General features: G+C 35.1%; 1 protein-coding gene across 1 annotated transcript; it reads right to left on the reverse strand.

The window, feature by feature from the left end:
- Positions 1-125,176: 125,176 nt before the first annotated feature.
- On the reverse strand, positions 125,177-125,935 carry LOC145169198 (uncharacterized protein At5g65660-like). The gene is made up of 2 exons (XM_079087768.1): positions 125,522-125,935; positions 125,177-125,422 (listed from the first exon to the last, which is right to left on the reverse strand). Exons 1-2 carry the CDS (start codon positions 125,765-125,767, stop codon positions 125,249-125,251), a joined length of 420 nt encoding a protein of 139 aa, XP_078943894.1. The 5' UTR covers positions 125,768-125,935; the 3' UTR covers positions 125,177-125,248.
- Between the last annotated feature and the right edge of the window lie 18,244 nt (positions 125,936-144,179).

The raw sequence follows: 144,179 nt of genomic DNA on the forward strand, positions 1-144,179 counted from the left end.
AATATAATATCATTTGATACAACACATATATCGCGTTACACAGGTATGAACAACGGATGTTAGAGTAGTGTTACTCACCTGATAAATTGGCAGATACATTAACTTTGGTCCTTGACCTACAATGCCTTCCCGCTCACCACATGCCAATACCTCCGCGAGCCTCGTATCTGTCATATATCAACATACTCCTCTGGTATTACATCCTTCCAGCACCTTGATTAAACGCATCTAAAACTCTCTCAAATGACTCAAAACACCCATTTTTGTACACAGGGGTGTCTCACGTCGTGACCATGGTCATGTCACGTCGTGAGATACGTCTAGACCCGGTTCTGCCCGTGTCGTACTCTCCCGTCACATGTCACAATGTCTCATATAGTGTCATGTCGTGACAAACACTATGTCACGTCGTGAGAGGCAATTTGCGACATCGTGGAAATCATATTCCACGTCGTGGTGGTCAAAGTCCAAACATTGACTTGACTCTCTTAAAATAACAACGTACATTCATCTCATTCCTCAAATGGTCATAACTTTCACATACGAACTCCGTTTTCGACAAACTTTATATCCACAGAATCCTTACACACGACCTACAACATTCTTTAACCATACTTTGCTAATTAACATTTCTCAATTTAAGTCAATTCAAGGCTTTATCTCATATTTTCATCTCACAACAGTCTATATTCTCAAGGTAGTGCCTGTTTTGAAAAACATGTATTACATCCTTTTTGCCATGTATTACGCTCATGCTACATGTATCTACCACCTGGATACGCTGGCATGTTGCGTATAAGAAATATACATGTCACATTCTTCATTTGACTTTGACCAAAGCGTGTCGTGCCCTTAATCCTAACACATTGTGATCTTCTCTTACTCCAAAGGCAATGAATTTTGACACGCGTCATGTACATTCCTTTTGCATGTCGTGTTCAACTAAAGTAGGATGCCTTTCTCAAAATAGAGACTTACTTCAATGTCTACACCAAGATTGACTATGGATACTGTGTAGAACATATCTATGTATCGTGTAGCATATGTTGATAACTTTCTCATCCATCTCGTCTGCTCCTCTTTTCTAGTCTACCATACATTTACCCGTATGCGTTATTTCTTTTTAACTTCTTGTTTTAATATAAAGAGGTAACAAATGTTGGTTCGTTACATCAGGTGATTTTAATGGTAAACCGTATACGTAGAAAAACTAAATATGTATAAAAACTAGTGGCGGCCCTGATGGTGTGCGAGTGGTGCGGTCGCACGAGGCCTCCGAGTTTAGGGAAAATATATAGTAATGGTTTTGGTATTTTCATAAAATACATTTTTATGTGTTTTTATTAAAGAAAATTAGCAGCTAAATATATACACAATGTAACATTTGGTTGCAATCTTAAAGTAATTTTAAATGTAAAAAAAATCAAAAAATCAAAATCTTATCATAAATTCTATATTTATAAAAAATTTAAGAAAAGTATCTATATAAAAAATACATATATGTTTCTAGTATAAGTTCAATCAAATGTTATAGGTTTTATAAAATTCACCAAAAGATCAAACCCTAACAAACCTAATAATGGTACAAGTAGATTGTCGGTGTTGCTCTTCTCTCTTTAACTTTCCCAAATCCCACCGGTGCTTAACTTCTTTCTCTCCCAGGCTAAATACTCATTTTTTTAATGATTTATTTATGATTTATTTATGATTTATTGTGTCTTACGAATTATGTTTATCACTCTAGCACTTAGCTTTATAGCTTTAGCTTTTCAATGTTTGGTATATAGAGGGGTTAGAATAGAGCATTATCAAATTTTAGGGTGGTGGTGGGAGAGGGCGGCAATGGGCTTTCCATATTTTGGCTTTTAATATTAATATAATATAGTCTAATACTTAGAAATGTTAGAAAACAAAAATTTTCTTTGCTGCTCTAACTATTTTAAACATTAACTTTTGATAAATATTATATATATATATATATATATATATATATATATATATATATATATATATATAGGGAAGGGTTATTTGGAAAACAAAAAAACTCTAAAAATCATAAAAATACATAAAAAAATACTTAGAGATTACAAAACTTTTTTTTGAATTTTTTTTTTTGAAAAAATCGCAGTTTTCTATACAAATTCGCTGAAAAAAATTTTGAAAATTTTTTTTTTTTAAAAAAAAATTGATTTTTTTTTTCAGCGAATTTTAAGAAAAAACTGCGATTATTTATTAAAAAAAATTCAAAAAAAAGTTTTGTGATCTCTAAGTATTTTTTTTATGCATTTTTAGGATTTTTTTTAGAGTTTTTTGTTTTCCATAGAACCTAAACCTATGTATATATATATATATATATATATATATATATATATATATATATATATATATATATATATATATATATATATATATATATATATATATATATATATATTGTTAAGTTATTAACATTGATTTTTTTTTTTGTTAAAAAAAGTTGCCTCTAACTAGAACATTTGAGTCGGGTTGTTCTAAATGTAAAAAGAATAACAATTTATTCATAGTTAAAGAGGATCTATCAATCGATTCATCATTAAACAAATGTCAAAACACCGTCGTAATGAGGAATCAGTTACGTAAGAACATACAGAAGAAGAAGTTGAATTACAGGTGCTAGAAAACATGGATGAAGTTCATGAAGCTATGGAAAAACCTAGAGAAGAAGTTCATGATGTTGTGGAAGAACCTAGAGAAGAAGAATTTGAACCGCAAGTTCCAAGAGATATGCCTTGCATAGATGAAGACATAGTCACCTTGAATGGTAATGATGATGACAAAGAAGATACTCCAATGAACATGTATAATCCTAGAAACTAGAACATCTAATGAGTGGATACATGATGTTATGGTCATGAATTTAGGAGATGTTTGATAGTAACTTTGAGTTTTGAATTTAGTGATTGCAAATTTACTTAACAATACTTTACCAAAAAAAGTTATGGGGCCTCATTTTGATTTTCGCACAAGTCCTCCGACATGTCAGGGCCGGGCCTGATAAAAACGATACGTTATTATCCCAGAAAGATGATTTGGAATCAAAGAAGCTCTAAATATATTGTCTTATAAAAAGATGATGTTTAATTCCAAGATAATTTAAATATATAAGCATGATCACAAGGAAATCATAGTCATGTGGTAAAGCAATGAAGCCAAATCAACATTTTTTTTGAAAAAGACGTTTCGTTTATGACAATGTCTGAAACATTTGGAAAATCTAAAACATAAAATCAATTATATAAACTTTTCTAGAGCACAAAACACGTTTAAGTGATTTAAGTTACATAAAACGACTTGCTCAAAAAGAATTTATTGAAACTGCAAGGTTCAATTAATATATAAAAGTTTTAGAGACAATATTTGCTTAATACTTTAATATCATATTTATAGATACATTTACTAGTTGTGATACAAAAATTGATTTTGAAACGAAAGAAACTTTAAAACGTTTGAGTAGTATTTGTTTGATCATTTGTAAAATCTTTAAAGCTAATCGGGATTTCCCGTGCATTGCAGCGATTTATTAATCATGTATTTTCAACTAAATAAATTAATACAAAAGATAGGTGTAAATAAAAATAATTAAAAAAAAAATGACTACACAGGCACAATTTATGTAACTATGTAACAAGGGACGGTTATTATTTCTATAATTTTTTTATACATAGAGCATTTCTGAAACATTTTGTCAAAATAGGAACCATTTATGCAAATTTTTAAAAAAAAATCTACAAAAGGATCATTTATGTAATTTTGTATTAGATAAGGATTGTTTATGTAATTCTTTGATGGATAATTTCTGAAATTATTTTTTAAAATAATAAAAGAAGTCTACAAAGGATCATTTCTGTAATTTTGTATTAGATAAGGATTGTTTATGTAATTCTTTATGATGGATAATTTGTGAAATTATTTCTTAAAACAAAGATCATTTCTATCATTTTTATAAGTTTATTGTTCACTGATTTGAAAGTAACCTCAACTTCATAAATGTTTATACTAGTATTTGAGTTCGTCCTTTGTCGCGGGTTTTTATTGTTGGATTAGTGTCTAAGCCCGTAACCATATTTGGTAAGTATTTGACCCGGTTGTGCATGGTCCTTTTGGGTTGCCTTCACCAAAGCAACTTGACTGGAGAAATAATAAAGAAAAAGGTTATTATGGTTTATTAATATAAGAATAATATATTAAAAGAGAAATCATATTTGTTTAATTAATATTGGTCAAGAATTAATTAAGAATTAATTTTGTGATCAAAAGAAGTTAATTGAACTAGGGGGACTGAACTGTAATTATGTGATAGTTGCAAATTAGGGAAAATGATACCCTATATGATAGGGTGGACGAATTCAAGGAGATAAGGCCCTAGAATTCGTCCAAGATAAGGGTTCTAAAATTATCCTTTGGCCTGCTTGGTGGCTAAGCAACCAGATAAGGATAAGGACTGAAACCCTAATCCCTGCACCTATAAAAAGACCCCTTGGCATAGGAAAATCGGCCACTTGATCCCTAGATTTCCTAGAGCCGATTTTCTGCCTCTCCCCTCTCTCTCTCTCTCTTGCCTCTCCATTTGCTCTTGGTGTTTGTGAGCCATTAGAGGTACTACACTTGTGGTACTTGCTTTCAAAGACAAGAAGATTCAAGATACAAGTTGTTATTACAACATAACAACAAGAGGTATGTAATCCTTTCTCCTTTATGATTTTCGAAATTACTAGGAGCATGCTAGGGTTCTTCATGTGTTCATAATGTTGTGTAACTAATAGTGAAAACATAGATCCATATCTAGGGTTGCATTCACACATAGGATTGTTTGTCTAAAACCCATCATTTATATGTGTTTTTCTTGCGTATTAGTCATGGGAATTGATTAAATCACTATATCATATTAGAGCGTCAAAAAACACTAAAAGATTAAAAGAAATAAACATTTGGTGATTTATCAAAAGTTGAGAAGAGTTTACGGACTATTTTTGTAAGTTTGATGGTTTTTAAATAATCCATAAAAATATATGGGACATAACTGTAAAAAGTAGTACAATGCCCATTATACAAAATAGATGATGGAAAGTTATATTATATGTATACTACGGGGGCGGAGGATAAACACGAAATATTAAAAACCGAAGGGGTAAAAATGACATCTTACAAAGTTGAAGGTGGAGGGGGTCAAAGTGATATTTTAAAAAGTAAAGGGATAAAAAAATATTATTTTACAGAACAGAAATGTTGCAAGTAAGGGATTATACAAAGTTGAGAGATTAAAATTACATTTTGTGCATTGATATACATTTACACTGTGCATTAGTTGGTTGTACTATTAACTACAGTTATATTGTATGACAAACCAAAGTTTAATTTTGTATATATTTATAATAGAATATAATTATATAAAGATATCGTATTTTTATGTATAACTTATATAGTATCTTTTAGTTCAAATAATTATGAAAAATAATAAGATACTCACTATACCGACATAAGGGTTGCGTTTTGGACCTATGGACAGGACCGTGTCACGTATTTGGACCGGTACCTGTTCTACACAGTATGTCTGGTTCTCGGTTCCCATACTTCATAAGAATTGGTCCGATTTATTTCCGTTCAGAACAACCGGATCCCAATGTTTTAAAAACCACTATTTAGTTGAATCGATATGGTGATCGGTTCTCGGTTCAATCGGTTTAACCGGTTCGAGTCGTTTCAACCGGTTTCTATAATTTATATATATATTTTTTCTATTTTTCTACACACACATAGACATCCACAATTTTAAACATTAAAAATACGCATAAATAGAAGTTCAATATCAATTCAAATACATTAAAAACACATAAACGTAAGTTTTACATCAAAAATAAAATAAACTATAATACGGAAACAAAATATAGTTTAGATGAATATAAACGCATTAAAAAACTTTATAACATTTATCATGTGTTTTTATTCAAAAAAGTCTTAACATATGTGTAAAAAAAATCAAAGTTTATTATGAAATTGATTCATTTCCATGTGTTTTTATTTAATTTAACCGGTTCAATCGGTTTATTTTAACCAGTTCAATTGGATTTTGTAAAAACCAGCTGGTTCATTCCGGTTCATAAATAGACATAAAACCAATGTTAGTTGAACCGCTCCCTTCTCCGGTTTCCGGTCCATCCGATTCGACCGGGCGGTTGAAACTGGTTTTTAATACATTGTCAGTTCCTAGGTGTGTACTTGCTTGGATCGGAAGTTAAGGAGGATAATCTTTCCAAATCTTTTTCCAAAATACTCTTGATTATCCTTTCCAAATGTTATAAAGTACATTTTATGGTTTGTTGGTATATCTTGAATCTTTTTATTTGGTTTAGGTTAGTGAAGAGGAATTTATTGATGGTACACCGCAATTTAATTTAGTTTACGATTCAAGAAAAGAAGATCATCAAAATCCTAATAAACGACATAAAAAGAGGCAAAGCAAAAGCCTATTGTCATTGGTATAGTCGGACAAAAGGTTACTAAAATCAAACAAAAGTGGGACTTCTAGTTTTGTCAAACACACAAAAAGGTGTAAACAAAACCCGAAAAAGCTACAAGATAAAAGTAAAAAAAATATTGAATCTAAAAAATGAGTCAAATGGGGAGGCTAGTGTTATTACATGGAAACATGACAAATCTAGGATCAAAAAATACATTAAAAATTAGTTTTGTAAAAATCGGTCTAGGCGGCCGATTAATCGGGGATTAATCGTTAGGCGGTCATCAACATAATAGGATTAAGGCTAATCGGTCGGCTTAATCGGTTTTGGTCAAAGTCGGAGCTATACGGTTCTAATCGGTCCTAGGCGATCGTAATCGGTCATAGGCGGCCTAATCGGCCAAATTTTCAAAATTTAAATTTTTAAATATTAAATCAAAATTTTCAAAATTTCAATACTTCATAGTATTTCAATGTTCAACTAATATATAAATTTTTTTTTAAAAAAAAATAAATTTTAAAGTTTTTCTCCAAATTTTCAAAATATCTATGTTTTCAAATATATAAATACCCAAATTTACTTCTTTTCTTAAGATATATTAAAATTTGAGTAACTTTTCTTATTAATTTGATGATAAATTGTTGTGCTTGTGAAACTTATTATTAAACTTTTCTGCTTATTTATTTATATTCTTACGATTAAAGTTAGATTTATAAATTTTTGAATAATTTTCTTAATAATTAATGGTCCCCGATTAATCTCCGCCTAGTCGATTAATCGCTAGACCTCAGTCCACCGACTAGCTAACGTCTAATGTTTTCTGCAACCTTGTTAAAAACCTTTTTGTGGTAGCGAAATACCTTTCAAGTTTGTTTAAAACGAGGCATTTGTGGAATATACCAATGGACTTAATGCTAAGGTCATGTTTCCATCTAGACATAAGATATAGCGGGATGTTTCCAAGCTTACATAGAAGAAGGAACCAAAATGCTTCAATTTTTAAGTAACCCAAAGACTGCTATACATTTAACAACAGAAACTTAGACGTCTTCTTGTCAAGGGGTTACTTACATGGTGGTCACGACTCACTTCATAAATGAGAAATCAATGATTAACAAAATAATTATAAATTTTAAGGAGAAAGATAATCATAAGGGAGATGATATATGCTGAAAATTACTCGAGTATATTCGCGGATGGGGGATGAAATTATTCATGACAATGACCTTGGATAAACCCTACTCGATGGAACTCTACTTTCGAGTTATTGAAGTCTGCATATGAGCTACAATATGAGTATGTTGAATTTGGTGTAAGAGGTATTATTTATTTTAAAGCTATATATGTAATGTTTTTCATTTTTTCAGCTTTAATTAGTTTTTTTATAATCTATGAAAATTTTAAAAGATGTATACGTCATTTGTTTGAAGTCGAATTTACATGAAGTTTTTTTTAGCATCTAATTTAGAGTTTCCATTTGAGTTTAGGCTGTAATTTTACCATTTTTGATTACATAATAAATGAATTACAATCCACCGAAGACAATATAACAAAGTTGAAAATTTTCACGTTTACAGCTTTGTTGTGTAATTTATGAAATTTGTAAAAGATGCATATCTAATTCGTTTGAATTCGGATCTTCCAGAATATTAAGGCTTCGAAGTGATAAAGGATATGGTGGCGTTTTTTTGAAAAATTCAAGACAAAACTAAGATTATTTTCGGCTTCATCAAAATCTTTGGTAAATCTTTTTATCCAGGAAGTCTAAGATGTGGACATGCATCTAAGAAATTTGTCAAACAAACCAAAATTTATCGAAATGGTAAAGGATATGAGGGCAAAATATGAAAAATATTGGGGGTGCCTATAACAAGATGAACGATATTAAGTACTTCTTGATTTTGCTTGATCCTACCACTAAACCACCTGTTTGTTACATGCATTTAGAAAAAACTGATTGGGTATATGGATAAGTCGTTGGCATCCTCGAGTATAGACTTAAAATCACGTCAGCAAGTCCAGGAGTTCGAGAATAGGATGGAGAAATTATTTATGACCTACTTGGAAATATTCAACAATGGTGTGTCTCCTCAATAAGATATGCGTCAAAAAGTTGTTGATTGTGATGATGATAACAACTTTTTCAGCGAATTCTTTATTATGGAGGTAGCAACTCGGATCCAATGGATAACGAGTTACGAACATATTTTAAAGAGAATATAGTGAAATATAAAAAAGATTTTTTCCATCCTCGGTTGGTGGAAAGTAAACACGAATAGATTTCTGATAGTTGTTTGGATGACGAAAGATTATTACTTCTTCTTTTTTTAGTCTTTCATAATTTCTTTATAAATTAATGTCGTTACAATTTAATTATTTTGTTGTTAGACATATTCGCGATACAAATATCAAGCGTAACGTCTGTGTCCGCGTTTAACACAACTGGTAGAGTTGTAAATGAGTATCAAACTAGCTTATCGACGTTGATACTTAAAGCTTTGTTATGCACCCTAGATTGGTAAGAAAGTCTAAAAATATGATAATAGACGATACTGACGACATCTTGACGGAGGATGATGTAGCTTTTGGTAAAAACAATTACAATCTTTGTTCTGGTTTGATGTTATTAGTTTTTATTAAATACTAACAACATTTACATTTTGTGTTTATGTAGAGATTGCAATAGCTTTAAACATATTAGATGACAAAGGAATGGGAAGAGGCCAATGTAGATTAGATTATAATGTTTGTTAGTTAAATTGGTTTAAAGTTTAAACTATGAATTTTGGTGTTGTGATAATTCCTTTTGTATGTTTGTGTTACTATTATTAGTTTTTGTTGGTGGACTTGGTTTATAGGTTGGTTGACAAAATATTTTTGTAGGTTATAGTATATAGATAAAGTTAGATTAGTTATGCATGAAAATTTGTAATTTCGTTTATTAACTTGACTTCAAACAAATGGTATAACTAATCACAAATTATTTGTAATATGAGAAATTTTTAAAAGATGTGTATCTAATTTGTTTGAAGTAGGAATGATATGAGATCTTTTTCAACATGTAGTTTAGAGTCACCATTTTTTGTTCCATATTCAATGAGTTATGGTCCCTAGAAGTCGGGATATCAAAGCTGAAACTTTTTAACGACTTGTTCCATGCGGTCCACTTCAAGAATCGGTTTCGTCCGGTCCACTCCAAATGCTCACCTCCAGTTATCCATAACACATGAGATGTCAAGAAGAATTGAAATTGGAAACGTGTTCAATATGATATGAATGGTGCAAAACGGATTTAACGAACTTGAGCAATATAGTTTGTGTGAAGGAACTGGATAAATAAATATAATATCGATAAACGCAAGTGTGGTCGAAAACAACAAGAAAATGAGTTGGATCAAGAACCTTTGTATGAAACATGGAGTGATTATCAGCTCATTGTGTAGTGTGACGAATTTACTTTCGTGGATGAATTCGTTTCCTTTGTCGATTTAAAAAAGGCAACCTATGGAAGCAGTGTTGATGTAGACGTGGTAGGTATTTTGGAAGTTCTGAAATTCCGTAGTGTTTGGCTAAATGATGCTTATAAAAGTACACAAATTTTCATTCGATTGTTGATTGTTCCTTATATTAGTTTTGGTGTAGGAATTGGAAACTCAAAATCAATTGGTTCTCTTGCATACAAATCTCAGTGCTGGATTTTTTTTTTGTTGTAATTGTATTTTAAGTTTGCTATATTTTTTGCAAGTTTTTAATAATAATTCAACTGTTAAAAGAAATATAAAATGCGTCGGAATTTTCTATATTTTGCCCTTTAAATTATGATATAATATGTTTTCAAAACAAAATATCATATTTTCAAATCGACAAGAAGAGTACCTTTTGTTTAGATATTTTTATGAACAAAAAAAATGTAATTTGTTGGGTGCACCGGTGGGGCATGAACACTTTGTTTGATTTGATAGAAAAATTAGGTCAAGGAATGAGACCATTAAAGAATTAAAAGGTTTTTATTTTTCCAATTATTATTTTGTTCAATTCACATTCTTTATATATATATATATATATATATATATATATATATATATATATATATATATATATATATATATATATATATATATATATAGGGTTAGGTTATTGTATTTTAACTATCTATTGTGTGGATGTAAGGTTGATTGTAGACCAATCATTTTATTTATTTTAAGATACTGATTAATAAATATTATTCAATTAAAAATAATTGAAATATACCATCTAATTTCACTATAAGGGTATTTTAGTCAATTGAAATAAATTTAAAAAAAGAAAATTCTATATTTTTTGGGATAATTAATTCTCTTGATTTAAAAATTCTGATTTTTTTTTAAATAATCCATTTTTAATATTAACGTAATTTTTAAGTATACCCGATTTTATTCTGTCATAATGACATTGTGTTAGAATGATATTCTATAAAAATGTTAGGATATACATTTCTGACAGAATATATATTTTGCTTAAATAAACTTCTTAAAAAAAACAACATTCTTGAACCATCGATTAAAAAATAATAATATCCTTATATATTTATAGACATTTGAATGTAAATATGAATTCATGCATATTCTTACAGAATAATAGTCGTACATATTTTAATACAATTATACATATTCTAACTGTTATAAAAAATAAATAATAGTCGTAAAAAATAGCATTCTTAAATATATAATTCTTGAACGCACTTCATCTTCTTCAATGGTCCATTCTTACGAAAATAATATTCTATGATAATATCATCAGGTAAGAATGATTTTTTGTACAAATACAATTATGTGAGAATTTATTTATCTTCATCATGTAACATATGCAATTCACCTGTCTCTGCAAAATAAAAAAAAATAGTAATTATCAAATCCTACGAACATAAAATGCTATTTTTCTTTTATTCATGAAAAATTATAACTTTTATTGCCACTATAAATAATTAAAAGCATGTAACTTGCGATTTGCAATACATAGAGATAATTGTCAAGTTCCTAGCAAGATGTTGTCGTAGCTAGCAAGGTGCAACAACGCATACATCCATGTCCGACAGAGAGAACAAAGTGAGCTCTGTTGAACCAATACGATTTCTTAGGTTCTAATTGTTGTTGGACCATGGCGAGATGATGAGAAGTAAAATTCAAACATGAACATACAAGAATCAACATACAATAATAATTCCTATTCTGACAAAATAGACATACAAGAACATGACTTCACTCATAACCAATCTACGAAAACCAATTCTTACATAATGGATCGTTTATGCCTCTCTTATTCGTCCATGTTGCTACCAAAAATGTCTTGTCATTAAATTTTTTAAGAATGATAAACAACGAACCTAGACTGCCTTCTTTCTCTTTGTTTAATTGAGTTGTAGGTGGGTATCCTCCACGACTAAGAACAACCAAACAAGAAAACAAGTTACCTGGGTCACAAATTCCATAAAATTTGGATTGATAGTGATAAATATTGGGAAAAAACGATCAGGTTAGCATAAAAAATCAAACACAAATGTACTGGTTATGAATATGGATTGTATGATAAAAAAACAAACCAAGAATTGAGTGTAATATTTGCAAGCATCTTCAGAGCAGAGGAGGGCACTTCACCAGTTTGTACATCTTCCCAAACAAAAAAACTAACACTTATGAAAACAGAAAACTGAGCCAAAGGCAAACACTGATATACAAAAATGAAGGTCTGATACAACGATTATATACCAAAACGAAGGGTTGATACAACGATTATGTACAAAACCTAAACCAGGAAACGAGACGAAACCCTAAAATACACATTAAGCCAAGAACAATCCGCATCTAACATGAGATAGTAACTAAATGATCGATCTTTTACAGAATTTACGAGAAAACGAACAGAGTAAGCAATCATAAGGCTAATAAAACTAAAAGATAAACCCTAGCCTGTCCTTTGACTTGATATGAGCATCTTGATCTCCAGTCAAATTCTTGTCTTCCTCGTTCGCCATTCCCTACATCTTTTGATTTGATCGAAGAGGGTATGTTGGGTTTTTATTCAAAAACTAGTTTCAAAAACAAGAAATTTAGCAACGGAAGACTTAGAAATTTTTTAATAACATAAACAAGTTAAACCCACCAAGGATCTTCTGGCAAAGTTTGGAAAGAAAACAAGTACCAAGGAAGAAGATGAAGAAATAACAACTTTTGTAGTTCTTAAATCAACTTCGGAGGCTTGGAAGTTGATGAAGAATGATGAACTTTAGAGACACCAACAAGAATCCAACTTGATGTAGATGCTAGTCTAAAACTCTTAACTCTTAAGCTTTAAGTTCATAACCAATGTATGGACTTCAAGATAGTATATAAGCAAGTAATATCTTCATGACTTAAGAAAAAAATTAGAGAGAGTAATATGCCAAACATGTTATGGTTTTTTGCATGTTCAAGCCAAAGAATGAAAGCTTCACTCTCATATATATAGCATGCATAATACACATGAGTCTTTAACCATTAAGAACCCATGCTTCTACTAGCTATATTTGTTCCCCATGCTTCTCATTACTTTACATTAAATAAGTATAAGACCATGCTCTTTTTTTGAATAAACAATTGAAAGCACCATGCCTCTCATTACTTTATATTAAATAAGTATAAGATCATGGTCTTTTTTTGAATAAACAATTGAAAGCACCATGCCTCTCATTACTTTACATTAGACTATCCTAAAAGCCATACTCTTCCTTTTTTACTCTTATTTTATAACATAATAAAAGAAAGAAGACAAAACCTTTATATTTTATAAACCAAGTTTATAAAATATAAACTTTAACTTTTTGCTAAAAGACAAAAAGAATTCATCTAGTCCAAAATGTTGTGCATGACTTATTAATTCATACCATATGAATTGTATATAATCTTACTTTCTAATGGAAATTATTGTTTCCTAGAAATAAATAATTTCCAATTTAATTATAAGAGTTTATTGGATATTTATTAAAATCAATTTTTAATAAATAATCAATTATATCAAGTTGTTGTTAGTGTGACCCTTTAGTATCATATATTAATTACCAATATCACTTTATTATGATTCTTGAGCATTTTAGATCTTTCAATCTCCCACTTGCGCAATATTCATATTTGACTGATATAGACAGTGGTCAACGTCTAGTAACATTTCACTATCCCCATCAACATATGACTTTGTGCCGTTCTATCAATGCCCAATTCCTAAAAAGCTCCAAGCTACAATTGGTGTACAAGGTAAGTTTATCAGTTATCCCTTTGTCACAAACATCATGTTAAACATGAGATAGGAATTGCAATCAATCTCATATAGTGTTCAACTTTTTGTAAGGAGCCTTATATGTCTAGTTCTCAACACATAAGAGGAAAAAATCCCATCTTGACTACATAAGCCTCTTGCATAGTTCATACCATACCTAAAAATGGCTTGTATAACTGCCCGATTAAGGACCAGCGTTTGACCATATCTAAGCACAATACTCCCTACACTTAAGTCCCACTATGTATATCAGGTGTTAAGGATATAAAGATAGTACCTTTTAATCAAGTATCATTCATGATAGCGATCCATGAGATGATCTTGATGCGGTTCAGTTCAATACTAGTTCTCTAACAAGTACCAATGAAACTTGGTTACAACCCATTGCCTACCTTCATCTAGTGAAAGTCAACCAATCCAATTCATATTATTATTACTTCATAATTGCTCCATCAATTATAACCGACTATGAACTTTTAGAATAATAACATTATTCATGGATTAAACATGTTAATATAGAACACATCAAGTATTGATGTTATGATCATATCCCAGTATATCAAAACATTATATAACAGTTATTGTCGTAATGTTCCAATATCCAAAGACTAAATCCAAATCAAGAATCCCATTTTTAGAACAATAAAGTCTTATAGCTAAAGTGTGACCATTCATACTTAGCTTTAGAAGAAAGGCTTAATTAATGTGTTCGACTAAAATTAATTTGTGTGAATTCTGCGAATACTATCATCTCCATATTTTACTTTACACTAGGCATAGTTAAATATCTTGGAGTATATCATTGGTGTTCTTTCGTGACATAGTATTTCTTAGCTTGATTAAGTATACTCACAAAGTCATAAATATTTCTATGTGATTCTTGAACGACATAAATCAACATAGTTTTTCAATGAACTCATTCATCCAATCATATTAGATTTCAACTTATAAAGCAGTGTATTCTTATTTTGTAGTATATTGTGTCATATTGTTTTGGTTAGACCTCATTCCAACAAAACTTACTCTTCATCCCACAATGAAGTCATAATCCAATTATAACTCATAATTACCCATATTTGCTTAGAAATCAAAATCTTATGTAGCTCTTTACATAAATATTTTATTCTAAACTAAATGTATCATATACATTCTCTTAGTTCTTATAAAGTACTCATAGAATGTTCCTATAGTCATCCGGTGACTTAACCATGTATCTAATTGGTATATTAGGATATGCTCACAGCATGATTATATACCGGGTCTTATGCATAATATGGAATAATGATGGATTCATTTTCCAAGCAGATAAAATACAAGTCTTTCAGCTAGTTCAAACCTATGAGTTAGATTCTTTTGAGGCTGGTTCAAAATCAGTGCCATGTGACAATGTAAAGGTTCCACCAAAGGAATCTTCTATCTTGATCTCTTTCAAGGCATTGTCAATATATGAAAAAGGATATAAAACTTTTAACATTCATTTTATCTATTTCTATAGTTTTTACATTCCAAGACTATATTTTGTCCTTCCTAAGTCTTTCATTTTAGAAACACATTCCGAGTCAAGGTGAAAAAGCCTAGCATGGTCGGAGTGTAATTTCTTATGATTAAGTATGTCTCATTCATACAAGATTAGGAATGTCATTATGCTCCCACTAGTTCTTAGTAAAGACACATGTTCTATTCATTTTGATATAAAAGCATACCTTATGGTTTTAAATTAAAATGATGATTGCAACATTGAGATGTTTGCTTTATATCCACAAGTGGATCTCAAGTTGTACACATTTTGTTAGGATAACATGGATTAAGAAAACCTCCAAGCTAATCTATATAAATATCTTTTAGTTGATTTCTATTAAGAAAAGCGGTCTTTCTTGAAATCTATTTGTTATATCTCATATTAAGAATATGAATATATAGTAAATAATATCCTTGTTGATCTAATCATTGCTACTTGTGAAAAAGTTTTGATCATAGTCAATGTCATGAGTATGATAAGGACCATAGTCAATGACATGAGTATGAGAAAATCCTTTTATAACAAGTTTTGCTTTAAATGTGTATGATCATCCATGTAATGTATTCTTTCTAGAAGAATTATTTACTCCTTCTAGCCTTGCTATAGAGAAGAAGTTCAATCAAGACAATACTTGATTATCGTACATGGATTACATCTCATGTTCATGAATCTAATTCATTAATCAAATTCAAGATCTGGCATACCATCTTGGTATTTGATGGATTTTCTAAAAAACCATCAATAAAAGCTCATAAATGAGAAATTTCACACTTCTCAAGTCATAGATGATTTCTGCCACTAATGCGAACAATTTGTGTTTATGAATAGTTATTATCCAAGTTTAACAGTCCCTTGTTAAAACTAGTGCCAACTATTACTACATTAGGTAATGGTTCTTGAGCTGCTTCAAGTTCCATGTACTTCCCACTTGCTTTGTCATTAGAAGTTTGCTTTCTGCTAACTCAACTATCATAGGAATAAGAAAAACTTATTCTTGGTAGGTTTTCTTATAATAATATAAGCCATATTTAGAGCATTATATAAATATGTATCCAATAGATTTTGGGTTTAAAAGCTTTAGTCCAATATAGGCTTTAAATCCATAAAACATTTTATATGATATGGATGGAGCCCTTCCATACAAAATGTTATGAAGAAAATGTTATATCTACTAGTTAGTTGGTGGTTGTATTCAAGGTAAAACTGATAGTGTTATGGGTGTTACCCCAAGGAAATAAAAGGCAGACATTTCAACCGATTAGAAAGTAAATCATACCAAGTAAGATTTAATTCATCATTTATTATCAGTAAGGCCTTAGATAGTTCTTCTCGGTTTGTACTTCAACTTTATATTTGAAAACTTAAACAAAGATTTAACAATTATGTTTTACCATGTAAAATATAATTTATAACTACTATAGTTGTTAATAAAGCTGATTTGGTATCTTATGATAAATCTTAGACATTTATTAGAAAGGAAGTCATACATAATCATGTATAGTTCCTTAATAATTTATTTTCTCTACTACTTAGTGAAAATATTATTAGGAATCTTTTATATATAGATAAGATTTACATATGTCAAATAAACTATATTATTTTCCTTCACAGATCCCTTTCTTGAAGTGGAATATCTGAATGTCATTTATATAATAAAGATAACAATGTCAAAGATGAGTTTGATTTAAAACAAGTTTAAGTCAAAAGTATTTTTCATATAGAACTTGTCATTTATAAAACATTGATATTTACTTTATAATTCTTATTAAGAGATCTAGTCTCATAAAAAGAATTTTAATCATTTATGAATATGAATGTGATCGTTATGAAAAAAGGATTTAAGTAAATAGTCAATCATTCACAAATTAAACTGATTCATATATTTAGAAAAGAAAAATTACAATATACATTGTTCCAAAACAAATATTGTTTCATAATAAAAGTGCATTATGTTTCTAGCATAATTAATAAACTAAACTCCGAGAGTGTAGTTCCAACTTGATTGTGCTCAGCTGGTTACTCTTCAGTAAATATATGCAAGCCATTTATAAATATTAGATTAACATTTAAGTACGGAGTACCTAAGTGTTATATGAAAAGTATGAGTTCTATCTAGCAGATACCTGAAGTACTAGTCTCTTCCAGACTTTCTTTCCAAATAAGAGGAGCAGATTCTCTTCCAGTGTCAAATTTCTCCACAAAAGAAACAAGATCCATCTATATGGGCCTTATTAGATTTCTTGTGCTTAAAGGTGTTCAGTCCATAAAACATAGGTCTCCTAGATCACACAAGCTGACTCTTTTGGGCCTTTTACTATTCCTAGTTTGATGTTAGAAACATCTTTAGCATCACAGTGATGCCTTTACTAGGTATAATGTTTAGGCTTATTGCTTAATGCAAATAGTTTAGGACTAGGACCTTTAAGTGTATACAATTTCATATCTCTCACGAGATTGTCTTTTAAGACATGAAGACGTTCATTGAAGTTCTATCTAGTGAATGTTATTGTTTCATTAAGACATTAAAGAAAAAAAATGACAATTCATGGTAACGAGAATGGATTATTTAACTACAAAATTTTAACAAAATTCATTTAGTATTTTCAATATTTAAACTCTTTAATAATTAGTACCTTTTTATTTTCCAAAAACATTAATTATCAAAGTCTAGGATCCAAGTTGCAAAACAAATAAATGGTTAGGTATCATTTATCCCATCCATTTGAATTCAACCCGGTAGATATCGATTATAAATTATATCTTACTATATAATTCCTAGATTTATGGGAACGCTAATAACAAATTTAATTAGACATGTTGGATCCCATCTATTCCTTGAAACTCTCATTCTTAGGTATCCTTTATCACAAAATATTTCCGATGAAATCATCCAATTTGAAAAAACTTGTGTAATTGGTCTATCACTTGGTTATAGAAATCGCGAATACATCCCAACCATCAAAAGATAACACTAAGCGGTTAGGTATCCTTTATCTCACTAGTACATACAAGAGATGTGTGAGTGCTCTTTCAAAATGATTGCATAGATTTGAGGTTTGTAAAAAGGGTCATTTATATGTTTTATAATTCTAGTTTTAAAAACATATGATATCATGGTTATTACATGCATATAATAAACCATGATACTAATTTTCAAAAGAAAATATCTTTTAAAGGTTCTATATAAAAGCTAGTTTTTATATAATTCGACGGGATTCAATTTTAAGAACTGATATTAAGTTTGAGTGCATTTGAACATTTTATATCTTTAATAAAATTTCCTTTTATTACTTATATATATGGAGTTTGTATAAGTTACAAAAATCACCATTTTAAAACTTATATTTAAGTATTTCAAAATTTGACGTTATTAACATTTTTATAAAACCGGATTTTATTTTAAAACAATAACTTGTTACATCTTATGTCCACATTATAAATTTTGAAAACAAAACTCTATGTGATGTTTATTTTGTCCAAAAATTATTTTAGCATATGAAAAACTAATTTATCAACCACACATAATAATTGCATAAAATAAACAACACAAACATGCATAAAATAAATGTGCATAAACAAAACCAACTAATAACATTTTTTGTGAGCCAACATAAAAAATGCCAAGTCTATTCCTAAAGGGATATTTTAAGAGACCAAAAATCTTCTTGTAATGTTGTTGTAGAAGCTCCCAGTTTAGTAAATACCATTTGATTGCATAAGATTTGAAAAACTTCTTAAAAGCTAAAATTCAGCAATTGTCATTAAAAGTCCAACAGCTCTTTAGAAAACAGCTTTAGCGACAGTTTTAAGACGCTGTCACTGAAAATCCTGCACACATTTTAACTTTGAAAATGGCTCTTTTGTCTTCAAAAAATGGTTCTTTTGTCTTCAAAAAATGGCCCCAACTTCATCTCTTGTTGTATTTTTGTACAAATAAATCAATTCTAAAAACTAATCTATTACTTACAAAAATAAACCAAGAAACTAATCTATTTAATTTATTACATACCATATGAATAAATAAATTATTACAACCATATTTATAAAACAACCAACACAACAACACAACAAACACAATGGTGATTGGATAGTTTATGCACATCATACATATCAACAAACACATTAAACAACCTTTATTTTTCTAAGACAACTTTAAATGACAAAAGATACATGAAACTTTTGTCATATAAAAAATAACAATTATAAAGTTGTCATAGAAAATATGTATGAACTTCTTTTTATACAAAACCAATTTATCCTTATTCTCCAAAAAACAAGATTTCCTAAAATCAAAAAATCTAACCAAACTTCCAAGGTGACTTTGATACCAATTGTTGGGTTTTTATTCAAAAACTAGTTTAAAAAAAAGAAATTTAGCAACGGAACACTTAGAATTTTTTGAATAGCATAAACAAGTTAAACCCACCAAGGATCTTCTTGCAAAGTTTGGAAAAAAAATAAGCACCAATGAAGTAGATGAAGAAATAACAACCTTTGTAGTTCTTTGGATCCACTTCGGAGGTTTGGAAGTTGATGAAGAACGATGAACTTTAGAGACACCAACAAGAAGCCAACTTGATGTAGATGCGAGTTTAAAACTCTTGACTCTTAAGCTTGAAGTTCATAACCAAAGTATGAACTTAAAGAGAGTATAATAACAAGTAAAATATTCATGATTGAAGAAGAAAATGAGAAAGAGTAACATGCCTAGCATGTTACAGTTTTGTGCATGTTCAAGCCAAAGAATGAAAGCTTCACTCTTATATATATAACATGCATAACATACATGGGTCTTTAACCATTAAGCATCCATGCTTCTACTAGCTAGATTTGTTCCCCATGCTTCTCATAAATTTACATTAAATAAGTATAAGATCATGCTCTTCTTTTGAATAAACAATTGAAAGCACCATGCCTCTCGTTACTTTACATTAAATAAGTATAAGACCATGCTTTTGTTTTGAATAAACAATTGAAAGCACCATGCCTCTCATTACTTTACATTAAGCTATCTTAAAAACCATACTCTTCCTTTGTAACTCTTATTTTATAAAATAATAAAAGAAAGAAGACAAAACCTATATATTTTATAAACCAAGTTTATAAAATATAAACTTTAACTTTTTGGTAAAAGACAAAAAGAATTCATCTAGTCCAAAATGTTGTGCATGAATTATTAATTCATACCATATGAATTATATATAATGTTACTTGCTAATGAAAACTATTATTTCCTAGAAATAAATAATTTCCAATTTAATTATAAGAGTTTATTGAATATTTATTAAAATCAATTTATAATAAATAATCATTTATATCAAGTTGTTGTTAGTTTGACCCTTTAGTATCATATGTTAATTAGAAATACCAGTTTAATATGATTCTTGAGCATGTTAGATCTTTCAGGGTAGTCCTGGTGGTCGTCAGCAGCGGTGGTATGAGGAAGGAAGAGGGTAGTGGTGGTGGTCGTCTGCGATAAAGATGATGGTAGTGGTTAGTAACCGGAAGGACATGAAGATGGCAGTGGTCATCGGCGATGAAAATGATGTTGGTGGTCAGCAACTGGAAGGACAGGAAAATGATGGTCGTCATCGGTGATGAAGATGATGGTTGTGGTTAGCAACCGTTGATTGGATGGCCGACATGAAGGGGTCTTCAACCAGTGTCTACAATCAGTGATGAACATATCAGTCTGAGGCACCTTCTTGATGATGATTTTGTCGGTCGACGTTTCTTTAGGGTGGAATGGGGGGTTTTTGAAAGTGACGGTTATACATAAAAAGTGGATAAATTAGGTAAATTACCCTAGCATATGGAACATTTTTGGAAGATATTAATTAAATTACTTAATTATCCTTATTTAATTATTTGATTTCTTTTTAAATTTTGATTGGTCCACAATCATTCTTATATCCACACAATACTTAGTTAGAGTATTTGAACCTATATATATATATATATATATATATATATATATATATATATATATATATATATATATATATATATATATATATATATATATATATTTATAGAGAGAGAGAGAGAGAGAAAGGAAAGAGAAGTAAATTCAATTGGAAAAAATAAAAAGTTGAGAATAGGGGAATCATTATCAGCCAATTATTTTTATATATGTAAAACACGTTTAGTTTAATTCATTAAGGATACACTTGTAAATTTTCACATTATCTGTTATTCATTTATCTGGATCGGTCCACTGTTCTTCATCAAGACCATCTATTTTCATCAATGACATCTATCCTTCATCAACATCATCTGTTCTTTATCAAAAATGATCGCCGACACATAAAAAACATCAAATCTTCACAAAAAGTCTCTGATTCTTCTTCGAAATGCAACAACTCATCATCCAAAAACATTCTTTCTTAATATTAGGTATAAATCATGGCTCATTTTTGTCACGATTCTTTGAAATTAAGCAAAACCATTAAAAATAAACCATATTTATCGATCTAACATCATTTAACATTCATCATTCATCGAAAAATTATCCACATAACCAATCGACTGAAGATTTTTGTAAAACTCGTTTTTTCATGTTTGCAAAACCTTGTTTTCATAATTTTTTCACATTTTTTATGTCAATGTACAGTTTATTCATTAATTTTAATAGTATTTGATTTCATTTACAACCATTGGCTTCGATTGTTCATATTTTACCATAATTTTATTAATTGATTAATTTGCACACCAACTCTTTGATGAAATACATGAATTAAATTATAACGTAATATTTATAAGTGAATATGGCTCGTAATATTCACAGGTGAATATGTTTTTACATGAGAATCATCTTTCTTGTTCTACAAATAAGAATCAAAATTTTGTTGGTGCGAAAAGAGCTTCTAATCAATATACTAATTCACCCATTCTTCTAAAAGTAAATCCAAGTCATCAACAAAAACAAAGTACATTCCAATGAAAGATCTTAAAGAACATGATGTTAATATCATAGCATATAAAGCAAAAATAAAAGAGGAAGAATAATTTTTTTTGGAAAAGATGGCACAATAAAGAAAAATATATTTTAATCGAAAAACTTCTTTTGTTGAAATAAATCTTTGTGATGCAAAAACTAAAGTTTTTAAAATGGAAAAATGGGTGAATAATCTTTTAATCAGAAAATCATTTTGGATTGATAAAACAAAAATTTTTCCTGTTTTATCTTCTAAATCAAAGTTCTCATCAGGGCCCAAGATGGTTTGGGTTCCTAAAATTGCTTAATTTTGTAGGTGATACGTGACGAGCAATATGATTCAAAATGGTATATTGGTATTGGCTGTTCTCGTTATATGACTAGAAGGAAATCAGAACTGAGAGAATTTCGGACTTTAGAAGATGGTGGAAGAGTGAAATATGGAAATAATGCAACTGGACAAAATCAAAGGATATGGAATGATAATAAATTTCGAATTCACAATTCGTAAGGTAGCTTATGTAGAAGACTTACAGCACAATCTAATTAGTGTTTCTTAAGTTGTTGTAGGTACTGGTCTTAAAGTGTATTTGGACGAAGAAGGATCAGAAATTATACACAAAGAATCGGAGAAAACTATTTTGAGATAAAAAAGAAAAGGCAAAATGTATCCTCTCAACTTGAATTCTATTCAAAGAAAACCTTTTGTGTGTCTGCTTATGAGCGCATCTTCTGATGATAGTTGTTTATGGCATAGGAGACTTTCACATCTCAACTTCAAAGACATTAACAAATTGGTGATCTTGTCAGAGGTCTTCAACTTCTCAAATATGATAAAGAAATTTTTTGTGCTAATTGCGAACTAGGAAAACAAAGTAGGAAAAGTCATTGTTCGATCATGAATACCAAGATAATTGAAACACTGGAATTAATACATATAGATCTTTGTGGTCCATCATCAATTAAAAGCATTGGCGGTAACAAATATATTTTAGTTATTGTTGAGGATTTTTCTTATTTCACTTGGGTATTCTTTCTTAAACAGAAATCCAAAAGAACTCAGAAGATGATCGATTTTATCAAGCAAATTGAACTTCAATTACGAAAGCCTGTTCGGAAGATTCGAAGTGATAATGGAACGGAGTTTAAAAATCATGTTTTTGACAAGCTCTTAAAAAATGAATTAGTCATAACTTTTCATCTCCACATACTCCACAACAAAATGATGTTGTTGAAAGATGAAAGCGTTCTTTGTGTGAAGCTGTGAGAACCATGTTGTCCTTCGCAAAGTTGTCATTATAATTTTGGGTTGATGCAATTGCAACCGTTTGTTTAAAAAAAATCATTCTTATATTAAACACTTTTTGATTACACCTTATGATATTTTAAATAATTGCAAACCTAACACAGAATGTTTTCATGTTTTTGGTTCCAGGTGTTTCATCTTTAACTCTAAAGAACATCGTAACATGTTTGGCAATAAAGCTAATGAAGCAATATTTTTGGGATACTCTCTTGACTAAAAAACATATCGTGTTTTGAACAAAAAGTCAATGAAAATAGAATAAACCTACTATGTTACCTTTGATGAAAAATATGTGAAATCAATTCAGAAAGAAGTTGTCTTAGTAGGATAAATTTTTCCGAAACCATGCATGTAAACAACTCCTCTCACGAATCTTTATGAGAAATTTTTACATTTGTTTGATGAACCTGAAAAACAATATCTTATGAAACCAAAGCAACTGACAATAATGGTGATGAATTGTTAAAATTGGTTGATGAAGTGTTACAAAATGTTGAAACTTCTTAAGAAAATGTTGTTTCTCCCTCTTTCATTTTGCACACCATGAGGGACTTTACCACCTTGTATTTTTCTTGACGAGCTCGTTTATGGTACTTCTCCATAAGGTCCTTGTTTATCTCATACGACCTATAATCCTCATAGAATCTCTGCAACACAGGGGTCATCGTGGAAATCATGATCCAAGCAACTTTTGTTGCATCATTGTAGTGCCTCTTGTATGCGGCTAATTCTTCAGGAGTGGCATTCTCTTCGTCAATCTCAGTTAGTTCTTTCTCAAGGACATATTCCTTGTCCTCGAAACGAAGGCCCATTTTGATGTTGCTCATCCAGTCATTGTAATTGGTGCCATCCAATTTCACCTTTGAGCAGATGTTCAACAACGAGACGTTTTGATTGGAAGAGGAGGAACCAGAAGCATCATTTGGAGTAGACATTTGTAAAATGATGTTAGTTTTAGTTAGATAACAATAATCCTTAATGTAGCAACCCAAAATGAAATATTAAGTCTAGGATCCAACTATATAATTCACAACTTAGAAAAGGGATGCCGTAATCTAATTGTAAATTGTGACATCCCCATTTTTCTCGGCCAGAAAAGACCGATTTAATTTTTGCTTTTAAAATAAAATCAGAGTAATCTTCCAAAAGATGTTGCGGAAATTGTCCCCAAAACAAAATATGATAAAATTTATCAAAGCATTTCTTAAGGAAATGTATTTTCATTATATAACAAAACCTCGGGATGTCATGTTCTGATACAGACCAAAAGCATAAACAATACAATATAGGCCTCATAATAGTTATTTACATCTACTGGCCTATAATCCAAAATCCCTCGTCATCATCCAAGTATGCTCTTGTTCCACTACCTGTAATATAAAAAGCTTAGTGGGTCAGGCTTTGGAGGCTGGTGAGCATATAGGGTTTTCAACCCATAATAAATATATTTATTATGTTTAAACATCAAACAAACAACCCAATTTCTCATCCCCATTATCTTCTTTATTCTTAAAGTCTTAAGAATCATCTGTCCTTCATTCATTCATTCCTAAGGAATAGGAACGAAGTCCATCGCTGCCAGGGTTCTTAAAATTACAACTGGTGAACACGTAGTTTAAAACAACTGGTAAAAACTCAGTTCAAAAATACTTAATGAACTCCTAGTTCAAAAACACCTAGTGAACACTTAGTTCAAAAATACCTGATGAGCACATAGTTCAAAATCACCTAATGAGCACATAGTTCAAAATCACCTAATGAGAACATAGTTCAAAATCACCTAATGATCCCATAGTTCAAAAATAAAACACCAGATGAACACATAGTTCGAAAATAGCTACAGATTACGAGCCACTTAATGTTCCACATGACTGTTTAGAAAAGTCCGTGGCAGTCATCTATATTCCGCTAGATGACTGGAACATCGTCAACATCGAGACCTCTCATCATTTTTTTTCATTACACATCAACTATTTCATTTATCCATGTTATACCCAACATATTTGTAGATAAAAATACATATATATACAGTTTAAATCATTCTAAACATGTTGAAAACATTCATTCAACATCCATCTCATATAAACAAACAAACAATATATATATATATATATATATATATATATATATATATATATATATATATATATATATATATATACACACACACACACGTAGCATGTATTTTATATAAAATACTTCATATCTATGTGTAAGATGAAAGTGACTATACACTCACTTGATAAGACGACGGTTAGACAACACTTCGTCCTTTAAAACAATCTTTTTCGATGAAACCGAGATGTTTTCTCAAAAACAGGGATTCACGCTGGGCGTACTCCTTCGAACCAGCCTTGAAGTTTGTGCCCAGAACTTCAAAAATTCATATCTTTCGCATACGACCTCCGTTTTTGACATTATTTATATCCACGCGTAGGTGAGATTATGCTTTACAACTTTCGTTTAGACTCCGTCAGCTAATTTTGAATTTATTTTTAAAGTTATATTTTTAACAGGCCGGGACATGAAAAGTCCGTTAAAAATTCATAACTTCTTCATCCGACGTCCGTTTCCGTCTGTCATTTTACCGTTAAACTAATATCAACGAGATCTTCAATTCTCGTTTAGGTTGTGTAGCTAAAAATCGCTTGATCTATAATTCGAGTTTCGGGCTGCATACTACTAAGCCGAAACTTAGAAAAATCATAACTTCCTTATACGAAGTCAGATTTGGATATTCTTTTTATGCATGCTCTCGGTTTAACGAACACTACGACTTTCATTTAGATCACTAATGCTAAAAAGCACTTTATCGTAAATTCACTTTTTACGTCACACAGCGTCGTGCCGGTTCTGTCGCGAAACTTCAACAGGTCATAACTTCTTCGTTATAACTCGGATTTCGGTATTCTTTATATCTTCGGAATCTTTGTTTCAACCACTACAACTTTCTTTATAGATATCGGGTTCATCTAATATTTATTTTCGACGCTTATTTTTATCCTTAACTTATTAAATCATAATAATTAAGTATAAGACACATAAATTCACATAATTCATTCTTATTACGTCAAAACGAGTTACAAAGGTTGACCTAGGCTATTACATCGTCTTTAATGCTTAGCCCAGAAACACGGGGGTTACAATTCTCTCCTCCTTAGAATGATTCCATCGCCGAAATCATACATCATCAAACATATGCGTATAGCGACTCATCATGTCACTCTCCGTTTCCCAGGTGAGATTTGGCCCATTCGTATGTTTCCATTGCATAAGCACTAACTCGACCATCTTGCGTCGCAACTTCTTAGTCTTACGGTCAACAATTGCCTCTGGTTCTTCAATTAACCTCTTGCTTTCATCCATCCTTAACTCAGAAATTGGAATTATGTTGGGAACTTCTCCCGTGAACTTTCTCAAATAACACACATGGAAAGTGTTATGAATACCATCTAGTTCTTTTGGTAGTTCTAGCTTGTAAGTTTGGTTCCCAATCCTCTGAGGAACTTTAAACGGTCCAATAAACCTTGGACTCAACTTTCCCCGAACCACGTAACATGCTCATCTTAGTCGGACTCAATTTGATATGACCTCTAGGATCGGAATATCACTCATCTTCTTAGTCATTACCGAAACGATGGTAACGACACATTTGAATAAAAAAGGAAATCAATTACTAGCTTCTTGGTAACCTTGTGACTTTCCCTGATCCAAGTGTGAGTCCTGTGCTTCCAGTAGTATAGGCCTCTATTACTATTCACACCTACTCATACTCGTCCCAAGTATTGTCTCGCAGTCCCCAAGTTCTTATCTCCTAAAATCATAAAACGATACGAACGTGTCCAAATAATCTTAAAAATTTCCCTAGACTCTACTAGGACTTCTTCCATGCATATCTTCAACATAATTGTGCTTCAACTCGGTTGGTGATGGAAACGCCACACGATAAGAAAACTTCAGAAATTACACCAACCGTTCTATCATCCCGCTAATCAAATGTGTACATTCGGATGTACCGTACTCCTCTATACGTATTGTTATTTTATTAGACGTATTCTACAGGAAAGATACCTTTCTTACGATATCTTCCGATAGTTATCATTCACTATCGTAAGCCTTCTCATTTCCTCAATTTACTGAGTTTACTATGAGTCTTCACCATGACGTTATGTTCATAGAAGCAGGCGTTCAGCATATTGGAACGAAAATATATATAGAGAAGGTTTAGACGTGTAATCCTCCAAATTACTCCGAAAAGTTACATGTCAGTTCTAATACCGTAATTAAACGTTTAGAAATCTGAACACATAAACTTTTCAGATCCAGTCGACAACAGACCATAGATCCGATCAAATAATCATATAAGGCATCTTTATAGCTATAATATAAATCATTTAGCACATAAAAGCATTTTAGGCATCTTTCCTAAAATAAACTAGTGCTTGTGTCTAAAATATGGTAGACACTCATGTCACAATCATCGCATAGCATTCTAAGTTTAAGTCTAGAAATCCTACAAATTCCTAGTTCGCTTAAACTAATGCTCTGATACCAACTGTGACATCCCCATTTTTCTCGGCCAGAAAACACCGATTTAGTTTTGCTGTTAAAATAAAATCAGAGTAATCTTCCAAAAGATGTTGCGGAAATTGTCCCCAAAAGAAAATATGATAAAAATTTATCAAAGCATTTCTTAAAGAAATGTATTTTTATTATATAACAAAACCTCGGGATGTCATGTTCTGATACAGACCAAAAGCATAAATAGTACAATATAGGCCTCACAACAGTTATTTACATCTACTGGCCTATAATCCAAAATCCCTCGTCATCATCCAACTATGCTCTTGTTCCACTACCTGTAATATAAAAAACTGACTGGGTCAGGCTTGGGAGCCTGGTGAGCATATAGGGTTTTCAACCCATAATAAATAAATTTTATATGTTTAAACATCAAACAAACAACTCAATTTCCCGTCCCCATTATCTTCTTTATTCTTAAAGATCTTAAGAAACATCTGTCGTTCATTCATTCATTCCTAAGGAATAGGCACGAAGTCCATCACTGCTTCTTAAAATTACAACTGGTGAACACGTAGTTTAAAACATCTGCTAAACACTCAGTTCAAAAATACTTAATGAACACCTAGTGAACACTTAGTTCAAAATCAACTAATTAGCACATAGTTCAAAATCACCTAATGAGCACATAGTTCAAAAATATCTAATGATCACATAGTTCAAAAATAAAAAACCGGATGAACACATTGTTCGAAAATAACTACAGATTACGAGCCTCTTAACGTTCCACTGGACTGTTTAGAAAAGTCTGTGGTCATCATCTGTATTCTGCTAGATGACTGGAACATCGTCAACATCGAGACCTCTCATCATTTTATTTCATCCCACATCAACTATTTCATCTACCCATGTTATACTCAACATATTTGTAGATAAAAATACATATACAGTTTAAATCATTCTAAACATGTATAAAACATTCATTCAACATCCATCTCACACAAACAAACAATATATATATATATATATATATATATATATATATATATATATACACGTAGCATGTATTTTATATAAAATACTTCATATCTATATGTAAGATGAAAGTGACTATACACTCATTTGATAAGACGGCGGTTGGACAGCACTTCGTCCTTTAAAACAATATTTTTCCGATGAAACAGGGATATTTTCTAAAAAACCAGGCTTCAAGCGGGCAAAGTTTCGGCTCGAAAAACTCTTTTTCTTGGAGACTTCGGGACTCCGGGATTGCTTTGGGTGTTAGGGGTGTTCACGAGGCTTCGGGGGGTGTTAGGATAGTTTGAGAGAGTTTAGAGAGTAAATCTATGTAAACAAAATTAGGAAGCCTCGCTTTCTATTTATAGTAACCGAAGCCTTGCATTACGCTGGGCGTAATTTTTCGGTATACGGGGCGTACTACATTGCGAGCCATTACGCTGGGCATACCGTGATACGTGGCTCCGGACGTGTCAACTTTGCGAGCTACATGTCGCATGTGAAGGAAAGGCGATGTGGCTGACTCCGGATCAAATACGTGCGAAGTACGCTAGGCATAATCTTTATGTACGTTGGGCGTACACCTTCGCACCAGCCTCGAAGTTTGTTCCCAAAACATCAAAAATCCATATCTTTTGCATACGAGCTCCGTTTTTGACGTTCTTTATATCCATGCGTAGGTGAGATTATGCTCTACAAATTTCGTTTAGACTCCGTCGACTAATTTTGACTTTATTTTTAAAGTTATATTTTTAACTGGCCGGGACATAAAAAGTCCGTTAAAAATTCATAACTTCTTCATCCGACGTCCGTTTTCGTTTGTCTTTTTACCGTTAAACTACTATCGACAAGATCTTCAATTCTCATTTAGGTTGTGTTGGCTAAAAATTGCTTGATCTATAATTCGAGTTTCGGGCTGCATACTGCTAAGCCGAAACTTAGAAAAATCATAACTTAGTTATACGAAGTCAGATTTGGACATTCTTTTTATGCACGCTCTCGGTTTAACGAACACCACAACTTTCGTTTAGATCACTAATGATAAAAAGCAATTTATCGTAAATTCACTTTTTACGTCACATAGCGTCGTGCCGGTTCTGTCGGGAAACTTCGACACGTCATAACTTCTTCGTTATAACTCGGGTTTCGGTGTTATTTATATCTCCGGAATCCTTGTTTCAACCACTACAACTTTCTTCATAGATATCGGGTTCATCTAATATTTATTTTCGACGCTTATTTTTATCCTTAACTTATTAAATCATAATAATTAAGTATAAGACACATAAATTCACATAATTCATTCTTATTACTTCAAAACGAGTTACAAAGATTGACCTAGACTATACATCGTCCTTAATGCTTGGCCCAGAAACACGGGCGTTACATAAATTTTATAAAGGTAGGTAAATGTCGATTTACCAATTTCACCAACAGAAAATGAAATTTTAAAAAGGAAATTAAGTTTTGATGAAATTCCTAGATCTTTTAAGATTCATTGAAACTATTCAATGGAATGTTTAATCTTAGATTATTCTCTTCTATTTGTGACTGGGATACCGAGGATCACAAACAAGATGTGAATAACCATGAAAATGTGCTTGGTAACCTCATTCTCATTTATCATCTCAATTGATGTGCTGGTAAACCACACACGCTCCATCGACAATGATAATTTATGAGATACCCATCACAACTCTTTATTAGTCCCCATTAGTGTGCTGGTTAACCACACATACTCTACTGACGACTTATAAAGTCTAATGTACAATTTCATAGGTTAGCATACAAATTCATATTTTTTCCTTAAGTAACTAGATTTGGGATTCTAATAAAAAGGTCCTAGTACTTTTTAATATCATTATACTTTTAATGAGAGTTTATTGTCCTATCAAACCCATTCAACTAACGACCCTCCACTAATCAAGGAAGCGGTGGGTGAGAGTGGACACCTATTCATCTACCATTTTATAGGCAGTTTCCTTATACCCCCTTTATAGCGGTTCGACTAGCCTCGTGAATGAGGCGTATTAGCGGTTCGACTGACTTCGTCTTATACATATAGTAATTATTAAACTTTTAATTTTAGATATAGTATAAGGTGTATTTTAAAACTTTTCAAAATACTAGGTTTATAATTAAATTTCGTAAATTAAATAACTAATTTAAATTTAAAAATAAACCAAATGATTTAATATTTATCAATTAATTAACAATTAATTAAATATATTAAATCCAATAAGGATTAACTAATTAAATTAATCAAATAATTTAATCCTAATCCTTACCCTCTAAATTTTCGAAAATATAGGGTATAATATTTATTCCAATTTTAATTATCTCTTTTTAGTCAAGTAAAATGATAATTACCAAAATTTGAAAAACCCTAATAGCCTATCAGTTTTTGAGATTTCTTGGGGAGGAAGGTTAGGGTTTCAAAACCCTAACCCTAATTTTGAAATTTTAAGCCTTTTAGGGATTAATTTCCATAAACCCTAATTTGATCAAATTCAAAAATTATGGAAAATTCAATTGAAAACAAACCAAATGCTTTGATACACTGATGGGTTTTTGTCATAACAAAAAGAAACTTAAAACTCTTAAGTGTGCATGCAACCTAAAACAAGATCTATGATTTCACTATTGAACCTGATGAGTTTTAAGTGTGCAACCTAAAACTCTTAAGTGTGCATGCAACCTAAAACATGATGAGTTTTAAGTGTGCATTCAAAAATTGTAGGTCTTTATGCTATAACTGTGTTGTATATTGTTTATGACATCCTTAGATTTTTGTGTCTTCAAACATCTTTATTCAAAGATATTTTTAATAAAACGAAACAGTTTCCGCAAAATGTTTTATTATACTCGAATTTTCCGCTATCAAATATGTTATGATTTTTCAAAGCGTAAAGAAAATGTTTTTTCAGTTCTGAAAAATAGGGGATGTCACTGTTGGTATTAGAGTATTAGTTTACGCGAACTAAGAATATTGATTATTTCTAGACTTAAACTTAGAGATTAAGCAATGATGCTGAGAGATGTGTCTAGTATATTTTAGGTTGTCTACCTAACTTAAAATTATAAAGACACAAGCAGTAGAATAGTTTAGGGTAAAATGCCTTAATTAATATTATGTTCTAATAAAGTTATTTTATAGCATGTCCTAGGTTGTATACTGTTGGTTTTTAAGCACTATAACACTCCTATGGTGCGCATGCAACCCTAGATGCTTTGGATCTATATTTTCTCTAATTATACATGCAATTTGAATTTTCCAAATCATACATCCTAACTAGCATACAATAGAGAATATACCATATAAAAACAAAGTTAGATGAATACCTCTTGATGTAGTTTGTAGTTCTTGGCCTTTCAAGAGCTTAGCACCTCAAGTGTGATGCCTCAAATGGTTCACAAAGATCATGAACAAAGGAGGACTTTGAGAGAGTGGTTAAGCACACTAAAATCGGTTATGGTTCTCTTAGAACTCATTAGAGTGCTTAGGGTTACCGATTTTGGCTAAGGGATAACACATATATAGTGTAGGATTCTAAGAGTCATGGGTAAACCCTAATCCATACACTTAGGTTATGATCCATATCTCATGTGGGCTAACTCTTCATGGATACTTACGTAAAACTTAGCTCAACATGGATCAATAGCCCAAACACTATATATATATACATATATATATATATATATATATATATATATATATATATATATATATCACTGATTTACATAATCAGTCCCCATTAATTTAATTAGTCTCTTTTGATCACTGAATTAATTCCAAATTAATTCTTGATCAATACTAATTAAATAATATGATTTCACAATTAATATATTATACTTGTAATATATTAATAAATCCTAAATAACCTCTTTCTCAAATATCCATCCTATCAGATTGTTCTGGTGAAGGCAACCCAAATGGACCATGCTAGTCTCGGGTCGAGTACATACCAATTATAGTTATGGGCTTAGACACTTAATCCAACAGTCTCCCACTTGGATAAGTCTAATAACTATAATTGTAGGTACGACTTCTGAACCCGACTAGCAATCGTAGCTCTCAAAAGCCGTTGTTGAACTCTGACCTAGTCAATGGCTCGTCCATTAGATAAGGGATCATATATTCCTCCATTCTAGATATTGTATGAACTGAGACATGGATTTATAGTCATTCTCTTTGTTCATGTATTGTTTCCTGATTTCCGATTTATGAAGTCCGACTAATTGAACAAATCAAATCAGTCCAGGTCTGGCCAAGCAGTTAGGGTTGTCATCACTAAATCATCGAGGGGCGCACAAATATCGCTTTTATCCACATTGGTAAGAGGAACGGATAAAATTTGAGTCAAATGCTTGCTTGTACTTACTCATCAAATCCCACACAACAATATGTTTTATAACACCAAGTTACTGGTGCGTTTACATATGTCAATGTGCAACCGACTGGTAAACTACAACTCACATGTCTTGGTTTCAAGAATATAAGATATTATCGTCTCACAATCACTCGTGATAAAATCCATGAAGTGATTTAGATGAGCGTGGGTTTAATCCAATACTCAAATCTTATTACAGGAGTACTCATGAACACTGCAACAAACTTGTGCTATGTCTAAACGCCTTTAGACAATCTACAGACCCATTCATGACAGTCTATCTTCAATACCTACTTCCAAAGTATGATCGATTGTGAATGGTTTGAATAACCTAGTTATTCAGGAAATAAAAACATGCTAAGTGAAACACAAGAATAATCGAATCCAATATGGCTTCAAAACTTTTGAATATAAATAAAACACCTTTTATTTAATCACCATTATGATTACACATTATTCATTGTATAATGTTTCGATTTATCAACTTCACACTTGAATTAAAACAATATTTATCCCATGCTCCAATCATGCACACTATGTTTACATATGGTCCTTACTTTGTGAAATAGATTAATTGTTAACATTTCCAATGACACTCATTTCACAATTCCAAATCCTTATCGTAAGTGTAAGAATACCAAGTCCTTGCCACTTACTGTAATCTGTTAGATTCTAAGCTTATATGCAGTGATCCTTTTGCAACGACTATTTACACAAGTCACAGAGACTTTGCCAATTACAAAACTTTCATTGGAAATTGTTACAAGACAATTCCATAGATACGAAGTCTTATATTCAAAGCTCATTCCTTTGAACATCCTTCTTGCATAAAAGTTCCTAACGTACTCATAGATTCTTGATATCCAACTCCCATTATGGAAACCTTTCCATAATTGCTATATGTCTATCCACTCTTAATAGAATCCTATCTTTTCAGAATTATATCAATATGGTCCATTCATTACTATACTTCCAACTGTCCTTAAGCAACCAATCCTTAGTGAACCTCAGATCGTCTTTGATAGTTGTTTAATAACTTTTTTCATATCCGGTTCTAGTCCTTTTTCTTTTAATGACCTAGGCATTTGGAAAATTAAAACAAGAGAATATTATAGCACATGCAATCGATCCTATATCCGAAGCATATGGGACACAATTCATAATGTCTTATATAAAGAACTAATACTTTACCAGTCTCTTTCCATAACATTTCCATATATATGATTTCCTTTTGTCGAATCTTTTCAACATAACATTCATATATGTCCTTGACTAAATTTGATTAAAATCTCTATCTAAACTTTTAGAATTGGAATGAAGTACAAGTTCCTCTCCCTTAATTATAGCAAAACAACTTTTCAAACCCCGCAACTTTAATTGAAACCTTTGTTTTCTATAATTAACATTTCTAACTCGCAACACTTACCATAGTAATTATGCTCCCACTAGCATAATAATTATAATCTTACTAGCATAACACTTATGCTCCCACTAGCTTTGACAGGTATCCAGAAATCAGCTGGACTTCCAGAAATCAATACTTATTGACTTTGTTACCAAAGTTCAGATTTCTGACACAAGATGCTTTGCTAAGCCTTTATATAAGCTCATACACCCTTTATTAGAATGGTCATATATGTGTCTAAACTATTCAAAACTTACAGCAATAAGTTCCGAATGTTCAAACTATTTTCCATTTCTCACAATTCGAACTATGAAGAGGGATGCCGTAATCATAATCGAATTTGAGAATGCAAATATCACAAATGCTATCTGCTTAAAATCTACTTAGTGAAAGCGTTTCCTCACAATCATTGTCATGAATTAGAGAGAAACCTTATGACACTTAGATTTTATGGTGTATGTGTTCCTATCCATGTGAATTTGTCATAGCCATAATCATAAGACAAGGTTAGTGACAAATCCAAATTCATATGGACTGAACTTGTTCAATCTTAATTTCTTTGCGACCTAGTAGCTCAAGGGCCTACCATTGCTTCCAAGTTGTAATACAAATAATTGAGTACTATAGAACTCACATGCATAGTCAACTTTAACAGGAATGGGCACAAAAACAAGAATATGTCAACACGATAGGTTACAAACCTCAAGTCGTGCGTTAGTGATTAACAATAGGTTTATTCTTGATTAGTTCTTGAAGCTTTCAAGATCCTTAAGACTTCCACTAACTTCTTGAAATATAAGATTTTCTTGTTAAGAAACACTCCTTGACAAACAAATATTCAAGAGTTAGTGCTGATTTTTATCAAGGAAAAAAACTTCATACAATTGGTCTTAGTTGGTCTTTGTCTTAAAGACATCACAACTACCAATTCTAAATGTGTTATAAACCTTCTTAAGATCATGTCACTCAAGTCACAATCTTGGAGTATAACTCTAAGACTTGATTTTGGAGCGAAGTATGATTCATCTTCTTGGTTTAACTATTTCAACAATTCACGATTCTTCTTCTTAGCCATATAAATGCACCAAGATGTCCTTAAAGGATCAATTATGATATGGTTTTCATAATCATTAAGATGATCATAAAACACGATACTAAAGTACTCTCCTTTCCTTTCAGATTGGAGAAACTTTTACCTTTCTGCCTAATTTGATTCTTCTTATTCGTTCCGCCATACATTGAAACACTTTCAATGATTTAGAATTACACTTAATCTTGTAAGCATAACCATATTTACTAAACTTTTAGTAAATCCTGACGAATAGTCTTATCGTTTTTTGTGGTGGACCTGACCAGTGCACAACCAAGTGTACCCGATCCCCTAGTCCTTTACTTGACTCACATATACATGTGCACAAGGAATTAGTCTTAATTTCCCAAAGACGAAGGTTCTCATTCATCATACAATACCAATTGCATGATTCAAAGTTTTTGTCTAATTGAAACCTGGTGATGAGAATCTTTCCTTATTTGGTAAATTCAGACACTACCACAAACGAAAGAATCAAATCCATTTCAATATTGCTAACAATATATAAACACCAATTTTCACAAATGCCATTGCAAGGAAATATAAAACAAGATAAGATTCAAAATTTATGTTTATTTATAAAATGCGGATTTATTTGTCCTTACAATGCAATTACAAATGAAAACTATGTTACTACATATTCCTAAGCAATTTATCATAACTCCTAGCATCAGCTCAAAAATCCGATCATCGAACCATGCGATCCAAATCCATCTCTTCGTGATCAGACACAACATGCTTTTCCTTTAAGCTTCCTTTGATCCTACAAAACATCAAATGTAATCTTATCACATAATTTATTAAGAATCTAGAAATAGGAACTTAATAGAGTTAGATAGTGGACTTACCTGAAGTAGAGTCAAGCTTTTTGACTTTACCATTCTTGTGGTCCTTCAGGTAGATACGACAGCTTCGCAACTAATGCCCCTTCTCTTGGCAATAGAAGCAAACAGATTCTTTTGGAATGATATACGGGACAATCTTAGACTTAGCCTTTCCCTTTCCCTTGGAAAGAGAAATCTTTTCTGGACTTCCAATGTTTCCATTGTCAATGTCCATGGAAGTTTGGGAAGTAGATCTTCCAATCAAATTTTCATTACCAGTGCGCCAAATCATTGTTGATTGAGCAGCAATTAGCAAATAGGTAAGATCAATAAGGGACACGTCGCGGTCTGTCATATTGTAATCTTTAATGAACTCACCATATGACTCAGGAAGTGATTGAAGAACCAAGTCAACAACCAACTTCCTCGACACAACGACTCCTAACATTCCTAGCGTGTCAATGTATGACTTCATCTCCAAGACATGTGCGCACACAGACCTTCCATCTTGGTGTTTGCTAGCCAATAGGGCTTGAGTGACCTTGAACTTTTCAAGTCTTTGAACTTGTGGGTTAGGGAGAATTATTGGAGGAGGTGGAGAAAGAGAAGTTCCACTACGGCACGAAGAAGGGATTAATCTTTCACCTCGATCGTCTTGTGGAATATCATCTTTATAAGAAAAGCCTTTTCCAAAAGGATAAGGTAGACCATAGTTGTTAGAACTAGACATCTACTAGGGAGAAATTCAAGTTAATTCATTTAAGTCCTAAATATAACACCCAAATGAAATATTAAGGCTAGGACCCAACACAATAATTTTTTCAGCTTTGAACAAACAACAATTGCATCAAATAACAGAAAACACCGTAGGCTCTGATACCACTGTTGGGTTTTAAGCACTATAACACTCCTATGGTGCACATGCAACCCTAGATGCTTTGGATCTATGTTTTCTCTAATTATACATGCAATTTGAATTTTCCAAAGCATACATCCTAACTAGCATACAATAGAGGATATACCGTATAAAAACAAAGTTAGATGAATACCTCTTGATGTATTTTGTAGTTCTTGGCCTTTCAAGAGCTTAGCACCTCAAGTATGATGCCTCAAATGGTTCACACACACCATGAACAAAGGAGGACTTTGAGAGAGAGCTTAAGCACACTAAAATCAGTTATGGTTCTCTTAGAACTCATTAGAATGCTTAGGGTTACCGATTTTGGCTAAGGGATAACTCATATATAGTGTAGGATTCCAAGAGTCATGGGTAAACCCTAATCCATACACTTAGGTTATGATCCATATCTCATGTGGGCTAGATCTTCATGGATACTTACATAAAACTTAGCCCAACATGGATCAATAGCCCAAACACTATATATATATATATATATATATATATATATATATATATATATATATATATATATATATATATATATATATATATATATATATATATATCACTGATTTACATAATTAGTCTCCGTTAATTTAATTAGTCTCTTTTGATCACTAAATTAATTCCAAATTAATTCTTGATCAATATTAATTAAATAATATGATTTCACAATTAATATATTATACTTGTTATATATTACAAAATCATAAATAACCTCTTTCTCAAATATCCATCCTATCAGATTGTTCTGGTGAAGGCAACCCAAATGGACCATGCTACTCTCGGGTCGAGTACATACCAATTATAGTTATGGGATTAGAGACCTAATCCAACATATAGCTTACTTGCTATTAGGCGCACTAGAATACTTTAGGAGTAATGCCTTTTTTGCTAATATTTGCTAAATGATATGTGTTATAGCATGCCTTAGGTTACCTACCTAGAATGCTGATAATTGAAGATTTAAGGTCTATTGTTGACCATTATTTGGAAGAGGAAATTGTATGTGCAGAAGATTCTAAATGTTTAACTAATGTATTAGAACTGGCATGTAACGTTTCAATGAGATAAGAGACTTACGATAGTTAACATCAATAACTTCGTAAATAGTATATAAATACTAATAGAGTGGTATCGTGCCTTTAGTGTACGTTTGGCGAAGTGATAGTACCTTCAGAAAGGTATCGTACATTTAAAATACATTGACAAGTGGTGAGATCATAGAACTTTGGCATGATCCATGAAGTCATCCTACCGCCTGACGATTCTACCGCCGACCTGTTTGAAGGAGTGACTGCTTATGGATTTAGAAGTATTGAAGATGGTGATAAACACTTCAAACGACATCGAAGTTTGAGTTATATGATATGATATGAAGAATTCAAAGAATTCGAGAAAGACAATAGGAAAGGCCGACAGAGTTTTCAGACTCATTAGGATGAGACTTCGCCTATTGTTGTGACGTTGTATGAAATTCAGGTGATTTCTACCATATTCATGATGCCATGAATTAGTATTTAATAATACTATGTGACAATTGACTTCTATCACATCCTTATGAGAATTACATAGTATGTTAAGCCAAGCTTAACATACATGACTAGGATGGTTAAATTAGTCATTAGTTTCCTAAGTGTAAATGAACTTACTTGTTTAAGTACAGTTAGAATATTTAGTTGAAGTGGTAATACACCTATATTATTGATCGAGGAGAAATGTTCATGTAAGGAGATGACAAAGAACCTAGTGGAAGGTAGTAGAACATGTTAAGATGTATCTAAAATACAGATTTATTAGGATTGACTCCTATGAAGTAGAAGTGAAATACATGTAGCCGAGAAGCAGAAGTTTAGGATTGACTCCTATAAAGTAAAGGATGATGAAGTGAAAAGATTGGATGACGTGCATGGTGACTTCCAAGTATAGAAAAGTGGTGTAAGTAATTAAATAATGTTTGTCTCTATACCACCAGAGTGCATGCAGATATAGTATACCCTACATACTAGGACTATACTGAAAGGAATATGAAGAATTTGGTAATAGAGTTCCAAGAGAACTAAGAAAAAGCATTAGAAAATGCAAGATCTAGCATATGCTCGAGAAGAATCTAGGAAGGAAGGTCTAGGAAACCCTAATAGGTGCTCAGTAAAGCACGTGGTTATTATTATAGCGTCTAAGAGAGACTCAAAAATCCTAGTGGAGTCTAGGGAAAATTAATGTATGTGCTTGTTTGGACACACTTATGTGTGTTAAATTGTTTTGTGGTTATTACGTATAGTGACTTGGGAGCTGCAAGGAAATTCTTGAGAGGAGTATACATAGGTGTGAATGGTAGTATAGGCATGTACTACCCGAAGCATAGGATCCATACTTTAATCGGAAAGAGTCGCAAGGTTAATAAGGCATTATTAGTTGAGTTTGTTTTCTCTGTTTCCATTATTACTTGCGTTATGGTGATGACTAGGAAAGTAGTTTTGATTCAAACCCAAATGGTCATGAAGTATCGATTCTGAATGATATAAATATGCATAAGTGAGTTGATTGGTTTAGAGAACCATGTCATGTGTAGTGACCGACTTTAGTCGGGAGATTTAAGTATGAAGGAAGTAATCGAGGTAATCAATAGAGGTATTACGACATTCTTTAAGGCTGGATAGGCAACAAATTGATATGGTACTTGCTGTGACATGGTGGTATGTTAATCTCCCATGTTCAAATAACATTTTTTTAATACAATATGGAAGGTATCTTCCGTGTTAATGTTTGTTTTGTAGAGGAAACAATTTATTCATTATGTAATTATTGCGTTATCCAGTGGAAGGTCATTAGAGTATGACCATTCGGTCTGTGCCGTAGCTGAAGTAAAGACCATATTGGGACAAACTTATAACCCAATTTAGAAAGGAGAAATAGTCTCCAATGAAATTCAAGTTTATGACTCAAGTGTTAGGATTGAAGGTCATCGGTGGATGAAAGAAAAAGTACAGGTTCAAGCACCACCATCAACAAATAGGTTCAAACCTATTGATTTTCGTTTAGGAAGCCAGGGAGCTACAATTATTGTAGCTAGTACATGAGGCGCAAGCAAGTGTCTTTTGTATATTTCTACCCAAATGCTTCAAGAGATGATCGAAAAGATCATCACAAGAAGATCAACTGAAGCGTGACAAAGTTAATTGTCCTAGAGAAGATGGAAAAGTAATATTGAGTCCAGGAACCATCGTTGTTGCTAGTGTTTCAATCATGTTAGTAATATCCTCTTATACCATTTTACATATATGTGCATTAGTGGAAAAATTCATGCATGTTGTGATCTTGATCAAACTGTGGTCATATTATACGAGAAGATCGCTCCTTGTAAACAAAAACAGTGATACTACATTAAGGATGTTAAAGTAATTAATATGAAAAACATGAGTTTATTCCAATAAGAAAAGGAGCTACAAATAATATTAGCCGAACCAGTTAGGCTTTGATCAATTGAGAGTAGTAGTAGATGAGGGTTCAACCCAAGTAAGGAAGAACAAACTCTTAAGACAAAACTGCGAAAGGAAACCCAACTACAGATTCAATGTCAAGATCCAATAAAGTTGCAACACAAGAAGCTAGGAGAAGAGTTATTAGCTTCGATTGTTGTTATTTAGATGATAGAATGGATGTTTTGTTGGAAAGTAAGATAACGACATCATATATCGTCAGGGAACTTGAAACCTTTACCTACAAGTATGGGTAAATGGAATGATTTTACCTTATATCTTATCAACAAGTGTCCCAGTAGTGTGTAGAAACGCAGTATGTCGTGGGTTATAATAAGACCAATTGATTAGAGTATACCTTCCTAGGTGTCATATATGTAGAGAATTGGTATATAGAGAATGTTTTCATAGACTTGTTATCAGGAATAAGTAAATATTTTGATCTGATACAATTCTTTGATCTTCTTGAAAATACTTATGTTGGTGATAACGTAAAAACTGTTGTAGTTTGGCAAAGTCGGAACCCGAAAGAAACACAGAATAGTTAAGTTCGTAAACCTTGTCAATTTTGGATAAGAAAAAATGGTCGTGTGAGGAATTCGACGTAACAGGGTCTCTTAATTAAAACCATAATCAAAAGATTTAACATTATGGAATTAAGTCGGCGATCTTGGAAGTTATAATAAAGGAACCTAACACGTTATTTGGTATATAACATAGTGGGATAGGTTGAGATAGTACTGTATGGAAATAAGTACTGAGATAAATCCTTACTTAAGGATCGAGAGGCGATTGAGGAATCGTTATTCAGGGCTGTTTTGCTACAGTATGATTCCGAGACGTAATCTTCGTAAGTGGGAGGTAATTTTAATGCCCACAATTAAGGGCTAGATGTTTAGAGTATAATAATGATAATTATACATTTTAATGACACAATTAAAATCCTTGATTAGAATAATTGTTAGTAATATGTTTTTTGAGATAATAAACAATTGTCGTATAACCATTAAGTGGACAAATATTAGGATTATATAATATTTGTAGAAGATCTTAATATAAGAATTATCATTAAAGAGGTAAAATAAAGATTTAAAAATAAAAGATTAGTTAGGATAAATAATCTTAAAGAAATTTGTATATAGTCGTAATGACAATTCTATGGGTATAAAGAACACCCAAATTTGACTTCGTATGTGGAAGTTATGATTGTTTTAAGTTTCACGTTCAATCCAATATGTGACACCCCCAAACCAGAACGGCAGAAACGTCTGGGGGTGAATAGAGTGACTTCATGTACAATATCATAACAATTGAATATAAATGAAACATAGTAACACAAACATTCATACATTGAGATTTCAAGTATTACATTGTTTACAAAACTCTGTTTGTTCAAAAGTTGAATACAAATAACGGAAAAGTAGAAAACATGAAATAGCGCCGCCGGCCCTCAAAATGATTTGAATACATGTTTACTGATTTCCTGAGAATACAAGTGATTTTGAAAAGTGTCAACAATTAAGTTGGTGAGTTCATAATCATTTTGTATGAGAAGGATTTGTAACGTTTTCTGGTAAAATGATTTTGTATACTTCTAGAAAATCCGATATTTTCTTTAATATGAACTGTAAATGTATGTATTTCCTTTGTATCTTTTCCTTGTAAAATGATAATGTATGTTTCCAGAAAATCCAATATTTTCTTAAATATGAATTGTAAATGTATGTATTTCCTTTGTATATTTTCCTTGTAAAATGGTAATGTATGTTTCTAGAAAATCCAATATTTTCTTAAATATGAACTGTAATGTATGTATTTCCTTTGTATCATTTCTTTGTAGAATGATAATGTATGTTTCGAGAAAGTCCAATATTTTCTTAAATATGAACTGTAGTCTTAAACCCTAAGACCAAAATGTAAGTAATGTTGTACTGAAAATAGTATGTAGTTTCATTTCATTTTATAAAACTAATGAAGTGTAAGTTACTCCGTAAACCAAGTCGTTTTGTTAATACCTATGTGAGTTATTATAACCATGCTAATATGACTGATATGCCTGAACGACATTCTTCAGGCGTCGGAGCTGGTAGACTTTTGTCACCCTACACTTGCCGGTCTAACTGTAGCTAACAACTGATGTGTGGGGTTGTCAATCCCGTATAGATCTATATACTAATATCTCACTCTCCCTTAAGGAGACTCTAGTTATAATGCAAGACTTAAGGTGTACACCAGGTAGGTAGGGTAAAGCAACGTCTTACAAGAGCATCAACAAATTTACATGAACTATGACTTCTTTTTCTTGTAAAATGAAATAACTATACCTTTGAAATATTATATGGTTCTTCTGAAATGAAATTGTGGTTTTGTGACTCCCAAACTATACCAATTATAGTTTATCTTGTATGTTTGTTGAGACTATTTATATATTCTCTTATATAAATATATAGTTGTAATCTTGTCTAGTATCAAAATATGTAATCAAAACATGATATCTTTGGGTTGTAACCCACCAAAATAGTAAATGACTACAATGTAACCATTTTTGCTAGAAAAGCTATCTTTTAGTAAAAGTTTCGAAAAAGCTTGTAGTTTTTCCAAATCATACTTTTCCTTATGATATTTGTAGCATATAATGAGTTATGTTTTTGTTAACTTTTCATATCAAAACTAATACATCATAAATATTTCATAAAAAGTAGTGATAATCATATCTTATGCAAACAATATCTTATTTTTAACATAAAGATGAAAACATATAAGTATTTGTTGAACAAAGTTTTACTTGTATTCCCCCCCCCTAAAAACATTAAAAAACTTTAAAATGTGGGGGTATGAACTCACCTTGAGTGGTTTTGTGGGTTATTTGAGGTGATGAAGTGAAGATTTATAGCCTAAACCGTTGAATGATATTGTTGCACTACCTTGGAAAGAGTATTATCCTAAGTGTTTAACACATATTAATGTGTGTATAGATGATGAAACCAACATAAAAATGTATATAAACACTAGGGTATTATGAAATACTTACCAAAATCTAAGGATGAACTTGGAGCTTAAGATCTTTTGAAACTTGGAAATGAATTTTTGAGACAATAAGGAAGTTAACAGGAAGTAGGATGATGGAATGGTGGAGTTTCCTGTAGTTTTTAAGAAGGAAAGGTGATAGGACTTGTGCCTAGTTATTTGTTGGATAATATGTTTATTCACTGGATGTTTGCTTGGGATATTGTCAGATTGTGCATGGGAAAAGGAATTAGGCATCAAATTATAAAGTCAAACCTTATCTTTTCCTTCCCTAAACCTATGAAAACGAATCACATGGGTGTTTTTGGCCGTACATGACCGAAATCACCTTGTTCTCTTGTGATTTCAGTCCTACACCTCCACTATGTGTTGTTTTCGGCCTTAATGGGTCCCTAGCCTGTGTTTTCGGCCTTAGTGGGCTTGTATTGTCTTCATTTCGGTCCTAGTGCTTCCTATACATTGTGGTTTTAGTCTTGGTGCTTCCTAATCATTAAATGGGTGGGGTCCTATGCTTAAGATTATAAGGCAAGGTATTAATTCATGATTGATGTTTCAACTATTTGATTTGTCTTGACGTGTTATAGTTTGTTTACTTTCAAGAGCTTGTTATAAATATGATTTCCAAGGTATATATATATATATATATATATATATATATATATATATATATATATATATATATATATATATATACTTATATACATACCTATACAAATATTGCCCTTATGGCTTTCAAGAGTTTATTGCAACAAGGTTATACTGTGAATTCACTTCCACATGGTTACAATCTAGACCTTGCTTGATCCTAATCTTTCGGGTTGTCACATTATCCCCCTGTTAGAGGGAATGTCGTCCCGATATTTGTATCTTGAACGGGTTCTTGGTAGCCCTAGGGAAAAGTTGTGGATATTTTCGGTTCATCAGATTCTCGTGTTCCCAAGTGAATTTAGGTCCTCGCTGGGCGCTCCAGCAGACCTTTTCTATTGGTATTTGACTTTGTTTTGTTCTTTTGATTTTTCCATGTCCATGATCCCCACACGTTCCTCCTTGGGTTGTAGGTTCTCGTTTACCTCGATTTCGTCGAGTGGGACTACAGGAGTTTTGGCAGACAGACACTTCTTAAGGTTGGATACGTGGAATGTGGGATGTATGCCGCTGAGTTCTTGTGGCAACCGAAGCTTGTTAACCACCAGACCGATCCTAGAAAGGATCTCGAATAATCTAATGTACCTTGTATTCAATTTTACATGTTTCCCAAGCGTGTCATCCCCTTCCGGGGCGAGACTTTAACATCATGCGGTTGTTGACTTGGAAATCTAAGGGTTTTCCATCGTTTATCCGCGTAGCTCTTTTGTCGGTTCCTATATTCCTTTAGTCGTTCTTGAATTTAGACGATCTTTTCGGTTGTCCCTCTTCTGATCTCAGGGCTAGTGATGGTGTTGTCGAGTACTTGCCCCCTTGCTAGCTGTGTGTAACTCACCTCAGCCCAACACAGGGATGGTCTGTATTTGCGTCTATATAGGGTTTCGAGGCTTCGAGCTTGTGCCTCTTCGATCTCCGAAGCAGATGAGAATGGATGGTCATGGCCAATGAAGATTGCATACTTTATTCCCTAAAGGTGGTGTGTCTCTAGACCTTAAGGCGAACACTATTGTCACCAAGGTTAAGGTTGCGTGTGGTGGAGTTGGCCTTATAAATCTTAGGTTGTCTTGGGAATTTCTTCCTACAGAATTCTGAGCTAGTGGTATAACGACTTTTGCTCGTTCCTTGAAGTTGGTGGAATAGGTCATCGATTCGGAATAGGGGATATTGGCCCTTGATGGCGGGTTTTTTGGCTCTTGGTAGTCAATGGTCATATGGTCAATTCGACCTTCCTCTTTATGAGCCAAACGGTTGCTCTCAGAGGTTAGAGGCTTGGTCTGATAATTTCCTTACTTGTTAGATCGTTCCATCGGCTAGATAATTTATGTATTTACGTGGGTGCTAAGTGGTATTGGGGATTTAGTTACGTGAATGGCTCCAAGAGTCGAGTCGATTCCGAACTCAACTTGGCATATGGGTGGTATTTCCAAAAGATCATCTGGGAACACTTCGGGAAGGTTATAAACTTCTGGGATATCCTTGACGTGTTTTGCTTCCTGTTTCCTATTTCTATTGTGGGCTAAGAAAGAGCGTGGTACCTCTTACATAGGTACTTCTGAGTCTAGATGCAAGGGACAATTCAGAGGTTTGTGTCGGGTTTGTCATTTTAGATAACATGGGCTTCGTTATTTGGTAAGTTAAGTCGAATGGTCTCTTGTGGCGTATGGTATGGGTTTGGCGAGGGCTTATCTAAAACATGTAAATGGTCGCGTCGAAGTTTCCTATTGTTACCGACACTAGGTCAATTTAGAAGAAATGTTTTCTTAGAGGTAGAGTGCATTCTAGGTATGTGTCGATGGTGGTTTTAGTTCTTCCCCTAGTCATCTCTACCGGGAATATTTTCGTGAACGTTTGAGGGTTTTGATTTAGCATGAAATTATACCTTGTGACTTACGAGTTTCGTTTCCGCATCTCTAATTTAATGTACGCACGCGTATGAGTTAGTTGGGGAGAAGTGTACCGGTAATCACAGTAGGGTCCTTCATTGCCTCCTTGTGTTCCATTGTTGAAATGCTTCCGACGACTCTGACATCTTTGTTCTTAGTGCTTGGGAACTCCTTCTTGAAATTCCCCGTCTCTCCACATTCGTGGAAAACTTGACTCATTCTAGCTTTAGCGGCTTGGGTAGCCTGTCGGGTTGGCACTCTACAAAAGCGAGTGGTATGCCCTTTTCTGTTGCAATTCTTGCAATGAATCTCTTGGTAGGATCCTTTTTGATGGAAGTCACATTTATGGAATTTGGGTAGGTTTCCAGCATATGATTTCGTCGGCACTGAGGCAGTAGGGATAGTGGTGGTATAGGCTGTCTCAATTCGTTGTCTTTTGGCAGGTTCCTGAGTCGAACGCCCCTTTCTCTTTGTCCAGAACTTTCATTTCCTAGGTGGTGCCCCTCCATTGTCGCGGGGGTTCTTAGGTTTGTGATTTGGGATGCCCTTGCAGGAACATATCCACTGGTGTCCTTGGTTGTCACCGTGATGGGAACTATTGGCACTATTCCCATTTCTGTTTGTGTTGTTAGTGCTAAGTTGTACCACGCCGGCTGTTACGCTGGCTTGAAATGTAGTGAGGTCCATTTGTAGAATTGGTGGTTCGCCGGCATTCTGGCTACTTCCGTGCTGCGGCATGATTCTGTCGTATAAAACGAGTTTGTAAGTAACTATGGTAGTTGGTAGTTGTATCTCATCTATTTTTATGTTCATGTGTATATAAACTACGTGTTTTATTGTATGATTCCCGAATGTTTCGAACAACATCATCACAATGTACTTATGGTGGTAAGTAGTAGTGGGTATTGTTAAGTTATCAAAATAGAACATAGCCGTCAATACATTTAGTTGATTCGGGTTACAAGAGTTCTTGGAGGGCGTACCTCTCTTGATTTACTACTACTAGTTGTGGTGAAAGATGCAATAAACCTAAGAAATACTGCGAGTAGTGTAGCAACTAACTTACTCAGTTATAATAGTCTATCATATGCCAAAATGGCGCACAAGGTACCCAACCATTTCACTCATTTCGCGAGTGGGCTCTTCCGCTCTATGTTCTGCTAAGGCTGCCCTAGCCTCAGTTGCAAGGATTTGTTGTTTCATGGTGTCCACTTCCTCCTTTAAGGAGTGTAGACGGTCTGTAATGTCCTCTTGCTCTGCTTTCTGGTTCAGTATAGCTCCTGAATGGTCTTCTTGTTCTTCATGGAGGCGTCGAATTCGCATTGTCGCATTCCGGGCTTCGCCTCCGATCTTCATTACCTCATGATGGACAGACTGAACTTGGATGTCTAGACGGGCCACTTGTGGTACAAGTGGAGGCAGTGCTTGATTTGTGAGGGTACTGGGGCTCGGAGCATCGTACAGTGGGTGTATGCCTAGTGCGGATCGTCGGCCGTCTCCTCTAGTCCAGGCATGTAGTTTGGTTTCCCCTTGTGGAAGTGCATCCTGGACAAAAGTAGATGTCAGCAACGAAGCTTGCCCTTTCATGGACAATATTTTCTTACTCGGAATGTTCTTCCAAAGAGGACCCCTATTGGGTGCTTACGTACCTGGAAGGAAGGAGGTGAAAGGGTCTCTTGCCTGCTCCCGATAGGGTAAGGTTCGCTAATGACTCCAATGCCTTCCTCTTTGTCCGAATCCTCATCAGAATCCCCCTCCTCGTAATCCACCTCTTGGTTTTCTTCAAGACCTTCTTCTGGGTCCTCCTCATGCACTTCTTCTGGTTCCTCCTCGATCCATCCGTTGGCTGCCATGGCAGGGTAGTATGGGTCTTTGTGGTGAAATTCAGCCATGTTGTCTGTGCAAGAATAGAGGTATAAGAAATACATAGGGGGTTTAAGTGTATGCTTCTATGGTATCCTAAAACACTCGTATAGTATTTTAGATGTTGCGTTTGATTCTTGGTATCTTAGTGTTGGAAAGTGTTAGACTCGTCGTTTACTACGACTATTTCCCAGCATATGCTAGTTACACCTCGGGTAAATATAGTTGATCAAGCTATATTTATTCAAGGTCTAATTACATATCCCAAGGTCTACCCGTAGTTTTCAACTCATCATACTACTTTTATTATGCTCTTGTTATGATACTTCCCTAATCTTGTATGTACCCTTAAAATATTATGATATTTTTAAAAGTATATTTGTAGTCAGAGTGTTTTAGCCCCTTTGTATTTATAGTTGCATATCTTGTATGGTTTGATATACTAGTTCACTATAAACAATGCTCTGATACCAATCTGTCACACCCCCAAACCAGAACGGCGGAAACGTCTGGGGGCGGATAGAGTGTTTCATGTACTGTATCATAACAATTGAATATAAATGAAACATAGCAACACAAACATTAATACATTGAGATTTCAAGTATTACATTGTTTACAAAACTCTGTTTTTATAAAAGTTGAATACAAATAACGGAAAAGTAGAAAACATGAAATAGCGCCGCCGGCCCTCAAAATGATTTGAATACCTGTTTACTGGTTTCCTGAGAATACAAGTGATTTTGAAAAGTGTCAAAAATTAAGTTGGTGAGTTCATAAGCATTTTGTATGAGAAGGGTTTGTAATGTTTTCGTTTAAAATGATTTTGTATACTTCTAGAAAATCCGATATTTTCTTTAATATGTACGGTAAATGTATGTATTTCCTTTGTATCTTTTCCTTGTAAAATGATAATGTATGTTTCCAGAAAATCCAATATTTTCTTAAATATGAACTGTAAATGTATGTATTTCCTTTGTATCTTTTCCTTGTAAAATGATAATGTATGTTTCCAGAAAATCCAATATTTTCTTAAATTTGAACTGTAAATGTATGTATTTCCTTTGTATCCTTTCCTTGTAGAATGATAATGTATGTTTCCAGAAAGTCCAATATTTTCTTAAATATGAACTGTAGTCTTAAACCCTAAGACCAAAATGTAAGTAATGTTGTATCGAAAATAGTATGTAGTTTCATTTCTTTTTATAAAACTAATGAAGTGTAAGTTACTCCGTAAACCAAGTCGTTTTGTTAATCCCTATATAAGTTATTATAACCATGCTAATATGACTGATATGCTTGAACGACGTTCTTCAGGCGTCGGAGCTGGTAGACTTTTATCACCCTAGACTTGTCGGTCTAACTATAGCTAACAGCTGAGGTGTGGGGTTGTCAATCCCGTATAGATCTATATACTACTATCTCGCTCTCCCTCAAGGAGACTCTGGTTATAATGCAAGACTTAAGGTGTACACTAGGTAGGTAGGGTGAGGCAACGTCTCACAAGAGCATCAACAGATTTACATGAACTATGACTCCTTTTTCTTGTAATTGTGGTTTTGTGACTCCCAAACTATACCAATTATAGTTTATCTTGTATGTTTGTTGAGACTATTTGTATATTCTTTTATATAAATATAAATTTTTAATCTTGTCTAGTGTCAAAATATTTAATGAAAACATGATATATTTGGGTTGTAACCCACCAAAATAGTAAATGACTACAATGTAACCATTTTTGCTAGAAAAGCTATCTTTTAGTAAAAGTTTCAAAAAACCTTGTAGTTTTTCCAAATCATACTTTTCCTTATGATATTTGTAGCATATAATGAGTTATGTTTTTGTTGACTTTGCATATCAAAACTAATACATCACAAATATTGCATAAAAAGTAGTGATAATCATATCTTATGCAAACCATATCTTATTTTTAACATAAATAAGAAAACATATAAGTATTTGTGTGATGAACAAAGTTTTACTTGTATTTCCCCCTTAAAAACATGAAAAAGCTTGAAAATGTGGGGGTATGAACTCACCTTGAGTGGTTTCGTGGGTTATTTGAGGTGATGAAGTGAAGATTTGAAGCCCCCTTGAATGAGATTGTTGCACTTCCTTGGAAAGAGTATTATCCTAAGTGTTTAACACATGTGTGTAAAGATGATGAAACCAACATAAAATTGTATATAAACACTAGGGTATTATGAAAATACTTACCAAAATCTAAGGATGAACTTGGAGCTTAAGATCCTTTGAATTTGTGAGAATAAGGAAGTTAACAGGAAGTAGGATGAAGGAATGGTGGAGTTTCCTGTGGTTTTTAAGAAGGAAAGGTGATAGGACTTGTGCCTAGTTATTTGTTGGATAATATGTTTATTCACTGGATGTTTGCTTGGGATATTGTCGGATTACGCATGGGAAAAGTAATTAGGCATCAAATCATAAAGTCAAACATTATCTTTTCCTTTCCCTAAACCGAAATCACTTAGGAAAAGGAATCAAATGGGTGTTTTCGGCCATACATGACTGAAATCACCTTGTTCTCTTGTGATTTCGGTCCTACACCTCCACTATGTGTTGTTTTCGGCCTTAGTGGGCTTGTATTGTGTTGATTTCGATCCTAGTGCTTCCTACATTGTGATTTCGGTCTTGGTGCTTCATAATTATTAAATGGGTGGGTCCTATGCTTAAGATTATAAGGCAAGGTATTAATTCATGATTTATGTTTCAACAATTTGATTTGTCTTGACTTGTTATAGTTTGTTTACTTTCAAAAGCTTGTTATAAATATGATTTCCAAGGTATATATATACACTTATATACATACCTATACAACTATTGCCCTTATCGCATTCAAAAGTTTATTGCGACAAGGTTACATTGTGAATTCACTTGCACATGGTTACAATCTAGACCTTGCTTGATCCTAATCTTTCGGGTTGTCACACGATACGACAAGGTGTGTCATAAAAAGTGAATCGGATGTAGGTTTCTTTTTAGCCAAAGTTATGTAAATGAAGGTCGATTTGCTCGTCAATAGGAACGTGTCGATATAAAGAACACCTAAATCAGACTTCGTACGAGGAAGTTATTATTTTTCGTAACGACACGGTACATAAGTATGTCACAAAGTACGAAATAAAGACCGGTCACTTATTATACAAAATGATCTAAACGAAAGTATAATTCAATGAAATTACAAATCCATCAATATAGAGAACGTCGAGAATGGAGCTCGTATGCGAAAGATATGGACGGAACATGGTTCCTACTCATCGAACGCGGCGAATTCGATACAAATTTTTAAATTTTGGATAGAATGAGAATTATATTCTGGAGTCTAAATGAAAGTTATACTCAGAAATACCTACGCGTGGATATAAAGAAAATAAAAAAAGTGGAGTTCGTATGCGAATGATATAAACGAAGCTTGGTCCATACTCTTCGAACACGATGAAATCGATGCAGATTTGTAAATTTGAGATACAATGAGAATTAGCCGATGGAGTCTAAATGAAAGTTGTGGTACTCGGAAAATACCTACGGGTGCATATAAAGAACGTCAAAAAATAGCTTGTATGCAGAAGATACAAACGAAACTTGGTCCCTACTCAAAGCCCTATGTTCAGCCTCCTATAAATAGAGTGTCATTCTTCTTCATTTCTTTCTCAAATTATTCAAACTCTCTTTAGACTTCTTCTTCCTTTCTTTTCCGATTCCTCCTCATTTTAGGGTATGTTATCAAAGCTCAAAGTCATGAGAGAGCCGATGAAAAGAAGTTTTCAGAGTCGAAGTACTGCCTACGTAATGTCCGTTTTTTCGGGCAAACAACCTGTCCTTTTAAAAGGGAATTTGAAGTATCAGTCAAAGATCTGAATTTCCCGCGAGTCTTCAACCTATATCAGGTGAGTGCATAGTTACTTTGATGAACATACTTTAGTACCACAGATTATTAAAAATTATTAAATATTTTTTGAAATTTATACGTGAATTAAATGTTTATTATCTGGAATATTTGTTAAATTTGTATTTGATAACATGCTTTGTGTTGACCAGTTATGGTTATATACTTTCTAAAGTGTTTATATGATCTTATTACATAATAATCTTATAAATAAGTATTATTACTTAAAAAGATTACTTCATGTTAAAATATTCTATGTGTTAAGAATATACACTAAGTTACGATAAGTATCGTTTAAACAATAGTTAATATTAAATGTCGATTACAAGGATTGTTGTCTCGTCTAAGTTCTATGGTAATACGTATAAATAATATTTACATCTAGTTAAATTGGATAAAAGAATAGTTGTATACTGTATCACGATAATATGGTATAAACAAGAAAATGGTTTGGAAATCCATTATAAGCATTATAGTCTTACCTTCTAATAAAATAGGATTTATAAAGGAAGCTTAGCTCGATTTAAATGAAAAGAGTGTTTAATTGCACCATGTATTGTAAAAATATTACATAGTCAAGACATTGTGTTGATTACGGGCTTTGTAATATTGTCTAGTAAAACACCAGGACTTAATGAGAATGCTTAGTTCAATTAAGTTTGGATATTGGGTAGTTTTATATTGGGATGTGCGCCTGATTGAAACGTAAAGTAAAGCTCTATTTCTCAGGTGCTACTTGTACCAAGGTACTTATGTTTTAGAAGTACTATTATGTACAAAGTCCTTTTTCGACACTATCACGTGTCAGGGTGCGGGATCATACTGGAGTACTATATTAGTATTCCCTTCCTTTTTCTTTTGATGAGCTTTGTATGTCAGCATTTCCATTTTCGTGATAATCTGATGAGCATTGTGACTCGGACCACTACTACGTATGTCTGAGTCATCTAATCGAATGCTTGATAGGGTATGTTGGACGACCACTTCAAGCCAAGTGTAATCCCTCTAACGGGAGTTGATGCCATCCCTGACTTAATTATCATGTGGTGTTAATGAATTATACGGATTCGAGGAGACTGGACCGTATGTTCATTTTAGTACTACATTCTCATCATTTGATGTCTTTATTTATCCTCGTTTGCGGCCAAGGAATTCCTAGAGCAATATATTCAACTTGTTACTTATAGTGATCTCTCAGGATAGATTTCATAGGATCACTGTTATAGCATCAATATGTGAGGATCAATGGGATGAGTAACTAAGGGTAGATAGGCTTATATGATATCTAGGTCATATGATATTGTTTGGTAATATTTCGTTTTGTAGGTTGAAATTATAAATTATTATCACAATAATATTGTTGGTTTGAAAACCCTATGTGTCTCACCAAGTTTTCCAACCTAACCCACTCCATTTATATGCATCACAGGTAATGGTATTAAGAATGCGGGATACTTGCATTGGATGTTGAGAGATTAAAAATGAAGACATGCTATAGTATTCATGACCGTAGGTCTTTACGTTGTAACTATATTGTGTATTGATTATGACAACCTTAGATTTTTGTATCGTGAAACATCATATTTATTCAAAATTATTTTTAATAAAACAAAATAGTTTCCAAAAAATGTTTTACCATACTGGGATTTTCCGCAAACAAAGATGTTATGGTTTTTCAAAACGCAATGAAATTTCTTTTTCGGTTCTGGAAAACCAGGGATGTCACAACGTCCTAGACTATCCCTCTAGGATTCTTCCCTTCCCACTCGCTCCTACATTGTAGAAATCTCTACCAATACCGTTGGTTGCCTCGTGTATGCAAGTTATACACAATACAAGACCAACAAGACTGTCGAATGACTGATTCTACCCAAGCCCACAACCAGACAAGGAACATGAAATAAGGCTAAATCAATCATTCTAAGGCTATACAATCCCAATCATGTACAATTCTAAAAGATACACCTAGCAATTAAAAATATCAATCTAGACTTCAAGCAACACATAACTAACAATTCTCTATACTAAGGATTCACAAATGTCAAGCAATTCTATCATACGATTCCTGAGCAGATCTGAAACCTACATTCTAGCATACATAACAATTTATAAGACAAATAGAAGATCATGTGGATATATTGGGAAATACTTCTTGAGCTCCGATCGACTATATGCATCGTATCCTCCAATTGTTGTAAAATATTCTTAGGAAATCGTTTTCTTGAATACAATCATTCTCTTTTAAAAACTTACTTAGAAAATTTGCTAGTCCTCAGTTTGAGTTCAGACAGACCGCAAAGCGCGGTTGAATCCCTTAAACCAAGGCTATGATACCAACTTGTAACATCCCAAAAATTTCAAATATATTTTTCATTTTATAATAGTTTAACTAATTAAAACTTTTGTTTCAAAACCGTGGAAACGAATACTTCGATGCGTGTGTACAGTCCCGCAAAGCACTTCCCATGAATAAATTGTAAAACATTTAATCCACAACTATAAGCATAAATCTTAGTGAGTTCCCTAATACAACACAAATTCCATCATACATACAATGCATCCAAGAAAAAATTGGCTCTAGCGTCGAATAACCAAATATTCTATCGATATACATATATCATACATAACGGGCCCAGCCCTAGGGAGTACACGAGCCCAGCCCTGACTCCATTGCCAGGGCCAAAACCTAGTCTCTTGTACCATTGCCATGGTCACATCCATGGACTTTCATATCGTTTCCATGGTTCCAACCATGGTCTTTCATACCGTTTACATGGTTCCAACCATGGTCTTTCATACCATTGCCATGGTCCCAGCCATGGTCTTTCATATCGTTTTCATGGTTCCAACCATGGGCTTTCTTACAATTCATAAAGTCATATGTAGTTCGGGACCAGATAGACATTCAAACAGATGACCCACCCGAGAGCGAATAATCAGACATCATGCATTAGACCAAGAGTTCTTAGGCTATCCAACTTAAACTACATATAACCCAAGGTATCATTACCATATAATCATGTAACATAAACCCATAACATATACCAACATAATACATATCCTTAGCTACTAACCTTCCCTAGCTACCCGCCATCCCTAGCTACCCTATCATTAACCACTTCTCAATTAAGTCCTTCTTTGGTCAATCATACATAATCCTGATAAATGTCCTTCCCCAATTACCATAACCAAACATAACTCCTAACTATATCATACAATCAACAAACATAACCTTACCAGTCTAGCATATCAAGACGCCAGGTATACGGAACTATACATGTATAATAAGGAGTTATCCTAGCAAACTAGTATACTTGTACTCTAACAGTACCTTTATCCTACCATGCAAGGGATATACAATGGGATATGTGGCATAGTGAGAAACTCACTTGAACTGAAGAATCGGAGAAGCACAACAACACCCTCACACCTTGCATTGCTTGATCCTGCTAACTCACTAACACCAAAAGAGATAAATCCTCAATTTTCAAACCAAATCCTCCAAGTTTGACCTCAAGTAAAATGGGTCAACAGTCAACGGTCAACGGTCAACCAAGTGAACAACCACCATGACATGGAGATCTCTAGCCACATCGTGTTCATGCTCGAACAAAACAATCGCAAGACTAGACTCTACCATATCGTGGTTATTCCTTGGCCATGTTGTAGTCACCGGCTGAATCTATAACTCTTCATTAAGACCTTAATCCTTACAAATCAAAGCTCATACTTCCATATCTGATTTTTATTAGTGACTTAATGGATAAAGTTTCCAACTTTATCCATTAGGATCTCACCAATAGACAAAATCTAAAACTCTAAGTCCATAATGATGGGTTTTGAGCATTACAACATTCATATGTGCACATGCAACTCTAATTGCTTTGGATCTAGGTTTTCTCAAGTTATACATGAAAATTAATTTTCCAAAGCAAGAACCTTGGATCTACTATATAAAATCGAAATCTATATATATTAGGATTTCGATGAATACCTTTCTTGTTAGCTAATAGTAACAAGCAATCCTCACTTCAATTCCTTGACCTTTGAAAGCCTAGTGCCCCAAGCGTTTCACCTCTAATGGAGTCACAAACACCACAAAAAAAGAATGAGAGAGAGGGAGTAAGAAATCGGCTAGGGTTTCTCGTAGAAGGTAGGGAGGCCGATTTCATGAGGCTAGGGGTCCCTTTTATAGTTGAGACTGCTAGGATTTTCAACTGGAAACCCTAATTCCCTTGCTTAAGCCCTAAGCAATCGATGGACCCCCATATGATAGGCCTTAGACGAAAACTCTATGATCTTCCCACAGATTTTCGTCCACTTCTTATCAATAGAGTCCATTAGCCCAAAACTACAACTATCACTGATTTACATAATCAGCCCCCATTCTATTAATCAGTTCATTTGATCAATTAATTAATTCCAAATTAATTTCTGATCAATACTAATTAAATAATATGATTTCTCAAGTAATATATTATTCTTATAATATATTAATAAATCATTAATTAACCTCTTTCTCCAAAACTCATCCTGTCCAGTTGCTATGGTGAAGGCAACCCAAAAGGACCATGCTACTATAAGAACAAGTACATACCAATTATAGTTATGGGCTTAAACACCTAATCCAACAGTCTCCCACTTGGATAAGTCTAATAACTATAACTGCAAGTATAACTTCAGAATCTGATTAGCAATCGTAGCTCTCAAAAGCCGCTGTCGAACTCTGACCTAGTCAATGACGCGTCCTTTAGATATGGGATCATATATTCCTCAGTTCTACAAGATATCGTGTGGACAAAGACATGGAATAGAGTCATACTCAATGTTCAACATTTTTTTCCCGATTTCTAATTTGTTTGACATAGAACTTAATTGAACACATCAAACCAGTCCTGACTGGGCCCGACACATAAGTCAACACAAAATCATCGAGGGGCGCAAGATATCGCTTTTACCCTCTTAGAATAAAAGGAACAGATAAACTTTGACTTATGTGCTTGTACTATTTACTAGTCAAATCGTACACAACAATACGTTATATAACATCAAGTTACTGATGTGTTTACACATTATCAATGAACAACCAACTCGTAAACAACAACTCATATAAATTGGTTTAAAGATTATACAATATTATCGTCTCACAATCACTCGTGATAAATTCCATGAAATGATTCATATGAGCGTGAGTTTAATCCAATACTCAAATCCTATTTCAGGAGTACTGATGAATGTTGCAGCAAACCTTTGTTATGTCTAAGCACTTAAACCATCTACAAACCAATTCATGACAGTCTTGCCTCATTACTTACTTCCAAATTATGACCGACTATGGATAATTTGAACAATCTAATTATTCAGGAAGTAAAACATGCAAAAGTGAAATAATAGTAAACAATTGACACAAGATAGTAAACAATACTTATATATAAATCTCTATCATATAATCATCAAATGTCAATTACATTTATCTATTACATGTTTATAAACATCTATCTAATCACTAAAACTATTATTGTCCTTCAGACCAATGCTCCTCGCATGCTGAATATGCTTGATCCTACTTAGACCCTTTGTGAGGGGGTCCGCAGGATTTTCTTCTGACGATACCCTCTTGACCATGAGTACACCTTCTTCTACCCGATGTCTGATGAAGTGGCATTTTCTATCGATATGTCTGGATCTACCATGATCCATTGGTTCCTTGGTTCAGTAAACCGCTCCTTCATTATCACAGAAAATATTCATGGGCTCCTTTATGGCCGGTACAACTCCAAGGTCTCCAATGAAGTTCTTCAACCATATAGCCTCCTTCGATGCTTCGCTCGCAGCTACGTACTTTGATTCGCACGTTGAATCAGTCATGGTTTCCTGCTTGGAACTCTTCCAAGTCACTGCTCCTCCATTTAGGGTAAATACCCAGCACGACTGAGAGCGGAAGTTATCTTTGTCGGTTTGAAAGTTGGCTTCACTATACCCTATCACTCTCAAGTCATCACTCCCACCAAGTATAAGGACCCAGTCCTTAGTCCTTCGCAAGTACTTAAGATGTTCTTAACTGGTGTCCAGTGAGCTCTACCCGGGTTCCCTTGATATCGGCTAACCATGCTCAACGCAAAAGGCACATCAGGGCGACTACATGTCATAGCGTACATGATCGAGCCAACGACGGAAGCATATGACACTCGACTCAGTTCGCTATTTCAGCATCGGTACTCGGACTGTGAGTCTTACTCAGCTTAGTATTGCTCTGGATTGGCAACTCCCCTTTCTTGGAATTCTCCATGCTAAAACGTTTCAGCGCCTTGTCCAAGTAAGTACTTTGAGTAAATCCAATTAGTCTCTTACTCCTATTTCTCAAAATCCTTATCCCCAGAATGTAAGTAGCTTCCCCTAGATCCTTCATAGTAAATCACTTCCCAAGCCAGGACTTAACCTCCTGCAAGTTTGGGACGTTGTTTCCTATGAGCAGTATGTCATCGACATACAATACTAGAAAGCTAACTGTACTCCCAGTAGCCTTGACATACACATGACTCATCCTCACTCCTAGAGAAACCAAACTCTTTGACTTTCCCATCGAAGCAAAGATTCCATCTGCGAGACACTTGTTTTAATCCATAAATGGATTTCTCACGCTTGCACACTCTATTGGGATATTTAGCATCTATAAAACCTTCTGGCTGACACATGTAAACATCTTTAGCCAGCTTCCCATTAAGGAAAGTGGTTTTGACATCCACCTGCCAGATTTCATAATCATGAAACGCAGCAATGGCTAACATAACCCTAAGTGAGAAGGTCTCATCATAGTCAACCCGTAGGGTTTGAGTAAATCCCTTCGCAACCAGTCGTGCTTTGAACGTATGTACCTTCCCATCCATGTTGATCTTCTTCTTGAAGATCCATTTGCACCCGACCATCTTACGACCTGGTACATTATCAACCAAGTTCCAAACTTGATTGTCATACATGGACTGAATCTCACTGTCCATTGCCTCCTTCCACTTTGCAGACCCCGGGTCCGCCATGGCTTCCCTGTAGTTGTTAGGTTCATCCAAATTTATCAGTGTACTATCACTGATAAACGTATCACCTTCAGCAGTTATATGGAAACCATACAACATAGGGGGAACACTAACTCTACTGGAACGTATCATAAGTAAGGACTCATCAACTGGTTCAACAGGAGTCTCCTCCTCAGGTTGAGTGCTAGTGTTAGAGGTTCCTTAACCGTTTGACTCTTGAAGCTCTTCAAGATCAATTTGCCTCCCACTGTCCTCTTGGCATAATATGAGTTCTCATTCATGGAAAACCCCTCTCCTTGCTACGAAGACCACGTTATCACTAGGTCTGTAGAAAAGATATCCAAAAGATTTTTGTGGGTAGCCGATGAAAATACACCGCTCACTACGACGTTCAAGCTTGTCGTGATTCTCTCGTCTTACGAAAGCCTCACAACCCCAAACCTTGATATGTGCTAACGAGGGAACCTTCCCTGTCCACATCTCGTGAGGTGTTTTGGCAACCATCTTAGTTGGGACTAGATTAAGGATATAGGCGGAAGTCTCTAAGGCATACCCCTAGAATGAGATTGGTAGCGAAGCTCGAATCATCATGGAACGAACCATGTCCAACAGGGTTCGATTGCGCCTCTCAGCCACACCATTAAGTTGTGGTGTCATAGGCGGCGTAAATTCTGAAACAATTCCACATTCCTTAAGATAGTCGTGGAACTCGATATTAAGATACTCACCACCCATATCGGATCTGAGCATCTTTATCTTCCTGCCCAATTGATTCTCCACTTCTTGCTTAAACTCTTTGAACTTTTCAAAGGTTTCCGACTTGTGCTTGATTAAGTAGATATATCCATATCTGCTATAATCATCAGTGAAAGTCACATAGAAGTGATTTGTATCCCTTGTGGTGGATCTGAAGGGCGCACACACATCTGTGTGTATGAGATCCAACAATGCCTCACCTCTTTCACAAGTACCAGTGAAAGGTGATTTAGTCATCTTTTAAAGCAAGCAAGATTTGCATGTGTCATTTGACTTTAAGTCAAATGACTCCAGCACTCCATCCTTTTGGAGTTGGACTATGCGCTACTAGTTGACATGTCCAAGACGACTATGCCACAAGCATGCCTTGTCTATACCATTAGACGAATCGATATACAACACATTATTTCCTAAGTTGTCTACAACCATCACAGTTTCATATACACCATTACAAGGCAATGCTTCAAAATAAAATAAACCATTATAATAAGCATTAATAGAACCAATTTCATTATTAAATGAAAATCTAAAACCTTGTCTGCACAAACCAAGAAAAGAAACAGTATTCCTCGTTATCTCTAACGAGTAGCAACATTCATTCAAATCTAAACCTAACCCACTATTAAGCACTAAAGAATAAACTCCGATCTTGGTGACAGGCGACGATTTCCTATTCCCCATAATCAAGTTCATCTTCCCATGCTCCACATCCCTACTTCTTTTTAGACCCTGCAAATCAGAACAAATGTGAAAACCACATCCTGTATCAAGGACCCAAAAACTAGCATGTGCTGATTTATTAGATAGTATAGTATAAATACCTGTGAAGGATGGCTTTATCTTCCCATCCTTGATGTCCTGCAAGTATTTCGGGCAGCTTCTCTTCCAATGTCCTTTATCATGGCTGTAGAAGCACGTTGCTTCTTTAGGATCGGAGGAGGGAGTGGCAGAACCAGTTTTTGCCTTGGATCCACTTGAAGAAGATCCATCATGGGACTTTCCCTTCCAGTTCATAGAGGGAGCTTTCCTCTTTTTCCCTTTTCCATGTCCAATGGCCGGGACTGGGGCAGCAGCAGGAGTAAGAGTGGATTCGACACTTTTCCCTTTCAATCCACTTTCAGCAATTCTCAGCAGGCCTTGAAGCTTGCTCAATGTGACTTCCTCATTGCTCATATGATAAGTCATCTTGAACTGATTATAGAAAGGAGGTAGAGAATGTAGGACCATGTCAATAGCCAACTCTTAGTCGAAGTTCACATTCAACTTCAAGAGACGATCCACATATCTTTGCATTCTTTGCAAGTGGCTCGTGATGGACTCTCCATCCCTTATTTTAGTGGTGATAAACGAGGTGACTATCTCGTACCTCTCTTGACGTGCTCATTGATGGTACTTTTCTATCAAGTCCTTGCACATCTTGTAGGGCTAGTAGTCCTCGTAGAACCGCTGCAGCTCAGGAGTCATGGTGGCTACCATAATACAGGACACCTTAGTAGCATCCTTTTGGTGAGCCTCATACTCAGCTATTTCGTCGGGAGTAGCTTTGGAATCACCGACCTCTTTTAATAGATTGTCGAGGACATATTCTTTGTCCTCGTAGCGCAAGGCCATTCGAATGTTGTGTATCTAATCATTGCAGTTTGAACCATCGAATGTGACCCTCGCACAAATGTTCAAGAGCGAGAATGAGTTGTTGTTGGAGGAACCGGAAACGTTTTTTGAGGTAGACATCTACAAAAGAAGAAGGACAAGTTTTGATTAGATAAGGAAATCCTTAATATGACACCCAAATGAAATATTAAGGGTAGGACCCAACACAATAATTCACAACTTGGAAGAGGGATGTCGTAATCCAATTGTAAATTATTTGAAGGTAGGTAAATGACGATTTACCAATTCCACCACGAAATGAAGAATTAGGTTTTAAATGAAATGAAATTCCTAGATTCTTTTGAGATTCATTGAACTTTTCAATGTCATGTTGAATCTCGATTATGCCCTTCAAGTTTGTGACTGGGATACCGAGGATCACAAACAACGTATGAATAACCATGCAAATATGCTTGGTACTCTCGATTTGATTTACCACCTAATCAATGTGCCGGTTAACCACATACGCTCCATTGATCTATGATAATTTTCGAGCTACCCTTTGCCACCATTTTAGTCCAAGTTAGTGTGCCGGTTAACTACACATGCTCCACTAATGACTTGGCAAGGTGCAAAGTGCAATTTCATGGACTAGCATCATTTTCACATTTTTCCTAAAGTAACTAAGATTGGGAATTTAAAAAAAAAAAACATTTAGTTACTTTATATTTATCATTATACTTATTAATGAGGAATTAATGTCCTATCCTACTCGTTCGGCTAACGACCCTCCACTAGTCAAGAGTGCGGTGGGTAAGAATAGATACCCAATGGCGGTCATTTTATAAGCCGCTTCCTTAAACAACCCTTACAGACCAGTTTCGTGAATGAAGCCTACTAGCGGTAAGACTGAATCATCTTATACATATATATATAAATTAAACTTTTAATATTATAATAGTATAAGGGTTGTATTTTAAACTTTTAAAACACAAGGGTTTTAGAATTTAATATTTCAAAATTAAAACTTTTAATCAAATTCTAAATTCCAAAACTTGAGGGAAAATTTTGAAACTTTTCAAAACATCTAGATCAAATTTTAAATAATTAAACTAATCATATAATTTTGTACATTTTCTTAAAATGTGACCATTATCTTTTAATTAGATGAGGATATCCATTACCATATCAGAAAATTCGATTTTAAACACTTACAACAACTTAAGGTAATGATCCTTATCTAATTTAGGCCTAAAACCCGAAAAATCTGCAATCAGACGAACCAACTCGTCGAGTCAGAGCATGGACTCGTCGAGTTGGTCCAACTCGTCGAGTTCACCAGACAATGAGCAAAAACGATTTTGATCCAGCTTTGAACAAATTACAATTCCATCAAATATAACAGAAAAACACCCTAAGCTCTGATACCACTAATGGGTTTTGAGCATTACAACATTCCTACGTGCACATCCAAACCTAATTACTTTGCATCTAGGTTTTTCTCAAGTTATACATGCAAATTAATTTTCCAAAGCAAGAACCTAGATCTACTATATAAAATCGAAATATATATATATATATATATACATATATATATATATATATATATATATATATATATATATATATATATATATATATATATATATATATATATATATATATATATATATATATATTAGGGTGTTGATGAATACCTTTCTTGTTAGCTAGTAGTAACAAGCAATCCTCACTTCAATTCCTTGACCTTCGAAAGCCAAATGCCCCAAGCGTTGCACCTCTAATGGAGTCACAAACACCACAAGAAAACAATGAGAGAGAGAGGGAGTAAGAAATCGGCTAGGGTTTCTCTTAGAAGGTAGGCAGGCCAATATCTTGAGGCTAGGGTCCCTTTTATAGTTGAGGCTGCTAGGGTTTTCAACTGGAAACCCTAATTCCCTTGCTTAAGCCCTAAGCAATCCATGGACCCCCATATGATAGGCCTTGGACGGAAACTCTATGGGCTTCCCACAGATTTTTGTCCACTCCTTATCAATAGAGTCCATTAGCCCAAAACTACAACTATCACTGATTTACATAATCAGTCCCCATCCAATTAATCAGTTCCTTTGATCACTAAATTAATTCCAAATTAATTTCTGATCAATAATAATTAAATAATATGATTTCTCAAGTAATATATTATTCTTATAATATATTAATAAATCATTAATTAACCTCTTTCTCCAAAACTCATCATGTCCAGTTGCTATGGTGAAGGCAACTTAAAAGGACCATGCTACTATCAGATCAAGTACATACCAATTATAGTGTGACAACACAAAAGAGTTGGATCAAGCAAGGTCTAAATTGTAACCTTGTTACAATAAAACCTTGAAAGCCAAAAGGGCATAAGTGTGTGTGTGTGTATATATATATATATATATATATATATATATATATATATATATATATTTATATATACTTTGGAAATTATATTTATAAGAACCTCTTGAAAGTAAACAAGTTTTAACAAAGCAAGACTAGTCAAACAGTTGGAATAGAAATCATGAACTTAGAACATTGTTTTATAATATTTAGCCTAGTACCCCACCCACCCTAGAACACTCCAAAACCGAAATCAACACCCTAGAACACTCCAAAACCGAAATTAACACCCTAGAACACCTCAAAACCGAAAACACCCCCATGGAACACTACTAAGGCCGAAAACACCCATGATCCAAAGCACTTGGACCGAAATCCTCTTAACGGGCCATACTTTCGCCGAAATCACCCTTAATGGGTCATGGTTTTGGCCGAAATCATCCCTAGAAACCCTTACAAATGTGATTTCGGTCTAGGGAAGGAATTAGATAAGAATAAGTTGACTTTGTGATAAGATATAGCATCAGTTTCCCATGTAGTTCAATAACCATCGTATACCCAAGTTATTAACCCACACTCAACCAAGTAAAAATCCCATCATGTTACTTCGTTATCTTGGATGAATTCATCTCCATAAACTCTGCAACTTCTTTTCATCCTACTTTCTGTCAACTCCCATTCTCTCTCAAAAGTAATTCCAGGCTTCAAAGGAGTTTAAATCTTCAAGCTTATTCTAGATCTTTGGTAATTATTTCGTAAATTCCTATTGATTTAATACATTTCATGTCCATATCATCCTATTTACACACATTACAATGTGTTAAACCCTTTGGATAATATCACCTCCAAGGAAGGTCATCAACTCCATTCAAGAGTTTAGGCTTGAAATCTTCACTTCATCACTTCATCACCACCCACAAATCCACTCAATATGAGTTCATACCTCCCACATTTTTAAGCTTTTTCATGTTTTATGGGGGGAATACAAGTAAAACTTTGTTTATCTCACAAATATTTACATGTTTTCATCATTATGTTAAAGTTAAGATATTGTTTGCATATAACATGGTTAACACTAGTTATTGGTATAACTACTTGTGATATATATATATATATATATATATATATATATATATATATATATATATATATATATATATATATTAGAATAGCAAAACTAATAAAACAAACATAATCTACGTTATAAAATCACAATAAAATTTATGATGTGTAAAACTACATGTTTTTTGGAAACTTTTACTAAAAGATAGCTTTTCTAACAAAAAATGGTTACATTATATACATTTACTAATTTGATGGGTTACAACGGAAGAATATTATGTTTTGATTTCATAATTTGACACTAGACAAGATAACAACATCATATTTATGAAATAGAGTATTTAAATAGTCTCAACAAGCACATAAGGTAAACTATAATTGGTATAGTTAGGAAGTCACAAACCACGTTTTCATTTCAAAGAAACATAAAATTATTCAAAGGTATAATTGTTTCATTTTACAAGAAAAAAGAGTCATAGTTCCCGTGAATCTGTCGATGCTCTTGTGAGACGCTCCTTTACCGTGCCTACCTAGCGTACACCTTAAGTCTTGCATTAAAACCAGAGCCTCCTTGAGGGAGAGCGAGACCGTTGTGTGTAGATCTATACGGGATTGACAATCCCGCACCTCAGTTGTTCGCTACAGTTAGACCGGCAAGTCTAGGTTGACAAATGTCTTCCCGCTCCGACGCCTGAAGAAAGTCGTACAGGTCACTTGTCGTATTAGCATGGTTATAATAACTCACATAGGGATCAGCGACACTACTTGCTTTACGGGGTGGCTTACAGTTCATAAGTTTTATAAAAAGATATAACTACATACTACTTTACAGTACAACGTACTTATACATTTTTCGTCTTAGGATTTAAGACTACAGTTCACATTTAAGAAAATATTGGATTTTTTGGAACCATACATTATCATTTTTATAAGGAAAATATACAAAAGAAATACATACATCTACAGTTCATACTTAAGAAAATATTGAATTTTCTGGAAACATACATTATCATTTTACATGGAAAAGATACAAAGGAAATACATACATTTATAGTTCGTACTAAATAAAATATTGGATTTTTCTAGAAGTATACAAAAATCATTTTCTCAAAGACGTTACAAATCCTTTTCGCACATAAATGCTTATGAACTCACCAACTTAATTGTTGACACTTTTCAAAATCACTTGTATTCTCAGGAAACCAGTAGACAGGTACTCAACCCTTCTTGAGGGTCGGCGGCGGCGTTTCATGTTTTCTACTTTTCAGATATTTGTAACCAACCTTTGAACAAGTAGAGATTTGTAAACAATGTAATGCTTGAAATCTGAATGTATGAATGTGTGTGTTGCTATGTTTCATTAAAATTCAACTGTTATGATACTGTACATGAAGTCACTCCATCCTCCCCCAGGGTTTCCGCCATTCTGGTTTAGGGGTGTGATAGATTGGTATCAGAGCATTGTTTATAGTGAACTAGTATATCAAACCATACAAGATATACAACTATAAATACAATGGGACTAAAACACTCTTAGCAAGAGTTATAGTTTTAAATATAATAATATTTTATAGAAGTATACATACATACGTACATACATACATACATACATACATACATACATACATACATACATACATACATACATACATACATACTAGGGCAATGCCATAATAAGAACAAAACAAAAGTACTAAGATAAGTTGGACACTACAATTAAACCTTGGTGTATGTCATCAGGTCTGGGGTGAATACAGCCTGATCAACTATATTTATCCGAGAGGTGACTAGCATCTGGCTGGGAGTAGTTGTGGTGAGCAAAAAGTCTAAAACTTACCAACTCTATATACCAAGAAACTCTAGAACCAAACATAAAGCTTAAAATACTATAGGAGTATTTTATGATACTATAAATAAATCATATGAAAACTAAAGTCCCTCTCTGGAAGGTCTATAATTACTTAGTGTATACGTTAAGGTTGTATATAATTAAGATTTTATAGACTTAGAATTTGTGATTTTGCTCTACTTCATGTTCCTTGTTTGGGTGTGGTCTTAGAGTATGATCACTTGTTCGAAGGTCTATACGATCTTAGTTATATACAACTTGTATACACTACGTGATTATAGGAGGACGGGTAAGGATCACACCATAAAAATTTTCATTAGAAATGCTTCTATTAATCTCATAGATTCTTTATATACCCTATTCTCGATAAGACAACATGGATGAATTTCACCACGAAGACCCCCAATACCTTGCCATGGTAGCTAATGGATGGATCGAGGAGGAGCCAGAAGAGGTTCATGAGGAGAACCCAGAAGTGGATCCCAAAGAATACCAAGAGGTGGATTACGAGTAGACCTGGCAATTAGAGACACGAATACACGAATCTGTGAGAGACACGACACGACACAAATACACAACACGAATACATCTTGAAAGTTGAGATAAAGCTTATTTCTCATCGTGTAATAATATCATGTCAAATTCATGGCTGACACGAATACACGAATTGCCAGATCTAATTACGAGGGGGGAGGATTCTGATGAAGATTCCGACGATGATGAAGGCCCTGGATAGATCTTTAACGAGTCTTACCCGATCGGGAGTGGGAAAGAGACCCTTTCACCTCCTTCCTTCCAGGTACGTAAGCACCCAATAGCGTCCCTATTGGGATGAACATTCCTAGTAAGAAAATATTGCCCATGTAAGGGCAAGCTTCGTTGCTAACATCTACCTTTGTCCAGGATGCACCTCTACGAGAGGCAACCCAGCCACACACTTGGGCTAGAGGAGATGGCCGACAATCCATATTAGGCATGCACCTACTACACCATACTTCGGGCCCCAGTACCCTCACGAGTCAAGCACATCCTCCAATTTTACCACAATTGGCCCCATCTAGACACCCAGGTTCAGGCTCTCCATCATGAAGTAATGGAGATTGGAGGCGAAGCCCGGAATGCAACAATGCGGATTCGACACATCTGCGAAGAACAAGAACGCCATTCAGGAGCTATACTGAACCAGCAAGCCGAGCAGGAAGACATTACAAACCGTCTACACTCCTTAGAGGAGGAAGTGGCCACCATGAGACAACAGAATCCCTTGCAGCTGAGGCTAGGGCAGCCTTAGCAGAACAGAGAGCGAAGGAGGCCACTCGTGAAATGAGTGAGATGGTTAGGCACCTTGTGCGCCATTTTCGCTTATGATAGGCTAGTGTAGCCAAGTGAGTTAGTGACTACACTACTCGCACTATGTTTTAGGTTTATTTCATCTTTCATCACAACTAGTAGTAGTAAATCAAGTGAGGCACGCCCTCCAAGAACCTATGTAACCCGAACCAAATAAATGTATTGATGGCTATGCTCTATTTTGATAAACTTAACGTTTGTACAATACCTACTACTTACCACCATAAGTACATTTTGATGATGTGGTCGAAACATTTGGGACTCATACAACAAAACATGGAATTTATATGCGTATATGCATAAATATATATATATATATATATATATATATATATATATATATATATATATATATATATATATATACTTACGAGCCTGTTTCGTGCCATACAACAGAATCATGCCGCAACAAGGAAGTAACCAGCCTACCAGCGAAATACCAGTTCTACAAATGGACCTCACTACATTTCAAGCCACCATAGTAGTCGTTTTGATAGCCGTTATGGCACAACTTAGCACTAACAACGCAAACCGAAACGGGAGCGGTGCCAGCAGTACCAACCCTAATGACAACCAAGGACACCAGCGGGTGTGTTCCTGCGAGGACACTCCCAATCTCAAATATAAGAACTCTCGCGACAATGGAGGGGAAAAACCGAAGAAATGAAAGTTTTGGAACAAGAAAGGGGGTCGTCCAACTCAGGTACCTGCCAAAAGACAACAAATTAGGGCAACTCATGCCGCCACTACCCCTCCTTCCTCAGTGCCGACGAAATCATATGCTGGAAACCTACCCATGTGCCACAAATATAACTTCCATCACAAAGGATCTTGCCGATAGATGCATTGAAAGAATTGCAACAGAAAAGGGCATACCACATGTTTTTGTAGAGTGCCAACCCGACAGGCCGCCCAAGCCGCCAGCGCCAGAGCAAGCCAAACCTGCTACGGTTGTGGCAACACAGCGCATTTCAAAAGGGAGTGCCCAAGAGCCATGGTCATGAATGCTGATAGTAATGGAAGGGTACTTTTGATCACTGCAGGAAAGGCTCTCCCGGAACCACCAGTGGTTATCAGTACGTTTCAAAACAACAATATCTAAGCCTCAAATTTTCCACTAAAACTAGTGCCAATTAAAGTTCATCAACCATAGATCCCGAAACGCGACAAATCATAGTCATAAATTTCCCCCTCAACCGAATAAATCACATCATTCATATAAAAAAAAACTAAGGATTCTTACAGGTGATCTATGGTGGCTGGTGTAAACATTAGGGTCATATATGATTAAGATTCTACAGACTTTGAATGTATGATTCCGCCTTATTTCCTATTCCTTGTTTTGTTGTGGGCTTAGGGCAGAGTCACTCATTCGATTGTCTTTTCAATCTTAAGTATATATGAATGGCTACACCAAACGATTATAGAGGAACCTAGTAGGGACCATACTACGAAATTTCATCACCATTTATCAAAGCACTCATACTGCTAGTACTCACTAAATTTAGGTACAAAATATTTGCAGTAGTAATGACAAGGATAAAACTGGAAGCCTTAAAGAGATATGTATAAAATACACCATCGTTCTAAACAATCACCCTCTTCCGAATCGACTTTGCACCTGTTACAATAAGAAGTTCCAACGTCGTCATTTGACATGGATTGGCTTGGTCCTCACCATACCAATTTCATGTGCTATGAAAATACCCTTCGCCTTAACCGACCGACTAATGAAACCCTTTCAATCTATAAATGACAAATCCGACACAAACCTCCGAATCGTCCCATATCTCCGGGTTCAGGAGTACTTATGAAAATGTTACCACGCTCTTTCCTATCCTACAATAGAAATAAGAATCAAGAAGCAAAAGACATCAAGGGTATCCCATAGGATTACAACCTTCCCGAGGTGTTCCTAGAAGTTCTTTTGGAAACACCACCCATGTGCCAAGTTGAGTTCGGAATCGACTCGACTCTTGGAGCCATTCCCGTAGCCAAATGCCCAATACCACTTAGCACCAACATAAATACAGAAATTTCCCAGTCGATGGAACGACCTAATAAGTAAGGAAATTATCAGACCAAGCCTCTCACCTCGGAGAATGCTAGTATGGCTCATGAAGAAGAAGGGCAGATTGTCCACATGACCATTGACTACCAGGAGCCAAACCAACCCGCCATCAAGGGCCAATATCCTCTATTCCGAATCGACAACCTATTCAACCAACTTCAAAGAAACGAGCAAAGGTCGACATACCACTAGCTCAGAATTTCGTAGGAAGAAACTCTCAAGAGAACCTAAGATTCATAAGGCCAGTTGCAGCACACGTAACCTTAACCTTAGTGACAATAGTGTTCGTCTTAAGGTCTAGAGACCCTACCTCTAGGGCGTCAAGTACACAATATTCATTAGACCATTCGAGATCCTCGCCAGGATCGGTCCAGTAGCCTATAGACTTCAGTTTCCATAAAAAATCAGCATCATACATCCCATAATCCACGTGTCCAACCCTAAGAAGTGTTTGACCACCGAAACTCTTGTAGTCCAACTCGACGAAATCAAGGTAAACGAGAACCTACACCCCAAAAAGGAGCATGTGGGGATCATGGGCAAGGAAATCAAAAGAACAAAGTCAAATACTAATAGCGAGGGTCCGCTGGAACGCCAAGCAAGGACCTGAATTCACCTAGGACCGAAGAGACCGGACGAAACAGATATACCCACAACTTTTCTCCTAGTTGCAAGAGTCGTCCGAGATACTAACTTCGGGACGAAATTCCTTATAACGGGGGGATGATGTGACAACCCGAAAGAGTTGGATCAAGCAAGGTCTAAATTGTAATCTTGTTACAATAAACGTTGAAAGCCAAAAGGGCATAAGTATATATATATATATATATATATATATATATATATATATACTTTGGAAATTATATTTATAAGAACCTCTTGAAAGTAAAAAAGTTTTAACAAAGAAGGACTAGTCAAACAGTTGGAATAGAAATCATGAACTTAGTACATTGTTTTATAATATTTAGCCTAGTACCCCACCCACCCTAGAACACTCCAAAACAGAAATCAACACCCTAGAACACTCCAAAACCGAAATCAACACCCTAGAACACCTCAAATCCAAAAACACCCCCATGGAACACTACTAAGGCCGAAAACACCCAACATCCAAAGCACTAGGACCGAAATCCTCTTAATGGGCCACACTTTCGCCGAAATCACCCTTAATGGGTCATGGTTTTGGCCGAAATCATCCCTAGAAACCCTTACAAATGTGATTTCGGTCTAGGGAAGGAATTAGATAAGAATAAGTTGACTTTGTGATAAGATATAGCATCGGTTTCCCATGTAGTTCAATACCCATCGTATACCTAAGTTATTAACCCACAGACAACCAAGGAAACATCCCATCATGTTACTTCCTTATCTTGGACGAATTCATCTCCACAAACTCCACCACTTCTTTTCATTCTACTTTCTGTTAACTCCCATTCTCTCTTAAAAGTAATTCCAAGCTTCAAAGGAGTTTAAATCTTCAAGCTTATTCTAGATCTTTGGTAAGTATTTCATAACTTCCAGTGATTTAATACATTTCATGTCCATATCATCCTATTTACACACATTAAAATGTGTTAAACCCTTAGGATAATATCACCTCCAAGGAAGTTCATCAACTCCATTCAAGAGTTTAGGCTTTAAATCTTCACTTCATCACTTCTTCACCACCCACAAATCCACTCAAGGTGGGTTCATACCCCCACATTTTCAAGATTTTTCATGTTTTAGGGGGGGGGGGGGGGGAATACAAGTAAAACTTTGTTTATCTCACAAATATTTACATGTTTTTATCTTTATGTTAAAGATAAGATATTCTTTGCATAAGGAATGGTTAACACTAGTTTTTGGCATAACTACTTGTGATATATATATATATATATATATATATATATATATATATATATATATATATATTAGAATAGCAAAACTAATAAAACAAACATAATCTATGTTATAAAATCATAATAATATTTATGATTTGTAAAACTTCATGTTTTTTGGAAACTTTTACTAAAAGATAGCTTTTCTAGCAAAAATGGTTACATTATATTCACTTACTAATTTGATGGATTACAACGGAAAAATATTATTTTTTGATTTCATATTTTGACACTAGACAACATAACAACTTCATATTTATATAATAGAGTATTTAAATAGTCTCCACAAGCACATAAGGTAAACTATAATTGGTATAGTTTGAAAGTCACAAACCACGTTTTCATTTCAAAAGAACCATAAAATTATTCAAAGGTATAATTGTTTCATTTTACAAGAAAAAGGAGTCATAGTTCCCGTGAATCTGTTGATGCTCTTGTGAGACGCTCCTTCACTGTACATACCTAGCGTACACCTTAATTCCTGCATTATAACCAGAGTCTCCTTGAGGGAGAGCGAGACCGTTGTGTGTAGATCTGTACAGGCCACTCGTCGTATTAGCATGGTTATAATAACTGACATAGGGATCAGCGACACTACTTGGTTTACGGGGTGGCTTACACTTCATAAGTTTTATAAAAAGATATAACTACATACTATTTTACAGTACAACGTACTTATACATTTTTGGTCTTAGGATTTAAGACTACAGTTCACATTTAAGAAAATATTGGATTTTCTGGAAACATACATTATCATTTTTATAAGGAAAATATACAAATGAAATAAATACATATACAGTTCATACTTAATAAAATATTAGATTTTCTGGAAAAACATACATTATCATTTTACAGGGAAAAGATACAAAGGAAATACATACATTTATAGTTCATATTAAAGAAAATATCAGATTTTCTAGAAGTATACAAAAATCATTTTCTCAAAGTCGTTACAAATCCTTTTCGCACATAAATGCTTATGAACTCACTAACTTAATTATTGACACTTTTCAAAATCACTTGTATTCTCAGGAAACCAGTAGACTGGTACTCAACCCTTCTTGACGGTCGGCGGCGTCGTTTCATGTTTTCTACTTTTCAGATATTTGTAATCAACCTTTGAACAAGCAGAGATTTGTAAACAATGTAATGATTGAAATCTCAACGTATGAATGTTTGTGTTGCTATGTTTTATTTATATTCAACTATTATGATACCGTACATCAAGTCACTCCATCCGACCCTAAATGTTTCCGCCGTTCTGGTTTGGGGGTATGACATATAATTTTGGGCTTAGACACCTAATCCAACACGTAAAGCCCTTAATATGACCTCAACTTGTGCATGGTGCAAAGGGGACCAAGACTTAACAGTTTTTCCATCACTTATGGCCAAAATATGGTCACCCAACAAGCCTAATGTTGGAGCATGAAAATGCTTTACAATGATGAGTGATTTATTAGGTTAGAATATTCTCTTGTATAAGTGTATATTCCCTCCACTAGTATATAAAGTGTAGGTGAGTGGTCATTTTATTATGAGTGCACCATGTAGACTTGAGGTAGAGAGAGTGTTTGGCTGAGAATTCTCCCTAGCCATCAGAGTTATTGTTGTAACATGTTGATTCTGTCTATCTATCCATTACAATTTTACTCATATATTATGTTCATCATGTTCATGCACGATTATCTTCTTGATATTATATTTCTGCACCAATCCGATCGAGAAAATAGGAACCTACAATTGGTATCAGAGCGACACATTGAAGATCTCACGATTATTTTAAGGGAACGATCCTGATTGATTTATTATCTAGAAGAATTTTGACATTCTTGAAGAATTTCTCATCCTTCGCAACTAAAAAATTGTCTGTGAGTTATTTTTTGTTTTGTTGGTGATGTTGTTTGGAAAATAAATATTTTGCTACTACTGTTAATGCATTTTGGTGCTGTTAAATCTAAGTTATGAAGAAAATTATTTTATGTTGAAGAAGATGAAGTTTCTTGTTAAAAAGGTGTGTTTGATCTTTTTATCCCATACAAAAAGTTGTTTTGAATAGGACAAAAAGATTGTTATGGGGTAAAAGATTGAACAGAGGGTATGAGTTCGGAAGATATGGTTTTTAGAAGTTCTTGGGTATTTATTTCAGAAAGTACAAGTTGACAGAGCTGGTGATTCAATTGCTACATGCATGCATTTTTCGAGATGATATAGATTGTGTTTGGATGAATTTTCTGAGAGTACATAACTAATTGTTGGTTGTACAAGGCGTTGAAGCTAATGGTATAAAGATGCATGCGTTATATATATATATATATATATATATATATATATATATATATATATATATATATATATATATATATATATATATCCTAGAATGTATATTCAGTTCAACAATACATCACCAATTCTACTCATGACCAGAAAATAATATCCTCGTTTTTACGGGTAGATGCTCACATCAAGGGGGAGTGTGCGATGATCCATCATATCCGACATATTCCTTGCCCAATTTCATAATTATTTTAGATCTTAATTGCATTGTCGATCAAAAATAGGGGGATAATCATGAGCATTTGAGCATTCGTTTTGACTTTTAGAGTTTAGATTCTTGAAGACATTTGGGTAAGGAGATCGATTAGTAATGTAGGTAGGTAATTGTTCTTGGCCTATTATCTATATGGTAGTAGTCGTGCTGATTGAAGTCTGATTTTCACTTCATGAGTTGACAAATCCTCGGTGGAAATCGTGGGGTAGACGTCAATTCCGGATTCAGATTTATTTGCTATTCTTTACTCTCATTCGTTATAGGAATATTTTGGATGTCTCATTTGTGTTAGCATCCAGATCAGATTTTATGATTGTTCGAGTTTTGATTTGCGATAATTTAAAGAAGAATATTATTTTTGCGATGTGATGTAAACTTATTTTTTATTTTCCGATCAAAATTTTGGCATTGCTAGATCATGTCTTTAGATTCACATTATTTAACATTCAGACATTACTTAGGGACGATTCACATTTTTAGCAGGTTACTATTCAGAGCTTATTTGGTGCATTATCACTCGATTTTGGAATATTGAAGACGTTGTGTGATTCAACATTGTGCTCTTCGGTTCAAAAGTTGAGGGGCGGACTGTGAACATGATCGTTTTTTGAGGAATGACCAGTTTCGAAGATTGGGATTTCATATTTTTATTCATAGATTGGGTTCCTATGTATTTTCTTTGATGCTAGAGATTTCATTGCCAGATTCCGAGATCACGACAGCTTCAGTTCTTCCGAGACACTTCAACACCAAAGCCTGCCCATTGGATATTCTGCCTTTTATCATTGCTTTACCTCACCATTTCGGATCATTTATGGGGAGATTTTTGGGGCATGAAAATGCTCTATAATGATGAGTGATTTATTAGGTTAGAATATTCCCTTGTATGAGAGTATATTCCCTCCACTAATATACAAAGTGGAGGTGAGTGATCATTTTATTATGAGTGCACCATGTTGACTTTAGGTAGAGAGAGTGTTTAGCTGGGGATTCTCCCTAGCCATGAGGGATGTTCTTCTAACATGTTGATTCTCTCTATCTATCCATTACAATTTTACTCACATATCATGTTCATCATGTTCGTAATCGATTATCTTCTTGATATTATATTTCCGCACCAATCCAATCCATAAAATGGGAACCTACACCTAAGTTTTGGAGTTGCCCAAAATTCCAAGAAAACTTCTTCAAGGGACTTCATGGCATGAAAGAAAAGAAGAAGATGATAAAGATGGAAGCTTTATACCTTCCCAAGCTCCACAAGATGTACGAGATGCAATATCTGAAGTAGATACGCTCTTCTCACTAACAAACACACATTCTTCTTCTTCCCAACGTAAAAAGCAAGGCTTCAAACCTCAAGAACACCAATAATACATCAAGAATTATTAAAGGGGGCTAGGGTTCTATTTAGGAAGGATGGAAGCTGAGAAGGATGCCCTAATCTTGAAGTTAGACGCTTTAAATACGAAAACAAATCCTAAAATATGATGGGCTTAGGCTGATACAGCCACCACATCATGGTGACACTCATGCCACGTCGTGATCCTCACCAGAAGTGTGTGTTTTATAAAATCAATGTCACGTCGTGACACATGGTTTTTCTCCACAAACTCCATCTTTGATCCCATTAAATCATTAGCTGGTTCATTTTGGAAAATAGGTGTTACATTATCAATGTGTTCCCCTTTAGCATATTTAGAACCCACTTCCAGATTATTAATTTACTCCAACCTCCACATTCAGTCATAGTCTCGGAAGTAAGTAAGTGATTTAAGACTGTCAAGGAGTATTAGTAGTTTGTCCATGCTGATTGGACATAACATAGAGATTGTGACCGATACTCATGAGTACTTAATGGAGATATAAGTATTGAAAAATTCCACACTTAGAGATTACTTCATGGATCAAGTCACTAGTAATTTTAAGATGATAATATCTTCTATTATTAATGTAACATCTAAATTTTCAAACCAAATTTTTCATTTTAAAATCCATAGAAAAACAGTTCTCATAAAAACCATCCTAGAAAAAAAATCATAATGTCATATACAATCCCATATCAAAATATCAAAGTTTCCCAAAATATCCAGTAACAAAATTTCCAAGCGAATGTGTAAAATCAAACCTTCGCTTTCTCACGATGCTCAGAAGTACCTAAAACACATTAATATACAACTATAAGCACAAAGCTTAGTGACTTCCCCAAGATATCTCATACATCACAACACATAAAAACAGCTATGGGTTATCAACAACCCTGGAGATTACCCAAGTCTCATTGGGCAAACTTCACGCCCCATAGGTTATCAGGGTTCCCTGGAGACCACCCGAAGTCTTAACACATACATAGTAATAGCATTTAGACCCAGCTGATCATCACATGTATGTATGTATGTGTTATATATATATATATATATATATATATATATATATATATATATACACACACACACTCTACTACACAGGTAAGAATAAGTAAGGTGACTCACCTGAACTGATGACTGATAGAACTCACACGCGAAATGTCGTAACTAGACTCCACCTAATTAAATACACTAATTAACCTTAATTAATAATTAAGTTATTTTCGCACACACTACTAAACCCAAGTCAAGTCTAGTCCACACTTATATTAAAAGACCATTTTACCCTTCATAAATCCCTTACCATCCACCTAATACTCAATTGTTCAAATTCCACAAAAGACAACTTGGCCGGTACCCTCAGCGTACTTGACTTTATGTTGGGCATAGAGCGCATCACCAGATAAGGGCTCGCATAAGGCTATGTGGGGCGTAGCCAAGCGTACACCCAGCGTACGTAAGTTGTTCCCACATTCCACATGCAAAACAGCTTAATCCATAAAACATCACTTCCACACATAGATATGGCCCTTAAAGAACGTCTTAATCCAAAAAGTCTCTGATTTTAAGCCTTCGCATGGCTACAAGGAGCTAAAACCCAATATCCATAACTTTTACATCATAAAAATGCCCACAACTCTTGCATGGAAGAAAGGAAATGGCCAATCTAGCATTTTTATGACTCAAGACATCATTGAATATCTGAAAGGATGGCTTAATAGCTCTGGAGTACTCCATACTCACAAAGGTCCAAGCTTTCGGACAAAAGAAACAAAATGAAGACTAAACAAGATATATTTAAATAAAATCCAAGATTTGAACTTTATACCTTGAAAATGTGCACAAAATGATGAAGTTTTGTCGATGCAAAGCACCTTAATAGAGTGTATAAGCTTGAGAAATCCATCTATGGATTAAAATAAGCGTCTCGCAGATGGAATCTTTGTTTCGATGAGAAAGTAAAAGAGTTTGGTTTCTCAAGAAGCGAGGATGAGTCATGTGTATATGTCAAAGCCAGTGGGAGTACAGTTAGCTTTCTCGTTTTGTATGTGGATGAAATACTGCTCATAGGGAACGACGTCCCAACCTTGCAGGAGGTTAAGTCCTGGCTTGGGAAGTGTTTCGCTATGAAGGACCTCGGAGAAGCTACTTATATTCTAAGGATAAGGATATTGAGAAATAGGAGTAAGAGACTGATAGGACTTAGTCAAAGTACTTACTTGGATAAAGTGTTGAAACGTTTTAGCATGGAACATTCCAAGAAAGGGGAGTTACCGATTCAAAGCAATACCAAATTGAGTAAGACTCAAAGACCGAGTACCGATGCTGATACTCAATACCAAATTGAGCAGAGTATCTTATGCTTCCGCAGTTGGCTCAATCATGTATGCTATGACATGTACTCGCCTTGATGTGGCCTTCGCTTTGAGCATGTTTAGCAGATATCAAGGGAACCCTGGTAGAGCACACTGGACTGCGGTAAAAAACATTCTTACGTACATGTGGAGGACTAAGGACTGGTTTCTTATCCTCCTGTGGGAGCGATGACTTGAGAGTACAAGGGTATAGTGGCGGTAGTTTTCAGACTGACTGGGATGATTTCCGATATCAGTCGGGCTGGGTCTTTACCTTAAATGGAGGAGCAGTGACATGGAAAAGTTCCAAGTAGGATACCGTAGCTGATTCAACGTGTGAATCAGAGTACATAGCAGCGAGCGCAGCGTCGAAAGTGGCAATATGGCTAAAGAACTTCATCGGAGATCTTGGAGTTGTACCTGCCATAAAGGAGCCTATGGAGATTTATAATGAAGGTGCGGTTGCCTTGACCAAGGAACCGAGGGATCATGGCAGATCCAGGCACATCGACAGAAAATATCATTTCATTAGACATCGGGTAGAAGAGGGACTCCTCGAGTGAAGAGGGTATCGTCAGAGGATAACCCAGCAGATCCCCTTACGAAGGGACTGAGTAGGGTTAGGCACTTGCAGTACGCTAGGAGCATTGGGTTGAAGGACGATATTAGTTTTAGTGATTAGATAGATTTTAGAAACTTGTAATAGATAAATTGTAATTAACATTTGGTGATTAAATAAAAGAGTATTATTTATAAGTAATGTTACCGTCTTATGTTAATGATTTACTATTGTTTCACTTTGCATGTTTTGACTTCCTAAATAATAAGATTATTTAAACTATCCACAGTCGATCATACGTTGGAAGTAAGTATGAAAGAAGACTGTCATGAATTGGCTTGTAGATTGTCTAAGCGTTTAGACATAGCAAAAGTTTGATGCAACGGTCATGAGGGCTTTTGAAATAATATTTGAGTATTGGATTAAACCCGCGCTCACGTGAATCACTTCATGGAATTTAATCACGAGTGATTGTGAGACGATAATATCATATAGTCTTTAAACCTAGATATATGAGTTGTTGTTTATGAGTCGGTTGTGCATTAATAATGCGTAAACGCATCAGTAACTTGATGTTATAAAATGCATTGTTGTGTACGATTTGATGAGTAAATAGTACACGCATATAAGTCTAAGTTTATCTGTTCCTTTTATCCTGCGAGGCTAAAAGCGATATCTTGGGCCCCTCGATGATTTTGTTTTGACTTATGTGTCGGGCCCGGTCAGGACTGAATTGATGTGTTCAATTAAGTTCTATGTCACACAAATCATAGATCGAGAAACTAACTGCTAGACAATAAGTATGACTCTGTTCCATGTGATTGTCCACACGATATCTTAAGAACAGAGGACTATACGATCCCTTATCTATAGGACGTTTCAGAGTCCGACAGCGGCTTTTGAGAGCTACGATAGCTAAGCGGATTTTAAAGTCGTACTTGCATTTATAGTTATTAGACTTATCCAGGTGGGAGACTGTTGGATTAGGTGTCTAAGCAATAACAATATTTGGTATGTACTTGACCCGGTTGTAGCATGGTCATTTTGGGTTGCCTTCACCAAAGCAACTTGACTGGATGAATAATGGAGAAAGAGGTTATTATGGCTTATTAATATATTATATGAATAATATATTAAAAGAGAAATCATATTATTTAATTAACATTGGTCAAGAATTAATTTAGAATTAATTTTGTGGTCAAAAGAGGTTAATTGAATTAAAGGGACTGAAGTTGTAATTATAAGATAATTGCATAATAGGCTGAGGAACCCTTTGGAAGGGTTTGGACAAAATCTTATGGGAGCCCATAAGGATTTCGTCCAAGGGGGTTAGGTTCTTGAAGATTCTTGTAGGCTGCTTAGAGCCTAAGCAACCGGATGAGGTCTTTGACTGAAACCCTAATTCCTCACCTATATAAAGGACCCCAGGCTTCACAATTTCGGCTACCACTTGAACCTTATAGATCATAGAGCCGATTTTGAGCCTTCCCCCTCTCTCTCCAAGATCATCCAATTGCTTTGGTGTTTGTGATTCATTAGAGGCATCGCATTTGAGGTGCTAGGTTCTCAAAAGCTCAAGACCTTCAAGCTTCAATTGAAAGGAAACATTCTTATTCTTATTTATGTTGATTTCAACTTTTGTAGTATGCTAGATTAGGGTTTGTAAGTCTTGGACAATTATTGCATGTACAATTTGAAAAACTAGATCAAAGCATTAGGGTTTGCATGTGCACCATAGGATCGATCTTACTTATTTGCTTATTGTTGCTGAATCAGAAATGATTTGGTGCACTGGTAATGCAAATTTGATTGGGAGATCTACTTCCCATACTTCCATGGATATTGATAATGGCGACATTGGAAGTCCAGAAAAACTTTCTCTTCCCAATGGAAAGGGAACCGTTTGACCAAATGGTAAAGTGGAAGGCTAAGTCTATGATTTTCCCGTGTACCATTCCAGAAGAGTCTGTTTGTTCCTACTTCCAAGAGAAGGGGCATTGGTTGTGAAGCTGCCTTATTTACCTGAAGGATCGCAAGGATGGTAAAGTCAAATTGGTTGACTCTGCTTCAGGTAAGTCCACTATCTAACTCTATTAAGTTCCTATTTGAACATTCTTAATACATGATGTTATGAGATCACATTTTTATGTTTTGTAGGAGCGAAGAAAAGAAAGGAAACTTAAAGGAAAAAGCATGTTGAGTCTGATCATGAAGAGATGGATTTCGATCGCATGATTCGATGATCAGAATTGTGAGCTGCTACTTAGGAGTTATGATAGATTGCTTAGAAATATGTAGTGACATAGTTTTCATTCGTAATTGCATTGTAAGGAGAAGATTTTCTGCAATTTTAATAAATAAAAGAAATTTTTATTTTATTTTATTTTATATTTCCTTGCAATGACATTTGTGAAAATTGATGTTTGTATGTTTCTATTTTTAGCAATATGGATTTGATTCTTTCGTTTGTGGTAGTGTCTAAATTTACCAAATAAGGAAAGATTCTCATCGCTAAGTTTCAATTGGATAGAAACTTGGAATCATGTGACTTGCATTGTGTGATGAATGAGAACCTTCGTTGTAACATCCTGTTTCGGATCGTGCGAGATTAGGGTTTGTGGGCTGCAACCCGGGCATAAGGAAGCCTCGGGGTTGCGACGAGTTGCTGGAAGCGTAGAGCATCTTGACACCTTTCCGAGGATATGAGATTCATTGAGAACGGAGTTATATCAAGGAAGCAATGGAAGTTTGAGGTTATGGCAGGATAAGTCCTTTAATTGAAAAAGGTGGCAGCGGAGTACGCTGGGCGTACATGTATGTACGCTTAGCGTACTCATGCGCGTGACTTCTAAGAAGAGCCACCTAGTACGCTGGGCATACCAGAGGGTACGCTGGGCGTACTAGGCACAGAAGGAAAAACCCTAATTAAGGAGTGTCCCTATATAAAGAATGAGATGGCCTCATTCCTGGCCACCAACCTCATATTACAAACCCTCCTAAACCCTAAACCTTCATTCATGGAGTTTGTGGATGCATTTGAGAGCCTTTGAGTGTTTTACGTGTTCTTGTGAGATTTTGGAATGGAGAAGGAGCATGGAAGATGTCACACCCCAAAACCGGAACGGCGGAAACGTTCTGGGGTGGAGGACGTCATGTACAGTATCACAACAAAGCATAATAGTAAACAAGCAACAACATCCATTGCATTAATAGAATAATTTTAATACAAGCGTATTTTGTAGAGTATATAAGACACCAAAATGAATGATCAAAATAAAAGATGAGTCTTGTATGTGCTCCATCTTCTCAAAAGCTTCATCGGTACCTGTCTACTGATGACCTGAGAATACAAGTTATTTTGAAAGAGTTTATCAGCATAACGCTGGTGAGTTCATAAATATTTAGTGTCATTGCCTGTATGAAAATGTTTGTAACAACATAGTGTAAATGTTCATAGTTGTTTGTAAATGTTTGTAAATAGTTGAACTCTTTAGAAAATCCTATATTTTCTACTAAAATTGTAGTCTCCGACCAAGACCCGACTGTTTGTATGTTTGATCTTTTGTAAATGTAAGAGCTTTCCCCAATAAAACTATCATTATGAAAAATATAGTTTAGGACCTCACCGATGCGAGATGAATACAAAGTAGATGTAATAGGGGAAAATAATGTTCTACCCCAGCAGTATCACTGCCGGTTAAATATGATGAAAATGCAGACTCCAGGTAGTATTAAATGTACAATACACCTCGGGGAATCCGTTTGCCTTTAATTCTTAGTTAGTTAATTAAAGGTCTGAATGTGAACTCGTATGTAACCATGCTGATCGACGGCTGAATAACTGATGACCCTCTGGTGTCATATGTAGTGAGGTAACATTCTGTTACCCCTTGGCCTTATCGGCTGGGACTGTAGCTAGCAGTCGGGGTGTGGGAGTGTCTGTCCCATATAGATCTATACACACAATGCCCGCTCTCCCTCCAGGAGACTCTTGTTACAAAGTGATACCACAATGAAGTGTCGTATCGAGAAGTAGTATGTCACATTCTGATTATCGTATTCAAATGTTGGTATAGTATGCCATAGTGTAGTGATGTTTTCTCTGTACTAGTATATAGTATATCCTCTTGTATAGTGTATAGTATGTTCTATTGTATAATGTATAGTATGTTCTGACTCGTGAATGTACTGACTCTTGTTTGGGTCGTTGTAATAGTAATAGTGAGTAATAATCCCTTAACTATACCTATTATAGTTAAATGGTAATGTTGTTTGTATGCCTCTGCTACTCAAAGGTACTTGAACTGAAGTGAAGGCTTTTGTATCCAACAAATATATACTATATATAACTAAGATTTCAACGACATTCAGACAAATAACAGGATACCCTAAGTCCACAACCAAACAAGGAACAGTAAATAAGGTGAGCTATCAGTCCTAAGTCCTTCAAATCTTACTTATATAAATATATTAGTATAGATATGAGTTTGACAATAATGTAAGTTTAAAAAGGTTTGAAAACAGTTTTAACATCTAAAACAGTTTAATCAAGGGTTTTGAAGTGCTTGAAATCCATAAGTTTGATAGTAATTTGAAAGTAATAGAAAATCTTTCTGTTTGTTCTAGTCATTAATCACATGTGATAAAAACAATGGCTAGAATGTTTCAACTTGTATTCCCCCCTATAAAAGCATTTAAAATCATTTCAAAGGTTGATTAAGGGGCATGAACTCACCTGCAGTGAGTAGTTTGGATGGAAGTGTCGGATAGGATGCTAAGTGTCAAGTGAGGACTTGAGCACACACGGATCCTATGTAACATATAATGACACATATATGTATCTAATTAGTGTTTAAGCAACTAATTAAGAAATTAAAGACTCCCTAGGACATGGAAAACACTTTGATTCAAGTACTAGAAGTACAAAGGGTTGCATCTAAGGGTTGTAGGGCTTTGCTTTTGAGTTTACGGTCCAAGAGTAAACTCTCCATGAGTTTACGGCCTAGGGTTTGCGGCCCTAACGGGTTTACGGCCGTAAACCCATGATAACTTCCACCATTTTGATGTTCAAGGTACTTAGTCCGAGTTGGAAGGGTTCTAGACTTGGTTCCAAGGCTTTAGAAGGGACTAGGGCTCATAATGGCCCCCTTATTAGGGTTTACGGTCCAAGGACCAACTCCCATGGAGTTTACGGCCTAGGGTTTACGGTCCTAGTGGGTTTACGGCCGTAAACCCATGGTAACTCCTATCATTTCGTGGTTTAAGGTCCTTAGCTCATGCATGAGAGGTTCTAGTCTAATATCCAAGCCCTAGGAAGTAATGTTAGCACATATGCACCACCTAATGGTGTTTACGGCCCAAGGAGATTGCCTTGGCTGTAAACCCATGTGTTCTTGAGAATTCTTGGTGTTTTTCAATGGTTTAACAAGTAATCTAAGCACATAACTAGTTAAGAGGGGTGTACTTACTTATAGGAAGCTTGTAAGAGTGTTTAAGGTCTAAGAAGACTAGTGTGTGTTCTTGGTGTTCTTGGTGAAATGAAGAACACTTGAAGATCTATGAAAAAGAGAAGATTTCATGGACAAATATGTATAACTACTAGATGAAGTGTTGTATCAAAAAATCAAGAGGAGAAACACTTACATTTTTGGAAAATTTGGAAGAAGATCTTATGATACTTGAGAGAGAATGTGGGTGTTCTTGAGCTTTGAAGTGAGAAATGAGGAAGGAAAGGAGTAAACTCATGCCTTAAGCATGAGTTCCCGGCAAAAGGGGAGTTCACGGCCCAAACCCCTCATGTTTGGCCGTGAACACCTCATTAAGGTGTTAATTGTTTTATTTGTTACACAATAATCCCAGAAAATACTTCCTTTCATTTGTTCTCTCGAAGAATTTATATTAAAATACCCAAACGGACTTTAAACCGAGCTAAAAATTAGCAGAAATGAATTTGACTTTTAATTGACGTGCTTGACTACAGGGTTTGTACAAATGGAAATTTCTGGTTGTCACATCATCCCCCCGTTAGAGGGAATTTCGTCCCGAAATTAGAGTTCAAGCTACTAAGTTATTACAAATAACTAAGTAAAAAGATGATAATATTTAAGTTTCATTTTATCCTCGCGCTCCCAAGTGAATTCCGGTCCTCACTTGGCGTTCCAGCGAACCTTCACTATCGGGATACGGCTTTGCTTGGTTCGTTTGACCTCTCGGTCCATGATCTCTACTGGTTCTTCCACGAAGTTGAGGCTCTCGTTGATCTCGATCTCGTCGAGTGGGATTACAAAAGTCTCGTCGGATAAGCACTTTTTCAAGTTCGAGACGTGGAAGGTAGGATGTATGTTACTAAGCTCGTGGGGTAGATTGAGTTTGTATGCTACAGGGCCGATTCTAGCGAGAATCTCGAAAGGCCCTATATATCTTGGATTTAGCTTTCCACGCTTTCCGAAGCGTATCAAGCCCATCCAGGGTGAGACTTTCAAAAGGACTCGGTCTCCCACCTGGAATTCCAAAGGTTTCCTTCGTTTGTCCGCCTAGCTTTTCTGTCGGTCTCTAGAGGCTTTCAATCGTTCACGAATTTGAACGATCTTCTCTGTCGTTTCCCGAATGATCTCCCAACCTGTGAGAGTGCTGTCAGGAACTCATCCTTTAGCTAACTGAGTGTCACCCACCTCAGCCCAGCACAAAGGAGATCTGCACTTTCGGCCATAGAGGGCTTCAAATGGAGCAGCCTTTATGCTCGTGTGATAACTGTTGTTGTAGGAAAATTCGACAAGGGGTAAATGAGTATCCCACGCCTTTCCAAAGTCGATCACACAGGCTCGCAACATATCTTCTAAAGTTTGGATAGTTCTCTCACTTTGTCCGTCGGTCTGAGGATGGTAGGCTGTACTCATGTCCAGCCTCGTTCCTAAGGAGCTTTGTAGCGACTGCCAGAATCTCGAAGTGAACCTACTATCTCTGTCGGAGATAATGGATATAGGAACACCATGCAGTCGTACTATCTCCCTAATGTATGTTCTTGTGAGCTTCTCCATTTTGTCAGTTTCCTTGATGGGCTAGAAGTGTGCGGATTTTGTCAACCTGTCGATGATGACCCAAATGGTATCAAGTCCACCTGTTGCCTTGGGCAACTTGGTTATGAAGTCCATAGTAATCCGCTCCCACTTCCACTCAGGTATCTCCGGTTGCTGAAGTAAACCTGATGGTTTCTGGTATTCGACCTTGACCTTGGCGCAAGTAAGGCATTTACTTACGAAGGTAGCAATCTCTGCTTTCATGTTAGGCCACCAGTATAGCTTTTTAAGATCCAGATACATCTTATCTGAACCTGGGTGGACGGAATAACGAGTGTTGTGCGCTTCGTTCATGACTACGTCTCTGAAACCACCGTATTTCGGTGTCCAAATCCTGTCCATAAGGTACAACGCTCCGTCACCCTTGACTTCTAAGTTCTTATCCATCCCTCGCAAAGATTCACCCGCCACATTCCCAGGTTTCAAGGCTTCGAGCTGAGCCTCCTTAATTTGTGTGGACAGATGCGAATGGATAGTCGTAGTTAATGACTTGACTTTTCGACCAGAATATTCCTTCCGACTTAGGGCGTCTGCTACCACGTTGGCTTTACCCGGATGATAACGAATTTCGCATTCGTAGTCATTGAGTAGCTCGACCCACCGTCGTTGCCTCATATTGAGTTCTTTCTAGTTGAATATGTGTTGTAGGCTTTTGTGGTCTGTAAAGATAGTGCTCTTCGTACCATACAGGTAGTGTCTCCAGATCTTCAGGGCAAACACAACTGCTCCTATTTCAAGATCGTGGGTGGTGTAGTTAACCTCGTGTGTCTTCAGCTGTCTTGAGGCATAGGCGATGACCTTACCTCGTTGCATCAGAACACAGCCGATTCCTTGATTTGACGCATCGTAATAGACCACGAAGTCTTCCGTCCCTTCGGGGAGGGACAGTATCGGTGCGGTGCATAAGGCTTGTTTTAGACTTTGGAATGATTTATCTTGCTTCTCTTCCCAGTCAAAGGCCACGCCTTTCTGGGTCAATGTTGTAAGGGGTTTCGTGATTCGAGAGAAGTTCTGTATGAATCTGTGATAGTAGCCAGTGAGGCCCAGAAACTGACAAATTTTTGTAGGCGTCTTCTGTGCTGACCAGTTCTAGATGGCTTTAATTTTGGATGGGTCCACGTGGATTCCTTCTTCTCTAACCACATGTCCTAAGAATTCGACTCTTCGGATACAAAATTCGCATTTAGAGAACTTCGCATATAGTTTCTCTGATCGTAAGGTTCCTAGGACCTGTCGCAGATGATCACTATGCTCCTCTTTACTTCGAGTGTAGATAAGTATATCATCGATGAAGAAAATGACGAACTGATCCAAGTAAGGATGGCACACCCTATTCATTAAGTCCATGAATATTGCGGGCGCATTAGTCAATCCGAATGGCATCACTACGAACTCGTAGTGTCCGTAACGAGTTCGGAAGGCTGTCTTCGGAACATCCTCCTCAAGAACTCGTAACGGGTGATACCCGGATCTCAGATCAATCTTAGAAAAGTAGCTCGCCCCTTGCAGCTGGTCGAACAGATCGTCTATGCGAGGTAGAGGGTAACAATTTTTGACCGTAAGTTTGTTGAGTTCCCTATAGTCGATGCACATACGAAACGATCCGTCTTTCTTCTTGACGAACAAGACCGGAGCTCCCCAGGGTGAGAAGCTTGGTCTTATAAAGCCCTTGCTGATCAGTTCGTTAAGTTGACCTGACAGTTCTTGCATCTCTGCCGGTGCTAGACGATAGGGCGATTTGGCTATGGGGGTAGCTCCTGGTACCAAGTCGATTCGGAACTCGACTTGACGTTGCGGGGGTAAACCCGGGAGTTCTTCCGGAAAGATGTCAGGAAAATCGCATACTACGGGGAGGTCTTTTAGGCTCTTGGTTTTCTGGTTCGTATCAACTACATGTGCAAGGAATGCGCGATATTCCTTACGCAAGTACTTCTAGGCTTGAATACTCGAGATGATACGAAGGCTCGTACTGGGTTTGTCTCCATATAGCAACAAGGTTTCGTTATTCGGTAGATTTAGACGGACTGCTTTCTCGAAATATAGGATATCGGCGCGATAAATACTCAACCAGTCCATGCCTATAATGACGTCGAAACTCTTGATAGCCACTGGTATGAGGTCGATTGGGAATGAATGGCTATCTAGCGTGAGGGAACAACCTATGTAAATCTCGTTAGAATTCTCTATTTTTTCATTAGCCATTTCTACGACGAAGGTTTCTTTTAGTGCTTGCGGTGCTTGATTAAGTAAGTGTTTAAATTTTTGGTTTACGAAGCTCCTCTCTGCTCCACTATCAAATAGGATACAAGCATATGAATTATCGAGAAGGAACGTACCCGTGACTACTGTGGGGTCTGCCACGGCTTTATTGTGGCCCATAGCAAGTAGTCTTCCTGCTCCTCCCGCATTCCCTGCTTTCGGACAGTTTCTTCTGAAGTGCCCTGTCTCGCCACACCCGTAGCAGGCCTGACTTACTCCTGCGCCAGGGACTTGGGTGTTAGGTTTGGGTGGCGCTCTGCAAAACCGGGTGGTATGGCCTTTCCGGTCACAGTTAGTGCAGTGCATTTCCCGGCAGGGGCCGTTGTGATGGAAACTGCACTTGGTGCACTTGGGTAGGGTCCCTGCATATGGCTTGGCTGGTATAGGGGCAACAGGGGTGGTAGCAGCATGGACAGCCACAGTCTGTTGGTTCTTGGAAGAGGGTTGAGCTGATTTGCCCTTCTTTCGGTCCCAACGCTTTCTCTTGTTGTCAGCTGTTTTGGTTGGTGTGGAGGCAGCCGTTGTAGTTGTGGTTTGAGTAGAAGGAACCTCATGATCGATAAGCCTTTGGGCCAATTCCCTGGCACTATCAAAGGTCGCAGGGCGTGATGCTAGAACGTTCCCTCGATACGGGGGCACTAAACCCCATATGTATCTCTCGACTTTCTTGCTTTCAGTGGGGACCAGGTTAGGACATAGAGTCACCAGGTCGGAACCCTTCATTTTAAGGTTCCACAGTTCCTCTTCGAGCTTCTGGATTTTGCCTCTCGGGCAGTACTCCCTTGTCATCAGGTCCTTCAGTGTATCCCAGCCCATGGCGTTAGCTGCTACCAATGAGAGTGATTTTACATGGCCATTCCACCATGTCAGGGCCCTTTCGGTGAAGGTGCAAGCAGCGAACTTTATCTTGCTTCCTTCAGGGCATGAGCACATCTCGAAGATTGCTTCTGTTCTCTCGATCCATTGGGACAGAGCAATGATCCCTCCGGTTCTATTGAAGTACGTCGGTTTGCAGCTGATGAAGTCTTTATAGGTACACTCTCGTGTACGCGGTTGGATTTCACCATGGCTAGAGTTTGTGCCCGTTCCAGCTCCACTTGCACCACCAGAGTTTAGTTGGCCCATGGCTGCGGTCACAGCTGCGGTCACCGCTGCTTGAAATATCACTGCATCGAACTACGGAGGGGTTGGTGGTGGTGGAGTTTGATTTGCATGTCTGCCCCTAGTCGGACGCGGACGAGGCGGCATCTTTTACTGAAAGTTGTTAGGGATGATGACAATAGTGAGAATCAATTGTAAGTATGATGAGAGTGTTTCATGGACTAAATCGCCATAGTCCAACTATCAGATAGAGGTATAACAACAGAGTAGGGAAACACAAGGTAAATACTTTCCCATAGATTAGATAACTGCCAATAGTACTGGTATTAATGATGTAAAATGAGTCTGGGAAAAATGACCTAACATTAGGTCTTACATCAAACCATAAGGGAAAATGTTAGCAGCTTAGAAGTCTAGTTAGAGTACTTTAAAAGTTAGGAATGTTTTACAGACAAGTGCTCCATAGAGCACAGAAAAGAAAGGCTATTCCTTAACCAAAAGAGAAAGATGAGTCGACATCTTCTACCGGTGGCGGGTATCCCTCGGGCGAACCCTCAGATCTGCCAGTTGACGTACAACCTCTTGAAGATGTCGCTCATGCGCCCTCTGACGTACTCGGAGTTCCATGATTTCGGCTCGGGATGCAGCTAGATGTTGCTGTAGAGCCTCGTTGGTCCTCCTAGTTCTTTCCATAGCCTCTTCGAGTTGACGAATGCGGACCGTATTAACGCCAGAGTTGGCATCCACTTCCATCACTCGGTCGATGGCTGCTCGACCTTGCTCTACATTCCGAGCAATCCTGCGGACCATGATGGTCAGGACTCGGTCAGCTGAGCCTCCCTCGTTTATGTTGTAAAAGCTTCGGTCTCCATTGAAAGGTAAAGGCTGACCCTGCTCATCGCTCCAATGGTTCAAGTTTGTTGCCCACAAGGGTGTGGGACCTTGAAATGCTGGTTGGGGGTTGAGGTTTGGGACTGGATCCTGTTGGGGCAGGTTGTTGACTTCTGGCTCGGAGTCAGATCCATCCGAAAAACCTTCTGCGAGGTGATCATCCAAAGGGATTGGATGCTCCTCCTCTGGCTCATCATCGAGCCACCCACCATTGCCTTGGTTGGGAAAATACGGATCGTAGGGGAGATGGAAGCCAGCCATGTTATCTATACGAGAATGGGGAAACAGTTTAATAAAGGATTTGAAAAGGTTTGAAAACAGTTTTAACATCTAAAACAGTTTAATAAATGGTTTTGAAGTGCTTGAAATCCATAAGTTTGATAGCAATTTGAAAGTAATAGAAAATCTTTATGTTTGTTCTAGTCATTAATCACATGTGATTAAAACAATGGCTAGAATGTTTCAACTTGTATTCCCCCCTATAAAAGCATTTAAAATAATTTCAAAGGTTGATTAAGGGGTATGAACTCACCTGCAGTGAGTAGTTTGGATGGAAGTGCCGGATAGGATGCTAACTGTCAAGTGAGGACTTGAGCACACACAGATCCTATGTAACATATAATGACACATATATGTATCTAATTAGTGTTTAAGCAACTAATTAAGCAATCAAAGATACCGTAGGACATGGAAAACACTTTGATTCAAGTGCTAGAAGTACAAAGGGTTGCATCTAAGGGTTGTAGGGCTTTGCTTTTGAGTTTACGGTCCAAGAGTAAACTCTCCATGAGTTTATGGCCTAGGGTTTGCGGCCCTAATGGGTTTACGGTCGTAAACCCATGATAACTTCCACCATTTTGATTTTCAAGGTCCTTAGTTCGAGTTGGAAGGGTTATAGACTTGGTTCCAAGGCTTTAGAAGGGACTAGGGCTCATAGTGGCCCCCTTATTAGGGTTTACGGTCCAAGGACCAACTCCCATGGAGTTTACGGCCTAGGGTTTACGGTCCTAGTGGGTTTACGGCCGTAAACCCATGGTAACTCCTATCATTTCGTGGTTTAAGGTCCTTAGCTCATGCATGAAAGGTTCTAGTCCAATATCCAAGCCCTAGGAAGTAATGGTGCCACATATACACCACCTAATGGTGTTTACGGCCCAAGGAGATTGCCTTGGCCGTAAACCCATGTGTTCTTGAGAATTCTTGGTGTTTTTCAATGGTTTAACAAATAATCTAAGCACATAACTAGTTAAGAGGGGTGTACTTACTTATAGGAAGCTTGTAAGAGTGTTTAAGGTCCAAGAAGACTAGTGTGTGTTTTTGGTGTTCTTGGTGAAATGAAGAACACTTGAAGATCTATGAAAAAGAGAAGATTTCATGGATGAAATCATGTATAACTACTAGATGAAGTGTTGTATCAACAAATCAAGAGAAGAAACACTTACATTTTTGGAAAATTTGGAAGAAGATCTTATGATACTTGAGAGAGAATGTGGGTGTTCTTGAGCTTGGAAGTGAGAAATGAGGAAGGAAAGGAGTAAACTCATGCCTTAAGCATGAGTTCACGGCAAAAGGGGAGTTCACGGCCCAAACCCCTCATGTTTGGTCGTGAACACCTCGTTAAGGTGTTAATTGTTTTATTTGTTACACAATAATCCCAGAAAATACTTCCTTTCATTTGTTTTCTCGAAGAATTTATATTAAAATACCCAAACGGACTTTAAACCGAGCTAAAAATTAGCATAAATGAATTTGACTTTTAATTGACGTGCTTGACTACAGGGTTTGTACAAATGGAAATTTCGGGTTGTCACAGAAGAGAATAGAGTTGGAGTCCAGGCTTTGGATCTGAGCTTTTCTGTAGATGGAGCATCATTTAAAGGTATAAAGCTCAAAGCTTTCCCATCCTTTTTATTTATGCATGTTATGGTCCAATTTAGGGCTTTTGGTCCCAAAGCTTGAAGCTTTATGAGTTGTTGCACTCCAGAGCCTAATGTTTGTCCTTTAGAGTGTTTCTAGTGAAGGGGATCCATAAAAATGAGGTCTTAGACGTTGGTTTCAAGCCATGCATGAGTTATGAGCTTTTTGAGATAAGAGATTGGGTGTTTTGTGTATTTGTGACCATATCAGCCATGCAAAGGCTTAATGTCACTGACTTTATGGAGTAAGAGCTATTAGGGAGTCCAGATCTGAGAAATGAGCTAAGGTCTTAACGGGTTAAGACCAAGAGAATGGACTAAGCAAAGTTGGGCGTACGCCCGGCGTAATTCCAGTACGCCCCGCGTACTGGGTTCGTGTCCCCGATCAGATTCGTGCATACTTGTGTATGCTGAGCGTACCAAGGCAAGTATGCCCGCGTAACCTCTCTGTGAGCTTTTGGGCTGAATTTATTATTGGGCCCTAAGGGTTGGGTCTGGACTTTTTGGCTTGTGTATTAGTTACTTTGAGCAGAGAAATATTATATTGGGCTTTGGGCCATTGAGTTGGGCTTGCCTTTTAGATGGAGAGTTGGGCCTTGGGAGAGCCCATCTATTATTGGGCCTTGGTGGGCCCAATGTGTTTTAGATCATTGATAGGCTGGTTAGTGGACTAACTTTAGACCTAATGAGTGAGAATTTGGACTTAGTTCCTAATTGGGATAATTGTGGGTTTGGCACAGAGTTAGTGGCCGGTGCATAGCAGCAGCGTTCATAGGGGTTGTTCATCATCCGAGGTGAGTCTTCTCACTATACTTACCATGAGTGGTATCTTTGTGTGAATCAGATGTCTTATGTGTTTATATTGAGTACTGTTATATCTTGCATTATGTCTATGTGATTTATGTTGTGTATTATTCTGAGTTACTAAGTTAGGACCGGAGGGTCCACAGAGTTAGGACCGGAGGGTCCATCAGAGTTGTGGGACCAGAGGGTCCCACTGAGACACATTGACCGGAGGGTCTTACAGAGTTATAGCCTCGAGTGGCTAATGAGCTGGGTATGGTATTTGGGGGAACTCACTAAGCTTCGTGCTTACCATGTTATGTGATATGTGTTTCAGGTTTTCTCAGGATCGCGGGAAGGCGTCGGCTTGATTGTACACATCAGAGAAAGAGTTATATTTTGAGGATCCTGGATTATTAATTACGGAGTTGTGTTTTGTAAATTAAATAAATGAGATTTTTGTGAAACGTATTATGAGATTTATGTGAAATTAAAATGAAAATTTTGTTTGAAAATTTATGGTGTTACATTCGTCTTTGGGAAATTAAGACTAATTCCTTGTTCACATGTATAAGTGAGTCAAGTGAAGGACTAGGGGATCGGGTACACTTAGTGTGCACTGGTCAGGTCCACCACAAAGAACGATAAGACTATTCGGCATGATTTACTAAAAGTTTAGTAAATATGGTTATGCTTACAAGATTAGGTGTAATTCTGAATCATTGAAAAAGTTTCAGTGTATGGCAGAACGAATAAGAAGAATCAAATTAGACAGAAAGATAAAAGTTTCTCCAATCTAAAAGGAAAGGAGAGTACATATGTATCGTGTTTTATGATCATCTTAATGATTTTGAAAACCATATCACAATTGATCCTCTAAGGACACCTTAGTACATAAGTATGGCCAAGAAGAGGAATCGGAAATTGTTGAAATGGTTAAATCAATTAAGGTGAGTCATACTTCGTTTCAAAATCAAGTCTTAGAGTCATACTCCAAGATTGTTCCTTGAGTGACATATCTTAAGTAGGTTTATAACACATTTAGAATTGGTAGTTGTGATGTCTTTAAGACAAAGACCAACTAAGACCAATTGTATGAGGTGTTTTTCCTTGATAAGAATCCGCACTAACTCTTGAATATTTGTTTGTCAAGGAGTGTTTCTTAACAAGAGAATCTTATATGTCAAGAAGTCAGTGGGAGTCCTAAAGATCTTAAAAAGTTTCAGGAACTAATCAAGAATAAACCTATTGTGTATCACTAGCTCACGACTTGAGGTTTGTAACCTATCGTGTTGACATATTCTTGTTTCTATGCCCATTCCAGTTAAAAGTTGACTATGCATGTGAGTTCTATGAGTTCTCAGTTGTTTGCATAAGGCAATGCACCTTGATTAGTGAAAGTTCATTGATCAGTAAGGGTGAGCTGCTAAGAAACTTGGAAAAACATGGTAGGCCCTTGTGCTGCCAAGTGACAAGAAATTAAGATTGAACAAGTTCAGTCCAAATGAGTTTGAATTTTTCATAGACCTTGTCTTATGATAATGGTTGGAAATGACAGATTCACATGGATAGGAACACATACACCATTAAATCTAAGTGGTAAGGTTTCTCTCCAATTCATGAAAATGATTGTGAGGAAACGCTTTCACCAAGTAGATTTTAAGGAGATAGTAGTTGTGTTAATTGCGTTCTCAAATTCGGTTATGATTACGGCATCCCTCTTCATAGTTCGAATTGTGAGAAATGGCAAATAGTCTGAACATTCAGGACTTATTACTGTAAGTTCTGAAATAGTTTAGACACACATATTGGCTTTCTAATAAAAGGTGTATGAGCTTAGATAAAGGCTTATCAAAGCATCTCGTATCAGAAATCTGAACTTTGGTAAGAAAGTCAATAAAGTATTGATTTCTAGAAGTCCAGCTGATACTGGATACATGTCAAAGCTAGTGGGAGCATAAATGTTATGCTAGTAACAAGATAACTGTTATGCTAGTGGGAGCATAATTATTATGGTAAGTGTTGCGAGTTAGCAATACTATTTACACTAGTACAAAAATGACCTACAGACACACCAAAAAAGTGTGACCATATGCGTATAGTGACATTTTATTTTTTTCACTGAAAGTGTGACGGAAGTTGACGCCATCGTATGGGTCTTATGGTCACTTTAAAATGTAGTGTCAGTATGATATGAAAACATGTGGTCGTATCATAAAAGTGTGACAATTGTGTAGGGAATTTTGTTCCTAAAATCAATCATTCTATCCAATATTGTGGCGTTAAAGCGTAAGTAGACACACTTTTTTAGTAATTGTAGTAAATGTATATCGACGACTGACGATATACATGTTGTTTCAATGTGGCGTTTTGCTAATAAATTGTCACACAATTCAAAGTTTATTAAAACTATTGAGTGTCTTTTGCAGACATGCAATTACGATGAACATGACCATGTTCACTAAATAGCCACATGTAATTACTTTCATAAGTGACGATTTGTTAATAATTAGTCACACAAACAATATTTTATTGTCACCATTGTCTATCGTATAGAGACACATAATTACGTGAAACATGACCTTAATCCTTATAAAGACACATTTTATTAAAATTATGGATTTAATATTAGCTTATGGTCATATTTGCATTACTTATCATGACCGCTTCTTTTATTCAGACATATAAAAAGTCATAAGTATGTCTATTTTATATCATTTCGACATAGAAAATCAATTAAAAATAACCACAATTGGTTTATAGACAAAATTATGTGACTAATATTTATATAGACACATAAAATATTGTAATTTTGGCGTGACTAATTTTTATGTAAAGCCACAGGAAATTTGTCTAATATGGTGTAACTAATGTTTATGTAAAGCTATAGTTATCAATGGACATAATATCCATTTCATTTCCAATTTTTTGTAAGATAAAAACAAAAATAAACATATTAAAACTTAAACGAAAATGATATTAACATTAATAAAAAAATCAATACATAAGTTTTCAATTCAAATACTAAAGACATTAACTTGTAATCAAAAGATATCTATACAAGACTTTACACATAAACTAAGAACTATATCTCCAACATTGTTGTCATGCCCTCTAACGTTGTATAAGTTTTCTTTTTCTTCTTAGAATCGTGCAGTTCCGTGTTTTAATTTTGATTGGATGGTGGATTTGGTACCTGGAACAACAAAAATTGTAGGTGTCAAACATTAAGATAAATATGAATAATTAACTAGTGTTAATGTGTTATACTTGTGTATTAGTCGACTTGACCAATGTAATCTTTAATTTCTTTTATTTCATCATACTTTCATTTTTTCCTATTAAAGTATTGTCCAAATAAGAAAAAATATAGAAGTATAATACTATAATTGGATAGAATTTTCAAAGTATAATGTCCTTATAAGAAAAAGTTAGAAGTATAATGTTGTAATAGATTAACAAAATTGAAGTAAGAATTTAATTGTCTACTTACATTTTTTGCAATAAATCCATCGAAAAGGTTGGTGGTTTTCTCCATTGACCAATATGGACTGGCTTTTTGTATCACTCATCACTACCCTGAATATATAGTTGTATTTGATCAGAAAGAGGCTAAAATGTGATATAATCATCAACTATTGATGAATTGACAAAAAAGTACACCTGTAAGATGCGTCTGCCACAGTAACTACATGGGGCTTAGCTCACCAAATGGAGCTCCTTTATATTGCTCCATCATGTAGACATTATAAAGATGAGGAAGCTTTGTGAACGGGTTGACAGCAATTAGAATGCTTCCTGTGTATGTCTAATATAAACACCAAGTACAGATTCAAAATGAAGCAATGCAAAAATCAAGGATAATGTAGTATGAAGAAAGGTAAAAGAGTGTTATAGAAGAAGTACATCAAGTGATGTATACAAAGAACAAAGTTCACCAGCCTCACTAAGAAAATTAGCTGATCCCTTTGTTGAATAATTCACTTTACTCAACTGTCTTATGTATCACTATCTCCTACTCTAAAATGAAAGAGAATCACGACATCTTCAGCAACTTTAAAGGAGAAGTATGTATGTATAACCAATAATAAAAATACATATAAAGTTATAAATTATAACTTGTCAAAACTTACAACACACTCCAAAAATGTAGTATTATATATTATTAAAAGATTGAAGCTGCCATTTGGGATATAATATATTTGACTTACAGCAAGGAAAGAGCTGACAAAGACAGGGGCTTGGATGACAAGCCTGGTCAATTGAGTATACATAGCAGCAGAATACCTGCACAAATATTCAGTTCCAATTATAACATTATTATCATGCAAAAACAAAGGCATAACATCGATCATGTCAAGCAGAAGCTCACACTAAGGAACAACGGAAAGTGCTTACTCCATATATACTCTCTTCTTTTGTGCCTCAACTTTAGCTACAGTCGTTGACTCATGCTATGAAAAGGTTACTAATAATTTTTAATAATAAAAATAATCAAGGGCCAAAGAGTTTCTTCTTCTTAAAAGGATAAGCATGTCGAATTCAATAAACAAACATTAAGAGCACTGCACATGCAGGAAGTCCCCCAGCCTTCTATTTGGATCAATAATTAATTATTCATGACCAAAAGTTATATGGTAGCATCAAATTAAGGATATGGATTCACAAGCATGTTATTCAATAGCTTTAACTTCCGTTTTGAAACAATATATTATAATTTAGATAAAGGTGGCTCTTTATACATAGTGCACCAGCATAAACATGAACTTTTCATCTATGTAACATGTAACATGACAAATGACAGAAGAAGTTTGATGATGGGCATACCTTATCTTGCATCTTTTGCTGAATCTGCTCCAATTCTGGCCCCAAAATCTGTATGCAAAATGTCAACAAATCAATGCTACCTCTAAACAAGATAACTCAATATACTATTATACTCAGGACTCAGGAGTCAGGACACACACCCAGAGAGAGATGGGGAGAGATGTTGACTGATGTTTTACATATATTGGCTTTCAACTTCAAATGTATGAACTAATAAATATGTTAGGCAAATGAGTAGAGCTCACATTTAACTTTGAGGCAACCTTGTGCTGATTAATCATGATTGGAGCCAACAAGGTTGTAATAGCAACAGTTGCTATTACTATGCTTGCCCACCTGAAAGTGACAGAAAATGAATTGATGTTAATTTTTTCAATAATCAATATACATATGCATCGGAAGTATATCACATACCATGATCGATCATGGAACTGTAACAACCTCAACTAGGCATTCACACTTCATTATTATACATGAGTCATGACATACAAACTACGAGCCAGCAGATGCATTTGTCATTAAAAGCCTATTAATTATGTCAGAACAGAGTATAACATGGTGTTTGAATACTTCTACACCATAAAGGCACCCATTAGAAGGTATTCCCTGATAAGGTAAAATCAGTATTATTTAAAATCAATTAATCAAATGCTTTTAGAATGGAAGAAGAACCTACCTTCACAAATGACAAGGATAAATGTTAGAGGGATTCCGAAGGAGCAGACGATGTCGGAGGATATCTGGAGGAGTAGAAGGCGTAGCATCGACTGGAAGGCGACCACGAAGAGCCAGAGAAAGTTGGTGACGGTGTCTTTTATTCACCGGAGGCGGCAAAACAACAAATCTATATACCCGCCTCCTATCGGTCGGACAAGAACTCATCGATAAAGCAAATTGCTCTCGAATTTCTGGTGACAGACGACCTAATTTTACCTGTGGTTCCTTGAAATTCACCTCCATGTGCGCCGATTAAGCAAGAAATTAGGAAGGAAAACCTACACAATCTCGTTCAGCAGCTGAAATCAACTCAATCGAAGACTAATCACCGAGTCAGTAGCGTAGATCGTAGAGCAGAAGCAGATTTTGAGCGATTCTTGAGCGTAGAAATAGATATGAGAGAACGGAGCCCTCGCCCTTGTATATTTGGGAAGAATTCGAATAAAAAAAAGAAATTAAGAGAAAATAAAGATAAAACGCATTAATATTTGGGAGGGAGTTTAAATTTAAGGTGTGTGAAACTGAAGTTCAAATAAAATCTCGAGTGGGAAATTGAAAATTTCATTTGAAATTTTGAATGATGGTGTTTAATATATATATATATATATATATATATATATATATATATATATATATATATATATATATATATGTGTGTGTGTGTGTGTGTGTGTATACATGTATGTGTGTGTGAGTTTCTTTGAGACCAATGTAATATTATAACACAAAGGATGTGTTTTGTGACTATTCATTTTGGGTGCAAAAAAAATGGAAATATTAAATAAATTAAGGCGAAGCCCTAAGTCATAAACCTTAAGACATATATAACTCTAAAACCCCAATTCATATAGGTAATGGTATGTATGTAGTCATGAGCCAAATGTCTTAAGCCATTAGTCCTATACCCCAATTCGTATAGGTAATGGTATGTATGTAGTCATGAGCCAAATGTCTTAAGCCCTTAGTCCTATACATCAAGTCCTAACTCATAAGAAATAATTCATACACCAAAAGTCATATGACTTAAACCCTAAGCCTTGGTACATAAGCCATAAGCCATGACATATGAGCCATAAGCCATAAACCATAAGCAATATGCCCTAAACCCTAACTTATAAGCACTAAACCATAAGCCATGACATATGAGCCATAAACCATAAGCCATGACACATGAGCCATAGGCCTTAATCACCTAAGCTCCAAGCCTTAAACCCTAAGTCATAAGCCTTAAGCATAAAGTTATAAGCCATAAAACATAAGCCTTAAGCATTAAACCATGAGTTGTAACCCATAAGTCTTTAAACACCATAAGCATAAGCACTTATCCTTAAGCCTTAAGCCCTAAGCCCTAAGTCATAAGTCATAAGCCATAAGCCATAAGCAATAAGCCATAAGCCCTAAACCTTTTCTCCTAAGCCAGAAGCGTTATGCCCTAAGCCATACATCAGAAGCTACAAACCATATCTCCTAATCCATAAACAATAATCCATAATCCATAATTCATAAGCCATAAGACCTTAACCATAAACCATAATCCATAAGAAATAAGACTTAACCCATAAGACCTAAGCCACAAGCACTAAGCAACAAACCATAAGATGTAAGTTGTAAGCCCTAAACCTTGAGTCACAAACCATAATCCCTAAGCCCTTAGCCCTAACACATAAACTATAAGCCTTAAGCACTAAGCCATACCACCTTTAACCATAAGATATAATCCACAAGCAATAAGCAACAAACCATAAGACATAAGTTGTAAGCCCTGAGCGCTTAGTTACGAACCATAATCCCTAATCCCTAAACCATAATCCCTAAGCCCTAAGCCCTAAAACATAAAATATAAGCCTTAAGCCCTAATCCATACCACCTTTAACGATATGCTATAAGCTATGAGCGATATTCCATACATCATAAGATTAAAGTTGTAAGCACTAAGCCTTTAGCCATAAGCCATAATCTATAATCCATAAACCCTAAACCCTAGGCCATAAGCATAATCCCTACACCTTACGCATTAAGCAAGGTGCCATAAGAAATATCTAGTAACCCATAAACCATAAGCCAAAATCCCTAAGTTCTACAACATAATCCCTAAGTCGTACACCTTAAGCCTTAAACCATAAGTATTAATCTATAAGAAATATGTTATAAGCATTAACAAAACCCTAAACCAGTAACCAAAAGCTACAAATTTGGTCCAAAATGGGTTTGGCTTGCAAGGATGGTCCAATAGTTTCGTTTTGTTGCGACTTTAGTCCAATGGCTTGTACACTTATTCCCACAAGCTCATAACTTCTCATGTATGAATTGGGGTTTTAGATTTATATATGTTGTAAGGTTTATGACTTAGGGCTTCGCTTTAATTTATTTAATATTTCCATTTTTTTGCATCCAAAATGAATAGTCACAAAACACATCCTTTGTATCATAATATTGCATTGGTCTCAAAGAAACTCACACACACACACACACATATATATATATATATATATATATATATATATATATATATATATATATATATATATATATATATATATATATATATATATATATATATATATATATATATTCTAAAATATTTTAAATTTCTCCTCAAAATTTTAGTTTGAGTTTCCCGGTATAATTTCACTCTTCCCACAAAAAATTAAAAGCCCTAATTATATTTCCTACCTAAAAACTGGCTCTAACATTCCAATCAGTTCGTCGGCCTCTCCATACAGATCACTCGTCGCCGACATCTCCACCATACAATCTCCTGATTGCTAGCACCTCTCTGTGACTTATCTGCCACCACTTCTCGCCTTATTGCGACCTGCATGTCTCTAAATATTGAAGCCATATACTACCTCCCATGCCCGTGTTCCCCTTTGCGGATACTGATGGCCGACTCCAGCTTCCTCACCAACGATTGATGTTTCTCGTACTCACCCTACATGACGCCCATCGCCCTCACCTTCACCAGATGGCCCGTTACCCCGCCTCCTACCTTTTTCACATACCTCTCCTTCAAGAACCATAACTGTTCAAAACCGGATTGAAGCAATAGATTGCAATCGATATGTATATATTCGATTATTATAGACACTGTATTCACGGAATCACAATCACTGTCTCATTGCATCCTCGGTTCCTGTCTCTTCACGCAGCCATTGGAAAATCGCTTTTCTGTTCCTGATTCTGTATCACTACACCACCATAGCCCCACATCACAGCGACACCTGCCCCCAATTACAGTGGTGTAGCCACCATAGCAGCGGCACCAGGTACCACCGCCACTATTGCATTAGCTAGAAGTTATTCTTTCTTTCCTTTCAAACTTTTAGTTGTGTTTTCTTGCTATTAGTCAATAGTTCAGTTTGTATTTAGAGAATATCCATAATTGGGATGCTGAAAGTTGTGTTTTCTTTCTTTCTTTCCTTTCAGACTTACCATTTTTCGCCTCTCCATTTCAGGTATGCTTCTTGTTCTTAATGTCTCTCTCTGTTTCTGTCTTGTTTGTATCTATGTGACCTCATCTCTATTTTTTAGTCTCATTTCTGCGATTTGAAGGGGCTAAAACGTAGATAGTAACCTATGACAAGTTATGCTTGGTCTTATGGGATAGACTTGATACTTAGATTATTATAAAAAAAACAATAGTTGCAAATTATTATTAGAATCTGGAATGATGTGTTTGATTGTAGAATTTCTTTACATGTAGTTAGCATATGGGAATTGTCTTGGAGAGGTCAAAAGCAATATGCTTTGGGAGAGATACACTTGGAAGGCAAAGCCTTCTTCTTTATTGGCCAAGTACAAAAGAGCCCTGATTCATACTTTCTTCTGAATCAACACCTGCAATTTCATGAACTGCATTGTTGGGAAGAACTACATGTAGAGCCTATAACCTGTCTATGAATTCACCAATAATGGATGATAATCTGATGGGTGAAGTCAAAAGGCATAATTGGGCGGACCCCTTGCTGGAAACTCATTGAGTGGGATAAAACTTTTGTTGAACCCAAACCTATAGATTTTACCGAATATCTTTTTACCATATTATACCATCAAACTTTTCTGGTGTAATATTGTTATTACACAAAGTTATTTTTTCAGTTTTTTACTGTAATGGTAGATGACATGTTATAACATAAACTGCATATTATAGCAATGTACTTTCGTTATGCAATGTTAGACAAAGTTGTATTCTTTTCATTTATTTATCATACTTTTCTGTTAAAGAAAGTTGTATTCTTTTCATTTTTTTAATGATAAATGATCTGGTGCAAGTAAAAGAATAGATGAAAAAAGGGCAATTTGGTCCTTTCTTATAGCTGTTATTCAATACAGCTATATTGTTATTTGTTTTTGTTTTTATTATTTTTATTATTTTTTTTGGTTTTTTCAGAAATTGTTTCTGTTGAGGTAACTTTACAAAACTGTCATTCAATTTTTTTCATTAATTTATACAACCTTTTAATTACAAATAAAGCAATGTAATTTTGTAAAATGGCATGATTGACCTTTTTGTTCATTTTTAGTTCTGCCAAATGATATCAAAGAAAAAAATGGTCAAATTTATGAGTCGTCCAAAAAGTCTAAAATTGTCATTTTTTTGTATAATAACTTAACCAGGAAACAATTTCAATTTTACATCAACAAATTTTCATTTTATGAAGACTATTCTTTAAACTTACAAATACAATAGTACAACCAGAATGAACATTACATAAATTTAGTAACATATTCAATAAACGACCCATAATTATACCGATAAGAAATTATTGTTCTTTTATAACTATATTTACATATAGACACATATAATAACTGTAATAATAACTAAATGCTACCTACACTCACGATATTTGTTTCTTCTCAAAGCGAATTCATCATATTTTGACACACCTAATAAAAAGTAAATGACCATAAACAACCAATACTAACTTGTTTTCTTACGTTTACTAAGTACAACTAGTACAGAACCGCCCTATGGACACACAAATATTTAGTGTGACCATATGTATCACCTTTTAGCTACTTTGTCTGGTATGTGTCTAAAAAGTCACCACGTTATAAACACACATACAATTGCCTCATGTCACAATACGTTTATCTATTGTCTCTTATAAAAAAGGTATGAAAATGATAATCGATACATGTGGTTGATTGTGACCTATGGCCTTAGTGTTCGAGTGTGATTAATATTTGTCACATTTGGTATAATTAAGTGTGGTTAAAGTTTTGATTATCTATATAATGACCACACAAACTAATTTAAATGTATCCAAAAACAGTCTCTAAATTTTTTTAATGACCTTTGGCCACACTTTTAATAAAAAGTGTCACAGGACGTTTTTCGGAAAGTGTGACCGTAATGTCATTTTTGTACTAGTTTTATAGGAAACAAAGTTCTAATTTGCAAAGTTGCAAAGGTTGAAAAGTTGTTTCGCTATAGTAAGGGAGAGGATACTTATACTCTAATTCGGATCTAAAAGTTTAGATTGAAGTATCAATCAAACTTAGTCATGGATATATATGAATACCATGTTGAAATATTTCAACATTTGAAATTCTATATATGTAAATATTATAGCAAAAGACTGGTCAAGTATCATGTCTTTATGTAAGACATTATGAAGCGTGTCCCATATGCTTCGGATATAGGATCGATTGCATATGCTATAATATTCACATGTTCTAATTTTCCAAATGCCTAGGGCATTAAGAGGGAAAAAGGACTAGAATCGGATATGACTAAAGTGGTTAAACAACTGTCAAGGACAATCTAAGGTTCGCAAAGGATTGGTTGCTTAAGGAAAGTTGGAAGTATAGTAACGGATGGACCATATTGACATTATTATGAATAGATAGGATTCAATTAATAATGAGTTGTCATATGGCATATATGGAAATGTTTCCATAATGGGAGATGGATATTAAGAATCTATGTGAAAGTTAGAAACTTTTATGCAAGAAGGATGTTCAAAGGAATGTACTTTGAATTTGAGACTTCGCTTCCTTGGAATTGTTTTGTTATCAATCTCCATTGGAAAGTTTTGTAATATCGTTGGCAAAGTCTTTGTGACTTTGGTACCTTGACAGTACAAAAGGATCATTTCATGATAGTTTAGAATCTAATACATTCTTATAGTGGCAAGAATTAGGTATTCTTACACTATGTACTAAGGATTTGGATTTATGAAATGAGCATCATTGAAATGTTTTCAATTGATCTATTTCACAAAGAAATGACCATAAGTAAACATAGTGTGCATGCTTGGAGCATGGGATAACTAATGTTTTAATTCAAGTATTAAGTTGATTAATCGAAACATTATACAATGAATAATGTGTAATCAGTATGGTGATTAAATAAAAGGTGTTTTATCTATATTCAAAAGTTTTGAGTCCATATTGGATTCGATTATTCTTGTGTTTCACTTCGCATGTTTTGACTTCCCAAATAATAAGATTATTCAAACCATCCACAGTCGATCATACTTTGGAAGTAGGTATTGAGGCAAGACTGTCATGAATCCGTCTGTAGATTGTCTAAGTGTTAGACATAACACAAGTTTGCTACAGTATTCATGAGTACTCTTGTAATAACATTTGAGTATTGGATTAAACCCACGCTCATCTGAATCACTTCATGGATATTATCACGAGTGATTAGTGACACGATAATAACTTATATTCTTGAAATGGAGACATATAGTTGCAGTTTACAAGTCGGTTGCACATTTATAATATGTAAACGCACCAGTAACTTGGTTTTATAAAACATATTATTGTGTGTGATTTGATGAGTAAATAGAGAAAGCATATGATTCGAAGTTTATCCGTTCCTTTTACCCTAAAAGGGATAAAAAAACGATATATGTAGGCCCCTCGATGATTTAGTGATGACAACCCTAAGCGCTTGGCCAAGCCTGGACTGATTTGATTTGTTCAATTAGTCAGTCGTCATAAATTTGAAATTGAGAAACAACACATGGACATAGAGAATGATTATAATCCATGTCTAATGTCCATACGATATCTACAATGGAGGAATATATGATCCCTTATCTAATGGACGCGTCAGAGTTCGACAGCGGCTTTTTGAGAGCTACGATTGCTAATCGGATTTTGGAGTCGTACTTGTAATGATAGTTATTAGACTTATCCAAGTGGGAGACTGTTGGATTAGGTGTCAAAGCCCATAACTATAATTGGTATGTACTTGACCCGAGAGTAGCATGGTCCATTTCGGGTTGCCTTCACCAGAACAATTTGATAGGATGGATATTTGAGAAAGATGTTATTTATGATTTATTATATTATAAGTATAATATATTAATTGAGGAATCATATTATTTAATTAGTATTGATCAAGAATTAATTTGGAATTAATTTAGTGATCAAAAGAGATTAATTAAATTAACGGGAGTTGATTAAGTAAATCAGTGATACTTATAGTTTGGGCTAATGATCCATGTTGATTATGTGGACCAAATCCTTGTGGAGTCCATGAAGATTTAGTCCAAAGGGCTTATCATATGGATTATTGGATTAAAGGCCCAAGGAAGTGGATTAGGGTTTATAAGTTGAAACTCTTGGAATTCTACACTATAAGTGTAACCCCTAAGACTCTAAAATTGGCACTTGTGCATTCCAAGAAGATGCTAGCCATTTTTGGTGGTTCATAACCTCTCTCTCTCATTATCCTCCTTTTGTTCATGGTGTTTGTGACTTGTTTGAGGCATCACACTTGAGGTGCTAAGCTCTTGAAAGGCCAAATTCTACAAGCTACAATATAGAGGTATTTATCTAACTTGATTTTATGTTTCAAATATCAAATTGTATGCTAGTTGTAGGCTTCATGATTTGGATGATTTTATTGCATGTATAACTAGATAAAACTTAGATCCAAAGCATTAGGGTTGTATGTGCACCATAGGGATGTTAGAGTACATAAAAAAATCCACAAGTTCATCCAAATCCCTCAAACCAGGGCTCTGATACCAACTTGTAACATCAAAACTTTCAAACCAAAATTTTCATTTTAAAATCCATAGAAAAACAGTTTTCATAAAAACCATACCATAAAAAAAATCATAATGTCAAGTACAATCCCACAACTAAATATTAGAGTGTCCCAAAATATCCAGTAACAAAATCTCCAAACGAATATGTACAATCAAGCCTTCGCTTTCCTGTGATCCTTAGAAGTACCTGAAACACATTAATCAACAGCTGTAAGCACAAAGCTTAGTGAATTCCCCAAGATATCTCATACATCACATAAAATAATTATAGGTTATCAGCAACCCTGAAGACTACCCGAAATCTCAATGGGCAAACAGCACGCCCTGTGAGTTATTAGCAACCTTGGAGACTACCCAAAGTCTGAACACATATAAACAACACACACACACACACACACACACATATATATATATATATATATATATATATATATATATATATATATATATATGCAACTATTCTACCACACAGGTAAGAATAAGTGAGAAGACTCACCTAAACTGATGACTAATAAAACTCACACCCGAACTGCAGGAACTAGACTCTGCCTAATTAAATACACCAATTAACCTTAATTAATAATTAATGTATTTTCACACACACTACTAAAACCAAGTCAAGTCTAGTCCACACTTAGAGTAAAATACCATTTTACCCTTCACAAATCCCTCACCGTCGACCTAATACTCAGTTTGTGAAATTCGAAAAAAGTCAACTTGGCCAGTACGCTCGGCGTACTTGACTCTACGTTGGTAGTAGAGCGCATCACCATAAAATGGGCTCGCATAAGGCTACGCGGGGCGTAGCCAAGCGTACGCTCAGCGTACGTAAGATGTTCCCACATTCTACGTGCAAAACGTCTTAATCCTTAAGACATCCTTTCCAAACACGGATCTGGACCCTACAGAACTTCTTAATCCATAAAGTCTCTGACTTTAATCCTTTTCATGGCTACAAGGAGCTAAAACCCAAAACCCATACTTTTACTTCATAAACCCCCACCCCCCTACACACACACAACTCTTGTGTGGAAGAAAGGAAATGGCTAAGCTAGCATTTTTATGAATAAAGACATCATAGAATGTCTTAAAGGACGACTTAATAGTTCTGGAGTACTTCATACTCACAAAGATCCAAGCTTTGGGATAAAAGAACCAAAATGAAGAGTAAGCAAGATCTATTTAAATAAGCTTCAAGATTTGAACATTATACCTTTAAAAGGTACATAAGAAGATGAAGTTTATGTATCTACATGCTAGATTGCACAACCACTTCTTGAATGATCTTCTTCCTAGCACCAAACGCTCAAGATTCACTTTCGAAGCTTCAAAACTCTCATACACAAGCTAGGTTTTCGTTCTAGGATTTAGAGGGAGTGGACGTTAGATGAGAGAATGTCCAAAGCAGGGATAAGATGATTTAATAGGGGTCACACCCTAAAATTTAGTGTTTAGCAATTGCGCGAGTACGCCCGGTGTACTCACTGGTACGCCCATCGTACTCCCACCCCCGACTTAACTTCCTCGAAGACTTACGCCCGGCGTACAAGACTAGTACCCCCAGAGTAAGTGGCCAAAATGCAATTTGTAACAACTTCAAGGGCTGAAAAATAAAATACCTAATAAAGGGTGTTACAATTAAAACTGAGATACATGAGTGTTTTTTCTTTACAATTCGGTTATACATTGGTTTACTCCAAAAAAATTTGTAACTGGTAGTCATATAGAGTATGTCCATGTATAGCATGGTGAGTAGATATACTTGTTTAGTCAAAGTTTATTTGTTCCTTCTGCCTTAACAGAAGAATAGATATTTATGGGTTCCTCGATGATTTGGTGCTAACAATTAAAGTGCTTGGCCGAACCCTGACTAAAGTTGATGTGTTCAATTTATCGAGAAACATAATATTGAACATTGAGGTTGAATCTTATCCATGTCTTAGGTTTATAGATATATCTAGAACAAACAAATAGTTGACCACTTATCTAAGGGTTGAATCCTGATTTGATTAGATTTCGACAATTGAATTGGATGACTTACTCTCTATGGATTATTTGAGAAGTATTAGACCACGTATAATTGATGACTTTTCCAAGTGGAAGACTCTTGGAAAGAGTGGGTCATTAGCTATTGGTAATATTTCTAATAATAACATCCTTTTGGGTTACCCTCATGACCCAATTGAGCGATTGAAAGGAAAATGAATTAAGGATAAAATTAATCTATTAATTTATCATAGATTGATAATTTAAATAGAAATCATTTTTGAGTTAATTAGAAATTAATTAATTCAAGGAGTTAAATATTAATTAATTAAAAGTTAGTTAGTTGGAATATTCAAAAATCCCTAAGGGATAATGGGTTGGACAAAAATAAGGTTTATCCCACATAAGATTGTAGTTGCTTCTGGACTAAGCAACTGCAACCTATAAATAGCGTGCTAGGGGTCAAACCCTTTTACTCATTCATTGGCTTAGAATTTTCGGTCCTTCCATTCTTCCTCTCATTTTTCTTAACATTTTCTAGGGTTTGTACAAATTGATCCTTCTCCTAGTTTTCTTTTGAACCTCTATTTGGTGTTCTTGGGTGTTTGTAAGGGTCAAAACTGTTGTAATTAATCGAAGTATATTTGCACTCTTCGAATGTTTTGTAATCTATTTTACTAAGGTGCTTTTATTCGAAGCTTTAGTGTCTATGCCTTAGTATATTTTTTGTACGCTTTCTGTCCCCTATAAATAGGGATATTTACTAGAGTAAGATCAGAGTTTTTACAGACCTTTCTTTGTACTTTGTAAACATTCGAAAGCGTAATAGAGCTGAAACAAGATCTTATTTACATCCGTTGTTCAATCTCGTATTCTTACTTCAATTTTAACTCTGATTCATTTTGTACTCGATTCATTGGTTCATCAATTGGTATCAAAGCAGGAATCATATATGTGATCTGGTTTTCATATATTCAAAAAGTTTTTGAATCAACTTTTTGGTTCAAAAGTATCCGCACTTTTTGATAGTGAAAACTTTGTCTAGATTTTAGTTTGTGATTCGATTCTGCATTTGAATTGTTGAATCGACTGTTCTTCTTGAAATTCTGATTTGATTTAACTAGTTTGTTCTCAAATTTTCAAATTATCTTCAAAATATTCATAATCATCTTCCGTACAACAATGGCGAGTTTCAGTCTGAATTCAATGACCTCGTTTTCTCATCTGTTAGGATCATCGACCAAAATTCCAATGCTAATCCCTGAATACTATGATCAGTGGGCTGATCGTATGCAGGATTATCTTAATGGTATTGATGAAGAATTATGGTCATGTATCTCTGGAAATGTCAATCCTCTGGTGAATGTTCAAGCAATTGGATCATCTTCTGCTAGTTCTGGTGTTGAAAATCAAACTGATCGTCTGAAGAAACTGGAGAAGAGATGTATGAGGGAATTACGAGGAGCTTTACCTCCAGTTGTGTACAATTACGTAAGGATCTGTACAACTGCTAAGGAGATCTGGAACAATCTGAAAGATAAGTTTCAAGGAAGTGAGAAGACGAAAATCAATTCAGTCAAACAGTGTTTGGTTGAGCTGAAAGATTTCAGACAAAAAGAAGGTGAAACAATTGAAGTCTACTATGATCGTCTGAACGAGTTAATCTATCGTTGCAATCGTTATGGAATCACCAGGACTTCAATGGAATTCAATCTCATCTTTGTGATGGGTCTTCGAAAAGAATGGAGAAGCGTGAGTATGATGGTTAAGAATCAGCAAAGTTTTGACACATCAACTCTCATGATTATACAATCAGTTGAAGACACACGAAATTGAGGTTAATGAAATAGCTGAGCAATCGAAGCTGAGTTTGGGAGGTCCATTGGCACTTGTATCCAAGATATCTGAGAAAGAAGCTGAAAAAGATGACTCAGAGGATGAAGAGGGATTCATCATGAATTCGGACGATGAGGCAATAGCTTTTTATTCGAATAATCGTGTTAAGAAGTTTTTCAAAAAGCCGTTTAATTCGAAGGCTAAACTAGCTAAGGTGAAAGGAAGTGCTACGAGTAAAGATGTTGTTGAGGAGAAGAAAAATGTTGAGAAGAAAGATTCGAAGGTGTCTGAGGGGAAAAGTGAGAAGAAGCTGAAAGGTGATGCTGGAGTAGATTGTCATTATTGCAATGGAGCCAATCATCTTGCAAATGATTGTATGCTTCGAAAGAAGGATGAGAGGAAAAATAAAGTGAAAGATGAGGCTTATTACACAGAAATGCTTGAGGAGGCTCGTGCGAAAGCTAAGAATTTGTCGTTGGTCGCAAGGGGTGAACAGGAGGAAGATGGAACCTCTCAAATCTGGTCATCTGGATCAGATGATGAGGAGATGAGGAATCCAACACATGGTGCAATGTATGCGAAGATGGAGGAGGATTCAGATGAAGAGAAATTTGAAGTGAAAGGCAGATGCTTCGTATCTAAGGTAGCAGACAAATCTCCAATGACGACAAAGGTACGTAATATTCTTGAATCTTTTAAAATTCCTAAACATGCTTATAACAACTCTGAACTAACATCTTTTGATGAGACTGTTACTTATTTTGATTCAATTGTTGTGTCTGCTAGCAATGAGGCCAACAAGTTGTCCATGGAGTTATTAGAGACCAAAAAGCGATTAGACATGAAAATAAATAAAGTTGATTGTTTAGAATTACAGATAACGAACATTATGTGTGATAGGGATACTTTATCAAGTGAAGTCAAACTTTTGCTAGCACAAAGAAACATTTACTGTAATGCTGCAAAGAGATTATATGGCAAATTAACTCATTTACATCATTCATGTGAAATAAGTAAAGAACAATATAGAAAATTACTGCCTTTTCTAGCATACGAAAGAGCTAAGGTAGATAATGTTTCGTATGATTGTGAGAAGATAATAGCTGAATTTGACAAAGTTCCTGATGATAGATATAAATATGGAATTGTCAAAATTGATGAATGTCTTGATATGAATGAATTAGTTAACATAGTGAATGACACTTTAACTAAATCTGAACAAATACAAATTTTGAAAAAGACTGAGAATTCAACAACTGATTCTCAATCTAATTTTGCTGATATTGAAGATACTTCTGACAATATTAGTGAAATTAGTGATCTTGAGGATGTTGATTGTTCCCAGTTGTCTATTGTTAATGTTGCATCAACATCTAAAGGGAAAGAAAAAGTTAAGGATTTGATGGTTAAGATAGAAACTGATAAACCCTCAACTTCAAAAGTTTGTGATTTGGACTTCGTGGATATCCGAGATAGTCAAACGGATAGCAGTGATGATGATGATGATGATGATAAAAAGGTTAAAGAGGTTTCTTCAAACAAAAATTCGAAGAAAAAGGAATCTTCAAAGGAAAAAGAAATTCCTAAAATTATGGTTGATCAAGTGTATGGTGATACACAAAACTTCGAAAAGGTGTTGAATGAACAAGGTGCTCCCTTTCTTGAAACGAATACTGTGGTTTATCCAAATTTCAAGTGTACAGATGATTTCATCTTCCCAAATCAAGTGTTCGTAACTACTGGAAATGTTGAGAATATCAAACCAAAATTAAAGAAGTTAGTTGAAGAAGATAATTTGAAAACAACAGATGAAGGTTTCTTTGCAAATCAAAGCACAGTTGAAAACAACCAAACAAAGAATTCATACGTTTTTCAACGTCAAAAACCACAAAGAAAATGGGTTGAAAAATCAAAAATTGAAAAAGATATTTCAAAACCAGTTGTAGTGGAAAATGAAAATGTTGTCAAACTAAACTCCAACGAATTTAAAGATCAAATTGACAAAGTTTCGAAAGAAAATAACATTTCAAAAAGACAAGCAAGAAAGAAAATATTTTGGCAGAATATTGAGTCTCAAAAGATGTCAATTGAAGCGACAAAATTTGTTAAGACTGTGAATTCAACAACTTTTTCAGACAAAAAGAAAAATCATACTCAAACAAATAAATATTTGTCTGAATCACAATCAACCAAAAATGTTTTCAAAGCTAAAAATTCATCTTTTTCAACAAATAAACAACCTTCATTTCAATCAAAACATTCAAGGTCTGAAGTGAATAAACAATCAAAGTTTTCGAAAGTTTCAAAAACTTCTATTCCAAGGAAATTTTCAAATTAATCAAATCCAACACAAATATTCTCTCAACGACAACATTTTAAATCAACTGTTAATACATCTTACGCTCAATCTTTTCTAACGAATCCAAAAGTTGATTTTTTTCCTCAAAAGCCAAATTTTCCTAATCATACGAAGAAACAAACTTTGAAAATTTCACATGAAAAAGGGATAACTTCAAGGAAGAATATTGATCATTGGCTTGAAGACAAAGGAAAAATGTATCAGTCGAGTACATTTTCAAAGGAGCAAATTCACGAAGCCTATGACAAGTATGTGAATACTTCATCAAACGGAAGTTCATCTTCTAAGGATTCGAACATATCAGTCAAAGCATGGAAACCTGTACTGAAAGCAAAGAATGTACAATCACAAACTCAGAATACGAAGCGTAATGTCAGTGAACATCCGAAACCATCAAAATCTTATGTTTCGGTTTCTTTAGATGATGATGTAAACTTAATTGATAGTCTCAAAACTAAAGTTTGTGATTGGGTTAAAAGTTCTTCATTACACTCGAAATTGAAATCTAATTTCCAAGGACCCAAAAAGCCTTGGGTACCTAATTTTTTTCACTGATTGTAGGTACTATGTGACGAGCAATATGATAACAAGTGGTATATTGATAGTGGTTGCTCTCGTCACATGACTGGGAAGAAGGAGAATTTACGCAATTTTCGAAGCCTAAAGAATGCTGGAGTTGTGAAATTTGGTAACAATCAAAAATGTCAAGTCAAAGGATATGGGAAGATCACGAACGGACAATTCACAGTGAATCGTGTTGCTTATGTTGAAGGTCTTCAACATAACTTGATAAGTGTTTCACAACTTGTTGTGGGCACTGGCAATCAAGTTCTTTTTAATGAAGAGGGAAGCATTATTTCGAATGTCAACACTAAAGAAGTTTTGCTCAAATCAAAAAGGAAAGGTGACATGTTCACTTTGGACATCAATCCGATAGTAGGCAAACCTGCTGTATGTCTTCTTTCGAAAGGTTCATTAGACATAAGCTGGCTTTAGCATCGAAGACTTTCACATCTCAACTTTCGAAACATGACATACTTGTTGTACAACATCTGGTACAAGGTTTACCTGTACTTAAATTTGATAATGATTCTTTATGTGCAGCTTGTGAAGTTGGCAAGCAACATAAACAATGTCATTCGATTACGACAGATTCGAAAATTGTCAAACCACTGGAGCTCTTACATATTGATTTGTGTGGTCCATCGACAGTTTCAACACTCAACAAGAAACTGTACATTTTAGTAATTGTTGATGATTTTTCAAGATTCACGTGGGTTTATTTTCTCAGACTTAAATCCGAAGTTGCACAAATCATGATTGACTTTATCAAAAAGATGGAAACAACGTTGAAGAAGACTGTTCGAAAAATTAAGAGTGATCATGGAACTGAATTTAAGAACAATGTTCTTGATTCATTTTTGGTGGACAAAGGAATTTCGCATAATTTTTCGTCTCCATACACACCACAACAAAATGGTGTAGTTGAAAGAAGAAATAGATCTCTATGCGAAGCAACGAGGACTATGCTGGCATATGCGAATCTTCCACAATACCTTTGGGCTGAAGCAGTATCCACCGCATGTTTTACTCAAAACAGATCTTTTATCCATCGGCGTTTTAACATCACTCCATACGAAATTCTCAACAATCGAAAACCTGATGTGAAATTTTTCCATGTTTTTGGATGTAGGTGTTTTATTATGAATCTCAAGGATAATCTTACGAAATTTCAAGCGAAAGCAGATGAAGGAATCTTCTTGGGATATTCGCATAATTCAGTCGCATATCGTGTGTTGAACAAAAGAACACGAAAAGTGGAAGAAACATATAATCTTACATTTGATGATTACTATGTTAAACAAACTGAAAGGTATTTTGAAAATCATCCTATTCTAAAAGAAATACAAGATGAATCTGAACCTTCGCACTTGTTGGTTATTGATTATGATTTAATTTTTGGAATTTCAGATCATGTTGTTGATGCTGAACTTAATGCCAATGATAATCAACTTCCTGAATTAACAAAGCTTACTGATGATTCAACATCAACTTATAAAGCGATAGGCGAAAGTATGCAAAATAATCCAGTGGAGGGGGAGCACTTGGATTCGAACACTCTTGTTGAGGGGGAGCATTCTTTCGAGGGGGAGAATGAGAGATTGGATGCTGATGTTGAGGGGGAGCATTTAGAATATAATGAAAATAAATGATTTTGATGATGTTTGTTCGATTGCAGGTTCAGAGAATGATGATTTATATGAAGATGCACCTTTGGACTTTGATCCAGCTTATCCGCCAATGGAAAAGCGGACAAGAGATCATCCGAAGGATCAAGTAATTGGGAATCCGCAAGAGGGTGTTTTAACAAGAGCTCAAATTCGTGCAAAGAATGAGGTATTGAATACTCATCAAGAATTTTGCATGTTCAATGTTTTCATCTCTAAAATTTAACCAAAGACAGTTAAGGTTGCAATGGAACACTCAGATTGGGTTGTTGCAATGCAATCTGAATTGTCTAAATTTGAACGAAACAAAGTTTGGAGATTAATTCCTAAACCTGAAAATGTTTCGATTGTCAGGTTAAAATGGATTTTCAAAAACAAAACCGACAAAGAGGGAAATATCATTCGAAACAAAGCCAGACTTGTTGTTAAAGGTTATTCTCAACAAGAAGGAATCGACTATGAAGAAACTTTTGCCCCTGTCGCAAGACTCGGGGCTGTTCGTATATTTCTGGCTTATGCAGCTCACAAAGACTTTGATGTTTATCAAATGGATGTGAAGTGTGCATTTTTAAATGGAGAGCTTGAAGAAACAGTTTACGTGGAACAACCCCCAGGTTTTATTAACGAAGAACATCCTGATTATGTTTATATTTTAGATAAGGCAGTTTATGGATTAAAACAAGCACCACGAGCATGGTATGCAACTCTTACTTCATTTTTGAAGCAATCTAAATTTAAACAAGGATCTGTTGACCCCACATTATTTCGAAAGAAAGTTGGGAATCATCTAATGCTTGTTCAAATTTATGTTGATGATATTATTTTTGGCTCAACTGACCCTGCCTTGTCCAGAGAATTTGAAGATCTGATTAAAAGTAAGTTCGAGATGAGCATGATGGGAAAAATTAATAATTTTCTTGGACTGAATATTCGTCAAAGCAGAGAAGGAATTTTTATTAATCAAGAAAAATATACGAAGAATCTGCTAGAAAAGTTTGGATTGACGAATAGCACAAAGTTACGAGTTCCAATGGCAACTGGCATAAAGTTGACACCTTCGTAAGATAAACCAGCAGTTGACCTAACTCTTTACAGGAGCATGATTGGTTCATTACTTTATCTTACAGCTAGTAGACCTGATATCATGTTTTATGTGTGTAATTGTGCTAGGTATCAGTCAAATCCACGAGAACCACATCTCACTGCTGTGAAGAATATCTTTCGTTATCTTAAAGGAACAATTTCGTTAGGATTGTGGTATCCTTCAAAAACAGGGTTCTTTGTTCAAGCTTATTCGGATGCAGACTTGGGTGGTTGTAATCTTGATAGAAAGAGCACAAGTGGCGGATGTCAATTGCTTGATGGCAAATTGGTGAGCTAGCAGTCGAAAAAGCAAACATGTGTATCAATTTCAACGGTTGAAGCAGAATAGGTGGCTGCTGCTGCTTGCACATCACAAATAATATGGATCCAAAGTCAATTGCGTGATTATGCAATTAATATGAAAAAGATTCCATTATATTGTGATTCTCAAAGTGCAATAAGAATTTGTCATAATCCTGTTCAACATTCGAAGACTAAACATATAGCTCTTCGTTATCATTTCATCAAGGATCACGTGGAGGATGGAAATATTGAAGTGCATTTTGTGAAAACAACAGATCAGTTAGCTGATATTTTCACGAAAACTTTAGATGAAAAATCCTTTGTAAAAATTTTAGAAGGACTTGGAATGATCGATGGAAATTCTGTTCCATGTGAAAAAGGAGGATGATGGTTGACCAGGAATGATTCAGAGGCGCTGAATAAAAGACAAAGCAATGTCATTCAACATTCAGAGGTTACTGTTCATAGTCAACGTTTCGACCCCTTCGAATTCGTAAATTTTTCATTTTATAGGGGTTGATAAAATTTCATGTATTTGCTTCAAGTACATTTCTTTTGTCATTAATTTTCGAAAAACCAAAAATCCAAAAAGATTTTCGTTTGTTTTTTCATTTAGTTTTCGAAAAATCAAAAATCCAAAAAGATTTTCCTTTGTTTTGTCATTTTATTTTCGAAAAATTTAAAATTCCAAAAATATTTTCGTTCGTTATGTCTTTATTTTCGAAAAATTAAAAACATCAAAAAGATTTTCTCTTTATTTCGTTCTTTATTTTCGAAAAATCAAAACAACAAAAATATTTTGTTTCTTATTTCTTTTTAGTACTTTGTTGCAGATATTCGTGGTGATACACAGTGGATAATGCTTGCAGTTCTAGGGTCAGGTAAATTTATCATATGAATCTTTCATTTTTGAATATCTTGAACTAGTTAAGTTGTCCCTAGAAGCATACTGCTGCATGTTGTCCAAAGCCTCCATTGACTCAATGTATGTGTTCGAAAGCCTTAATGAAATCTTTCATACGAAAATTTCTTCCCAATCAGGCTTGTATTCATATTAGTCTCCTGAGCTACCTGACTCTTCTCACAATGAGTTAAGAATTTACTGTTTTGTCCAAATATAACAGAGGTACATTTTGTGTCTTACACCAATCTTTTTCATCCAAAAAGTTCTTACACGATCACACACGAAGACATATGTCCAAGAGGTCTCTACTCAAACCAATCGAGACTTAGACATATCAAAAATCTGTGTTTATGATCTGACATCATGAGACCGTGATGCAAGTGAAACCCAATTTTTCTAAACATTTAAGGAATTGACGGGGAACTATGTTCCAGATTTTCACGAAACATTTGAGTCTGTACCCAAATTCGAAACTCCAAATCATATTCATTTCGTATGAGTGGTCTTGATCAAACATTTGAAACCCATGATGTTTGTAACCCAACAAGATCCAGAACAAAGTTTTTTTATGAATATGATTTTCGTGTGAGTTTCATTCGAAATCCAATGTTAGTTAAAAATTTTCAAAGCAAACTTGTCACTGACTACACTGGTCAAACAAGTAATTTCTGTTACAATTTATCACCTTATGTTTAGGTTGATATGTAACGAAATTTCTATACCTACCCATAAAGCCTTATAAAAGAAGCCCTTCGATACTTCTCTACAAGTAATTGATTGTATTTCACGGGAACATACACAAGCTGTTGATCATCTCTCTTGATGATTAACGAAGCAATCTTTGTCTGGGGTTTTATCTGCCTTTGTGTCAAATTGATATTTTGACATCACAGTATCCTAAAATTTTCTTATTATTGCTTCTCGTCTAAATTCTTTGGAACATTGCACTCACGAAATCCTTGAGGTTCTGAGTAATACCCACTCAGGCTGATGATTTCAAACATCTGGCATATGACTTCGCTTTTTATCCCAAAAGTGAAAGAGCCTTGCTTACATCCGAATGGTTCTGACGGTTACAATTCTCTTGGGGCAATCAATACAGGCTGTGTTTTAATGACGTATGGTATTCTGTCCAGGTTTCAAGGAGAAGTGACAGTTACTTTTTAACGCGTGGCTACTTTTACGGAGTAGGGGTCCGATTTTCAAGGTGCCACGTCAGATCTCATTAAATGCACATCCCGCTTCAAATTCAAATTTCAGGGTTACATATAAAAGGGGATTCAAGGGTCTATTATCTTTTTACGCGTTCAGAAGAAAATTTCCCAAAAATCTCTTTGATCTTCAAAGATTTCAAACCCTAACAATGGCGACTTCTGTTCATGTCGATGTTGATCCTTCTCAAACCACTGATGATGTGTCTTCATTACCGATTATGAAGATTCAAGGAACTAACTATCAATTGGAGGCTGATGTTTCTCAATACCCTGAAGAATTGAAGATGTTAGTTGTTGCGTTGAAGAACTCTGTTCTGTCCAAGGCAATGTTCAGTTCGTTTTCAGTTCCGATGTCATGGCTTTCTCAAGCAGGATCAACGGCTACATACAAAAAAGCTTTTGATGCCATTACTTTTAATTTGGTTAATGACAAAAAGGTCAGATTGACCAAGAAACTCTTTTGCCAAATTCTTGAAATTCCAAATTCACCACCGTATGTTGATTTCTCGTTCCCTCAAATTGTTCATATGTTCAATGAGATGGGCTATCAACCACAACTAACTAAGATCAGTGATTTCAAGAAATCTGGTCTTCCTAGTATCTGGAATTTTCTATTTGGTATTTTTCTGAGATGTTTAACTGGTAGAACTGTTGGTCTCGATAAAGGACGAATGGAAGTATATGACATGGTTGTTGGGCTATACTATGACCTTCAAGTGGAATATTCTACACAGTTATGGAAGGAATTCCAAAAGAGTGTAGAACACACGGATGCTCTTCATGGTATTTCATGTGCGAGGTACTGGAGCTTGATTCTACAATATTTCTACAACAAGGAGGGGATTTTGGTACCCAATGATGAAGAAAAAGCTGTTTTTCAGACATATCAATGTCCGAAGGATGTCACAGATAATGTTGAAGATTTTCCCTTTATGGCTCGTATTCCTGATGCTATGCTAAAACGAGTTGATCCTACGAATTCAGTCTTGGTGGCTTATTTGCAAAACATTGATTCAAATGTTGAAATTGGGAAGTTATTGGAAAGAGAAGAAAAGAAGTCCAAGTGTTCGAAGAAGAACGAACCTGGTTCTTCTGAAAAGAAAGTCACATAATTGAAATCTGTGAAATCTCCAAAGAAGAAGCTTATTACAGTTGAGGAGTCAATGGTACACGAAGTGTCTGTTGCTGAGACTAAATCGATTGAGCCTGTTGTTGAAGATACTCAAGAGAAAGTGGTCATTCCTTCGAAGACCGGTATGTTTCGAAGAATCAGAATGAAGTCTACGCATAAAAGCAAGTCTCCAACACCTAACGTGGTACAAAATCCTCAGGTTACTCATCAAGGTGTCCTAATTCGTGAAATGCCAGCATCTGTTTCTCCATTGTCAAAGAAACGAAGGGCTGAAGATATGGCCAAACATCTTTCGCAGAAGAAGAAGAAGAGGTCAAGAAAGCTTGTGATTTCCACTGAATCTACAGAAGATGAAGATGAACAAATTCCTGAAACACCAGAAGCAAATCTTAACAAAGAAAGTTCAAATCCTGAGCAGACAATTGTCATCCCACCCGAAGTCTCGGTTGCCAAATCAGTTCCTGAGGAGGTACGAACTTCAGGCATCACTGTAAATGTATCTGATACAGATGCAAATGTCACTATGGGTAAAGGAGATTCGAAGAACGAAGATCCATGTCATCCTACTTCTCTTTCCTTCGAACATATTGTTTCTTTACCTCCACCAATCACTCCGATTACTTCAACCACTGATTCACCTACATTCGAAAATATCATCAATCAACCCTTTACTTCCATTTTTTCTTCTCAATCTACTGATCCACCCAAAATTAATTCGCCTATTCAAGAAACCATTCTTATGGAAACCGAAACTGACAACGAGGGTTTTGGAGGTATGTTTGATGAACTAGAATTTGATGACGAAGAAGAAGATTTTCCAGATCATATGCTGATGACGATGAAGCAGTTTAAAATTTTGAATAAGAAATTGAATTCCATAATTCAATCTCAAGCTGATCTGGGGGGTGGTTCATCGGTTTCGAGTTTGGAAGTTGATACAATGTTGCAAATGTTCAAAGCCAAGGTAGTGAGTAAAGTCTCTGGGATGGTTAGAGACTCGGAGTCGAGAATTTTGGAGAAGGTTGATCATGTTGACCAAAACTATGAGCTACGAATAAATTCTCAAAATTCGAAGTTTGCAGGAGACTTGAAAGAATTGAAGACAGTTACCAAGGAAAGACATGTTCTCTATGTTGAGGAAGTTAAGAAAGTCAGGGAGGATGTTAATTTGCAGATTCGTGAACTTCGCGAAGATATGCAAAAAGATATTGCTAGTACTCAACAGGATTATGCGTCTCTGAATCAGAAGATTGACATAATTTGTGATGCTGTCACGAAATTTGTCAAGTTGTACGAAAGTTTGAGTCCTCAACTTACTCAACTTTCTACAATGGAAAGTAAAAACTTTGTGGAAGCGATTACGTTACTAAAGGAGTTAAAAGATCTATCTGTCAAGCCAATTTCGTCTTTTCTTATTACTCCAGAATTTCTATCCCAGAAGTTCACACAATTCGAAGCTATTCCCCACAAGCAACTGGCCCCTATTTCTCGTATATCAAGCCTTCTACCAACAACAGATGCCCCACCTATTTTCATAGGGGTGCAAGGGGGAGAAAGAAAAGTTGAAGAAACGAAGGCTGGTGATGAAGATGCGAAGGTCGTGGGAAAGGTGTTTTCTTCGAAGATCCCAACAACAAAGCCAATCGTAGCATCTGCAGGGCCAATTACTTCAACAGTTGTAACAACAATGCCAATTACAAGACCAATTTCGAAAGGAATTGTGATTGGAAAATCTGTTGATACTAGTGGGAGTGGTTCGAAAACAAAAGGGGTGATAGATGATTCAACTTCGAAAGATAAAGGGAAATCTATAGTTGTGGAAAAGTCGAAAGAAGAAAAGAAAGCTGAAGCTGAAGCAGAAATTGAAAGGCTAAGGTTGATACAAAGCATAATGACTCAACGTGCGAGTGATCCTAAGGGTATGGACAAAGGTGATCCGTCCAAACACTACAATTACGAAACAATTGAAGCCAAGGTTGCATATAATCATATGTATTCGTTTGAGAAGAAACCAAAGCAGAGTTACATGGTTACGAATACTGATACAAGTCAGCTTGACTTTCCAGTGAACGAGATGATGTTCATCATGCCACAATTTAAAGCAGAAGGAAATTTCAAAGAAAAGGATGAAGGTACTCAAATGGAAATTAGATTTCATGCTGTTCTTGCAAAAGCCCCTGAGGAAGTTTGGTCTTTGGTAAAGATCAAGAAAGTTATCAGTATGAAAAAGGATGTGGTATTCGAAAACATAGTCCAAAATATCAAGTACGTGGTGACCAGGGCAAATGGAAGTATTTGCGAATTTACAATTGCAGATTTTCCATTAATGAACTTGTATGATCTTATACAAGTTGCATTGATTTTGAAAGACAAATCTTTTTCATATCTTCAAAACACTGAACCTGATGAATTTAAGCTTGGAGTTGCTCACATCAAGATTTTCATCGAAAATTATTATGAGTGCTTGGCTCTAACTGATGTGGAGTTAGCAACAGCTAAAGGTATGGAAGTAAAATCTCCAATGGCACCTACGAAGACTCAAGCAGAATTGAAAAAGTATGCTGATGGTGAAATCTGCTTGAAGCCTTTTGGGTTAGTCTTCGCAGGAAAGGACAAGGCTGGAAAAGCAAAGCGTTTCTTATTCCAGGCATGCGAAGTGGAGAGATATGCAACGTCTCAATATACGAACTTAATTGTTCGTATGAATCATTGTAAGAAGAACAATGAAGGAGATAAGAAGGAGCTAAAGAAGATAATATCCTGCTATACGGAAATTCGAAGAGTGATCTTGTATTCCATCCAGCTTCTTACAAATTAAAAAGTTTGACTATGATTACAAATGGGGAGATTGTAAGGGTCAAAACTGTTGTAATTAGTCAAAGTATATTTTGCACTCTTCGAATGTTTTGTAATCTATTTTACTAAGGTGCTTTTATTCGAAGCTTTAGTGTCTATGCCTTAGTATATTTTTTGTACGCTTTCTGTTCCCTATAAATAGGGATATTTACTAGAGTAGGATCAGAGTTTTTACAAACCTTTCTTTGTACTCTGTAAACATTCGAAAGCGTAATAGAGCTAAAACAAGATCTTATTTACATCCATTGTTTAATCTCGTATTCTTACTTCAATTTTAACTCTGATTCATTTTGTACTCGATTCATAGGTTCATCAGTGTGAATCATTAGAGGGATTCTATTTTGGATCCTCCCACCCAAAGCAAGGTGGCAAGGACAAAATCGCAAGTCACAAAGTCTCTAGCTTCCAGAGAAGTATGTTATTCTATCTATTTAAGTAGTTGTAGTAATAGATGGAAACCTACATCTTTATAGATTGCGTAAACACATAGGAGTTGTTTAAGTTTTCCGCTGCTATATTCATGTGTTTAAAATTCCCTATGACCCAACAACATATCTGGGAGTACAACTAGGTATGAGAGATAAAAATATTTGTTTGATTGTTGCTTCCTCTTATGTTGTATCAATTCTAAATGTAACCTTTTCGCTAGATCATTTTCCACGAACAGTTGATTGATTTACTACATTGCATTGAATAGCCGGAGTCTCTTTCACTAGAGCACTAACTACCAGATATACATGTACAACAACTGAGACTTTTTGAATAATATTTTTTTCAAGTATTTCACGTCATTCTCATCGACTATTGTGTGCAGTAGTTAAATGCAGGTTGTGTGAAAGACATAACGATATAAGGTCTGTCTTCCAAACATATCTTTAATTTGACAAAACTTAATAAATTAGGAAAATTTATATCTAACGAGAATTTTACACTATAGTGTTACCAAAATACCTACATATTTAATTTTACCATTTACTAAATTTCATGAAGCACCGATACAAATAACAAGGTACTCATATGAAAATTTTGAAGTCTTGTTTTTTCTTAGAGAACTGATATCGTGAAAAAAATGGTGAAACTTTTTATGTTTTAAAAGAATTTTTAAAATAACCATTACTTCTTTCTTTTAAATCTAAAATAAAAATGTTAGATTTTATACTACAACTGTCAAATTTCACAGTACAAATATCAGATTTCGCAACACATGGATAATTGGAAAAATACTTACTTTCGTTAGAAAAGCTGCAATTTCTCAGATGACATTTGCGGAATCGCAGGTGAAGTTTGAATTTTTTTTTTCGTAGATGTCATTTGAGAAAAAGGATTTATCATACCATTTTCCCAAATGAATATCACAAGATTTCGTTTCGCATGTCATCTACGAAATGCAGAATCCTCACGATTAAATATTAATTCAGTCTTAGCCCTTTGAATACGTAACATATTTCCGTAGATGACAGGACTATTATATTTACTCCGTCACTCACATAAATAATCAAATTATGGAGTACACAAACACTATTCCACTTACAAAATATGAAATTTAGGGGTACGAATAGATTTACCTTTTTACTTTTTGATTATTTTAAAACAAAATTATAAATATAATTATCTGATTATTTGAAAAAAATGATACATATAATTAATTATAACTATTTGTTTTTTTCTCCTTTTAAAAATGCTTTATCAAAGTTGTACGATGTTTTTTTATTCAAGATAGTTTAAGACACACTTACTTAAAAATAAATCAAAAAGAAAAGAAAATCAAAAGAGAACAAAAGTTAATCGTGGTATGAATAAACAAATAAGGAGATACTTTGTAGTTGTAATTGACATCAAGTGGGCCTACTTAAAATATCTTTACAAAAAAAAGGAGATAAAGTTAACACTATATACCAAGATTTTTCCATGTTTCATTCGTTCAATTTAATATAAAATTTGAATAATTAATGGAATGAAAACAGCCTCAAAAGAGACAGAATGATACTTTTCATCTTCTAATATGCTGATGAACAAAAGAGACACAGTGATATTTTTCATCTTGTAATATGATAATGAATTTCAGTCTTGGAATTTATGATATTACTATTCAACCATTATTCATAAAAATTTAATCTTTAATTCCAAAAAAAATATTATCAGATCACGACAAAGTAAATGTGAATTGTGGAAAAAGGAAGCGAAAATGAACTTGAATAGTAGTTAACAGGACCAGTTTAAACCTTGGTCTATCACCATTTATGTTCTTCAAAATTCAAACAGAAACTTTTGTAAGAAACGTATGCAGATTGGCAAATCTGATGAAATCAATCAGTAGACTTATTATCGGAATCAGAGAGAGTATATGCTCGTTAAATTTCCTTCAAATTTCATAAGAGTTGTAATTAATTTGAAGAAATGAAGAAGAAGAAGAAGAAGAAGCATACGTTTAATTCTATGAATTTTAATCAAGTAACGTATAAAAATATGTATATACAGAGGAAATTAGTTTGACAGAGTGATCACTACGTGAGGTGGCTTCGGAATCTTCTGAACTTCTTCTACAACAATCTTCTCTTCTCTCTCCGGTTCACACGGACACGGCAATGCGATGAATCGAGCAATCCGATCTCCGGGCATCACCACCGGCAAACTCTGATTCTCATTTTGCAGCTTTTCCTGTAAACGTTTCAAATCAAATTAATCAACTCACTTTCATCGAATAAGGATCTATTATTCTATTAAGTATTGCGAATTCTGATTTCTGAATCGACTTACGGAGTAGGTAGGTTTAGGTTTGGATGGCGAGTGAACGTGATCGTCGTTATCGTCGGCGGCGGCGTCGGTGAAGGAGCCGCGGAGGTGACGGAGCTTGTCCCAGTGATAACAGCAAGAGAAGATACCGCTGAGGCTGAAAATCACGATGAGTAGTAAGGCGGTGCCGAGAGGAAAGCCTAAGGTGGGGCGAGATGAGTCGGAGTGGTGTAGCGGTGGCGGTGGTGGGTAGTAAGTCGGAGACTCCATCAACTTGATTACAGCTTCTGCAACTGGTGGAACAATTCGATTTTGATTCAGTAGTCTCTGATTTATGGTGGTGTTGATTTGGAACTTCTACTCCTCTCATGAGGGGTGGAAGACAACAACGGCGAAAACGAGAGAAAAACTGTGATCGGTGGAGTGTGAAAATGTTAAATGTGGGTGAAGTGGGGAGTGGTGGGGGTGTATTTATAAAAGAAGAAGGAAGGAAGGGTGGAGTGAGTTGGGGTACAGGTGGTTGTCCCCGCAATGGTACGGAGAAAAGAGGGAGGGGTTATTACATTTAAATAAATTAATAAAATTAATAAAGTATTTAATATTTTATTTCCAATTGACCAATTGAATTATTTTGCGTATACCTTGCTTTTATATCAAGAAAGAGGGATTTAAATATTTGAATATTTTAATTAGTTGAAATGTTTTTATTTGTAGGTTTTAATATGGAAAAAGAGAAATTTAAATAAATCTTATAAATTTATTTTAAAATTTAGGTAAAAGTTAAGCAAAAAAAAAAAAAAAAAAAACCTAATATCCATATTATTGCGAAATTGGTCATATGCATATTATGGGTACGAATTACTTATGGAAATTGTATCACCGTACCCAATCCTCATGGGTACGAATTACTTATGCATATTATGATGTTACAAGGTGTTCTTCCACATGAATGTTTTAACTGCCGATGAATGATTAAGATTTTCGATAATAAGTGCAAGCTGTTTTTTGGAAGACTGGAGTTTTATCTTGTCACTAGATTATGGATTCTGATTCAGATGTGTCCCTAAAAATATCAACTATATCGTTTAAATTCCAATCACATGTGTTCAGTGATAAAACGGATAAATCATTGTGGTTACGTGAGTTTGAGACATTTTTATAAACCAATAATTGTTATTTCCTTTTTGTCCAGGATGGTGTAATAGTATGCTTGCTTCATATGTTGTGTAACGGTTTTCTTGGACGGGAGAAAATTTCCCCCCTAACAAAGATGTAGCTTTTACTCATCAAAGATTTTGATGACTGAAATAGGTATGAAATTTAAAATAATTTTTTTTTCAATAAATATTGTTATTAATAAGTTATTTTTGTGTCATAGATATCTTTGGGGCAACTGGACATATACACACTCGGTATCTGGTGTTGTCCTTCCTCCTTGAGGTTGAGGGTTCAAGTCTCACTGTAGACATATGTGGAATAATTTATGAGTAGTTTAGTATATATATTTGTATTTGCCGTTCAAAAAAAACTTAAAGTCCAAATATTTATTATATTTAAGAAAATAAAAGATTATATCGTGGATAATAATTTTAAAAAATCAAGTATATTTTCTTGGAATTTACGTTCCTTTCTAAGGTATGTTTAAATTTATAATTTAATATTTTTTAGTATATATAATATTAAATTACTAATTACTTAAATATTAATTTGTTAGGTGTGGATTTGGCGATGTTTCCGTACTGCCAAGAGGGATTTGTACGTCACGTTGAAACTAAAATTCCTACGATGAGAGCATGGCGGAAGATGATAGGGGTTAATTGGAAGCATGTACGTGAACTATTTAGGGTGTCATGGGTTCTTTGTACTTACATTAACTTTATTCTTTATAAAAAGAAATATATGTCATTGTAATATTAATTTTAGGATGGACGATGCTAACAGATAAGGAACTTGACATTTCCTATTATAGAAAGTTCACCTACTCCGTAGACCATTTTGAGGTGCCTTCCCCAATGAATTATACGTATAGGAGTGTGGAGGTTAGGCCCCTCCAATTCAAGCACCTCACAAGTTGGTGTGGCACAACGTCTACCAGAGGCATTGCCCGAAATGTAAATCCATATCGATATGGTTTAGCGGTAAGTCTATTTAAAATAGCCTTTAATTAAATCTTTAAATTAATTGGTAAAGTTTTGAGTTTTCATAAAATAGTTCGAAACATCATGCTGAAAGTCTAACAATCGAATCGAAACAAAGGTTTAAGAAGTCATTACAAGCCAAAACTCTTCTAATATCCAAATCTTATAAATCTTCTAAGCTTCTGAAAAATATACAAACCTGCAAAATTATTAACGTAGTGAGTTAGGCAACGTGGATCCTAGTGAGTACAATCTTAAGGTTAGACATTATACAATAGAGTATGAGTGAACACTCATACACAAATGTACAAACTTGTACCTTCTCAAAACAACATAATACAAAATACTTAGTGGTTAACTTTGCGGTATAAATATTACAAAGATCAAAGTATGTTGTCATATATGACAAATCTCTTATAAACTTCACAAAAAAAAACAATACCAAGTAGTTATGCCTTATATAAGCACTTCTCATAAACCAATATTTAAAGAAGGTCGGATAGATCAATACTTCTTCATGTGAGTTATAACGATAGGAACTCTATTTTACTAAACTCATGGTTTCAAAACAAACAAAAACATATATGACAATTTCGGTTTAATAGTTCAAAATCAAAATAAGGGTCTTATATTCCCAAAAAATTTACTTCTTGTTTTCCAAAGATTAATTAAGTCCAACAATATATGAACATATAAAACACATCATAACAAGGAGTAAGATGCAATGCATGCAATTATTCCCATCACATGTCAATCTTATAAGTCCAAACTCATAAGAAAACGTTGGATGTGTCATGCTCAGGACAACCAACACTATCAACTTTTACACTAACATCCGACAACAAGGGTTGGTGGTCAAATCTGAAAACCTCATGACAGACAAAACTGCCACTTTTTGCCCTTACATTCACAAACAGGCACTAGGGGCCATCCACCTAGGCCACACAAGGGGTAGGGAACATCACATATGCACGTGAAGATTATCTAGAAATTTACTCATAACAAATAAGAAAGCAACAAAAAGTTGTCCATTTTGGTACTTGAGTTTAGAAAGTCACATCCATCCTATCATTATATGTACAATTAGGATGATTAAAACATCTTCAAAGATCTTTAAGCTCTTTTGTTTTAAATATCAAAACATTTCAAAATTTTCATTTCATAAATGCACATATTATTAAATGACAAATAGGGTTCACCTACATTATCATATAAAAAAACCAAGAAAACTGATCATAATCACAAGGGTTTAGTAGGGAATGTGTGTTCCATGAGGTTTAAATAAGAAGTCCAGAGTATATGAATCTTTAATATCAAAGAATAAGACAACCCCCCCCCCTCAAGTAAAACATTTATAAAAAGAATGTCCTGCATTCATTTTAGGATATCCTCAAATTATAATATAATATCAAATGAAAGGAAACACATAGTGAACATATAGAATCAAAACAATATTTACATACACATATTGTTTCATAAAAGGAGAAAACACATGTAACATAATCATATAGTATGGACAAGTTATTTAAGCTAAAAGTACTCACCTTGGTCCAATGCTAGAAACAACTAAAATCTTATATACTTTAACTACACCTCTTCAAACTTGTGCATCTAAGTCAACACCTAGTATCATCATTATCAGGTTGTCAAATGACTAAAATGCCTCTCTATGGGTCCATTCATCATTCTAAGATCAAAATACTCCTTAAGTATACCAATACGACTTATGGAAATCAAAGGATACCAAATGAATGAATCAGACCCAACATACAAGTATATTGCAAATCACAAAACGGGGAAGAGTGTCATATGTATTTCATCTAATACAAGGATGTATCGGGTTCTCTGTGTTGTATGCAGAATTATGGAGCTTCAAATATATGTTATAACACTCCAATAGACATAAGATATGATCCTCATATGCTCCATATTCTTGGAAAGGAATTTAAACGCCTAGATTATAGAAATCATTTTAAAGATCAATCATAATCTAAAATCCGAAAGAGAAAGAATTGATTCAAAAGAACAATTGATTTGATTCTACACATACTAATATACATAATAAGACCATTTTGATAAGGAAGAAAGGATTTCATAAAAAAATAGAACTTTAAACATAACTTAATACTAAGTTCCACGTCCTTAGGAATTCTATAAATCATTTGAGAAAAACTTATGAAACTAGATGATTAATTTTCTATACAAATCATAAAATAATGATAGATTATCAAAACTAGACATGAAGATAAGATTGTACCAAGAAATTGAGTTTGGAACATAGTTCCATAATCAACAAGGTTAAGTATCCCCAAATTATATATCATTAAAGTATGGTTTTGTACCAAACTTCATGATCTCACCATGAGACAAGGATTTCCAAATGAATCATAGATTTGAATGGAAAACATAATATAGACAAAACATCAAACTCATATCATTGTTTGGAATTATGAAGCTTGATCTATGACACTTATGGTTTGAGAATTCCTAAATCATCACATGGTATCTAGACTGAATCAAACTATATGATATCTCACCATTAGTCATGAATTAACAAATGGATCATAGATTAGAAAGGAAAAGGATAATATAATCATAATCTCAAGCTCGTATCATTGCTTGGTACATAAAAATCGGATTTGAAGAACTTTGAAAATATTCAAACTCACAAATCTCACAACTATTTATTAGTTGGAGCTTGTAAATAGATCAAGTAATGAAACTACAACAATAATCTCATATGAACAAAATAAATGGAGTACTAATTTTGGATTTGAAAAACACACATAAACGCTAAACGAAGTTAAAGGGGAAAGGGAAGAAAATTGCCATCCAAGAAAGGAGATGAAAGGATTTGAGCAAGGCTTCATCTAATAACTTCAAGCTTCAAGTTTCCATGAGATTTGAGATGATATGATCGAGTTTAAGTGGGTAAAGAAGACAAAAATCGATTTCGAAGAGGGTATAGAAATAAGAAGAAAGCTAATTAAAAACTCCAACAACTTTCTGTCCAGAATTAGAAACATGGTGCGTCTCCCCCCAAGGACACGACGTGTGGACTCACAAATGGGAAATTGTCACTATTGGTCCTTCTCTAAATTATTTTCAAAAATAGTCACCACGTAGCCTAAAACTTATATAAGCTCACCTATGGTCCTTCCATGTCCTACCTTATAAAACTTGGTTCAAGACACATATTTGGTGAACTCTTGAGTTAAACAAAAGTTTCTCTAATTTTTCACAATTGGTCCCTAACTATCAAAGTATTATTTTAATGCCAAAAAATCTATCATATTTTAATTTAAACAAATATTAACGTTTATTATTGTTATTTTCTAAATCATTTATTTATTTATTTCACTTTAATTTATTTTATTTAAATTACAGAAAGTTTTTTTTATTTTTTTACCAAAAAGCCTAAACCTTCTATCAAAAACAGAATGTTATAATAGTATCATTTTGTAACGTCCTAAAAATTGATGGCAAACTTATCATTTTAAAACAATTAAACATACAAACGAGGTTTTCCAAAACCGAATCAAAGTGAATATATAATTTAAACATCTGAGTAAAAATCATAAGTAGCCAATGCAGAAACTCTGGGAGATGTTGTGCAGTCATGTCGGGTCCTTCCCTTTCGAACCAGAAGTACTTGAAACCATAAACATGAAACCGTAAGCTCAAATCTTAGTGAGTTCCCCAAAACACTGCATACCATACATACAATAGAGATTGATATGTGCCATCCATAGTCTTTCCATTATGCCATGAGCAGTATCATGGTCTTTCCTTGCCAGGCTGGAGGCCAAAACCCGGGTCTTACAAATAAGTGCGAAGAGCCACCTCCTGGTTTTCCATACAAGTGTCACAAACACAATTAGTCTTCGAAATATATCTGACAGGGTCCAGTCCCCGGTCTTGCACATAATTTGTCGGGAACCCCCTCCAGGTCTTTCATACAAATGTTAGTGCTACCCCTTGGTCTTCCTATATAACATAAACCAGTGGGCCAGAATTGGTGCCTTCGACCTACAAATACTACGAGGAGACTAACCTGAATCACAATGCTAACTAAAACCTCACGCAACGCCGCTCCGATCGCAAGCAACAGCTCTTAGCGCTAAGATATGGATACTAAACAACTCCTAACAATCCACACAAGGCAAACCGTAAGTCTACCTCCTAAAAATTGGAATTTGACTAAAAGTCAACCCATGCCAAAAGTCAACAGTCAAAGTCAACGACCAATCGTTGACTTTAGTTAACTACCACATCATGGCCTTCCTTGTCCATGTTGTGGCCCTCATAAAACAAACTGACGGGAAAAACTAAGTCGCCATGTCGTGGTACCTATGGCCATGCCGTGGGCGTTGGGTTTCCAGCAACTTAATGGATTAAGTTGCTTTCTTCGATTCCAATAGCTCCAAAGCTCAGATATGGTCCATACTATGGTCTAAATTGATAAAGTTTCCAACTTTATCCATTAAGACACCTAAAGAGATCAAGATCTCTAACCCTAGGTCCAAATAAAGCCAAAACCCATAATGTCATAACCATTAAGCTCTTAATCCGAAAAAGTTCTTAACCCAACTTAAGCAATGACAAGAACTTCTATCAAAGACTAGATCCATAACGTATAATACTCTTGGGAATCAGGAGAGTCATAAAGTTGCCAACTTTATGAGTTCCTTCCCTCCAAACTTTCTCAAACATATGGAACACGGGATAATATACAAGATCTAACCACTAAAGACATAAAGAAAGGAACATAGACACTTACAAAGGTCCAGAGACAATATGAGGTGATGATAATGTTGATTCCTTGCAAGCTCCATAAAAAGATCACCTTCTTCTTCTTCTTCTTCTCTTCTTCTTCAAGTCAAGAAAGCTCCAAAATGCTCAAGAATCAAACAAGGAACAAAGGCTAGGGTTTTCTAAAGTGAGTGGGGGGTGGAGGCTGATAATGAACCCTAAAATTGGTTTAAAAGGGTTTAAATATGAAGGGAACCCTAAAAGAGTCATGGCCTTGGGCCTGATCAGCTGCCACGTTTTGGCCTTCCTTGGCCACGTCGTGGTGGTCCAAAAATCCCATGATCAAATAATTATTGCCACATTGTGGCCTTCCTTGGCCACTTCGTGGCACATAATTTTCTCCAAAACTCCATCTTCGGTCCTTGATACAAGTAAGCTTAACTAATCCGGAACACGGGTGTTACAACTCTCCCCCACTTAAATTAGATTTCATCCTCGAAATCGCTTCTTACTACATTCCAGGAAACCCAGATGATGCGTTAATTCTTCCAGATCCCTGATAAAAGTCGATTTTAACATACGACGGCCTTCAAAAAATAATAATCAAACCCAACCTTAGCAAGACCCACATAGTGACGACGATCGAATCCTTGTCCTGCTAACCTTAACCAATGAAGAATAACCATCACTACTCAGCTCAAAATCCATAAATCCAATACCTTGCCTAACTTCCCGAAATAAAAAACCGCTCTGAATTACTACCAATACGACCCCACTTCGCATCCCAAAGAGAACGTAAACCCTTTCGACCCTGAATCATCTTATTAATTCCACTGGGAAACAGAATCCCTGACCATTCATCGCTACAGAAAACCTTTCACTTGATAAAAAAGGCGAATCCCAGCTCGAGTCTCAATCATTGGTACCATCTTAGGCTCATCTTAATGTCTTATAATCACATTTTTTACTAACCTAGACCTCCCTGGACTCGTACTTACCTTCCAGTTAACTGAAATATCGGATTTCCAACTGGTTGCTAAGACTAGTACCCTCACGCACAATCGCACCACGCGACATCGAACGAGGGTCTATCTGGCAAGAGCTCTCCTAGCATGCTTTCCATAATGGCTCCAACAACCCTCCTGATCCAACCAGGGATAACATAACCAACCATTACACCGATGCAACATAATCTACTTTCCTATAAATGAATGCTACATGCTCAACTGTAGTCTTACATCACCACCTGCCCTAAACGCTCCTTCCTCAATCCTACAAATGACGTGGCCTTCCCATAGTATTAAGACCCATCATGCCAGGGTCTAACTCTACCTAGAGAAAACCACGAGCCAAGTCGTAGATTCATAACACCCTCACATTTGTTCAATGCAGGGGAATATTATGGGCCACCCCGTAGTCTTACAGCACCTCAACCACTACCTGCCAACCTAGTGAATGTTACGGCCACCCGCAGTCTTATAACACTTCTACCACTGTATGCCAGCCTAGTGAATGCTACGACCACCCCACAGTCTTACAACACTTCTACTACTACTACATGCCAACCTAGTGAATGTTACGGCCACCTCGCAGGCTTACAACACTTTTAACATACCTTCTAACCTAGTGAATGTTGCGGCCACCCAGCAGTCTTGCAACACTTCTAACACTACCAAGCTCCCGAATGTTGCCGAGAAGCAATACAATCTGGAACTCCAATCTATCGAATCTCAACAACCATTCGGGTCGTGCTTTGAGCCTCAAGGCCTTTATCAAACAAGAACAGACAGAGAAGTCCTAACACAACCAGGCTCGCTTATAAGGGAGGCTAAGGTGGGCATGTTCCTAGGGCCCAAAAGTCTTAGGGGCCCAATTTTTTTTTATTATATTCATGAATTCGTCTAATCGATCGGTCCACACACAAAGGAAAAGGCAGACACGATTATTCAAGACTTTAAGAGAGGGTCTATTAACGATCATACGACGATCGATTATTGGTCATCCACTCCTGCAATCCTGCTAATCAGCTAATTGATCATTCATTCATACATTCACACAGGTTATGGAACCTCATTTTTTTACAAGAAACGGTTTTGCGTTCAATTTTTACTAATACTCATTATTGGATAACTTTTAGCCTTTCGAATGTAAAAACCCTAATGTCATTTTACTATAAAGATACGTTGTTAGATGTGGGTGTTTAGAAATTTAAGGACAAGTCATTAAAGTTCTGTAGCTAGGAAATAGATTTATGAAGGAGATGGAAAAGTTGGAAGGCGACTTACCTTCAAAGAATGAAGAATATATAGATCTCGACTTATAGTTTCTTTGCCTTTTCTCCAAAAGTTGCTAATAAAAATATAGTTTGTAGCTATTAGTTTGCAAATTAAGTAATAAATAGCTAGGTTGTCATGAAAAAAAAGTCAGCTGGTGCTTGGAAGTGCTTATAAAAAGAAGATTGAGGCACTTATTAGATAATATGGTAGGTGTTAGAAATGAAAAGCTTATATACATAAATATGCATACCAGAGTAAGTACTTCCGATTGACATTAATTAATCTGTTTTCAACCTTTTTTCTTCCTATATAAAAATTGGTTGACATAGGTTTTGCTCTTGTTGTTTCTTCCAATAATATGTATATTTTTTTTTCAAAGACATGCTTGATCATCTCTTACATGTCTACGACTCTATGTAGTGAAACTTTTTTGGTAGATAAATATAGATGCAAAAAGTAGCTATTGGACACCCTAGGCAGCTAATATGTATAATTAATGATGTATCTTGTTAATATGATAGTGTGGTAGGATGAATGCTTTCAGATTCTAAAGTTTTTGTATTCCTAAATAAAGTATTATACTGCCTGTGATGTTTATACATGTTTATTTGAAAATGAGCTTCTTCTAGCTGTTTGATTGTTTAGAAGAGCATTAACTTTGTTCTAAGATTACATATATTAACAAAGGAGTCCAAAAAATGTTTTGATTTTTAGTTAAATATCTTAAATGCTCTCTAATAATCACTAAATAAGAGAATCTTGTAGATAAAGAGATATCAGTTATTTATTACATTTCTACGATGACATAGTTGTTGTGAGTTGTGAAGTTGATATTATCGATTATTTATTACTTTAGTTTATATAATTTAAGTTGTTGCACGTTAGAGCCTAAGGGCCTTTTTTCTGTTTCGTCCTAGGCATTTAAATCCTCAGGACCAGTCCTGAACACAACCCTCAGACTAAGACTATACATGAATCGATAATGCATTACCACGGATACTCTACATTCCTGGGGCAACATAACCTAAAATTCCATCCTATGCTTTTCTGATAACAACAAACGACTTCACATAAACACTTGAATAGACCTCAGATCAAACTACCCTCAGAACTGGCCCTCCACTTACCTAGGGGATGGAACCCTTCTTGTTTCATGCATGGAACCATTCCTATTAATCCAAACGGTTCTCCCCCACCCGGATTCATCTTCACTATGCCAATCCCATAATTGTTGTATTTCCGGACCATCTCTGAACCCTAACTGACGGCAAGCACGACTAAACTCTTTATCGAAACGGACGGATAACCAATTCAACAACTCACTTGCTGAAATATTGATGCACTCAAAATATTGCTAACTGATACAATTTGAATTCAGCCGACAATCCCATTGGTTAAAAAGAACCCATGCAAACAAAGTATCACCCTCACCCAAGAGTGATAGGTTGTTGGGTTTTGAGCATTCTAACACTCCTATGGTGTACATGCAACCCTATAAACCTTGGATCTATGTTTTCTCTAAAATACATGGAAATAAGGATTTCCAAGGTTTACATCCTAACTAGCATGGTATGGGGAACTTGAATCATAAAATTACTAGTAGAATGACATACCTTTTAGTAGTGGTTGATTCCTTGGAGTTTGAGAGCCTAACACTAATAGTGTGGATGCCTCAAATGGAAATCACAAATCACCACAAACTTTGGAAAACTCTTGAGAGAATAATGCACTCGCTTGAAATGGCCACCACTCTTGTACACACACAACTAGTGCCAAATCAAGTGCCAAGGACTCCTTTATATAGTGTGGAGGATTATGGTTACATCCATGTAAACCCTAATACCCATGACTCTTCCTTTCCAAGGATCCATGGGTTAAAAGCTCCATGGACTATCCATGGACTCCCATGCAAGCCTAGCCCATTCCAAATGAGTATTAGCCCACACTATATAAAATACAAGAGCCCATATTTAATTAGTCACCTTTTTTATCACTAAATTAATTCTTAATTAATTTAAGATCAATACTAATTAAATAATATGATTTTATATTAATATATTATAACTTATAATATATTAACAAATCATAAACATATTATTCTCAAAAGGTTATCCAAATCGTTCGGGTGAAGTGCAACCCAAATGGACCATGCCGGGTCGGGTCAAGTGCATCTCAAATATTGTTATGGACTTATACACCTTATCCAACAGTCTCCCACTTGGATAAGTCCAATAACTCTATTTGCATATATGACTTCAGGAACCAACCGGCAATCGTAGCTCTCAAAACTCTGTTGAACTATGAAGCGCCATTTTAGATAAGTTATCATATAATCCTCTGTTCTAGATATCAGCCGGACAAATACATGGACCAATGTCTTACTTATTGTCCAGCAGTTTGTTTCTCGATTTCTGATTTGTTTGACATAGAACTTAAGTGAACAGATCAACTTAGTTCTGATCGGGCCCGGTACATGGGTCAACACAAAATCATCGAGGGGCCCAGATATCGCTTCTAATCCAAGAAGGAACAGATAAACCTCGACTCATATGCTTGTTCTACTACTTGTTGAATCATACACAAAGGCACGTTTTATAACATCGAGTTACCAATGCGTTTACGTACAATCAAAAAAAATGTATAACCAACTCATAGGCAACAAGCCATATCTCTAGGTTTGAAGACTTATATGATATTACCGTCTCATGATCACTCGAGATAAATTCCATGAAGTGATGCAAGTAAGCGTGGGTTTATTCCAATATTCAGAACTTATGAGCACTCATGAATGTTGTAGCAACCATTGCTATGGCTAAACACCTTTAGTCATCTACAAGCCCAATTCATGACAGTCTTAATTCATACCTACTTCCGACGTATGACTGACTGTGGAAGTTTGAATAACTTAGTCATTCGGAAAGAATAACCTAGTTATTATGGAAGTCAAAACATGCAAGGTGAAACACAAGAATAATTGAATCCAATATGGTCTCAGCACTTATGAATATGAATAAAACACCTTTTATTCATCACCATATTGATTACACATTATTCTGTTTCAATTTATCAACTTAACACTTGAATTAAAACACTAGTTGTCCCATGCTCCAAGCATGTACACTATGTTTTCAAAACAACAGTTATGCCATACTCCAAGTATGCAAACTATGTTTGTCTATGATCTTTACTTTGTGAAGTAGATCAATTGAACATGATTCCAATGATGCTCATTTCACAATCACAAATCCTTACCGTAAATGTAAGAATATCAAATTCTTGTCATTTACTGTAATCTGTTAGATTTTAAACTCGTATGCATTGATCCTTTTGCAATGAATATGCACAAAAGTCACAAAGACCTGGCAACAGACATTACAAAGTATTCCAGTGGAGATCAATTCCATGGAAACGAAGTCTCACATTCAAAGTACATTCCTTTGAATATCCTTCTTGCATAAAAGTTTCTAACTTTCTCATAGATTCTTAAAATCCAACTCCCAATATGAAAAACATTGCCATATTCCCATTTTGACTATCACTTCTGAACAAGAGCTACCTCTTTTCAGAATATGTCAATATGGCCCTTTCCAAAATTTAACATCATACTTCCAACTGTCCATGAGAAACCAATATTAGGTAAACCTTAGATTGTTTTCGACAATTGCTTAATCATTTCAGTCATATCCGGTTCTATTCCTTTTTTCCTCTTAATGCTCTAGGTACTTTTGAAAAAATTTAGAACGGATAGATATTGTAGCACATGTGATCGATCCTATACCCGAAGCATATGGGACACGATTCATGATGTCTCACATAAAGACACGATACTAGATCAGTCTTTTGCTACAATATTTTATTTGCCATGTTTTAAAAAAACAACTATGAAGAGGGATGTCATTATCATAATCGAAATTTGAAAACGCAATATATATAGAATTCCCTCATGTTGAACCATTCCAACATAAAATTCATATATATATTCTTGACTAAAGATGATTAAAATCTCAATCTAAACTTTTAGGATTGAAATGAAGTATAATCTCCTCTCCCTTAATTATAGCAAAACAACCTTTTCCAAGCGAAACTTTTGTTTTATATAATTAACGATACTTATCATAATTGATTATGCTCCCACCGGCATAATAATTATTTAGCATAACAATTATGCTCCCACTAGCTTTGACATATACTCATAAATCGACTTCTAGAAATCAATACTTTATTGACTTTCATCACCAAAGTCCAGACTTCTGATATGAGATGCTTCGACAAAACTTTATCTAAGCTACTCAGACTCATACATCTTTCCTTAGATAGCTCACATGTGTGTCAAAACAATTATGAAGAGGGGTGTCGTAATCATAATGTTTAGACCTTTTTGCCATTTCTCACAAGTCCATGTTAGTGTGTCGGTTAACCACAATCGCTATCTACTTAAAATCTACTTAGTGAAAGCGTTTCCTCACAATTGCAAATATCACAATTGCTATCTACTTAAAATCTACTTAGTGAAAGCGTTTCCTCACCATCATTTTCATGAATCGGAAAGAAACCTTGTGACACTTAGATTTTATGGTGTATGTGTTCCTATCCATATGAATTTTTCAAAACCATAATCACAAACTCAAACTCATATGAATTGAACTTGTTCAATCTTGATTTTTGCCTCGTGGTAACACAAGGGCCCACCATTGCTTCCAAGTTGTTATGCACACAATTAAGAACTCACGGAACTCACATACATAGACAACTTTACCAGAATAGGCATAGAAACAAGAATTATGTCAACACGATAGGTTACAAACCTCAGGTCGTGTGCTATCGATAAACAATAGGTTTTATCCTTGATTAGTTCTTGAAACTTTCAAGACCTTTAAGACTCCCATTGTCCTCTTGACATATAAGTTTCTCTTTGTCAAGAACCATTCTTTGACAGCCAAACAAATATTCAAGAGTCAGTGCGGATTCTTATCAAGATAAACACTTCACACAATTGGTCTCAGTTGGTCTTTGTTTTATCCAAAACATCACAACTTACCAATTTCAAATGTACAAGAGTAGAAAACATTTTACTCTTACATTTGACAAGTGTTATAAACCTTCTTTAAGATGTGGCACTCAAATTACAATCTTGGAGTATGACTCTAAGACTTGTTTTGGAACAAAGTCTGTATCACCTTCTTGATTTAACCATTTCAATAATTCATGACTACTCTTCTTAGCCATAATAATGCACTAAGATGTCCTCAGACGATGAATTGTGATATGGTATCACAATCATTAAGATGATCATAAAACATGATACTAAAGTACTCTCCCATCTTTTCAGATTTGAAAAAATTTTATCTTTCTGCCTAATTTGTTTCTTCCCATTCGTTCTGCCATACATCGAAACTTTTCCAATGTTTCAGAATTATATTTAAACTATTAAGTATAACCATATTTACTAAACTTTAGTAAATCACGAAGAATAGTCTTATCGATCTTTTTGTGGTGGACTTGACCAGTGCACACGAATGTGTTCTCGATCCCTTAGTCCTTCACTTGACTCACATATACATGTGAACAAGGAATTAGTCTTAATTTTCCAAAGATGAAGGTTCTCATTCATCATGTAATACAACCTGCATGATTCCAAGTTTTGGTCCAATTGAAACTTAGGTGATGAGAATCTTTTCTTATTTGGTAAATTTAGACACTACCACAAATGAAAGAATCAAATTCACATTTCCATTATTGCTAGAAACATATAATCATCAATTTTCCATAAAAGCCATTGCAAGGAGATATAAACTAAAATAAAATCAAAAATTTTATTTATTTATAAAATGCGGAAAAACTTTTCGTTACAATGCAGCTTTAAATGAAAACTATGCTATTACATATTTCCTAGCAATCTATCATAACTCCTAAGTAGTAGCTCAAGAATTCGATCTTCGAACCATGCGATTGAAATCCATCTTCGCGATCAGATTCAGCATACTCTTTCTTTAAGTGTCCTTCCATTTTCTTGATTCTGCCAAACACCAAAATGTAACCGAGTCACATTTTGTATTAAGAATCATCAATAAGGAACTTAATAGAGTTTGATAGTGGACTTACCTGAATCAGAGTCAAGCTTTTTGACTAGACCTTCTCTCAGATCTTTCTGGTAGTTAAGGCAGCTTCGCAACCAATGCCCCTTCCTTTGGCAATAGACACGTATGGACCCTTTGGGAATGGTACATGGGACTATCGCAGACTTAGCCATTCTCTTTACCATTTGGTCAACCGAGTTGACTATGGCCGATCCTTTTCCATTGGGAAGAGAAAGCTTTTCTGGATATTCAATGTTACCATTGTCAATATCCATGGAAGTCTGGGAAGTTGATCTTCTTAATCAAATTTGCTCTACCAGTGCTCCAAATCATTGCTGATTCAGCAGCACCAAGCAAATAGATAAGATCATTAGGGTCATGTCATAGTCTGTTACATAGTAGTCCCAAAGGAACTCACTATGTAACTTAGAAAGTGATTGAACAACCAACTTTCTCAAGACTTTGACACCCAACCAACTTGTCAATATCCATGGAAGTCTGGGAAGTTGATCTTCTTAATCAAATTTGCTCTACTAGTGCTCCAAATCATTGCTGATTCAGCAGCACCAAGCAAATAGATAAGATCATTAGGGTCATGTCATAGTCTGTTACATAGTAGTCCCAAAGGAACTCACTATGTAACTTAGAAAGTGATTGAACAACCAACTTTCTCAAGACTTTGACACTCAACTCTCCCAACTTGTCAATATGTGAGCACACATAGACCTTGCTTGCCAATAGGGCTTGAGTGACTTTGAACTATTCAAGAACTTGTGGGTTAGGGAGAATAATTGGAGGAGGTGGAGGAAGTGAAGCATGATGTTGTGAGACATCATCTTCAAGAGGAAAGCTTGTTCCAAGAGATTTGGGAAGATCATAATTGTCTGAACCAGACACCTTTTGGGAGATATTCAAGATAGTTGATTTAAAATCCTTAATATAACACCCAATATGAAATATTAAGGCTAGGACCCAACACAATATTCTATAACTTGGAAGAGGGATGCCGTAATCCAAGCTATAGAATATTTGAAGGTAGGTGAATGACGATTCACCAATTTCCACCATGAAAAACGAAATATAATTCGGTTTTAATTGGTTTGAAACTCCTAGATCTTTTGAGATTCACTGAACTTTTCAATGGCATGTTTCAATCTCGATTATGCCCTTCAGATTTTGTGACTGGGATGCCGAGGATCACAAAACAAGGTGTGAATAACCATGCAAATTCACTTGGTACCCTTAATATTATCACCTAATCAATGTGCCGGTTAACCACACGCGCTCCACCGATCTATGATAAACATTAAGTCACCCTTTTCCATCCTTACTAGTCCAAGTTAGTGTGCCGGTTAACCACACACGCTCCACCAACGACTTGGTAAGGTGCAAAGTGTACATTTCATGGGTTAGCACCAAATTCACATTTTCCTAAAGTAACTAAGATTGGGATTTATAAAAGGTTTAGTTACTTTATTTCATCATTATACTTTTAATGAGAATTATAGTCCTTGTCCTACCCGTTCGACTAACGACCCTCCACCAGTCAAGGAAGCGGTGGGTGAGAGTGGACACCCATTAAGCTGCCATTTTATAGGCAACAACCTTATACCCCCTTTATAGACCGGCTTCGTGAATGAGGCCTACTAACGGTAAGACTGACTTGCTCTTATATATATATATATATATATATATATATATATATATATATATATATATATATATATATATATATATATATATATATATATATATTATTAACTTATAATACTATAAAGTATAAGGGTTGAATTTTAACTTTTAAAACTCTAAGGGTTGGAACTAAAGTGTGTGTGAGACTTTACAAATTCCAAAACTTGAGGGCAAGTTTTGAACAATTCAAAAACTTTTGGATTTTCATAACTTATGAGTTTAATTAAGGTTTACAAAACTTTTAATGAAGAGATTCTTGGACATCCAAAACTTGAGGACAAGTTATGAAGTCCATAAAACTATTTATGATGAAAAGACTCTTCAACTTAGGTAACCTATGGTTTTTAATGGACTTTAAAGAAAAAACTTTTGGTAATCCATAACTTGAGGAAAAATTATGGATTCCATTAAAACACATCAAGATCAAGAATTAACTAACAAACAATTTGTAAATAATTCCTATGATCTAACAAAACTCATAAGTTCATGAACATCCATATCAACAATTTTAAGAATCATATGAACACATACAAAACTTAAAATTTTGATAATAGCCTTTGAAATTGGATTACCATAATCATTACAATATCAAAAACAGGTTTTATAAGTCCAAAACAGTTTAGTGTAATGATTCTAGTCCAATTCCAGCTAAAAAAAACTCGAAAATCTGCACTCAGGGCCTCCTACTCGTCGAGTGCAAGAACCTACTCGACGAGTAGGATGAAGATATGCTTGGACTCGTCGAGTCCCCCCATGGACTCGGCGAGTCCACTGTCCAGACAGCAAGATTTTTGATTTTTTCAATAGTTTGCATCAAGTATTCAAGAAAACAAGCCTAGGCTCTGATACCACTGTTGGGTTTTGAGCATTCTAACACTCCTATGGTATACATGCAACCCTATAAACCTTGGATCTATGTTTTCTCTAAAATACATGCAAATAAGGATTTCCAAGGTTTACATCCTAACTAGCATGGTATGGGGAACTTGAATCATAAAAGTACTAGTAGAATGACATACCTTTTAGTAGTGGTTGATTCCGTGGAGTTTGAGAGCCTAGCACCAATAGTGTGGATGCCTCAAATGGAAATCACAAATCACCACAAACTTTGGAAAACTCTTGAGAGAATAATGCACTCTCTTGAAATGGCCACCACTCTTGTACACACACAACTAGTGCCAAATCAAGTGCCAAGGACTCCTTTATATAGTATGGAGGATTAGGGTTACATCCATGTAAACCCTAATACACATGACTCTTCCTTTCCAAGGATCCATGGGTTAAAAGCTCCATGGACTATCCATGGACTCCCATGCAAGCCTAGCCCATTCCAAATGAGTATTAGCCCACACTATATAAAATACAAGAGCCCATATTTAATTAGTAACCTTTTTTATCACTAAATTAATTCTTAATTAATGAAAGATCAATACTAATTAAATAATATGATTTCATATTAATATATTATAACTTATAATATATTAACAAATCATAAACATATTATTCTCAAAAGGTTATCCAAATCGTTCGGTTGAAGTGCAACCCAAATGGACCATGCCGGGTCGGGTCAAGTGCATCTCAAATATTGTTATGGACTTAGACACCTTATCCAACATAGGTCGCCACCGTTGATACCCTACTAATGGTAGCAGTCGACAACTTGGGCTTACAAGAACTAGCATTCCTTGACCAGCCAACACTAGTGTACACACACACCTTCCAAAATTGTATGGATACACCTCAAAAT

The sequence above is a fragment of the Lactuca virosa genome, chromosome 4 (assembly GCF_052849685.1).
Source record: "Lactuca virosa cultivar CGN04683 chromosome 4, Lactuca_virosa_CGN04683_v6, whole genome shotgun sequence".
NCBI classification, from domain to species: domain Eukaryota; kingdom Viridiplantae; phylum Streptophyta; class Magnoliopsida; order Asterales; family Asteraceae; genus Lactuca; species Lactuca virosa.

What these genes read in the sequence shown, in the direction of transcription:
- LOC145169198 (XM_079087768.1), bottom strand. Translation starts at nt 125,767, where the DNA reads ATGGAGTCTCCGACTTACTACCCACCACCGCCACCGCTACACCACTCC. An exon ending in AACCTAAACCTACCTACTCC is followed by an intron (nt 125,423 to 125,521) that starts GTAAGTCGATTC and finishes AAACGTTTACAG; the next exon opens with GAAAAGCTGCAAAATGAGAA.